This window comes from Oryctolagus cuniculus, chromosome 15 (genome assembly GCF_051225735.1).
Source record: "Oryctolagus cuniculus isolate XC-2025 breed Fujian yellow rabbit chromosome 15, ASM5122573v1, whole genome shotgun sequence".
In the NCBI taxonomy this organism is placed as follows: Eukaryota; Metazoa; Chordata; class Mammalia; order Lagomorpha; family Leporidae; genus Oryctolagus; species Oryctolagus cuniculus.
In genome coordinates this window covers 89,006,149-89,148,784 of record NC_142881.1, presented here as the reverse complement: position 1 = coordinate 89,148,784, position 142,636 = coordinate 89,006,149, and the positions used below count along the sequence as shown (strand labels likewise).

General features: G+C 51.0%; 2 long non-coding RNA genes across 10 annotated transcripts; both read left to right on the top strand.

Moving 5' to 3' along the window:
* Positions 1 to 33,956: 33,956 nt before the first annotated feature.
* On the top strand, positions 33,957 to 116,218 carry LOC103345535 (uncharacterized). Of its 9 annotated transcripts, XR_016221855.1 has the most exons (7): positions 33,974 to 34,311; positions 34,581 to 34,647; positions 99,871 to 99,971; positions 102,559 to 102,706; positions 102,798 to 102,879; positions 103,124 to 103,510; positions 103,718 to 106,644. It is a non-coding gene; the product is annotated as an uncharacterized LOC103345535 (long non-coding RNA). The 9 variants fall into 9 exon arrangements; XR_016221856.1 differs by having other exon boundaries at positions 33,957 to 34,311; positions 99,874 to 99,971; positions 103,124 to 106,644; XR_016221858.1 differs by lacking the exon at positions 103,124 to 103,510 and having other exon boundaries at positions 33,959 to 34,311.
* LOC149122167 (uncharacterized) lies at positions 87,871 to 98,460 on the top strand. The gene is made up of 3 exons (XR_016221862.1): positions 87,871 to 88,080; positions 88,186 to 88,326; positions 90,290 to 98,460. It is a non-coding gene; the product is annotated as an uncharacterized LOC149122167 (long non-coding RNA).
* Positions 116,219 to 142,636: the final 26,418 nt, after the last annotated feature.

The window sequence follows — 142,636 nt, the reverse complement described above, 5'->3', positions numbered from 1 at the left end:
CCGCGGCTGGAGCGCTGCGGCTGGCGCAAAGTGCTGATCCAAAGGCAGGAGCCAGGTACTTATCCTGGTCTCCCATGGGGTGCAGGGCCCAAGCACTTGGGCCATCCTCCACTGCACTCCCTGGCCACAGCAGAGAGCTGGCCTGGAAGAGGGGCAACCAGGACAGAATCCGGCGCCCTGACGGGGACTAGAACCTGGTGTGCCGGCGCCGCTAGGCGGAGGATTAGCCTAGTGAGCTGCAGTGCCGGCCTTCGATTTATTTTTATTTATTTAAAGACAGAGTTACAGAGAGAGGTGGAAACAGAGAGAGAGAGAGAGAGAAAGAGAGAGAGAGAGAGAGTCTTCCATCCGGTGGTTCACTCCCCAAATGGTTGCAATGGCTAGAGCTGAGCCAATCCCAAGCCAGGAGCCAGGAGCTTCTTCCTGGGTCACGCACATGGGTGCAGGGACCCAAGCACTTGGGCCATCTTCTACTGCTTTCCCAGGCCACAGCAGAGAGATGGATCAGAAGTGGAACAGCCAGGACTCGAACCAGTGCCCATATGGGATGCCAGCTCTGCAGGCCGGGGCTTTAACCCACTGTACCACAGCACTGGCCCCTGTTTTCATTTTCTTAACAGTATCTTGCAAACAGCAAGATGAGGTCAATTTGTTAAATTTTCACCTTAAGGATAATAATAATAACTATGTAATCTGAAGTACAAAGGCTTTCTCCTGAGTTTTCCTCTAGACATTTTATAATTTCAGGTTTTCATTGTAGGGCTGTGATCAGTTCTGTGATAATCGCACGTGTGCAAAGAACGGCTTACACTTATTAGTAACAATTTTTACATATGACAGTTGGATTGAGTCAGCCCCTGTTTGCTGAAATATCCATTGCAATGTCTGTGCAACTTGATTGAAAATAAATTGGCCCTGGCTGGCGCCGCGGCTCACTAGGCTAATCCTCCACCTTGGGGCGCCGGCACACCGGGTTCTAGTCCCGGTTGGGGCGCCGGATTCTGTCCCGGTTGCCCCTCTTCCAGGCCAGCTCTCTGCTGTGGCCAGGGAGTGCAATGGAGGATGGCCCAGGTGCTTGGGCCCTGCACCCCATGGGAGACCAGGATAAGCACCTGGCTCCTGCCTTCGGATCAGTGTGGTGTGCCGGCCGCGGCGGCCATTGGAGGGTGAACCAACGGCAAAGGAAGACCTTTCTCTCTGTCTCTCTCTCTCACTGTCCACTCTGCCTGTCAAAAAATAAAAAAAAAAAAGAAAATAAATTGGCCCTAAGTTTGCAGCTCAATTTCTTTTCCCTGTTGCACTTATGTATTTGTGTATAATTACCAACACCACACAATCTTGAAATTGTCTTGAGTGTATAACTTCATCATGAGATGTGAATCAGGCATTTTGTTTTAAAAGTTGTTTCGGCTAGTCTATATCTTTTGTATTTCCACATGCATTTTATAGCCACCATGTCCATGTTTCCAAAAGGACCAGGATTTTGAGTCAAATACCGTGTTCTGTCTGTAGATCCTTTTGGGAACAGTTGACATCTTAACAAGAACGTGTCTTCCGACCCATGAACACATCCTGTCTCTCCATTTATCTATTTCTCCTTTAATCTCTTTCAGCAACGCCTTACAGGTTTCAGTGTACCAGTCTCAGGATTCTTTCTCATGTATCCTGAAGTATTTCATGAGTTTACGCCACTGCTAATGGTTTTGTTCTTACATTCAAAGTTCTAATTTTTCATTACTGGCACTAGGAATACAATAGATCCTTGTGTTGACCTTATATTCTGTAACCTTGATGAACTCTCTTATTACTTGTATGCTTTTTTTTGGTAGAGCCATAGGGATTTTTGGATCATGTGTTTTTGTGAATAGAGATGATTGCATTCTCCACTTACAAGGCCCTCTTCCTTGGCCTTATTACTCTGGCTAGACCCTCCCGTACAATGCTAAGGAGAAGCTGCGAGAGTAGAACCCTAGGCTGGTTCCCAGTCTTGGGCCTCGGGGACGTATTCAGTATCTCACCAGCAGCTATTTGCTGGCTGATTTTCTCAAAAGATACCCTCGCTTGAGGAAGTTTCCTCTCTTCTCATTTTGCTGAGAGCTTTTTAAAAATCAAGACTGGGTGTTGAAGTTTGTCAGTTGTTTTCTTTTCGGGGTCTATTGAATGATCATAGAGGTTTCAAACATTTGTTAATACAGCAAATTACATAGATTTATTTTGGAGAGTTAAATCAGCTTTGAATTCTTGGGCTAAACCCCACTGGGCCATGATTCATTATCCTTTAGATTTACTGCTGGATTCAATCTTCTATATTTTAAGGAGAAGTTTAGACTTCATTTCTTTTGGATGTGTTCCCAGAAGTGGGACAGCTGGGTCATGTGGTAGGCCTACTTTTACTCTTTTGAGAAATTTCTTTACTGTTTTCCATAATGGCTGCACGAATCTACATTCCCAACAGTGGACGAAGGTTCCCTCTTCTCCACAAACTCACCAGCATTTGTGATCTTTTTTTAAGATTTATTTTATTTACTTGAAAGAGATAGTTACAGAGAGAGGTAGAGACAGAGAGAGAGAGGGAGGGAGGGAGAGAGACAGAGAGAGAGAGGGGAGGAGATAGATATATATATATATATAGAGAGAGAGAGGGAGAGAGAGAGAGGGAGAGGGAGAGGGAGGGAGATAGAGTGATAGAGAGAGAGAGAGAGAGGTCTTTCATCTACTTGTTCACTCCCCAAATGGCTGCCACAGCCAGAGATGAACTGATCTGAAGTCAGGAGCCAGGAACCAGGAGCTTCCTCCAGGTCTCCCGTATGGGTGCAGGGGCCCAAGGACTTGGGCCTTCTTCTACTGCTTTCCCAGGCCACAGCAGGGAGCCGGATCGGAAAAGGAGCAGCTGGGACTTGAACTGGCATTTATATGGGATGCCAGCACTGCAGGCTGGGGCTTTAACCCAGGGGGCTATCTTTTTGTTATCTTTTATCTTCTTGATAATAGCCATTCTAAGTGGAGTAAAATGATACCTCATTGTGGTTTTTGTGTGTGTTACCCAGATGGCCATGTGAAACTGACCACTTTTTCACATTTTGTTTTGGCCAGATATTTCTGCTCTTCAAAAATGTCTGTTCAGATCCTTTGCCCATTTCTTAACTGGATGGTTTGTTTTATCGTCACATTTTTTGACATACGCATACATATATATTTAAGGTAAGTATACAAAAAAGATACCTGCACTTCCGTGTTTATTCCATTCACAACAGTGACAGCAAATATGGAACCAACCTAGATGTCCATCCATGGATGACTGGATTAAGAAAACATGTATACCTACACGATGGAATACTACTCAAGCATAAAAAGGAATGAAATCCTGGCCGGTGCCGCAGCTCACTAGGCTAATCCTCCGCCTAGCGGCGCCGGCACACTGGGTTCTGGTCCCGGTCGGGGCACCGGATTCTGTCCCGGTTGCCCCTCTTCCAGGCCAGCTCTCTGCTGTGGCCAGGGAGTGCAGTGGAGGATGGCCCAGGTGCTTGGGCCCTGCACCCCATGGGAGACCAGGAAAAGCACCTGGCTCCTGGCTCCTGCCATCGGATCAGCGCGGTGCGCCGGCCGCAGCGCGCCAGCCGCGGCGGCCATTGGAGGGTGAACCAACGGCAAAAGGAAGACCTTTCTCTCTGTCTCTCTCTCTCACTGTCCACTCTGCCTGTCAAAAAAAAAAAAAAAAAAAAAAAAAAAAAAGGAATGAAATCCTGACATTTGCAGCTAGGCAAAATAAGTCAGACACAGAGAGACAAATACTAATGTTTTCTCTCCTTTGTGGAAGGTAAATATTTAATTTTTATATGTGTGTGTGTGTGTGTAAAACTTTTGTATATAATAGATATGGGTGTTATATTATTTGGTATTTAGATATTTATTTTTAGAGAGATTTATTTATTTGATAGGCAGAGAGAAAGAGACAGAGAGAGGTCTTCCATCTGCTGGTTCACTCCCCAATTGGCCGTAACGCTGGAGCTGCATCGATCTGAAGCCAGGGCCAGGAGCTTCCTATGGGTCTCCCACGCGGGTGCAGGGTCCCAAGGACTTGGGCCATCTTCCACTGCTATCCCAGGCCACAGCAGAGAGCTGGATCGGAAGTGGAGCTGCCGAGACACGACCCAGCACCCATATGGGATGCCAGCACCACAGGCAGAGACTTAGCCTACTGGCCCTAAAATTTAGATAGTTTTAGAATTAAATGTCCACCAGAACATGTCTGTAGCTCTGCTTCTCAAATAAATAAATAAAAATCTTAAAAAAACTTTCTAAATCTTTTTTGTGGGACGTATCACTTTCATATGGCACTGGCCCCAGCACTGTTTCTTAAACAACACAGTATTGTAACTCTCTACATAGCAGTCATGCTGCGTATTATAAGGTATTATAAGAGATGATTTCAAGTATATGGGAGAAGCCAGCACTGTGGTGTAACAGGTGAAGCCACCACCTGCAGTGCTCCCATCCCATGTGGGCGCCGGTTCGAGTCCCGGCTGCTCCTCTTCCGAGTGAGCGCTCTGCTATGACCTGGGAAAGCAGAAGATGGCCCAAGTCCTTGGGCCCTTGCGCCCCTGCAGGAGACCCCGGGGAGACTGCTGGCTCCTGGCTTTGGATCTGCTAAGCTCCGGCTATTGCGGCCTATTGGGGAGTGGACCAGCAGATGGATGGAACTTACTTTCTCTCTCTCTCTCTGTCTTTCTGCTTCTGCCTCTCTGTAACTCTGCCTTTCAAATAAATAAATAAATCCTTAAAAAAGTATATAGGAGCATATATATGAGTTATATGCAAAAACTACCCTATTTCAGGCAAGGGGCTCTAGCATTTGCCTTATGGTGTCTGTGGGGGAGGGGCCCTAGAAGTGATTCTTCATGGATCCTGGGGGACAGCTAGATTGTAAGACCTTGTGGTAGGATTCTCACAGGTCTTACCCCCCAAGCCTCGTAACAGTGTGTCATTTACATAAACCCCACACTTCATTTTATTTAAAGTTAACATCTCCTCTGTAGATGAAGATATTTAAATAATCTCTAAAGATATTTAAATAATTAGAAGTCTCACATTTTTTATCTATGTTATTAGTCTCAATGCACTTCATATATTTCTGAAAGAAAGACTTATTTATTTATTTGAAAGTCAGTGCTAGAGAGAAAGAGAGAGAAGGATCTTCTAACTGTTAGTTCACTCTCCAAATGACCGCAACAGCTGGGATGTGGCCAGGCCGAAGCCAGGAGCTTCTTCCAGGTCTCCCACAAGGGTACAAGGGCCCAAGGACTTGGGCCATCTTCTACTGCTTTCATAGGCCATAGCAGAGAGCTGGATCAGAAGTGGAGCAGCCGGAACTTGAACTGGCATCCATATGGGATGCCAGCACTGCATGTGGCAGCTTTACCTGCTATGCCACAGCACCAGGCCCTATTCCCTCTTTTTTCCTGTAACTGTGCCTTTCAAATAACTACACCTTAAAAAAAAAATAATGCTAGCTTGACCATTTTTTTCCTTGTGCATTTAAAAAATTTGTTCTAAATCCAACATGGGAAGCACGATACACAGCAGACTCATAGAATGGCAGATGTCCTAAACAGCACTCTGGCCTCAGAATCAGCCCTTAAGACATTCGGATCTGGCTAAAAAGCCCATGAGAGTATTTCAGGCGTGGAAAGCCAAGACACTGTGGCAAAAAACAAAAACAAAAACAAAAACAAAAACAAAACAAAACAAAACAAAACAAAAAAACCACACAAACCTGAATTAAAGATCTCTGTGAGTGAGATCCCAGTGGAAAGAACGGGCCATCAAAGAAGGAGGTACCTTTCTCTGAAGGGAGGAGAGAACTTCCACTTTGACTATGACCTTGTCTAAATAAGATTGGAATCCGCCTGGCTAGCTCAGTCAGTAGAGCATGAGACTCTTAAATAGGATCGCAGTTGGTGAACTCAAGAGGCTTCCATAGCCTTGGCAACTCATGACTGGAGCATAGGGAGATTACTGACGTCATAAACAAGAGTGTCGATTGTTAAATCAACAACAGGAGTCACCGTGCACTTACTCCCCATATAGGATCTCTGTCCTTAATGTGTTGTACTATGTGAATTAACAGTATAACTAGTACTGAAACAGTACTTTACACTTTATGTTTCTGTGTGGGTGCAAACTGATGAAATCTTTACTTAGTATATACTAAATTGATCTTCTGTATATAAAGATAATTGAAAATGAATCTTGATGAAGAATGGGATGGGAGAAGGAGTGGGAGATGGTATGGGTGGGAGGGAGGTTATGGGGGGGGGTGGGAACCACTATAATCCAAAAGATCCAAAAGTTGTACTTTGGTAATTTATATTTATTAAATAAAAATTAAAAAAAGAAAAAAATTGTTCTATGCATTCTTGCTTGAATAGTTTCCCTTAAAAATACGTTGTTATCCTTATCTTTGTTTATCTGTATAATACAGGTCTTTTCTCTGGCTCCTTTGAAAATGTACTCTTCATTACTGTCATTGATGTCTACCAATTTGTTTATGATATAGCTCACTGTCCTTTGCTTCCTATTTCTTGTTCTTGGGGGTTTGTTTAGACTCTTAGATCTGTGAAATTATAGTTTGCCTTAGATTTGGAACTTTCCAGCCGTAATTACTTCAAATATGCTTCTTCTTCTCCGTCAGACCATCCATCCTCTACTTCACTCCCAACGGCTGGGGTTGAGTCAGGTGGAAGCCGGGGAGCCAGGAGCTTCCTCTGGGTCTCCCACGTGGGTGCAGGAGCCCAAGGACTTGGGCCATCCTCCACTGCTTTCCCAGGCCATCAGTAGGGGGCTGGATCAGAAGTGGAGCATCTGGGACTTGAACTGGTGTCCACATGGGATGCGGGCACTGCAGGTGGCGGCTTTACCCTCTACACCACAACGCTGGCCCCAGAAAAATCTGATTGTTTTGATTTTCTAAAATTGCAACTTATCGAAGTAAACATTCCTTTCTCTTTGCAAATGCTCGAAACTACCACTTTTTTTTTTTTAATGGCTCAAGACACTAGACACACACAGACTGCCCTTACCAAGGAGCTTATGTGAAAACCTCAGTGTTTGGTGGTTTGCCGGAGTTGTTACTCTTCTAGTTTGTTCTAAACCAACCACACTGAGCAGAGAGGAGACGGGCATGGGGGATTCCCTCTCAGGCTTCTCACCCTATAGCCGCATCCTTGGGGTCTCTGGGGTGTTGTGTTGCCAGCAGCGCCAGGCAGCTCCACTTGAACTTGAACGGAGTCTTCTGGGTTTGCAGAATGTTTGTTAACAAATAAAGAAGCCCGACTCTCTGGCCTGGAGGCCTCTGGGTTTCATTTGGGTAAATTAACTTAGAAACCCTAAATTCGATTTTCCGAATTTCCTCCGTCTCCTTTGTGGAGGAAGCAGTGGTCCCCGCGTCTTTAGACACGGTCCAGGCAGCTGTGAGCATATCTTTCTGTTCCCAGAAAACTGTATTTTCACCCAAGTCGCTCGCGGTTTGAGCAGCACGTTTGTTGTTGGCTCATTCCTTGCTTAGCCCTTCGTGAAGCACATGCTGTGTCCTGGGCAAGAGTGTGAGCTGGGATGCAAATCAATCAATTACAATGGCCATGGCCAGGACGCAGGGACCACACTGGTGCTACGCACAGGTGCATCTCCCTTCCTGGACAGCCAGGGCGAGCTGTCCCACCGCTTGGGTGCACATTTAATTCACCGGGTCTGTTACTCACTCTCCTGTGGGGTGCTTGACAATGCTTATCTGCTGTTCTAGTGAGTTACATGTATATTGCTATCGCTTCCATTCCACAGAGGAGGAAACATGGCACAGGGAGTTTAAGTGGTTTTCTCCTAAACGCAAGCAGGTAGTGAACCTGGATCCCATCCTAGGCAGCCTGGCTCCAGATAATACGGGCTCAGGAATTTTGCTATTTCTACCTATTCCAGAAGTAGTCACTGGGGGCTGTGGTGCAGTGGGTAAAGCCACTCCCTGCAATGCATATGGGCACCAGTTTGAGTCCCGGTTGTTCCACTTCTAATCCAATGCCCTGATAATGTGCCTGCAAAAACAGAGGAAGATGGCCCAAGTACTTGGGTCCCTGCCACCCATGTGGGAGACCTGGTGAATCTCCTGGCTCCCGGTTTTGGCCTGGCCCAGCCTTGGTTGTTGTGGCCATCTAGGGAGTGAACCAGTGGATGGATGCTCTCTCTCTGTCACTCCCTCTCTCTCTGCATAACTCTGTCTTTCAAATAAATAAATACATCTTTTTTTTAAAGAAGTATTTATTTATTTGAAAGAGTTATGCAGAGAGAGAAGGAGAGGCAGAGAGAGAGAGAGAGAGAGGTCTTTCCTCTGTTGGTTCACTCCCCAATTGGCCGCAATGGCCAGAGCAGAGCCGATCCAAAGCCAGGAGCCAGGAACTTCTTCCAGGTCTCCCACATGGGTGCAGGGGCCCAAGGACTTGGGCCATCTTCTGCTGCTTTCCCAGGCCATAGCAGAGAGCTGGATCGGAAGTGGAGCTGCCAGGACTCAAACTGGCTTCCATTATTTAGGATGCCAGCACCACCCCCAGTAAATACATCTTAAAAGCAAAAAAAAAAAAAAAAAAAAAAAAAAAAGAAGTCATCGCTGATAACTTGACATGCAAATCAATCAATTATAATGCAACATAGTAAGAAGCATTGGGGGTTGGTGGGGTGGGAAGCTGGCCATCCAGGTGCCGCCCAGGGACTGGGGATAGCTCGCCTCCCAGTTGGGAGGAAGTCAGCCAGGCAAGAGTGTGTGCAAGGCTACACAGGCTCAGAACAATCCACTGAGACCCACCGAGGAAGGCGTTTGCATGCATGCAGGCCCTGGCGGGGGGTGGCTGGTGGCAAGGGCTGCTCCCGCCGAGGGAGTCCATCTGGGGGCAGGAGTCCGGGCCCTGCCACAGCCTTTGACAAGTCACTTGACTCGCCTGATGTGGTCCTGGCTTAACAGCCTCACAGGTCGGCCTCGGTCTCTCAGGGAATAATTATAACTGAGAACGCCCTCATAAATGGGAAAGTGCCAGGCGCCGGCCGGGGCTGCTGCTGTTCCTTGGGAAGGAAGAAAAGAGGGGCCCGGGGTGGGGGTCCCGGGGGTGGGGGACCGTGGGCCGTTTGTAGCTTTATTGCCTTGCTCTGGTGCGCGAGTCGTGAAGCCGGACCTAATCTCTACGTTGCCAGTCTGGAGTCTCAGGAAGAACGTGGAAGAATCCTTCTCAGTGTTGCGTATCAGTAACACCCTTGCTTCCTCCCTGGGCAGACAGCGTCGCCTCCTTGTGTCCTGTGCTTGGAGTAGGTTCGCTATTAACACAGCCACCCAGGCGGCCCCGAGCGCCCCAGTGACAGCGTTGGTTAACGGCCCGAGCAGAAGCAGGGACGTCCCCGATACAATTCTCAGAATCTGTGGACAGGACACAGCTGAGCTCATTCTCTCAGGAGCTGGCTGAATAGCTCCTTTGTTAAGTAGCTCCAGAGGGCCGGCGCTGTGGCAAAGAAGGTAAAGCCACTGTCTGCAAGAGCCGCATCCCATATGTACGCTGGTTCGAGTCCCTGCTGCTCCACTTCTGATCCAGCTCTCTGCTGTGGCCTGGGAAAGCAGTAGAAGATGGCCCAAGTCCTTGGGCCCCTGCACCCACGTGGGAGACCTGGAAGAATCTCCTGGCTCCTTGCGGCTGACTGGGGAGTGAACCAGAGGGTGGAAGACTCTCTGCCTCTCTGTAACTCTGCCTGTCAAATAAATGAATAAATCTTTTTATTATTATTATTTTTTTTAAGTTCCATCGCCACCAAGAATGGCTAGAGAAAAACTCAAGGGAGAATGCTTGGAGAACTGGAACCTCCAACATCTTGATGATGGAGACCCCAAATTGGATGACCACACAGATTTTTCCAGAACCCGAGCCCCACCCCCCCCCCCCCCGCTGTGAGCCCCCGAGAGAGCTGCACTCCAGTCGGATCACAGGGAATTCACACACTGCTGAAGCGACCTTTCCAAAGGTGTCCTCCCTTGATGACAGACGAGGACGCGGACAGCGAAGGTCTCCTCCCACCCGTCTCTGTGTCGCCCTTGGCAGTGAGCCTTGGCCATCTCTGTGCTCTGGAGACGTTGGAGATGTGTCCCTCTTTGCACCGAGCAGCCCCCAGGCCTGGGAGCCTGGAGTTGACCAGTGGCCTTGCACCTGTGGGAATGCTGTCTTTCCCCGGGGTCTGCAGGGAGTGCGGGGCGAGCAGGACGAGCAGGGACGCCTCTCTGGAAGTGCTCCCAGGCTCAGCAGGCTCAGCAGGCCACTGTCACTCCAGCCCTCCCCACCTGGGCACACCACACCCAGCTGGATCTGGCACCAACTCGGTGCAATGTCCTTTAGAAACTTCTAGGCCGGGAATGGCCCCTGCAGCCCGTTTGTCTCTGTCCTGCTGTGGCTACTGGAAGGGCACCGTGGATGTGCCACGGTCCATCTCAGGAACCTTCACAATGGTGCCAGGGTAGCACCTGCTCCCTCTAGCTCAGCCCATTCTATTCTCACCCAGTGGAGTTGAGTGTCAGCCTCCCAGCTTCCATCTTGGGGTTCTGAGCTCCCCCAATTTCATTATTTTTTTTAAGATTTATTTTTTATTTGAAAGGCGGAATAACAGAGAGGCAGAGAGAGAGAGAGAGAGAAAGAGAGAGAGAGAGGTCTTCCATTTGCTGGTTCACTTCCCAGATGGCCACAACAGTCAAGGCTGGGCCAGGAGCCAGGAGCTTCTTCCAGGTCTCCCACACGGGTGCAGGGGCCCAAGCACCTGGGCCATCCTCCCCTGCTTTCCCAGGCCACAGCAGAGAGCTGGATCGGAAGTGGAGCAGCCGGGACTTGAACTGTTGCCCATAGGGGCTGCCGGCACTGCAGGTGGCAGCTTTACCAGCTGAGCCACAGCGTCGGCCCCTCCCCCACTCACTTTTTAGCAGTGTGTGTGCTTCCCTGAGCTCCTGGCTTTGGTAAATGTCCGCTTCCGATTTCTGTATCTTTCTTTGTTCAAGTTCTTTTGGTGTATTTTGTTGCTCCAAATTGCGTGGTGTGGAATGGGTCTCATTCTGAATTGCACGGAGATGAGGGCTGGTAAGCCCTCACTTGCTTGCATGCATGGCAGCTGAACTGGAATTGAGGCCCTGAGCTGCATAGTTCAACAGCCCTGGCCGAGGAGCCCTGAGAGGATGTGTGGGTGTCGTTGACATGGTTGTCTGAGGGTGCACAACACAGGGTCCATGTCATTCTCGAAGGATGTGCTTCTCAGCCTGTGACGCTCTGTGACTTCCTGGCTCGCTCTCAGGGGCAAAGCTGCCCACCGTCTTCACCTCTTCTGCCCTCTGCCTCCCTCCTTCTGTCCCGCACACTGGCCTCCTTGTTACTCTGCAGCCACGCCAGGCACGGGTCACCGGCACTGACAGCCTGCACACTCTGGGACCCAAGACTGCTTTTCTTCAGGTGTCCACAAGATGGCGCCTCCACTTCCTCCAGGTCTTTGTCCCCTAAACCACTTTTTTTTTTTTTTGGGTAAAGATGCTGTGCTGATCTGAAGCCAGGAGCCAGGAACTTCTTCTGGGTCTCCCTTGTGGGTGCAGGGCCCCAAGGACTTGGGCCATCTTCTACTGCTTTCCCTGGCCACAGCAGAGAGCTGGATCGGATGTGGAGTAGCCAGGACTGGAACCCATGCCCATATGGGATGCTGGCACCTCAGGCAGCGGCTTTACCCGCTATGCCACAGCGTCACCCCCCACCCCATCCCTTTCTTAGGGACTTGTCCTGCACCACTCGATGAGCTAACATTGCAGCAGCTCCCCAGAACCAGCCCCTTCTTCTTCAGTTCTGTTTTTCTCCATAACCCTTATCACCATTGGTTACGCCTACTCTTTGGTCTATTGCCCATTTCTCTCAATCAGAATGTAACCCAGATGGGGTGGGGAAAGTCTAGCCTGTCTGGCCGTGTAAGGCCCGTAAAATCATTTGGTTTTGCCCTGCCATTGGGTCTGCAGGTGAGACTTGAAATGCAATAAACCTGTATATAGCAAGTCAATTTTTAGGTGGATCATTTTGTATGGCCTACAGATGATGTTATTTTTTTATTTTTTGACAGGCAGAGTGGACAGTGAGAGAGAGAGACAGAGAGAAAGGTCTTCCTTTTGCCATTGGTTCACCCTCCAATGGCCGCCGTGGCCAGCGCGCTGCAGCCAGTGCACCGCGCTGATCCGATGGCAGGAGCCAGGTACTTATCCTGGTCTCCCATGGGGTGCTGGGCCCAAGGACTTGGGCCATCCTCCACTGCACTCCCTGGCCACAGCTGAGAGCTGGTCTGGAAGAGGGGCAACCGGGACAGAATCCGGCGCCCTGACCGGGACTAGAACCCGGTGTGCCGGCGCCGCTAGGCGGAGGATTAGCCTAGTGAGCCGAGGCACCGGCCAGATGATGTTATAAATACCCAATGGCCCTTGGCAGACAAAAGGTTCCCCACCCCTGCAGGAAGACAGTAATTTTTTTTTTAATTATTTGAAAGTCAGAGTTACACAGAGAGAGAAGGAGAGACAGAGAGAGGGGGAGAGAGAGAGAGAGAGAGAAGAGAGAGAGACAGAGAGAGAGAGAGTCAGAGAGAGAGATCTTCCACCTGGTGGTTCACTCCCTAGATGACCACACGGCCAGAGCTACACAGATCCAAAACCAGAAGCTTCTTCTGGTTCTCCCACATGGGTGCAGGGTCCCAAGCACTTGGGCCATCCTCCACTGCTTTCCCAGGCCATAGCAGAGAGCTGGATCGGAAGTGGAGCAGCCAGGACTCAAACTGGTACCCATATGGGATGCCGGCGCTGCAGGTGGTGGCTTTACCCACTAAGCCACAGCACCGGCCCTGAGGAGGTTACCTTCTAAAGAAGGAAAGAACACGATGTTCTCATTCCTCCTTTCAAAACATCTCTAGATAAAAGTTAAGTGTCTCTAACAGAATAACTTCAAAAAAAAAAAAAAAACAAACCACAAACCCCTGCTTTCCCACAGATACTCAAAGTATCTTTTTACTTTTTAGAAAAACATCTTTCCATACCCTGGCAACGACTAATACCGAATCCTTGTAGGTAGCTCCAAAAGGCATGATCCTTTAAAATGATTAATAACCTACAGTGCTAACTGCTGTTATCATTGCTGTAGTTTCTTCCATGGAGACAGTTTGCTCTGTGTAATGATGTGTGTTTGCCGGGCCAGCGATGTGGCATAATGGGTAAAGCCACTGCCTGCAGCGCCGGCATCCCCTGTGGGCGCCGGTTCAAGTCCTGGCCGCTCCACTTCCAATCCAGCTCTCTGCTATGGCCTGGGAAAGCAGCGGAAGATGGCCCAAGTGCTTGGACCCCTCACAAGGCCGGGATCCTCCCTGCTGGTGCCCGAGGACCCAACAATGATTGGACTATAAGTCGATCGATCATCATAGCTCAGTCTCTCCTGAACGGGTTGAGTTGAAAGGCGCTTATTGATCCAGCCTATTGATCCAGGAGCTCAGCAGGTTTTCTGATGGTGCTGGCTCCCCTGAAACCCTGGGTTTACCCCTCAGCATTATGGAATGAACTAACCTTTCCTGACGGATTGGCAAGAGACTTGGATTTTGGAAAACATTTCTTTATAGTTCTGATATGTCCACCCTCTGTTCTCTCCAGCTTTGTTGAGGTCAGCACCTTTGGCAAGGGTCAGGGTGGGCTGGCGCTCGTAGCTGCTTAGCATCAGGGAGAACTGGCCTCAGCACACTGAGTGTGTGTCTTCCGGATCGCAAGGAGGCGGCCCAGTGGTTGTGTGGTGAGACGTGACCCCTGTGGCTAAGCATGTGTTTCATCTCCTTGGCTGCTGCGTCCCACTGCATTCACGCCAGCCTGAACCTTGATTCTCCACGCTGCAGGGGAGTGGTGACCTGAGGAGGCCCAGCCAAGGGCTAACAGGGCCCGCCTGGGAGCCAGTGGGCCTGCCTGGAGCTAGGTGGATTGTGGCCACACTGGGAATGAGCTGAATTGGCCGTGGTGGATAAATGAATTTTATTTATTCATTGATTTTAAAGATTGTATTTATTTCTTTGAGAGGTAGAGTTACAGACAGTGAGAGGGAGAGACAGAGAGAAAGGTCTTCCATCTGCTGGTTCACTCCTCAAATGGCCGCAGTGGCCAGAACTGAGATGATCCGAAGCCAGGAGCCAGGAACTTCCTCCAGGTCTCCCATGCAGGTGCAGGGGCCAAGCACTTGGGCCATTTTCCACTACTTTCCTAGGCCATAAGAGAGCTGGACCGGAAGTGGAGCAGCCGGGACTCGAACTGTCGCCTATATGAGATGGGCACTATGCCACAGTGCCGGCCCCGTTATTATTTTTTACCTATTTTTTAGAGAAATGCTTGGTTGACAAATAACTGAGCAGACAGTGTGGATGGTCCCCATGCATCCTCACCCTGGGACTGGACAGAAGCAGGACTCATTCAGCCACACCCCCCAGGGCCGGAAGTGTTGATGGGTTTCTATCTACAGCTCCAACCAATCGGAAGCATGGAGCATCCAGCCCCTAACTGCCAAAGACCGCCCCCTGCGCTGGTAGGGACAGCCCCAACCTGCATGCACGCCCGGGGTGGAGTGTGGGTGCCTAGCGAGCAACACCGCAATTTTAAGTATGGCTACGAATGAACACCAACAGCGCCTGCGCAGACCACCGAGGCAGGTGCACCTGGTGTGTCATGTGCTTGGGAGGGTGAGGCAGACTTGCAGGCTGGGTGCAGATCAAGGGGGTCTTGCTGCACCTCCCCAACTGCAAAAAAGCACCCATTCAGCTCCAGTTAGGAAGCCAAGCATTGGAAAATCTTCCTGCCACGCTGTCTCCCTTGTGTTCAAGCACAAGTCTTCCTTGTGTGGGTTGCACACTGGCCTCTTGTCCATTTGTATTTGCAAGTGAGTCGAAGGAGCTGGGGTGGGCACACCCTCACCTGGTTTGTGCACAGCGATTGAGATCTTGCGTGGGTGTGGCCCACTGTGATGCGTGAGCGCTGGTGTGTTAGTGACAACCGGGGCTCGTTTTGTTCTTGCACGGCCTGTGCACACTTTCTAGAAGGGTGACTCCCAAGACCACAAGGGTGTGAACCACAGTGCTTTTCAACTCTGCAGTCCAGGAACCAGGGAAGGGACCGGAAACCCTCCAGAACTGTCTGCCAATCACAGAGCAGCCGATTTTAAAATCCCTACCCCCAGGTACTGGTTGCCGAAGCGCAGGTAGGGGTTGGGATGGGGAGGAGCCTTGGTCTGCATGGTCCTGGATGTGGGAAGGAAGATCCCAGCATTCCCTGAAATGTGGCTGAACTTGGGGGGCACAGTTATTGTTGAGTTCTGGGAGTGGGAAGGAAAGCTCAGAACTTCCCCCAAGACTGGCTGGGGCCACAGAGGATTAAAAAAACCCACCTGGCAAGCTCATTAAGCGGTGGCTTTCTCAGCAGTGAAAGGAGGTGTAGGGGCCATGACATCACTGGGCTCTGTGGCTACTTCCCTGACACCTGTCAGATGCTAATTAGTCGGGTCCTCCTGGGCGGGATCAGCTCAGGTCATCTCCCCAGGGACATTTGTAACAAGCCAGCTTAATGTCCCGCCATCTCAACCCAACATCAAGACTTGTGCTTACTACACGCACTTGGGGATCAATAATTATCACAGCCAGCTGATGAATGCATAAATCTGTCACAGTGCAGACACCAAACGTGCTGTTTGATGTTGGACAAAACCAAGAGCAGGCATTTATACTGAGCGCCTGCGTGTGACAGCACCAGGCTAGGCTCTGGAGTCCTTGTGGTGACAAGAGAGGCCGGGCCTCTTGCAGAGAAACCCTGCAAGACATTGGCGTAAGCAAAGAGTTCTTGGAAAGATCCCAGAGGCACAAGCAATCAAAGCTAAAACTGACCAATGGGAATACAGCTTCTGTACTGCAAAAAAAAAGATGGCCCTGACATCCCGCTGTGGATGGTGCGGTTTTGTTCTACGTTTTGCCTCTTTCCAGGGGCCCTCACCCACCCTACACATAACCAAAGGCAAAGGGATACATCCATTCCTTGACCCACGTGGGCTGGGTTTCCTGAGAATGAAGTAGACATAAAATGATATTCCAAGTTTTCCCAGGCACCAAATATTCAGTTTAGTGTGTGTGTGGTTGACCCTATTCTGAGTTAGAGGGAGTCTGAGAGAGAGAGAGAGAGAGAGAGGGCCAGGCACTACTGGCTGCTCCTCTGGCCTCTGAGCCATATTTAGATGTCACAGCCAGAGCATTAAAGTCAACCCAGGGGGCCAGTGCTATGACTCAGTGGGTTAAAACCCCAGCCTGCAGAGCTGGAATCCCATACGGGCGCCGGTACAAGTCCCAGCTGCTCCACTTCTGATTCAGCGCCCTGCTAACGCGCTTGGGAAAGCAGTAGAGGATGGCCCAAGTGCTTGCTTGGGCTACTGCACTCATGTGGGAGACCTGGAAGAAGCACCTGGTTCCTGGCTTCAGATCGGCTCAGCTCCAGCCATTGTGGCCATTTAGGGAATGAACCAGCAGATGGGAGAACGCTCATCTTCTCTGTCTCTCCTCCTATCTCTCTATAACTCTGCCTTTCAAATAAATAAGTGAATATTTAAAAATAAAAACTCAATCCAGATGATTGGCGCTGTGGCATAATGGGTTAAGCCTCCACTTGTGGTGCTGGCATCCCGTATGGGTGCAGGTTTGTGTCCTGGCTGCTCCTCTTCCAATCCAGCTCTTTACTATGGCCTGGGGAAGCAGTAGAGGATGGCCCAAGTCCTTGGGCCCCTGCATTCACATTGGAGACCCAGAAGAAGCTCCTGGCTTCGGATTGGCCCAGCTCTGGCTGTTGCAACCATTTAGGAAGTGAACCACTGAATGGAAGACCTCTCTCTTTGTCTCTCCTTCTTCTTTACCTCTCAAATAGACAGGTAAAATCTTAAAACAAACACACAACTCAGGACCTCCCTGTCTTTAAGGCACTTAAGTTAATCTAGAAAAGCAGCCAGAAAGCTACAAGAAGGGACAGGCTCTGCAGAATTAAAACCTTTTAGATTTCCATGGCTAACGGCCCATGGTAAGAGTTCTTCCTTCTTGAGAATATACCTATGGATAAACAGAAGGAAACTGAAGAACAGCAGCTTCCCACCGGCTATGGATCCACACTGGGCACCACACCAGGTCCTCCCATCGCTCAGTGGGGTGGGCAGAGCAAGCGGCTCCTGTTTACAGAGAACACTGACGCCCTGGGCAGGGGGCGGGCTGTGACCTCCACACATTCCCAGGCAGCAAGGGGTCCTGGTCTGTCCAGCCCGTTCTCGATCCCAAAGCTGAGTCCCTACTGTGACCATTCAACTGGTCTCGAGAATCCTGGAGAAATTTCCACAAATGGGATCTGGGCCTGGGTGTCTCAGGTTGTGTGGGACAAGAGCCGGGTGATCACTCGCGGTCCCTACGTGGTTGGTTGCCAGGCCACTGGGCAAATGACATGTCTGAGCTGTGTTTGAGAGCTCTGATACCCGACCTGCCCCACACTGCTGTCTTCCAGCCCCCGACAAAGCACATCCACCAGCTACATTCAAGGGAGATGCTGTCTTCCCTCCCAGCTCAGAACCCAGGCCACAGCAAACCCTGCCATGTCTCGTGTGGGAGGTGCTTATGAGCTCATAACACAAACTTCTCCCTCCGCTGTTTCCCTGGCCCCCTTCTTATTTTTTTATTTAAAGATTTATTTACATATTTGAGACACACACACACACACAGAATGAGAATCTTCCATTCACTGGTTCACTCCCTAAATGGCTGCATCAGCCAGAGCTGGGCCGATCCAAAGCCAGAAGCCAGGAGCTTCTTCCAGGTCTCCCACGTGGGTGCAGGGGCCCAAGCACTTCTGGCCTCCTTCTTCTACCCTCGATCCCGTAACTCCTCTCTTTCTGGATCCACCTGGGAGGCTGACTTTCCCAGACTGCTGGCTGGAGAGCAGGGGCTGGATTGGAAGTGGAGCAGCTGGGCCTCAAACCCGTGATCCAGTATGGGATGCTGACATCGCACAGTGCAAAGGTGCATCTGCAGATGAGTTAGTTGGGGGAGGGGGGCTCATGGGACCACAAGATTTCTGGCTTATGTCCCTTGATGGGCAGTAGTAACATTCAATGACACAGAAAACACCAGAGGACAGGACCAGGGTGGGGGACATAACGGGTTCTGTTTGGGACTTCAGTTGGAGGTACATCTGAGACACTGACGCATTAAGTGTGAAGTTGTATGTGGTTGGATAATCAAAGGGGAGAGGCAGACAAGGCTGTGGGAACCAGAGGAGTGGTGTGGCATGAGGTGGGCTTTTGTGAGACCCCTGCCATGCAGTGCGGTAACGGAAGTCTTGGGTGCAGGTGTGCTCTTTGGAAGGGAGAGTGCAGATGGTGGAGAGGGAGCCGGGGGCAGCCGTGAGGGGCTCCCATTTCCAAGCTGAGGAAATAAAAGATGACGTTGCCAGGAAATTTCTAGATCCCCAGGGCAGAAGCAGGAGCCTGTGCACGGTTGCAAATTGTCTTCTTTTAGGGTTTAAAAGGACACCGCTCCACGTTGGATCATTGCTCCCCATCGACAGGGGTCTTGCTTGGTGGCACCTCTTTCTTCTGCATCCTCTCAGGAGCCAGTTTAGGGGCTGGCACTGTGGCATAGCGGGTAAAGCTGCCGCCTGCACCCCATATGGGCATCAGTTCTAGTCCTGGCTGCTCCTCTTCCGATCCTGCTCTCTGCTGTGGCCTGGGAAAGCAGTAGAGGATGGCCCAAGTCCTTGGGCCCCTGCAACCACGTGGGAGACCTGGAAGAAGCTCCTGGCTCCTGGCTTTGAATTGGCGTGGCTCTGGCCATTGCAGCCATCTGGGGAGTGAACTGACAAATGAGAGACCTCTCTCTGTCTCTGTCTCTCTCTGCCTCTCTGTAACTCTACCTTTCAAATAAATACAAATAAATCTTAAAGAATTTCTGAAAGACAGGTTGCTGATCCTCTTGGTGTTATTTTCAGGGATGGTCAGGAACGCTGGGTGGAAGCCCCTTTCTACTTGGACGGTGCACACAGTAATAGTTGTACAACTCACGTGTCTACTGCACTGAGTTATTCTGTGAACATTTCTCACTTTTTTTTTTTAACTTCCATGGAAATGTTTTCTCCACCATCTCAGTGCTGAGTTCCAATGCCCTTGCCTCTGAGAGATGTCCCAGGTCTCACTAATCATCCTTCCTAGATGTCCCCAATCTGCTGTCTGTGTCTCAGTCTGCCTTGCACCTTGTGTCTGCTTTCTCATTGGTCGGTCAGCTCTCACAGGAGGACCTTGGTCTAAACCATCTCTGATAGCCCCTCGTGTTTCGGGCAAGGTGTGAGTCTGCAAGGAGCTTCAAGCATACTTGAAGCTTTAAGTAAGAGACAGCTCTGATTTTCTCCACTATGCGGCTGAGGCTGTCTCTGTCCCATCCTTAAGCAAAGACTGGCTTGAGATCTGTGGGGTGGTCTGTGGCCCTAATCAAATTAAAAGGGAAGGAGAACCTTGGTTAACAGAAGACGTGGAGAAGAAACTTCTAGTTTTCTATGCCAGAGGTCAGGCTATTGCTTCTCTGTGACTCACTGCAGCTTGCTGAAATAGAAACTTCCATTAATTTGGGGCAGATAAGAACTTCTGGGAAGTTGTTATGGTCCGCTGGCTTGGCAGTGATGTTGCTGCAAAATGATTATCCTAGACTTCTTTTCTGTCAAGTCTGAGTTGTTTAAGGAAACCATAATTATCTGATTGAAAAATAACAGGGTCAGGCATTTGGTGCAGTAGTTAAGATGCCACTTGGGGTCCCATATCCCACACTAGAGTGCCTAGGTTTAGGTCTTCGCTCCGATTCGGAGTCCAGCTTCCTGCCAGTGCTCACCTGGAAGGGAGCAGGTGATGGCCCAAGTTGTTGGGTCCCTGCCACCCACGTGGGGTCCCTGGATCATGTCCCAGGTCCCTGGATTCTGCTTGGCCCAGCCTTGGAGTTGTGGGCAGTTGGGGAAAGACCCAGTAAATGCAAGATGTGTCCCACTGCCTTTTAAGTAAAATGCAAAAAAAAAATCATTCAAAGATAATAGACCAGCGTCTTCTGCCACTGCTGACAGACTTCTGGGTGTGAGCCTCAGGTGTGATTTGAGAAACTATGCAGCCAGCCTCATCTTTGCGAGATGTCACTGGATCGTGTGCCAGGGCCAAGACCTCACAGAAGAATCCCTGAGCACAAGTACTAGGCTAGCAGCTGTTATCAAAAGTCAACCCGATGAGGCTCGTCGCTGGCAGTAAACAACTGAAAAGCACAGAGTTAGCCCTGGCCCCACCCCACTGCAGTCCTCGGCAGAGTAGGAGGCAGACCAGAGAAACGTGTGGATGTCTCAGATGCCAACTCTCTCCCACGCTGAGAGCCCAGATACACAACTGGGGAGGCCCTAGCTCAGGACAGACGAAAAAACACACACAAAAACCGGAAGCTCCCGACCACCTCTTCCGGTTTAGGCATGCAGCCCTCACTTCCGGGTGTCACGCACGCTTGGTTTCCGGGCAGTGTCTGGGTCTCTTCTGTCCGGCGGGGAGGAGGGTGGGGGAGAGCTGTGGTTCCGCATGGAGTCTGGGAGCCTCAGGTCGACCAGGCCCCACTGAGACCCTGAACGTGACACCTGAGGGCTGTGCTCCACAGAGTGGACGGAGGTGACGGTGAAAGCTGCGGCCTGGGCCTCACACGGCGGGATGGCTCGTGGAGAAGAAGGAAGGGGCGTGTCCTGGGTGGGGGCTGGGCGGCGGGCTACAGCGAGAGGGGCCAACGTTTACTGCGCCCTCAACCCCACACTGTAGCCCTTTCCTTCTCTTTCCTGGAGATACTGATTTTGGGAGTAGCGTGGAGCGAGGCTGGGCCAGGGCTGGAATGCGGGCAGGGAGGTACCAGAGGGTGCTGGAATCTGTGCAGTCAGGGCAGCCTCTGCCACACAGGTGAGAACACAGGTTGTGCATGCGCTGTATTCACAGTCACCGGGAGTCCAGGGCAGGTGTTGGGCTGCTCTGCAGCTCTGCATCCACTCCGAATAGGCAGGCGTGGGCGCTGTTGTCAGCTCTGTGTGGTTGGTGTTTGAAAGCCTATTGGGGCCGGTGCCGTGGCTCACTTGGTTAATCCTCCGCCTGCAGCACCGGCATCCCATATGGGCGCTGGATTCTAGTCCCGGTTGCTCCTCTTCCAGTCCAGCTCTCTGCTGTGGCCCGGGGTGGGGGCAGTGGAATGGCCCAAGTAGGGGACCAGGAGGAAGCGCCTGGCTCCTGGCTTCGGATCGGTGCAGCTCAGGCCGTATTCAGCCATGTGGGGAGTGAACCAACAGAAGGAAGACCTTTCTCTCTGTCTCTGTCTCTCTCTCTCACTGTCTATAACTCTGTCAAATAAAAAAAGAAAGAAAGAAAGAAAGAAAGAAAGCAAGCCTATTATGTTTCGTGACAGGGCTGCTTCCTGCCCTGGAAGTTGGACTGGCAAGGGGAAGACCTTGGTTCTAGGCCCACACCCCAGCCACTTCACCGCAAACCCTGTTTCCTTTGCAAGGGAGGAGCGTCCCATCCCTGAGCTGTGCCATTGTGGAAGGTACTTGGAGTCCCGCATGTCCATTACCTCTTGTTGCTTACTGACTAGAGAAATACTCCCCACCCAGCTTCTGAGAAAACACCTGTCACCTTCAGAGGGACGAACACTGATCTGATGTGAGAGGCACAGGTGTTCCTTCGTGGGTCTGCTGGAGATACTGAGGAGGCTGTGGTCTGTGGTGAGGGGGCATCGCCCGCCGGGACCTCCCTTCCAGCAGGGCGCTGGGATGGGCACTTGGGCCCCATCTGTAGTATTTGCATCAGCGAGTGTCCTCTGTGCCTGTGCTGGACACTAATTGTCATTTACCGTTGGGAATGGTTCATCCTGAGGATGGAGGGAGCTTTCCTCTCCTTTGCAAAGGGCTTGAAGAAGCAGAGAGGCCACAGGCTCCTCTGTGAGCCCCATAACTGCTGACACAAAGGGGACAAACATTGAACACCCTGGAGTTTTCACAGGCCCGTGGGAATCAGGTTGGACCTCAGGCTGCAAACTGTAGCATGAGACACAGGTTGGAATTTTAGTCTTTTTCCACGCATCCTATCTCTAGGTTAGGAAGAAAATCTTAGAATCTTTTTAAAATAGACCAAAGGCCAGATGTCATATTCTATCACGCAGATTGGAACTTAATTAATTTAATCATTATTTTATCTGAAAGGCAGAGAGACAGGGAGAGGTCTCTCATGTGTTGGTTCACTCTCCAAATGCCCACACAGCTGGGGCTAGGCCAGGCAAACGTCGGGTACCTGGAACTCAAACTCGATTTTCCATGTGGGTGGCAGGAACTCAATTACTTGATCCATGACCTGGTGCTTCCCAGAGTCTGCATTGGCAGGAAGCTGGAATCAGGAACAGTGTCGGGACTCAAACATAGGCACTTTGATGTGGGATGCAGGCATCCCAAGTGGTGTCTTAGCTTCTAGGCTAACCATGTACCCCTGGAAGCTTATATATATTTTTTGATTTCTAATTTACAGTGGCAGTGATCACAATATTCTGTGCAGTGATACTGACAAATGGATTTACCTTTACCTGAGTTCTGGTAAAGATGATTGGCTCATATAGCATTGTTTAGGTCTTGAAAAAAGCATTATACCTTTTCTTCCATATACTATTTAACATATATGTGTGTATTTTATAGGTACTGGTATATGGAAGTTAACCATGAAGCCCAATAAACTCAACCACACAACTTCAAAAGTTATCTTCTCAGGCCCCACCTTGCTTTCCAGGAAATCTCAAATCTTGTGTATATTATACTCCTAACTTTATATTTTATACATATATATGTATCACCAAACAATATATTACATTGTTTAGATTCTGCAGTTCCTGGCTTTTTTAGTTAGTGTGTGGTACAACGATTACAAATAGTGGTTTTGCACTCTAAACAGCACTCTGACCTCAGAATCAGCCCTTAAGGCCTTTGGATCTGGCTAAAAAGCTCATGAGAGAATTTCAGGCATGGAAAGCCAAGACACTGTGGCAAAAAATGTTCTACATGTATGATCTCTGTAAATGAGATCCCAGTGGAAAGAAGGGGCCATCAAAGAAGGAGGTACCTTTCTCTGAAGGGAGGAGAGAACTTCCACTTTGCTTATGGCCTTGTCTAAATACTGACAGAGTTTGTGGACTCAAATTGCTTCCATAGTCTTTGCAGCTCATGGCAAGAGCCTCAGGTGATCACTGACATCATACATAAGAGTGTCAATTGTTAAATCAACAACAGGAGTCACTGTGCACTTACTCCCCATGTAGGACCTCTGTCTTTAATGAGTTGTATTATGAGAATTAATGCTAAAACTTGTCTTCAAACAGTACTTTATACTTTGTGTGTCTATAAGCTGTTGAAATCTTTACTTAGTATAGAGTTGGTCTTCTGTATATAAAGATAATTAAAAATGAATCTTAATGAAGAATGGGATGGGAGAGGGAGCAGGAGATGGGATGGGAGTGGGAGTGGGAGGGCAGGAATGGGGAGAAGAACCACTATATTCCTAAAGCTTTACTTATGAAATTTGTATTCATTAAATAAGAACTTTCTTTAAAAAACCCAAAAAACCCCAAATAATGGTTTTGGAGTCAAATTGTGTTGACATCTCAGATGCAGCATTTGCATTATTTACTCTCTCTAAACATCGGTTTCTTCATCTCCAAATGGACGGGTAATCTCCACCTCCTGTCATTCTGAGTGTTGCTTGATTACTTGACAGAATGAGAAACGTTGAAGGACCTTGTCTCTGTTTTCCTGGTCCATGGCTGACCCTCAACTAGTGGGATCTCTTCCTTCTCCTGTGCACCCCGGGGGGCCTCCTTTGAAGCACGCTCACCCTCCACTGCGTGGCTCCTACCCCAAGCCACTAGGCCTTGAAACAGCAGCAAATGAGAGGGCCATGGGATGAGCAGGCACACTTAAGGGCACTTACAGCCTCCAGAGTGTCCACAGCGGAAAGGTGATGAGCAGAGGGTGGGTGCCATTACCAGGTCATTAATTAGCAAGTCACTTGGCCTGGGCAGGAAGTCGTTTGTCATTTTCAGTTGCTGCAGACCCTCCGAATTCTGCGCCAGGCCAGAGCCTTCCCTCCCACAACCCTTATCGGGATGAGTGACCTGGTTGCTGGCTGCCATTGTGATCTGCTGAATGCAACAGGGCTGACCTTGGAAGAGAGTTAGTGCCAAGGGCTCCCAGGGTTAGGGAGCTGGTCCGGAAACCCTGACAGATAAGTGAAGACTTCTGGAACAAGATGAGAAGATGAATAAACTGTGCTATGAGCATGGACATAATGTTCCAGAAAATTCCATGTCTGTTGCCAAAGTGACCCTTTTGGAATTCATGAGAGAAGCCCACCAGGGCTCCAGACGTGCGCAAACCATGTTCTGCCGCCATCCAGCATGCCAGGGTCACCAAGATGGCCTCACAGGAAGCAAGTTAGTGCCTGAATTAAAGTACCTCGCCAGAGGCTGATCTCGGTGCCAAACCAACATCTGTCTGATTCCAGTGCTTGGCCACCATGGACAGGGCTGCTGTCGGCCAGTCATGTCCTAACCATTGATACACCTTGGTGCTGGATGGATGAGGCATTTTGGGTGTCACTTGTCACTACTGTTTTATTTTATTTTTTCAATATTTATTTATTTTACTTGAAAGAGTTACACAGAGAGAGAAGGAGAGGCAGAGAGAGGTCTTCCACCTGCTGGTTCACTCCCCAATTGGCCATAATGGCTGGAGCTGTGCTGATCCAAAGCCAGGAGCCAGGAGCTTCTTCCAGGTTTCCCATGTGGGTGCTGGGGCCCAAGGACTTGGGTCATCTTTACTGCTTTCCCAGGCCATAGCAAAGAGCTGTATCGGAAGTGGAGCAGCCAGGACTAGAACCGGCACCCATATGGGATGCTGGCACTGCAGCCTGGGGCTTTAACCCACTATGCCACAGTGCCAGCCCTGATTAGGGGGCATTTTATTTCTGTGTGCTTCTTATACTTTGATAGAGTTGAGAACAAATTTACTGATCTCTGTGGAAAGTAGATTTTTACATTGGTGGAACTGAGATTAAACATTTGGCTATCATTTTTTTGGTTGTTTCACAGTCCATTATCTCTCTCTTCTTTTACATTTCTTTCTTTGAAGGGAAGAGACATTCCCCTAAATGCCTGCACTGGCCAGGGCTGGGTCAGGCTGCAGATGGGAGCTGGGGACTGAACCCCGGCTTCCCATGTAGGTGACAGGAACCCACTATTTGAACCATCACTGCTATTTCCAGGAAACTGGAGTCAGGACCGCACCCCAGGCACTCCAACGTGGGATGGAGGTGTCTTTTTTTTTTTTTTTTGACAGGCAGAGTGGACAGTGAGAGAGAGAGACAGAGAGAAAGGTCTTCCTTTGCCATTGGTTCACCCTCCAATGGCTGCTGCGGTCGGCGCACTGTGGCCGGCGTACCGCGCTGATCCGATGGCAGGAGCCAGGTGCTTCTCCTGGTCTCCCATGGGGTGCAGGGTCCACCACTGCCCTCCCGGGCCACAGCAGAGAGCTGGCCTGGAAGAGGGGCAACCGGGACAGAATCCGGCGCCCCGACCGGGACTAGAACCTGGTGTGCCGGCGCCGCAAGGCGGAGGATTAGCCTAGTGAGCCGCGGCACCCACCCGGGATGGGGGTGTCTTAACCGGCATCTTCACTGTGTTAGATGCGCACCCCCATCTCTGCTTTAGTTCTCCCCTCCTTACCACTGAATCATCTCACAGAAAATTTCAGAGATGACAGGATTTAACTAGTCAGGGCTTAGCCATGTGCTTATAAGAGAAAGGGGGCTATTCGGATCTCGTCATTTTACCATGATCCCTGTACAAACATGAAAAATAGCTCCGCAGTGTCATCTAATATCTAGTCACTGCGTACTTCTCTGGTTCTTTTCAGTGGACTTAAAACAGGAAACAAAGGCTGGGCACCTTACACTTGGGATCTGTCGCAAACTCTCTTCCCCTCATTCTCTTTGTTGAGGGAACTCTATTTGCTGACAAACTGAGGATTCTGCCAGCTCCTCTCTGACTCCGTCCTGTAGTGTCGAGAGAGCTTGATCGTTAGATCTAGAGGCTTGATCCAATTTGGATTGTTTTTTTTTTTCTCCAAAAAACATTCTTGTCTGCTGCTGCGTCTTTCCCACTGTGGCTCGCAGGGGGCACTGGACAGCTGGCATCTCCCTTTCTTGGATGCTCAGCTTCATCGGGGGGCTCAGATCATGGGAAAATCTCACCACGCTCCCACCTAATGCGTGTTGCCCCTTTGCAGCACGGTCACTGCCGAATTCATTTACTCATGTATGAGAGCTGCAAAACGGTGCTAACAGTAATGCAGTGATGCTTCCTGTATCGATCAATTAGAATTACTTTATAGGTAAGAGCTTTTGGTCATTGATTTCTCCAGAAGAACGTTTGCATGAGGAAGTCCCAGATGCTTGTCTGTTTCCACAATCATGGTTTGCAGTTCTAGCAATCCTCAACGTGGTGTACGACCAACGTGGGTTTTTTATTTTCATCATGAATTTGTAGATTATTTTTAAAGATTTATTTCATTTATTTTAAAGGCAGAGCTACAAGAGGGGGAGGGAGAGATAGAGATAGATAGAGATAGAGATACCGATACAGATACCGATACAGATACAGATAGAGACAGACAGGTCTTCCATCCACTGGCTTACTCCTCAAATGGCTGAAATGACCAGGACTGGGCCAGGCAGAAGCCAGGAGCCAGGAGCTTCTTCCAGGTCTTCCACATAGGTACAGGGGCCCAAACTCTTGGGCCATCCTCTGCTGCTTTCCCAGGCCAAAGCAGGGAGCTGGATTGGAAGTGGAGCAGCTGAAGAACTGGTCCCATATCAGATACTGGTGTTGTAGGCAGTGGCTTAACCACCTACACTACAACACTGGCCCCAGACTTGTAGATTTTAACTTCTTCTGTTTTTTTTTCTCTTTTTTATGATTTTATTTATTTATTTGAAAGGCCAAGGTACAGACAGAGACAGAGAGAGAGGTCTTCCATCCACTGGTTCACTCCCAGATGGCTGCAATGGCTGGAGCTGGGCCAATCTGAAGCCAGGAGCCAGGAGCTTCTTCTGGGTCTCCTACATGGGTGGGGGCGCCCAAGGACTTGGGCCATCTTCTACTGCTTTCCCAGGCCACAGCAGAGAGCTGGATTGGAAGTGGAGCAGCCAGTACATGAACAGGCGCCCATATGGGATGCTGGAGCCGCAGGTGGAGGCTTAGCCACAGCGCTGGCTCCAAAGCAATAAATCTCCTTAGGTCTCCATCCAAGGACAGCTTTCCCACCTGTGTCATGACTGATGGCGGTTTTGGCTCTTCTGAAGGCAGGTCTTCTCAAGGAATTATGGGTGATATAAGATGTCTAAAGTCAATGCTTCTAGCTCAGCCCCGTAGGTGAGCTCCACTGTGGCTGGTGTGAAGAGGTGGGGCCTGAATAATTCAGAGCTCTAGGAAAGGGCTGTCTCAGCAGGAAGTGGATTGCTCTGGTTGGCCCAAGTATGGGGGGTAACCCAGAAAGTTCACAGAAAATGGAAGTAAAAGACCATATTGGAGGAAAAAAAAAAGGAGTTTGAAACCCATGCATAGCTTTTTTTTGTATAGCTTTTTATAATATGTATTTTCTATGCCAGCCAGTGATTGTCTTATGAATAGCAGTGGATTTCTTTGAGTTCTGAAGGCTGGAAGTCCAGGGTCCTACACTGCAGAGCCAGTGTTGGGTGACGGCTGCTTCCTGCACAGAGATGGTGCCTCTCATTGCATCCTCAGGGGTGTAAGGCACTGCAGTCCCCCGTACTGTGTGCCTCCCACAGAGCCTCGTCGCCTCCCCAAGGCCCCAGCTCCTTAGCACTGTTAACACTGGGCTTCCGAGGATGGATTACGGGACACAAACATTCAGGGGTGTGGCTGTGACCAGGACAGTCACGCTTCGTGTCTGCAGGTGTATGCCTGGCATATGTACATGATGGGATAGAAGTCCCATGGGAAACCACTTGAAGAAAGAGCACAACTCTGGACCTGTTTTCCATTTCATAGACAGAACATATGCCTGGTGTCCGTGGAGGCAGGAGAATTGGGATTCTACCAGCTGGGAGCAGAAAGTCTTAGGGGAAAGCCCTGGGTTATGGGGAGAGTGGAGCCAATCGCCAGCCCTATGAGAGAGAGGCAGGGTTTTCCCACCAGGCGCACCCTTGTCTGGCTGGGGAGAGAAATCTGTGGAAGTCATACACAGGAACAGGGTGTGTGTGGCAGCCTCATTGGGGCCATGAGACCCTGCAGCCATGAGCTGGAACTGCCGGGAACCTCTACTTCCATTCTTTGCTTTTGATTTTAAAACTGTGTTTACTTTTTAAGATTTAAAACTTTTTTTTTGCTTAGCAAAAGTTTTTGTTAATCAAAAATCATATTCACACATGGAAGACAATGTGACATTTCAATGACTGTGTACATCATGTTATCAACACGATTGACAATTGCCCCTCTTGGTTTTTAAGATGTGTTTATCCTTTATTTGAGAGGCAGGTGATGGAGGAGGAAAGGAAGAATGGAGAGGGGGAAGGGGAGGGGGAGGGGAGATCAGAGAGAGATCAGATCTTAGATCTGAGAGATTCTCGCTGGGTGCCACCAGTCTCTGCCAGACCCCTCCCACCATGGCATGGGCCTCCCTTCGGGAGAGCAGGCGAAACCAAAACCCCATCTCAAACCAAATCAAACGGAAAACCCCTAGCACATACTTAGTTTCATTTGGAAGCAGAGCAAGTACTCTCCCAGGAAACAGAAAGGAGCAATCATTGGGAAAACCTGGATTGAATTCTCAGTGTTTCCTAAGAACCTGGGAGCACTACACATCCACGGGTGAGAACAGTCTTGGATCAACAGGGAACGCAGTTACCAAAGACGAAAAGTAGCGTGGAAGCAATGACTGATTCAGAGTCAGGGCGGCAGAAATTGTGTGAGCAAATACGATGGTCATGGACAATGTGTTGCAGAAAAAAAATGTAATGGGCTGCAGCATTTTTTTTTTCACCAAAACAAGCTTATCTTTTAGTTTCGTTTCCCCTTGAACTTCTTGAGTGCTCTTGGGACTGGCTGGTAATTGCCAGGTGGTGTTACAGAGCAGCATAGGAGTCTTTCCACAGGACAGGCAAATGACCCAGGGTGACGAAGATGAGAGTCCAAGGCTGGTCCTTGTCACTTAACAGGGATAGCAGGGGGACCCATGGAGGATGTGCCACATCCTCCCTCCCTCCCTCCTTCCCTCCCTCTCTCTCTCTCTCTCTCTCTCTCACACACACACACACACACACAGCGTTGTGGACTTGGTGCGGGGTACATATTTGGCCTGGTGGTAAGATGCCAGTTAAGACATCTGTGTCCCACACTGCAGGGTCCGGGTTTGATTCCCAGCTCCAACTCTCAAGTCCAGCTTCCAGACAATGCAGACCCTCGGAGGCAGCAGTGATGGCTCAAGTCATTGGGTCCTTGCTGCCTAAGTGGGAGACCTGGATTGAGTTCCTGGCTCCTGGCTTTGACTCAGCCTGGCCCCAGGGCCATGGTGGGCATTTGGGGACATGCCACTAAATAGAAGATCTGTCAGTCTGTCTCTCTGCCTCTCAAATAAATAAATTTAAAAAAGAGAGAGATTTGCAGACTTGGGTCACAGGGAACATTCTAGTGAATGGAAGAAAACCAGAAGTAAATGACAAGAGGATCAGCAGATGCATCTGAAGACTCAAAATCCTCTTTAAACACCAGAGAAAGCCAGCACTGCAGTTATGGACTAGTTAGGGGGACAATGACAGCGAGAGACTGAGACTTAAAAGAATAGATAATTATGTTACTGAAACTATTCCAGAAAATGTCACAGAAAGTAGTAAAATTTCCAAGATGGCAAAAAAACGCTGCAACACAGAATAAAAATCGCATTTCAAACATAAAAACATGGTCTCCAGGGCTCCTGTATCCAGTGCTGTATGCACGTCAGGTCTTTCCATCGATTTGCAAACACGGTATCATTAATTCTCATCAATACCCCAACATGATTTCTCGACAGAATTCAAAGGATTCTGAAATGTCTCTGGAAGCGAAACACACAAGCAAAGCCAAGAAGATTCTGGAAGAGAAGAGAGTAATTGTCTGTAATTGCTGTAGCTATTAAAGTGTATCAGGATGGCCTTGACCTCAGCTCCGGGGAGAGAGGGAGCAGAGGCACGCATGCGGGGCCAGATGTGTGTGCGTGGGAGGGTCTCTGAAATAATGAAACGGACCCTCGCCTCAGCAGAGCAGGGCTCTTGCTCAGCGCAGTATATTAGCACCACTCCTCGCGTACTTGGCAGAACCCCAACCACCAAAATGACAGCAGCAATAAATTTACATCTTTATCAAGTTAATTAAGTGTAAAATAATAAAGCCATAAAAAATTAGAAGGAAATGCCGGCGGGGGAAGGGGAAAAATGTGTCATCTTGGGATGGGGGGTGAGACTCTTGAAAGGAAAACTTGATGGGACTGATTTGCTAGAAGTAATAATAATAAAAAAAACCCAGAAAACTCTCTTCTGAATGGAAATTATTACACTAAATATTTAAGGTAGAGCTGTACTGGGAAAAATCCAGAATAAATGTTCTGAACACCTGAGGTGTGCTCCAAGCCCTCGTGTAAAATACTGCAGCCCCTGGGGCCGACCCCAGCCCCATCGCAGCTTAGGCGCTCCCCAATGAGGGACCCCCGGCTTCCGGTTCCGGTCTGGGTGCGGCCCACGTGACGCCACCCACCCCAAGGGCGCATGCGTCCTAGGAGACCCGGGGCTCCATGATGGCAGTCGGGAGCGGCACGGACCTTTCAGAGGCCTGGTCCGGGGAGTGACGGCTGGGTCTCTGGGGGCACTGCTCAGGGGACTTAAAGTGGGGCCCTGGCGGAGGAGCAGGTCTGAGCCCGCCTCTCTGGCATCCTACTCACTGCGTGTGGTGCCTTCCCCACAGCCAGGCTGTGCGCCATGACGCCGAGGGGTCCTCACCAGAGGCACCCCGCCTTCGCTCCGCATGACTTGGTCCCCTGGCAGCCAGAGCTGTGCTGATCCAAGCCAGGAGCCTCCTGCGGGACTCCTGGGCAGGTGCAGGGTCTCAAGGACTTGGGCCATCTTCCACTGCTTTCCCAGGCCATAGCAGAGAGCAGGATTGGAAGAGGAGCAGCCAGGACTTGAACCGTCACCCATATGGGATGCTGGCCTTGCAGGCAGCGGCTTTACCCACTACGCCACAGCACTGGCCCCATCCCCTAAGATTTCAGTCTAGGCAGGTAACTGTAAAAATGCAGAGGGATAGGTATTAATTAGGGTTCTCCAGAGACACAGAACCAATTTAGATTTATGATAGAGAACTGGCTGCCACAGTTGGGGAAACAGACCCAGCAGAGCCCCTGGCACGGTCTAGGCGGAGTTGCGGTTGAGTGCGGTCAGCCTGATCGGGCACCCCACGCCGTCTCAAGTGGGCACGGAAAATGAGCGCTCACAACAGCACCGAATGGGGACGTCACACTCCAGTCTTGCACCGCGGGTGCGCAACAGACTTCCAGCCAATGGAAGCAGTGTCTTGGGGATGTGGCAAAGCAAGCAGAGGGCCCAGCCTAGAGGGGGCGCAGCTCCCGGAGCCCAGCATCCCACCTCAGCCTTGACCAGTACCGTCTGCCCTTCATCTGACCTTCGCAGTGAGGCCCCGTGCCACACCAGGAGGGGGCACCTCCCACTTCCGGGCCTTGGAGTGCAAACAACCGCTGGCTGGAACTTAAAGGCAAAAAACCACAGACAGCAACTCTGGCATCCTTTGCTTCTCCCTGCTTATCTGAATGCACCTGTTCACACTTGGCTCTCAAGGCTCCTAAAACTCTCCTGCCTGCACCGTGTGTTACATTAGCGTTTCCCTCTTACTTAATTTCATGCATTCTCGGAGTCACTTTGGGGAATTCATGCCATTCAGGTTTCCTTTGGGCACGGAACTCTTCCTTTGTCTTTTTTTTTTTTTTCCTCTTTAAGATTTATTTATTTGAAAGAGTTACTGTAAGAGAGGGAAGGAAAGGGAGATGGAGCTTCCATCCACTGGCTCACTTCCCAAATGGTTGTAAACCTCAGCGCTGGGCCAGGCCAAATTCTATCCAGGTCTCCCACGTGGGTGGCAGGAGCCCAAGCACTTGACTTGGGCCAGCTTCTGCTACCTTCCCAGGTGCACTAACAGGGAGCTGGATTGGAAGAGAAGCAGCCGGGACTTGAACTGGTGCTCTCTTATGGGGTGTAGGTTCTGAGCCTTTTGTAAAAACCTCCTTTTGTGATTGAGGTCATCAGGATCACTCATTGGCTATGCAGAGGGTGGGGATTCGGACCTACCCAGCGGATACCAGCATCCTGCCAAGGAAGCAGACACCTCCCCCGCCTCCCGGCTTCCAGGGAGGGTGCCCTCTTCCCATTGGGAGCTTCTGTGAGTCCAGTAGTGAGATGGCCCTAGAAGTCTCCACCACCGTGCTGCTCCACCTGGAACACACAGCGCGTGAGCAGCCTCAGTCCCCAGGCGCAGCCAGGAGGGCCCCTGGGGGCAGTGACATGCTTCAGCGCTTTCCAATGGGCAGAGAAGATCAGGAAAAGTAAATTTCTCAGAGAAGTGGGCATCAGGCCAATTAGCTGCTATTAGCCATCAGCCCCACAGTAGGTTCTGGACAGAGCTAATAGCCTGGTGTTTTATTTTCAGGCAATTACTCACTCACTGGAGAAAGCATAATGGGTATAACTACTTCTCTCATGGTGACTGTGTGACTTCTAACAGTTCCAGAGCTGGTGTGCTCATGGGGGGGGGGGGGGGTTGTCCCATTTCCTCCTGAGAACCGCAGGCCCGCTGCTGCCTGTTAGCCGTGCACCTCTGTGGCTCCCTCATTCTCGCTCCTGCTCTTGTAAACTACGTGTTTTTTTTTTTTTTTTTTTTTTTTTTTTTTTGAGGGACAAGTTTTCCAAAAGCAATCATTGCGCAAGGCAAAACATTAAAAACACCATCAAAAAGTGTAACACGAGAAGAAAAGACTCCTCCGCCCTCAGCCTGTGCACATGGCCTGCTTTCTAGAACTTTCTCTGCATGGATAATCAGGGAAACATGGCCAGATGGCCTGATTAATAGCGAGATGGCTAGATAGTGACGCGTGTCGGTCTTGCTCACTTTCTTTTCCGTAGTCAGATGTGTTTGCACAGCCGGCCTACTGTCCCTCTCCGCATCTGCCATAGCCGTGTGCCCTCATCTGTTGAACTAACGCTGTATTCTACAGATTGCTGCAGAGATTTTCATGTGAAATGTTCCAGCTAATTCCTTACACGTGTATCTTTGAACAATTGAGCTAGTGTAGCAACAGGACAATTTTTATAGGTCCTTAAACTTTCTTTTTTCACTGATCTAAAAATTTAATAATGGCCCAAATCAAGGGAAGCTTAAAAATTTTTTTTTTGCTCTTTTTAAAGTTTCTTGTCATCATGAAATGACGTTCTTTTTTTTTTTTGTATCCCATAAAACTGCCCTTAAGCTGTGACAAAATTAATCTTTTAAGAAAATCTGTTGATCCGTGCGACCCATAAATTCTTTTTTAGAGATCATTTAAACAATTACGCCTCACAGAGCAGCTCCGGGCTGGCGGCGGGCGGTGCCCTGCCTGCCTCTCGGATCTCGGCGTTCTTCGGCCTCAGCCCGCCTGGCTGACCTGTGCTGATTTTCCTCGGAGCTATTATTCTAACGGCCTCCGTCTTGGCTGACATCTGGATGTGTTTTATAACAGACTGTTTTCATAATTCCGCAGAAAAGTTCTCAGGATTAATACTTGTTTATTTTCATCTTCCATCAGAGCTTAAATAAACCAGCGGCCAACTAGCTGAGCTCCATTTCTGGGAGCTATTTTACATAAGCAAAAGGGGATGGCAAATTCACCAGACCTGTTTTTTTTTTTTTTTTTTTTTTTGCCGACTGAGCACGGTTCTGGAATGGCCATAAAACCAAGCCATGGCAAAACAACAAGGATGTTTGCATGTTCGCTGGGGTAGGAGCAGCCAGGTATGTGTGGAGGGTTCATGGTTATCTTTGGCATGTGGTGGGAGAGACACGCGTGTGCATGTCCAGGCAAGCACACAAAGGGCAGGATATTTTATTAGGATGTTTAGTCTGTTGTTGTCGCCATTGTATTTTTTTTCCTCCTCCATCGAAAGTTTTTTTGCCTTTACTTCTTGAACTTGAGAAATTTCACTGGTAAAGAGGAAGTTCAAGACACTCAGGTTTCCCGCTCAGGTGTTAATGCAGGTTTTTTATTTTTTAAATTTTTTTAGACTTTGGATCATTGAAAGGATTAAGACAGGACTTCCTGGAGGAAGGAGCCAAGGTCTGATTCTCAAGGTAAAGATTGTTTTGTTTTTGTTTAGGGTTGTTTGCCCTTTATAATTCTCTCCTATTTCAGGGTTCTTCTCATTATAAAGAGGCACTCCTTTCTGTTCCATGAACTTGCCGCTAAACTGTGATAAAATTGAGCGTTTAAAAACCTTACATTGATCCGTTGGAGTCCAAAAATTCAGTTTTAATAGGTTATTGTGGGCCCAACAAACCGGAGAGTTGTCATTCTTGCAAAACCAAAAAAATATTTGAGGTTTTAACAATGCTGTCAAGTGCCTGTCTTAACCCTTTGATGACCAGACCGGCTCAGTCAAGGGTAGAAGGTGGCATGTGAGCAGGGAGCTGTCGGAATTTCTCAGTGACCTCCTGAAACCTTGTGTTATTTGCTTTTTTTGCAGTCAACTTGTCCTCTCATTGTGTTGAAAGAGCAGAGGAGGGCTGGTGTTGTGGTGCAGCGGGTTCAGCCGCTGCCTGGGGCCTGCATCCCAAATAGGAGTTGAGTCCTAGCTGCTCCACTTACAATCCAGCTTCCTCCCAACAAGGTTGGGGAGGCAGTAGAAGATGTTCCAAGTGCTTGGGCCCCTGCGCCCATGTGGGAGACCCAGATCGGGTTCCTGGCTCCTGGCTTCAGCCTGGCCTAGTCCCAGCCACTGTGGCCATCTGGGGAGTGAACCAGAGGATGGAAGACCACTCTCTGTGTCTCCCATTCTTTCTGTCACTCTCTGCTTTTCAAATGCAATAGACTAAGTCTTAAAAAGAAGAGCAGAACACTCAAGTTCCCATGCTGAGTAAGTGTAGGAGTCAGTATTGTCCCAGACCCATATGGTTGCAGAATTTCCGCATTTTATGGGAGGTGGTATAGTATTTAAATAGGTTGCAAAAGCTAAGCTAGTGTATCTTAATTTTCACAGCATCACTAAAAATGTAATGCAATGAGTTAGTGCTAAAAAAATCCATTGATTTAAAATTAAATTGGAAGCATTTGAAATGAGGATCAAGAAAAATGGGGATAATTCATTTTTTTTTAAGATTTATTTTATTTATTTGAAAGACAGAGTTATGGCCGGCGCCACGGCTCACTAGGCTAATCCTCCGCCTAGCGGCGCCGGCACACCGGGTTCTAGTCCCAGTCAGGGCGCCGGATTCTGTCCCGGTTGCCCCTCTTCCAGGCCAGCTCTCTGCTGTGGCCAGGGAGTGCAGTGGAGGATGGCCCAGGTGCTTGGGCCCTGCACCCCATGGGAGACCAGGAAAAGCACCTGGCTCCTAGCTCCTGCCATCGGATCAGCATGGTGCGCCGGCCGCAGCGCGCCAGCCACGGCGGCCATTGGAGGGTGAACCAACGGCAAGGGAAGACCTTTCTCTCTGTCTCTCTCTCTCACTGTCCACTCTGCCTGTCAAAAAAAAAAAAAAAAAAAAAAAAAAAGAGTTACAGAGAAAGAGAGAGAGAGAGAGAGAGAGAAAGGTCTTCCATCCGTTGGTTCAGTCTCCAATTGGCTGCAACGGCTGGAGCTGCACCGATCTGAAGCCAGGAGCCAGGAGCTTCTTCTGGGTCTCCCACGTGGGTGCAGGGGCCTGAGGACTTGGGCCATCTTCTACTGCTTTCCCAGGCCAGAATCCAGAAAGCTGGATCAGAAGAAGAGCAGCCAGGACTCGAACTGGCGCCCATATGGGATGCTGGCGCTTCAGGCCAGGGCTTTAACCCGCTGTGCCACAGTGCCGGCCCCGGGGATAATTCATTTGAACTCTTTGAGGGCAGACAGCAGACCTGGACTGAAGGCTCTAAAAAAATCGAGCAGCAGAGCAAAGAAAAACAGGACCAGAAAGAAAATGTTCTACATCTTCTCTCGCCTAAACAATTAGGAAACAGCTGAAAAATCCTTTTGGAGGAACACTTGCCCAAGTTGGTGACCTAAAAATCTCACCTAAATGAGAGAATTTGAAACAAGGCATAACTGATATTTCCAAAGAAATCCATTCCAGACCCTGTAACCTGCAGGCCACAGCATGAGCTGGGAGGAGAATTAGTACGTGGCAAAGAGTTCGCAGCACTTCAGGCGGCTGAGCTGACCGGAACTGACGTGGTGCGGAAGAGACTGTAGCCATTACGCTGGAGGCGATGGCTGAAGAGCGACAGGCAAGCGTGTGTCCCCACACACGGACCGCTGCACCTGCTGGCTCTCTCTCCAGATGGCTGCAATGGCGGGGGCTGGGCTCAAGTGAAGCCAGGAGCCTGGAACTCCACCCAGGTCTCCCACGTGGGTGCAGGGCACAAGCACACAGCCATCTTCTGCTGCTTTCCCACGTGCATTAGCAGCCGCCAGCGGGGACTCGAGCGGGCACTCACTCAGTAAGGATGCAAGAGTCGCAGTCGGCGACTTAACCCTCTGGGCCACTGTGCCGCTCCCAGGAAAGATTTTTTTCCAACTTTCTTAATGTGGCAGAAGACCTAAATTGTTAGATGAAAAGTGCTCCACGTCTTTTTTTTTTGAAAATTGTTTATTTTTTTATTTTTTTTTTAATTTTTGACAGGCAGAGTGGACAGTGAGAGAGAGAGATACAGAGAGAAAGGTCTTCCTTTGCCGTTGGTTCACCCTCCAGTGGCCGCCACGGCCCGGCCAGCAAGCCGCGGCTGGCGCATTGCACTGATCCGAAGCCAGGAGCCAGGTGCTTCCTCCTGGTCTCCCATGGGGTGCAGGGCCCGAGCGCCTGGGCCATCCTCCACTGCCTTTCCGGGCCACAGCAGAGAGCTGGCCTGGAAGAGGGGCAACCGGGACAGAATCCGGCGCCCCGACTGGGACTAGAACCCGGTGTGCCGGCGCCGCTAGGCGGAGGATTAGTCTATTGAGCCGCGGCGCCGGCCTGTGCATGTCTTAATACATACAAAGTCATCATCCTTTAAGACATGGAGGTGACCATGCTTGAAAAATGAAGGTTCACATGAATTCAGTCCTGTAAGCACCAGGATCTTACAAGGGCAGAAGAGATCATTGCTGCCTTCAACTGTCCCAACAATGTTGAGGGAGGGAAGACTAAGAATGAGAGAGCAGGGCCGTGGCCAAGAGCTCTGTGTATTCAGCTCGCGAGTCACCTGAAAAAGCAATGGAAAGAAGAGTTCAAATAAACAAGGGAAGACTTGATCCTTTGAAATCTACTCCACGGCCTTTCCTGCCATAACGACGGGGAGAGCTTTAAGACTTGTAGCTAGGTTCTAGGGCTCGTTGCCTACGAGGGCTCTCAGTTAGAGACCTTCTCAGCGCTGTCTCATTGGGCTCAACACGGGACTCAAAGCACCATTCAGCTAGCGAGCCGTTAAGTAATTATGTTCATGTCTCAAACTATTACGCAGCAGGTAGAGAGAGGGGAGGGGCCTTCAAGGGAGGAATTTCCATCTGAGGCTGTCGAGTGGGAAAAGCAAAATGAGAGAGCATGTATAATGTGATCCTTTGGGCAGCCAAACTATCCTCAAAGAATCTATTTCCTATCACTTAGTACCACATAGGCACTAAGTATGGTGTGTATGTACACAAGTAGCCAAAGATGAGTGCGTGTTTGTGTACGGTTATGTGAGCGTAATTCTCAGTTAGAATGCCCTGCCTGAGGGCGGGGAGACAAATGGGGGGGGGGAAGGTAAAAATCCAAGCTAGTACCCGTGATACGAAGAAGAAACAGTGTGTTTACTTGTGTAAATATATATGCATGCAAACAGAATACACGCACGCTTTCAGAAGGAGATGAATAGGACATTGCATTATCATTAAAACATACAGAAAAAAAAGCAAAAAAAAAAAAATCCCAACAAAACAAAACTCACGTAGAGCTGTGTCCCTGCTAGCTGTAAGCGTGTGAATGGTTTGCCAGTTCGTTTCAGAGTTTTTAAGGAGGATAATGTGAGAGACAGACCCTGAAGGCTGCACCCCGGTTGCTTCTGCTTCTCCCCAGTGTCCTGCATTTCTCGAGTTAGCGTAAGTCTTGAACATGCATGGCAGTAATTTTGCAACGTTTGCCTATATTATCCACAGGCAAATGGAATCATCGTGTGTTTTGTTGTGCTTTTCAATTTTGGTCTTGTTTCTGATTTTTGTTCATCCAGGTGTGTGTAGACCTAACTTGTATAGGTTAACTCTTTCACTGAGCGAACAAATTGGCAACTTACATGCACTGCTAAGATAGGTATCCTTTTGTTATAAATCATGGTAGGATGCCCTTGTACATGCTGCTGTATGTGTGTGGGGATACACACATGTGCTGGTGGGAGAATGTCTCCAGGACACATGCACATACACATACACACTCCATACATGTACTTATGTCCACACACGCACATATTTGCATAAATAAGCATGTGTTCCTACATGTTATGCATGCATATATGCATACATGTGGATGCCTCTCACATACACACATTGTGTGACATGGACAAGTGGAGGGGTACCTATCTTGTGATGTAACCATTGCTTTGTTGGAGTTGTGTCCAGATATTGTTGTGATACACATATACTGTTATGGTTTAAACAGGCTGTAGCTCCCCAAACTCGTGTTTAAACCACCAAGTCTTATATTAACGGTTAATGGATTAAGGGTGGAGACTTGAACCAGGAGGAGAGCCCGGTAGGAGGCCTGTAGGTCACGATGCTTGCCCTCTGAAGGCACGTCCCAGGAGAGGCTGGTGTGTAAGCTGTGTGCTTCCTGTGTCTCTGGCTGCTTCCTGTCTTGCTGTGTGACCGTCCCTCTGTGTGTTGCCTGCTACCGCCATTCTCCAGGTTTACCAGATGTCTAAACCAGTGGGGCTGTAAGTCCCTGGCAGCTTCAGGCCTCAAAACACATTTTTAAAACCCATCTCCTGGGCAATAAAACGGATACAAACAGCTGCCACACACGTCCACGTCTCTCTTCAGCTTGTAAAACTAGTGTATTTGACTTGATGACCTTGTACGTTTCCAATTTTCGTTATCTGGAATGGAGAGAGAGAGAAAGAGAGAGAGAGAGAGAGAGAGAGAGAGAGAGATGGAGAGATTGGTCTTCCATCTGCTGGTTCACTACCCAAATGGCCACAACAGCCAGGGTTTAGGCCAGGCCAGAGCCAGGAACCAGGGACTTCACCTGGGTCCTCTATAGAAATGGCAGTAACCCAAGTACTTGAACCATGATCTGAAGCCTCCCAGGCACATTAGCAGGAAGCTGGATGAGAATCGGAGTCGCTTGGACTTGAACTAGGCACTCTATAGGAGATGTTGGAGTCCCAAGTGGTAGCTTAACCTACTGGGTCCCAATACCCACCTCTACATTTCTTTTTAAAAAAGATTTATTTTATTTATTTGAAAGAGTTACAGAGAGAGAGAGAGAGAGGAGAGAGAGAGACACTCACACACACACACAAGGAGAGGTTTTCCATCCATCTGCTGGTTCACTCCCCAAATGGCCACAACAGCCAGGGCTGGGCCAGGCTGAAGCCAGGAGCCGGGAGCCAGGAGCTCCATCTGGGTTTCTCCCCTGTGCCTCTGTGTTGCCTTGACCTTGATGCTGGTGACTTTGCAGAAGTCTTCACAGTTCACAGTCAGCTTCCTCCATAGCCTCCTTCATTGTTAGCTCATTCAGTGCAGATTTAGGCTTTGTTTATCCCAGCATTATAAAAATACATTATCTGCTGGTACTTTTATCCCCATGTATTTGCCAGAGCTACAGGAAAGTTTGGTGAGACTTCTCTCCCCCCGCCTCCCTCTGGAGCTCTTGCTGGAGGGAGTGCTTATTTGTGGCACCGCAGTATCATCTTTATAAGAGCCAATGTTTCCATTTAGTTTTTGGTTGCCTTTCTTGATTCTGTCCTGTTCCATTTCTTTATTTCTGCATGTAGCCCACTGGGTTTTAATCTCCTAGGATTTAACATCTGGCAGGGCCAACCTCACTACGTTACCCCCAACCCTCTGTTTATTCTGGTTATTCTTCTAAAACAATCACCAAGTTCCCAGAAAGGAAAACGTTTGAATTTTTATCATGATTTCATTAAATTAATTATTACTATGTGACATAATCTGAGACGACTTCTCCCAGACAGAAATATGTCTCTCCATTTATTTCCGTCTTCTTGTGTTTCTCTCAAGAGAGTGGGTGAGGCCTTTGTAACTAAAGCAAAACAAGACTCAGAAACTACACAGGAAAAGTGAATGGATAGGAATACATAAGAATAAAATGAAAATTCACCAAAGGTGAAAAAAATGGCAGAGATCAAATTGAAAGACAAGGTCAGGCTGGATAAAGATTTGCCAAACTTGTCAGGGGGCAAAAAAAAAAAAAGTCACTAAAGTCTGGGCTTACATATCCATCACCAAAATACGGAGTCTCAACAGGAAGAACCGAACCTGCACAGACAGTCCAGAGACAGGAAAGGCTGGGAAACAAAAGATAAAAAGATGTTCTGTGGTTCACCCGTGAGCTGTGTATCCCATCAGGGGGAAAGGCCTGTCGTACAGGGGTGAGAGTGTGCCTTTGTCCAGTGCCCTTAGCAAGTTAGTCATTTCCAACACAGGAATCCACCCTGGGCAGACCCTGGGTCCTCCCCTCCCAGGTGCTCCTCCAAGGATGTAGCCCAGTGACAAGAAGAGTATGCGGGTGGAAGAGCAGGCAAGCGAGGGGGCGGTGTTCTCTGGGAAGGCATAAAAACACTGCGAGCCCCCCAGGCGTCAGTCTATAGGGGTTCTGGCAAGCGCCTTCTCACTCTTCCCTGAATCAAAATGCAATGCGGTTTTAAGAAAGAGTGGGGGTGTGTGTGCTGAAATACAGCAAAGAAATCTGGATTCAGAAACCAGAGTTCTGGGTGCTCCTGCTAGAAACGGAGAGGCGCAGACCAAGCACCAAGCAGCCCGTGGTGTGAGCAGCTCCTGCACGGAGTTTGGGGTCTGGTTTTTTTAGGGGAGCAGATTCACTATTCTTGTGTGTTTTTGCAAGCTTTATGCAGGATTTGCATTTTTTCCAACACATGCCCGCTTGCATTTCAATAAATGAATTACGGAGATTAGCTGAAAACCCCAGACTTGGGCTAAGTTTGGAGTCATCAGTGTTTGCAAACAAACAGCACAGAGCGTCTCTTTCTCTTCCAGGCATCAGTCTGTGATTTGTGAAGTTGGCCCTGTTAAGGATTCCTTAGTTTTGCAAAACATTTGAATTCTGTCCCATTAGGCTTTTACATTTTGCGTAGGTGGTTGAAGGGAGCTGCAGGCAGGGATTCACTCGGTTTTGTCCTGGGGGACTTGGGTTGATTGACCTCGCTGGGGGTGAACCCACGCACCCCCGGGAACTGCTGGGGCTGGAGGGTGGAGGCAGGGAGGGCAGGCTTTGCCCTTCACCCAGCGGACAGGGGCTCTGGTTTTGATATCTCTTCCTTCAGCCTCTTGGGGACATGCATTTTTATTTATTTACTTATTTATTGTTAAATCTGGGGAAGGAGGGAGGGAGGAAGGAAGGGAGGGAGAGAGGAAGAGGGAGAGAAAGAGAGACAGAGCAAAGAAATATTGTCCATGCCGTGGTTCAGATGCCCACAGCAGCCAGGGCTCGGCCAGGCCAAAGCCAGGAGCCACAGGCTCCATCTGGGTCTCCCATTTGTGGACGGCAGGGCCCAGATGCTTGGCTCATCACTGCTGCCTCCCAGGGGCTGCAGTGACAGGAACCTTGAGCGGGGACTCGAATCCCTGTGCTCTCATGTGGGCCCCGGGCGTCCTGGCCCGCGTCATAGTTGCCAGACCAAGTGCTGTGCATTTTCTAAGCACTTCTCTGTCCCTTTCCTGCACTTGAGAGTTTTGCTTCTTATAGCCATTTTAGACCATTTCCTTGGCCCTTGGTCTGACTGAGGTTGGTGCCGTGTCTTCTTGCTAGATCTTTCCCATACGCTGGCTGTCGGGGGCCCTGCAGAAACAGGTTGCGTCTGGTAACAGGGTGGTTCCTGCCTTCCCAGGGTGAGCTCAAAGAATGTAGAGAACCTTGCAGAGTGGGCTGGAGGTGATACCCCCGCCTTGTCCAACTCACTTTTGAAATACAGCAGATGTGGGATCATTAGCCTCTGGTCCCCGATCTTTGGAAGACATGAGGACAGTAATCTTTTCCCTGGAAGAACACACAGAGCAGATGGGATTCACTGTAGCAGGGTGAGGGGCTTGCAGTAGGAACCTGGGGACGAGAGGGGCGGGGGGCTGGGAAGGAGGAGGAGGAGGGGGAGGAGGAGGAGGAGGAGGAGGAGGAGGAGGAGGAGGAGGAGGAGGAGAAGGAGGAGATCAGCTCGTGGAAAGTGGTCCCAGGACGGAATTAGAGCAGGCAGAGAAGTATGAGTGAGAGGGCAGTCCTTGATCTAGCAGCCCAAGTTGGTTAAGGGGAAAGTGGTCCCAGGACGGAATTAGAGAAGGCAGAGAAGTATGAGTGAGAGGGCAGTCCTTGATCTAGCAGCCCAAGTTGGTTAAGGCACGTGTGTGAGAAGCTCCTGGACCTCTGAACTCCCAGGGGCTCCTGGTGACAGGAGAGCAATGCGGGACGCTGTCCACTTCCCGCCTTCTCCTGTCACCCCCTCCGGACCCTGTGAGGCGCACCTCCTGCACTCAACAGGTGCATGTCAATGGCACTCACGCACCGTCTGGGGCCTCCCTCCACGTCCCCATCGTGAGATGTAAGTGTGTAGCACGAAGGCACCGAATCTTGTGCCTGGCACACAGTAGTCGCTCAGTAAGTTCAAGGTCCCTCAGTCCCTGGGGGATTCCTTTCCTGTAGGGACTGCTTTGTCCATCAACTTAGCGTTCAAAGTCTTCGGGGTTGTGAAGCACTCACAGGATCACCCCCGGGGGACTTTCTAATGTCTCTGCACGCAAGGCTTCCCAGCTACTTACGCCTTGCTCAGGCTCCTGGATTCCTTGGTCGATGCATCCTGTGATGCAGCTGCGCTGGCATCAGTAGGGTGTCCCAGAGACAGGTGCGCAACAAGGGGCTGAGGACTAAGCGGACACAGCCATATCCCGGTCAGGTCTTTTGTCTCTTGCAGCAGTCCGTCGTCGGACAGGTCCTGCGCTTCCTCCTCTTTCAAATGTGCTTCCCTCACTTGCCTCTGGGAACCTATTCATTTTTTTTTTTTTATCTTTTATTTAATGAATATAAATTTCCAAAGTACGTCTCATGGGTTACAATGGCTTTCCCCCCCGATACCGTCCCTCCCACCCACCACCCTCCCCTTTCCCACTCCCTCTCCCCTTCCATTCACATCAAGATTCATTTTCGATTATCTTAGTATACAGAAGATCAGCTTAGTATACCTTAAGTAAGGATTTCAACAGTTTTGGGAACCTATTCATTTTGAGAGTGCAGCTGAAGACTTTCATATTCCGGGGTTTCTCCCAACCCAGTGTGTGAAGGGTGTGTGTGTGTGTGTGCGCGCACGTGCGTGTGTGAAACCCTGTGAATGATCTAAACATTATGGCATTTCTTTTCTTTTCTTTTTTTTAAAGATTTATTCATTGGGGCCGGCGCTGTGGCTTACTTGGTTAATCCTCCACCTTCGGCGCTGGCATCCCATATGGGCGCTGGGTTCTAGTCCCGGTTGCTCCTCTTCCAGTCCAGCTCTCTGCTGTGGCCTGGGAAGGCAGTGGAGGATGGCCCAAGTGCTTGGGCCTTTCCACCCACATGGGAGACCGGGAAGAAACACCTGGCTCCTGGCTTTGGATCGGTGCAGTGCTGGCTGTAGTGGCCATTTGGGGAGTGAACCAGTGGAAGGAAGACCTTTCTCTCTGTTTCTCTCTCACTGTCTATAACTCTGTCAAATAAATAAATAAAAAAGATTTATTTATTTATTTATTTGAAAGGCAGAGTTACAGGGAGAGGCAGAGGCAGAGAGAGAGAGAGAAAGAGAGAGAGAGAGAGAGAGAGAGGTCTTCCACCCGCTGGTTCACTTCCTAATTGGCTGCAACCGCTGGAGCTGTGCTGATCAGAAGCCAGGAGCCAGGAGCTTCTTCTGGGTCTCCCACATGGGTGCAGAGACCCAAGGACTTGGGCCATCTTCTACTGCTTTCCCAGGCCACAGCAGAGAGCTGGATGGTGGAGCAGCTGGGACACGAACCAGTGCCCATATGGGATGCTGGCACTGCATGTGGTGGCTTTACCTGCTATGCCACAGTGCCAGCCCCTGTCATATAATTTCTATGGGACACCCTGAGGTGGCTCTGGCAACCCCTGTTTAACAAGTCCTCCTTGATGTGGGAAGAAATGTGGGCACCTGGTGGTTACTCTTTTTCTTTTAATGATTTACTGATTTATTTGAAAGGAGACTGACAGAGAGAGGAGAGAGAGAAAGAGAGAGAGGAGAGAGAGGGAGAGAGAGGGACAGGGAGAGGGGAGAGAGAGGGAGAAGGGGAGGGGGGGAAGAGAGAGGGAGAGGGGGAAGAGAGGGAGAGAGAGGGAGAGGGAGAGGGAGAGAGGGAGGGAGGGAGGGAGGGAGGGAGGGAGAGAGAGAGAGAGGCCGGCTGCTATGTTTCTTGGTGCTGCTGTAGAATTCAGAGTTCAATATAGATCATGAAGCTTAGAAGAGTTGGAAAAGAAGATAATCTGATCACAAACAAGGCTAAAAGGCTGCACATAAAATCAAACCTGGGGATGCGTGGCGAGTAGGAAACATGTACTTTTTCTGACCAAAGCCTCGTTTTCTGCCGTCCATGCTATGGTGATTAAGTCCTTGTGTGAGTTTTGGCATTGGCTCCTTTCGCGAGGATATTTTCAGTTCTTGTGTTTCCTCCTGACTGCCCTGGTGTGACTTCATCGGGCCCTCCGAGGGAGCAGAGAGGCCGTAGGACAGAATTTTAACTGCAGACCCTGAGGGCGTCCTCACCACCTTGTCCCTGGGGCCCCCCGGGGCCCCATCTCCTACTGCGGCTTTGCCACACTCCCGAGTTGTGCCGTCTTCTGAGCCAAGGGCTGCAATCCGGTCATCTGGGAAGTCTCTGCTGGGGTTGCGGAGGGCATTTGCTTTCCTGCATTTTTTCTGCTGCCCTGCCTTTCATGGCGAGAGCATCCTGCGTGTCTGCTGAGTCCTCTCGCACCGCTTAGAGTAACTGTGACGTCAGACTGAGCGTAACCTCCGTGGGCGTGCTTTAAAGGCTGGGCTCCAACATGACTTTGAAGATGGTCAAGGTCACCGTAGGACTGAAAACTCACTTCCTTATAGAATTCACCCGTGTTCATCTGCTCTCGAATGAACCTGTAAATGATTCCAGGTAGCTGGGCAATGGGCCTGAGCTATGCAAAGGTGGGTTTCTGTGAGGATCCAGGCGGCTTGCTGGTGCTTGGAACTCTGCAGAACTCTGCAGGACCCTTTCCCGGGGCTGGGATCCCGCCCACGGGCAATCAGGAAACACTGCCCTGAAAGTCATGCTCTAAACACCAACGATTTATTTATTTTTTTGAGAGGCTGTGTTACAGAGAGAGAGGGAGAGAGAGACAGAGAGAGCTCTTCCGTCTGTTGGCTCACTCCCCAGATGGCACCCAGGCCCAAACCAGGAGTCAGGAGCTTCTTCCAGTTCTCCCACATGGATTCAGAGGCCCAAGTACTTCCGTTGCTTTCCCAGGTGCATTAGCAGGGAGCTGGATCGGAAGTGGAGCAGCCGGGACTTGAAGCAGCACCCACATGAGATGCCAACGCTGCAGATGGTGACCTAACCCACTCTGCCACAGCACCAGCCCCTGTTGATGCATTTTTGGAAAGGAATCTGACCTGGTTTGTTTTCCTTGGAAGGTACACTTAATTTGCTTTGATTTGTCTTTGATGGTTCCCTCCTCACCAGCAACAAGCATGTGCGGTACCTTGTGCCGTTGGTTGCTTTTTGTGCACGGATAGGGTGTCTTGGATGAGCACCTCCTGCCCATGTAGAGAGAGGCAAGTTCTTGTGACGGGGGCCCCTGAGCCAGCCTAGACCTTGTTCAGGATGCTGCTCAGGAGACTGCCAGAGCAAGCATGCGTGGAAACCCATCTCCCGGCTCCCGGTGTTGGGCAGGAAGTTAGAAATTGGCCGATTCGGCGCCGCGGCTCACTAGGCTAATCCTCCGCCTTGCGGCGCCGGCACACCGGGTTCTAGTCCCGGTCGGGGCACCGGATTCTGTCCCGGTTGCCCCTCTTCCAGGCCAGCTCTCTGCTGTGGCCAGGGAGTGCAGTGGAGGATGGCCCAAGTGCTTGGGCCCTGCACCCCATGGGAAACCAGGATAAGTACCTGGCTCCTGCCTTTGGATCAGCGTGGTGCACCGCCCGCAGCGCGCTGGCCGCGGCAGCCATTGGAGGGTGAACCAACGGCAAAGGAAGACCTTTCTCTCTGTCTCTCTCTCTCACTGTCCACTCTGCCTGTCCAAAAAAAAAAAAAAAAAAAAAAAAAAAAAAAAAAAAAAGAAATTGGCCCATGTGTGTGAGAGGGGCCTAAGGAAAACAGAAGTTGCTTTGGAGAAGAATGTAACGGCCTCAGAAGAAGCCCAGTATTTTATACTGCAAAGTCCTGCCCGGAAGTCCTGCCTGTACCCTGATCACTTTAGAGGTGGTCTCAGCCCTCCCAACCCAGGAGCCCAGGACTTCATCTGTGTCTCTCCCAATGCGGGTCAGGGACCCCAGTATTTGAGCCATCACCTTCTACCTCCCAGGCTGCACATCAGCAGGCAGCTGGAATCGGGAACAGAATGGGGGACTCAAACCCAGGATCTCTGTTACGGATCCCAAACACTGCACCAAGCACCTGCCCCATGGGAACCTCCTCGGAGCCCCACCCAAGCCTCGGCCGCCATCAAAACACCCTGCTCTTCCCGAGGGTTAATTCGCTATCCCGGATGCTGAACGAATCATCAGGAAGAATCTGCCTGGGAGGCTAAGGCCAGGCGGACCCCAGGGGCAGTGTGGCTGAGGCAGGTGGAAGGCAGCAGGCCCAGCTTTGCTGATCCCAGAGAGCTCGCTTTGTCGCCTTCTGGTAAGGCCGAGCTGGTCATTGGCCCCAGGGAGCTGCTTCCAGCACCTCAGATGGGCACCTTTTTGCCAGAATGGATGCCTTTGCATGCCCTTGCCAATGTCAGGAAGAGCCGGGGAGCTCTGGGTTATTCCAAGGACTGAGCACGTCAGCCCTGTGGATCCGGAAGCCGGGCCGGAGAGCAGCGGGTCTCCGCGGGGCAGCTGTGCCACCGCACCCAGTGGCTGCAGGCGCAACACCTGCCTGTGTGTGGTTGAGGCTCCTTGGCTGTATTTTCTAGTAAAACCCTTAGCTGCCACATAGTTGAACTGGATGATTTGAGAATTGACTTTCTCACCACAACTGTTCTTTTGGTAAAGGCAGTAAGTCGATTCTATAAAACGTGGCTGTTTTCCTGTGTAGGCTCAGAATTAGTGGATGCAAAGGACTCGGTGCAGGGGCTGGCAGAGAGAGAGAGAGAGAGCGAGCAAGAGAGAGAGAGAGAGAGGATACGGATGATAGCAATTAGGAGGAAACCTTTCATTTACTTGGTGAATATCTCTCCGCTCCTTCTAAGATCCTGGAGGGAGACTTGGCAATTCCTCACTTGACAGAGGTTCTACGGAGCTTTGATTTACGTACACTGTGATGAACCTTAGAACTCTGGAGTGGACCGGCTAGGCTAATCTTCCTCCTGCGGCGCCGGCACACAGGGTTCTAGTCCCGGTTGGGGCGCCGGATTCTGTCCCGGTTGCCCCTCTTCCAGGCCAGCTCTCTGCTGTGGCCCGGGAGTGCAGTGGAGGATGGCCCAGGTGCTTGGGCCCTGCACCCCATGGGAGACCAGGAAGAAGCACCTGGCTCCTGGCTTCGGATGAATGCAGCACGCTGGCCATAGCGGCCATCTTGGGGGTGAACTAACAGAAGGAAGACCTTTCTCTCTGTCTCTCTCTCTCACTAACTCTGCCTGTCAAACAAACAAACAAACAAACAAAAAAAACCCTCTGGAATGTAAGGATGGGTTGGTTTCCTCACACATCTTCCCACAGCTCCTGCCCTTCACGTGAGTTCCCAGGCCAAAGAGAGAAGGAGAGCGCCATCCTCCTTGTCCAGGGTCCACAAAGACCTTCCCGGTGGAGGGACCACCTGGGACCTCTTCGCTTCCAGATATTTCTCTGGGTGCTGTCTTCTTGCAACTCTTGCTGCTGGTCCAGATGCTGGGAGCTCAACCACATCCCAGCCCTGGCATTCCTCCATATGGGTACTGGATCGTGTCCCGGCTACTCCACTTCTGATCCAGCTCTCTGCTCTGGCGAGGGATAGCAGTAGAAGATGGCCCAAGTCCTTGGGCCCCTGCACCCATGTGGGAGACCAGGAAGAAGCTCCTGGCTCCTGGCTTCAGATCAGCGCAGCTCTGGCCGTTTAGGCCAACTGCGGAGGTTAACCAGTGGATGGAAGACCTCTCCATCTCTCCTTCTTCTGTCTATAACACCGCCTCTTGAATAAATAAATATTTTAAAAAATTTTTAAAAATTAAAGTATTAAAAAAATCCAGTGTTTGTCCTGGTTGTGGCGCAAGTAGAGGCAGTGAAGCTCCTCTACAAAATGTGGCCTTTCATAGGCTTCATCCTGCGACAGAAGCAGCAGCCCAAGGCCTGAGCAAGGTCCCATGGCATTTGGAGAGCCCCACGTACAGCTGGGATTCTGACACCTGCAGCGGGTACGCCTGAGGAGCGCCCATGAACTCTTCACAGAGCTCTGTGTTGATGGGAATGCTTGTGGGTGATGAACCCTTGCCTGCAGCTTGATTAGTGTGACTGAGGAACCAAGTGTTATGCAGCATCCAGTGTTCACTCATTAACTTGAAGTGGTCTCAGGTTTACAGGGACGATCCAGCTCTTGATGGAGACTGCAGGCCAAAGCCACCTGACTGCATGAGGTTTTGTTGGAACACAGCCTTTGGTGGGCACGTCGTCCGTGGCTGCTTCGCAACACATGGGCAGAGTTGAGTTGTTGAAGCCAAGTGGACCTCAGAGCGGGACATACATCCCAGCTGTCTACAGGAACCTGCTGATCCCTGGGTCTCGAACGGCAGAGTCTACATTGATAGCTCCCTAACTTGGTCCTGTTTCCAAGTACAGAGAAAGAATAAAGTGAAAGACACTAGCTCTTAGACTCATAAACTTCAGCAAAACTGAGACAATTCATGAATGAAGCACAAAGCCCAACCAAACCAGTGTCAGATATGTTAAGAGGGCACAATCACAAGTAGAATTGAAATTCTAAAGAGAAAATGGAATATAATGAGCACCTTTATGTCAAAAAATCTGAATTCAGGAGAAATCACAATATTTATAAGAAACATAAATGACTAGAACCAACTCAAGAAGAGATAGCAAACTGGAATCACCTGTGTTTATTGAATGCACAAATTTTTAGTTTAAAAAAAGTCTTTCCTTACTGAAAACACTAAGCCTAGTTAATTTTCTAAGTCAGTTTGAAGGAATAGTCAAGTGAAAATGCCAATCTTCTTATGATGTCTTTGAGAGGTTCAAAATAAGATTAGAAAAACTAGGTCGGCGCCGTGGCTCAATAGAATAATCCTCCACCTTGCGGCACCGGCGCACGGGGTTCTAGTCCTGGTCAGGGTACTGGATTCTGTGCCGGTTGCCCCTCTTCCAGGCCAGCTCTCTGCTGTGGCCCAGGAGTGCAGTGGAGGATGGCCCAAGTGCTTGGGCCCTGCACCTGCATGGGAGACCAGGAGAAGTACCTGACTCCTGGCTTCGGATCAGTGCGATGCGCCGGCTGCAGCGGCCATTGGAGGGTGAACCAACGGCAAAAGGAAGACCTTTCTATCTGTCTCTCTCACTGTCCACTCTGCCTGTCAAAAAAAAAAAAAATAAACAAAATAAGATTAGAAAAACTAAGAAGGAATGACAAGTCAATGTCAAACCAAAGACTTAAATGTAAGAACTGAAATAGTAAAAGTACTAGAAGGAAACACGGGGAAAACTTTTTTGATATTGATCGTTGCAAAGAATTTTTCTTTGGTTATGCCCCTAAAAACACAGGCAAAAGTAGACAAATGGAGTTGAATCATACTAAAAGGCTTATGCACACACATGCACAAACACACAATAGAATGAGGAGACAACCCACAGAATATTTGAGAACCACAATCTGGTAAGGGGCTAAAATAAATAAAAGAAAACATAAACAGATCTCAATAGTCAGATAGCAAGTAACCCAATCAAAATGAGTGGAGGCCCCCTTCCCAAGACATTTTTCAAAAGAAGACACTCAAATGTCCACCAACATAAGAAAAACACTCAGCATCACTCATCATCCAGGAACTGCAAATTGAAACCACGTTATCATATTCTTTCACATCTGTTTTGGTGGCTGTTATCAAAATACCAGACGTAGTGAGCATTGGTGAGGGTGGGGAGGAAAGGGAATCCTTGGGTACCCTTTGTAGCCATTTCAATTAGCACAGCTATTATGGAGAACAGCTGAAGGGGTCAAGGAGTTAAAGACAGGACCGTTATGGGGCTGTGCTTCCAAGTTCCTGCCCTCACGTGCGACAAGAGTTCAATGCAGAAGCCTACAGAAGGCACACAAAGGAGAGCGGGATTTATAGAGAGAGAGGGCGTATACATCCAGATGTTTGGGAGCCACCTCACAGGACCAGAGAGATGCCTATGAAGCGAGAGTGTGGGAGAGGGCAAGAGAAGGAAGGGCAAAGGGCAAGAAGCCAAAGGGGCCCCTCCCATGAGCAGCAGTTCCCTTTGTGGGGTAGGGGGTGGTCCCCTGATGGAATACACAAACGAGGTGGGATTTGGGCAGGGTTTAGTGTGAGTTTCTTGGCACCTCAACATGGAACTTAACTTCCGTGTGTTCATCATGGCGGCTCCTCCTTCTCAGTGCTGGGTGAGACACAGGTGCAGCATGGGAGAGTTGGATGTACCAGCCTGACACACAAAGGGGGTGGAGTTACAGTGCAGGGCTGCAGAGACTGAAGGTGTGGGAAAAATCTCTCCGCTCATATTTATTCCTAACTAACTTCCTGCCTGGTTCTCCCATATCAGAACTACTTTACGACTGGGCAATTCCACTTCTGGATATTATCCAGAGGAAGTGCAATCGGCCTGTTAAAAGATATCTGCATTTTCCCATGTTCATTGCAACATTCCTCCTAGTGGTCAAATGTCCATCGATAAGTGGAGAACAGAAATGGGCTATGTACACACAATGGAATACTATTCAGCTTCCAAAAAAGAAGGAAATCCTGTCATTTGCAACAACATGGCTGAAATCTTACGCTAAGTGAAATAGGCAAGACATAGAAGAGACCAGTGCTGCATGATCTCACTTGTGTGTGGAATAAAAAAATCAAGCTGTCAAGCTCCAGGAAGCAGAGAGCAGAATGGTGTGTACAGGGACAGGGTGTAGAAGGGGTGGAGAGATATGTACCCAAGGATGCAAAATTTCAGCCAGACTGGAGGAATAATTTTAGGAGATCTATTATATAACATGGTGATTGTAGCTAATAACAAAATATTGTGTGCCAGAAAATTGCTTACAGAGTAGATTTTAAATGTTCTCACTACAAAAAAAACTCAGTATGTGAGCTAATGGATACATTAATTAGTTAGATTTAGTCATTTCTCCATGCCTACACATATCAAAACCTCATGTGGTACTTCATAAATATTTATAAATTTATTTGTCAATTAAAAACAAAAATGAGGTATAAAATTGGAGAGGAAGAGTTAGAAATATAAGGCTTTGGGGGCTGGCGGTGTGGTGCAGTTGGTTCAGCTGCTGTCTGCAAACACTGGAATCCCATATGGGTGCCAGTTTCGGACCTGGCTGCTCCACTTCCAAACCAGCTCCCCACTAATGTGCCTAAGAAAGCAGCAGAGGATGGCCCAAGTGCTTTGACCCCTTGACCCGTGTGGGAGACCTGGCTGAAGCTCCTGGCTCCTGGCTTTGGCCCGGCCCAGCTCTGGCCGTTAGAGCCATTTGGTGAGTGAAGCAGTGGATGGAAGCTCTCTCTCTCTCTTTCTCCCTGTCTCCATCATTCTTTCAAATAAATAAATAAATAAATAAAATTTAAAAAAAAAGAAATATAATTATTTGCAGACCTGTTATTGCCAATATATTAAATCCAACAGAAAGAAAATGTATTTATATTTTTATACAGCAAAGTTCACATTAAAATTATCATTAAAATGATAAATTTGAAATTCACTTATTTAATGGTTAATACTGTGGATTAAGATTCAAATTCCTTTCCATCGTCCCTAATTATGGGACTTCAGTCAAATTATTAACCTCTTTGTGCCCCAGAGTCTCCATCTGAAAACTGGAATACTAATTATACCACCTAATATGTTTGGTAGACGGGTTAAAATATACGAAGTGCTTAGAACAGTACTTGGCTCATGGTAATTGGCTTATAAGTATTTGTAAAATAAATGAATGAAGAAAGAAATTTACCTAAGAATAAATGTAATAAAAATTGCATACTATACTTACAAAGAAAATTACAAAGCTTTACTGGGAGAGAAAACAAATAAATGGAGTTCTATACCATTCCAATGGACAACAATGCTTCATATTCATAACGATATCAGTTTACCACAAGTTGGTTTACAGAGTCAACAAAATTCCAATCAAACTCTCAACTTAATTCTTCATGGAAATTAATGGGCTTTTAATACAATTTAATTAAGGAGCAAACGGAGAAAATTAACCATGATTTTCTGAAGGAGGCCGTAATAGGCAGAGATGCCTGAATCTAAGACATTAATGGTGGCACTGCCGGGGCTGGGCCAGGCTGAAGCCAGGAGCCAGGAGCTTCTTTTGGATCTCCCACATGGGTGCAGGGGCCGAAGGACTTGGGTCATCTTCCACTGCTATCCCAGGTGCGTTAACAGGGAACTGGATTGGAAGTGGAGCAGCCAGGACTTGAACTGGCGCCCATGTGGGATGCTGGTGCTGCAGATGTCAGCTTAACCCACTGTACTACAGCGCCAGCCCTGACATTAAGGCCTTTTATGAAGTTCTGATGAGTAAGAACATGTATTGGTGGAGAGAGAAACTCACCAACCAAACAGGAGAAGGTCTCTGATGCAGACCCTTTCAGAGGTGGAAACCTGATCCGTGACAGAGGATCATCTGTTTGTAGAACGATGAGATCCAGTCCCCAAATAACACCACACGCAAAACAACTCCTGCGGATTAAAGGCGTTAATGCAAGAGGCAAGTTTTAAACGCTTGTAGAAGAATGCTTATAGGAGAATATCTATGATTTCTAAGGTTGGGAATTTCTTTTTAGATTTGTTTATTTGAAAGCAGAGAGACAGAGAGAGAAAGATCAATCCTCCATCTGCCAATTCACTCCCCAAATGGCCACAACAGCTGGGGCTGGGCCAGGCTGAGGACAGGAGCGAGGAACTCCGTCTGGGTGTCCGACATGGGTGGCGGGAACCCAAGTGTCTGCCTCCAGGCTGTCTTGGTTGGAGCTGTAGTAGTGAGAACTTGACCTTGCACTCTGCTATGGGATGTGACATCCCCAGAACAGCCCACTGAACCACAATGCCGGCCTCAGGGGAGATGTCTTAACACACAAAGGGTGCACACCAGAAACATTAATACGTTCAACCACATTAAATTAAGAACTTGTGTTCATCAAAAGGTACCATGCAGAAAGTGAATAAATCAGCCACAAGTAGGGGGAAAACATCCCAGCCTACATAACCACCCAGGGTTAGTATTTACTGTGCATAAGTAAACTTTGAAGCCATAGAGAAGGACCCAAACCCAATAGAGAAACTGAAGAACTCAAAAGTCATTGAACATACGGAAAATACTCAGCCTCATTAACTGTCAAGGAAGCGCAAATTAAAACCACAATGGCATCAAATTTTAGACGGCCCAGCTTGGCAAGAATGGAACGTGTGGCCATGCCAGCTGTTGGGAATCATGCAGGTCCTTATGAACCCTTGAGCACTGCTAGTGGGGTTTAAGTATTCATTTTGGAAAAAATGACATAATCTCTTAAAGTCTCATCACCTCATAATTTGTATCTTGGGTATAAATGCTGTAGAATTGCTTGCTGTTAAGTTCCCAATCATATTTTTCTAATTAACAGTATAAAATATTCAAAGCGTTGTGTATACGTGTGTGTATGCATCTATGTGTATCTGGATATATGGCTAGAAAGAGGGGGAGAGAGTGAGATATCTCTGTATGTGGTAGATCAAATGCTACTTTTAAAAAACTTGTATTTCAGTTAATACTAGCAATTTATCTTTTTCTACATAAATTAGATAAAATTTAGATAAATTAGATAAAAAGATTAGATGCTGTTGAAGTTTTCTCATTGATTACCAGAGTTAAGCAAAGCTTTCTCTCACAATTGTTTTATTGTCCTTTGTGTTTGAAATACAATTTTCTTTCTCATTTTTCTAATATGGGAAACTTTTCTGATGTTGTTGATTAATTGATTCATTCAGCAACTGTGGATAGTCTGCTTGGTGTATAGTTATTATTGTAGGTCTTTGGAATTGTGTGGAATGTTGTCTGGGGTGGGGAGAGAGACCGTAACCAGGTGTCATTTTCACCTTATGTTGAGTAACAGAATAGCTGAGACTGGGGTAATTATAACGGAAAGAAGTTCATGGGCTCACAGTTATGGAGACTGGGAAGTCCAGTATCAAGCAGTTGGTGATTCTTGCTGCATCATTGCATGGGGAAGGTGAGAAAGAGAGAGCGAGACAGCGAGCGAGAGGGAGAGTGAGCTTGACTTTTTATAGGGAACTCATGGCTGTGAAAGGCATGAATCCATTCACAGGCGCAAAGCCCTGATGGCTTAATCTAATGAAGTTTCCACCTTTCAATATCATTGCAATGACATGAGTTTGAGAGGGTTGGCATTCAAACCCTAGCACTGGGGCCTGAGCTGTGGCGTAGTGGGTAAAGACGCCGCACGCAATGCTGGCACCCCATATGGGTGCCGGTTCGAGTCCCGGTTGCTCCCAGTGGCTCTGTGCTACAGCCTGGGAAAGCAGTGGAAGATGGCCCAAGTCCTTGGGCCCCTGCACCCATGTGGGAGACCTGGAGAAACTCCTGGCTCCTGGCTTTGGATTAGCGCTGCTCCGGCTGTTGCGGCCATCTAGGGAGTGAAACAGCGGGTGGAAGACCTCTCTCTGTAATTCTTTCAAATAAATAAAATAAATATTTAAAAAAATGACAAGGTCTGTCTTAAGTCACTGCTTTCTTCTGACCTTTTATTAGATGCTGTTAAAGAAGCTACGTTACACCCTGAATGCTTTTCTGCTTAGATGTTTCTTCCACCACATGTCCTAATCCTTGTCCCCCAACTCTGCTTTCTTTTTTCTTAAGTGAACAATTTTTATTGAAACCCTCAAGATTAAAGAGAACCAACTGGTGAGTTTGGGTATGGTCACAGGAAATCTCACCTAACTGTGCCATCATTCATGGGAATGAACAAACCCAAACAGAACATTTGCTTTCTGCAAAGCTCTTTGGCATGACAAGTTCTCTGCACCTTTGTAACAACAAGGATGGCTGTTTCTTCAATTTTCCAATACCTGTTCTTTATTTCCACCTGGGCCCTTTTCTGTCCCCATTTCTACCCACATTCTGATCACAGCCATGGACGTCTTCTCTAAGAAGTTTCAATGCTTCCCCACGTCTGAGCTCTCACCAGAATCTTCCTTAACGTCTTTCTTACCAAATTTATTTTTAAATTTCCTTTAACAAATTTATTTTTTTCCCTTACCTTCTCCTGCAAACTCTTCCAGCCCATGACCCAGTTCCCAAACTGCTTTCATGTTTTCAGGTAGTCGTCATAGCAACAGCCTCGAGTCTCAGAATCGATTTTCTTCTGCTGCTACAATATACGACAAACTAGGTAATTTATATTTGTTGGCTCATGGGCTGGAGCTGAGGGGTCAACATCAAACACTGGCCCCTGGTGAGCGCCTTCTTGCTGCATCAGCTCAGGACAGAGGTGAGAGAGTGAGAGGAAAGGGGGCGAACTCACTCCCGGGGGCCACGCTGTGCTGTGGTGTAGTGGGTAAAGCTGCCGCCTGCAGTGCCGGCATCCCACATGGGTGCCAATTAGATTCCTGGCTGCTCCACTTCCAATCCAGCTCTCTGCTATGGCCTGGGAAAGCAGTGGAAGATGGCTCGAGTCCTTGGGCCCCTGCACCCATGTGGGAGACCCGGAAGAAGCTCCTGGCTCCTGGCTTTGGATAGGCTTAGCTCCAGCCATTGCAGCCAACTGGGGAGTGAACCAGCAGATGGAAGACCTCTCTTTCTCTCTGTTTCTGACTCTCCTTCTCTCTCTGTGTGTAACTCTGACTTTCAAATAAATAAATAAATAAATCTTAAAAAAAAAAAAAAAGAGAAACACTCCTGGGATAATGGCACCCATCCACTCATAAGGGCACAGGGCTCATGGCCCAATCACCCCTTCAAGGTCAATGGCAATGAAATTTCAGCATGGCTTATAGAGGGGGCAAACAGTGAAAGCACAGCACCAGGTACACATAAGTAGATTCCGGCCCTTTGATTTAGTAGTCGTTAATATTAAAGTACAGAAAACGACGCAGATGGGAAGCTACTTTTGATACCCAAGGTAGCAAAAGATGAGGTATCTGACATGGGCTGAACAGGATCCTGCCCTCCAGAGCCTGCAGCCATTTAAATCTCAGAGCCTTAAGTTCACTGTGAATGGATGAGCGTGGAAGCTGCGTCCAGTGTGGTGTCTGAAGGCGGGGCCTTTGGGAAGTGACTGGATTGGGTTAGGTGGTGAGACTGGAGCCCTCTGATGGGGTCACGAGGGCTCTGCTAGGAGAGACCAGGTTCAGTGTGGAAGCGTGTGCTCCCATCTCCCTCTGCTTCCTGGCCTGCCACAGGGTCCTCCCTTGGAAAATGCTCCACCTTTGCTTGGGCCACCTGATCTTGTACTGTGAACCGCCAAAGCATGAGCGGGAATTAACCTTCCTTCCTCAGAAATCCTTCTCAGGTATTTTAGCTGAAGTGATGACAATCTGACTGAGATAGTGTACTATTCTATTTATAGCAATTGCTTCTGATAGTTAATGAAAGATAATTTGGCACGCAAAACATTATATCAATCAAATATCTGTTGCATATCACAAATTCGTTTATCAGAATATGTGTGTGTGTGTTTAATTCTAATGCCTTTTGGTCCTGGCTGCCTTATTCATGCTCCAAATAAAAGGATACACAGTTCGTCCCATGGAAAAAAAATTGCTTTTGTGATATTAATATGGAAGCCCCTGCTTTGACGTGTGTTGATAGATACCTGCTTGCCCCTCCTACTGAGCTGTTTTGCTAAGCAAGTCCTCAGGTATGGAATGCGTAGCAATTCTCACAGCAACTGAATGTGTCTCATTTACATGTGTTGCTGTAACAGGTGTACCTGGCTTACTTCCACCCTCTCATGCTGTTTTGCTTCTTCCAGTGGTTGTGGTTGTCTGTTCTCATCTGTGGGAAATGCGTTTCAAGTGGATCCCTGAACACAGGGAAGTAGGAGCCCTATGCACCTTCTCTCTCTCTCTCTCTATATATATATAAATATAATATATATATGCATATAAATATAATATAAACATATAATATATATATATACACACACATGGCTCAAACCTGTATGGTGCTGGTGCCATCTCACAGCTTGCCTTTTTTTTTTTAAAGATTTATTTTATTTATTTGATAGACAGAGTTACAGAGAGAAGTAGAGACAGAGAGAGAGGTCTTCCATCCACTGGTTAACTCCCCAGATGGCCACAACGGCTGGAGCTGAGCTGATCCGAAGCCAGGAGCCAGGAGCTTCTTCCGGATCTCCCACATGGGTGCAGGGGCCCAAAGACTTGGACCATCTTCTATTGCTTTCCCAGGCTATAGCAGAGAGCTGAATTGGAAGAGGAGCAGCCAGGACTCGAACTGGCGCCCATATGGGATGCCAGTGCTTCAGGCCAGGGTGTTAACCTGCTGTGCCACAGTGCCAGCCCCATTATATATAAATATATTTATATTTCTTCTTCTTCTACTACTACTTTTTTTTTTTTTTGACAGGCAGAGTGTACAGTGAGAGAGAGAGACAGAGAGAAAGGTCTTCCTTTGCCGTTGGTTCACCCTCCAATGGCCGCCACGACCAGCGCGCTGTGGCAGGCGCATGGCGCTGATCCGATGGCAGGAGCCAGGTACTTATCCTGGTCTCCCATGGGGTGCAGGGCCCAAGGACTTGGGCCATCCTCCACTGCACTCCCGGGCCACAGCAGAGAGCTGGCCTGGAAGAGGGGCAACCAGGACAGAATCCGGCGCCCTGACCGGGACTAGAACCCGGTGTGCCGGTGCCGCAAGGTGGAGGATTAGCCTAGTGAGCCGTGGTGCCGGCTTCTACTACTACTTTTTAAAGATTTATTTATTTATTTGAAAGTCAGAGTTGCAGAGAGAGAGAGAGAGAGAGAGAGGGAGAGAGACAAGGAGAGACAGAATTCTTCCATCCACTGGTTCACCTCCCAAATGGCTGCAACAGCCAGGGCTGGGCCAGGCTGAAGTCGGGAGCCAGGAGCTTCTTCTCAGTCTCCCATGTGGGTGGCAGGGGCCCAAGCACTTACGCTGTCTTCTGCTGCTTTTCCCAGGCCATTAGCAGGGAGCGGGATCAGAAGTGGAGCAGCCGGGACTCGAACTGGCACCCATATGGGATGCCAGTGGGAGGCAGCAGCTTAACCCACTATACCACAATGCCAGCTCCCTATTATTTTTTATGTTAATGTAATGTTAATACAAAGCACGAAGATTCAGTGTAGTTTATAGATACAATTCTAAGAGCTGGCACCGCGGCTCACTTGGCTAATCCTCCACCTGCGGCACTGGCACCCCAGGTTCTAGTCCCAGCTGGGGCACCAGATTCTGTCCCAGTTGCTCCTCTTCCAGTCCAGCTCTCTGCTGTGGCCCAGGAGTGCAGTGGAGGATGGCCCAGGTGCTTGGGCCCTGCACCCCATGGGAGACCAGGAGAAGTACCTGGCTCCTGCCTTCGGATCAGCGCAGCGTGCTGACCGTAGTGGCCATTTGTGGGGTAAACCAATGGAAAAAGGAAGACCTTTCTCTTTGTCTCTCTCTCTCTGTCTAACTCTGTCAAAAAAAAAAAAAAAAAAGGAGTATAATGATACTCCTCCCTCCCTCCCTCCCTCTCTCCCTCCCTCTCCCTCCCTCCCTCCCTCCCTCCCTCTTCTCTCCCTCCCTTTCTTCCTTTTTTAGTTTTTGAGATACCCATAAGTTTCCGGTTATCAGTGAAATGGATGTAGAGGAAAATCACAGTATTGGCAAGTACAGGGTTCGGGCATCCCTTGGGGCCCTGGCAGGTGTCTCCAGGGACGGGAGCTGCACACACTTTCTGAAGGCTGCACAGTGACAGACTGCTCAGACAGGAGTGGACGAGGGCTGCTGGGGGGGTGCAATGGTGCTCCTGAGAAGTCAGGCCTTGACCCCAGCTGGGGAGACCCCCCCTCACGGCCCAGCCACAGCCCGCCAGATCCGAGCGTCTGAGCAGGAGGCGAGGTGCTCTGTGTGACCCCTGCTGAGGTGTCCAGGGCATCAACGCTCTTGGCGGAGGCCCCTGTTGGTTGGGCCCCGAGGTGAGGGGTGCTGTGGAGTAAGGAGCCGGTTTACTGTGGCTCCAGCCATGGCTGGTGAGATCAGAACGCTGGACAGGGAACTCTAAGTGTCCTAGTGTCCCCATGCCCATGTAACACAGGGCTGGGACAGCTCAGTGTGTGCAGGGCAGCCTGGTGGAAGTCACCTGGTCTCTATGCACTGACTGGGTGAGTGTGCCCCACCTCTGAACATGCTGGTCAGTGGCAGGAGGACCTTGGTGGCCAGCAGGGTGTGGCCCAGACCAAGGGAGAAGGCAATAGGGTGGGCAGAAACTGGGGTCGGGGTGGCTCCCTTGGAATGATCAGCAGAGAGGCAGCTGTGGACCTGCCCAGTACACCTGCCCCTCAGGTCTGGGACTGGCCTGTGAGTGGTTCTCAGTGCCTGGTGTGTAGACTGCGTGAACCAGGGCTGCCAGGGGTCCTGATCTCCTGGGGCCTGGCTTGGCCTGCAGCTGCCAATGGTGGGAGGGGCCGGGGGCTGCTTCCCGAGGCACTGTTGAGGGAAATGAACCAACACTAGCACATGAGTGAAAAAGAAAGAATGAGAAGAATGAATGGAGGGAGAGAGAGGGGGAGGGGGAGGGGAAGGGAAGCGGGAGAGAGTTTCTGGATGGATTCCTGGGAGCCAGGAGGAGGTGTGCTCATCCCATTACACATCACACGCCTACTCCAAAGCCATCGTACTATCTAATTAAAAAAAAATTTTTTTTTTGCTTATTTGAGACGCATAAACACACACATACACACATACACGCACACAAATGCCTGACACCAAAGCAGGGAATTGAGGACTCAATCCAGATTTTCCACCTGGCTGGTAGGGACCCAAAAGCTTGAGCTAACACCGCGGGAACCTGGAGTCCGGAGCCAGAGCCGGAGGTTGCACCCAGGCAGTGTGGTGTGGGATGGGGGGACCAGGACTGTGGTGTGGGATGGTGGGACCAGGACTGTGGTGTGGGATGGTGGGACCAGGACTGTGGTGTGGGATGGTGGGACCAGGCAGTGTGGTGTGGGATGGTGGGACCAGGACTGTGGTGTGGGATGGAGGGACCAGGACTGTGGTGTGGGATGGTGGGACCAGGCAGTGTGGTGTGGGATGCTGGGACCAGGACTGTGGTGTGGGATGTGGGACCAGGACTGTGGTGTGGGATGGGGGGACCAGGACTGTGGTGTGGGATGTGGGACCAGGACTGTGATGTGGGATGGTGGGACGGACCAGGACTGTGTTGTGGGATGGTGGGACCAGGACTGTGTTGTGGGATGGGGGTACCAGGACTGTGGTGTGGGATGGTGTGAGCAGGACTGTGGTGTGGGATGGTGGGACCAGGACTGTGGTGTGGGATGGTGGGACCAGGACTGTGGTGTGGGATGGTGGGATCAGGACTGTGGTGTGGGGTGGTGGGACCAGGACTGTGGTGTGGGATGGTGGGACCAGGACTGTGGTGTGGGGTGGTGGGACCAGGCAGTGTGTTGTGGGATGGTGTGAGCAGGACTGTGGTGTGGGGTGGTGGGACCAGGACTGTGGTGTGGGGTGGTGGGACCAGGACTGTGGTGTGGAATGGTGGGACCAGGACTGTGGTGTGGGGTGGTGGGACCAGGCAGTGTGGTGTGGGATGGTGGGACCAGGACTGTGGTGTGGGATGGAGGGACCAGGACTGTGGTGTGGGATGGTGGGACCAGGCAGTGTGGTGTGGGATGGAGGGACCAGGACTGTGGTGTGGGATGGTGTGAACAGGACTGTGGTGTGGGATGGTGGGACCAGGACTGTGGTGTGGGATGGTGGGACCAGGACTGTGGTGTGTGGGATGGTGGGACCAGGACTGTGGTGTGGGATGGTGTGAGCAGGACTGTGGTGTGGGATGGTGGGACCAGGACTGTGGTGTGGGATGGTGTGAACAGGACTGTGGTGTGGGATGGTGGGACCAGGACTGTGGTGTGGGATGGGGGGACCAGGACTGTGTTGTGGGATGGTGGGACCAGGCAGTGTGGTGTGGGATGGTGGGACCAGGACTGTGGTGTGGGATGGTGTGAACAGGACTGTGGTGTGGGATGGGGGTACCAGGACTGTGGTGTGGGATGGTGGGACCAGGACTGTGGTGTGGGATGGTGGGACCAGGCAGTGTGGTGTGGGATGGTGGGACCAGGACTGTGGTGTGGGATGGTGTGAACAGGACTGTGGTGTGGGATGGTGTGAACAGGACTGTGGTGTGGGATGGTGGGACCAGGACTGTGTTGTGGGATGGGGGGACCAGGACTGTGGTGTGGGATGGTGGGACCAGGACTGTGGTGTGGGATGGGGGGACCAGGACTGTGTTGTGGGATGGGGGGACCAGGACTGTGGTGTGGGATGGGGGTACCAGGACTGTGTTGTGGGATGGGGGTACCAGGACTGTGGTGTGGGATGGTGTGAGCAGGACTGTGGTGTGGGATGGTGGGACCAGGCAGTGTGGTGTGGGATGGGGGTACCAGGACTGTGGTGTGGGATGGTGGGACCAGGACTGTGGTGTGGGATGGTGGGACCAGGCAGTGTGGTGTGGGATGGGGGGACCAGGACTGTGGTGTGGGATGGTGGGACCAGGACTGTGGTGTGGGATGGGGGGACCAGGACTGTGTTGTGGGATGGGGGGACCAGGACTGTGGTGTGGGATGGGGGGACCAGGACTGTGGTGTGTGGGATGGTGGGACCAGGACTGTGGTGTGGGATGGTGTGAGCAGGACTGTGGTGTGGGATGGTGGGACCAGGTCTGTGGTGTGGGATGGTGGGACCAGGTCTGTGGTGTGGGATGCTGGGGACCAGGACTGTGGTGTGGGATGGTGGGACCAGGTCTGTGGTGTGGGATGGTGGGACCAGGCAGTGTGGTGTGGGATGCTGGGGACCAGGACTGTGGTGTGGGATGATGGGACCAGGACTGTGGTGTGGGATGGTGGGACCAGGTCTGTGGTGTGGGATGGTGTGAGCAGGACTGTGGTGTGGGATGGTGGGACCAGGCAGTGTGGTGTGGGATGGTGGGACCAGGACTGTGGTGTGGGATGGTGGAACCAGGACTGTGTTGTGGGATGGTGTGAACAGGACTGTGGTGTGGGATGGTGGGACCAGGACTGTGGTGTGGGATGGTGGGACCAGGACTGTGTTGTGGGATGGTGGGACCAGGACTGTGGTGTGTGGGATGGTGGGACCAGGACTGTGGTGTGGGATGGTGGGACCAGGCAGTGTGGTGTGGGATGGTGGGACCAGGACTGTGGTGTGTGGGATGGTGGGACCAGGACTGTGGTGTGGGATGGTGGGACCAGGCAGTGTGGTGTGGGATGGTGGGATCAGGACTGTGGTGTGGGATGGTGGGACCAGGCAGTGTGGTGTGGGATGGTGGGACCAGGACTGTGTTGTGGGATGGTGGGACCAGGACTGTGGTGTGGGATGGGGGGACCAGGAGTGTGGTGTGGGATGGTGGGACCAGGACTGTGGTGTGGGATGGTGGGACCAGGCAGTGTGGTGTGGGATGGTGTGAACAGGACTGTGGTGTGGGATGGTGGGACCAGGACTGTGGTGTGGGATGGTGGGACCAGGTCTGTGGTGTGGGATGGTGGGACCAGGCAGTGTGGTGTAGGATGGTGGGACCAGGACTGTGGTGTGGGATGGGGGGACCAGGACTGTGGTGTGGGATGGTGGGACCAGGACTGTGGTGTGGGATGGGGGGACCAGGACTGTGGTGTGGGATGCTGGGATGGTGGAGACCTGGGTGGTGGGCTAGATGCCAGCCCCCTGATGCGTTCAGTTGAGAGATGAGGAGACAGGTGTCACGAGCGAAGCCGAGAAGCTCCCTCTGGGAGTGGGACTTGCGTCTCTCAGTGTTGCTGCCTAGAAATGGGTACAGGGATGACGGGGAAAGGGTCGAGATGTCTGGTAAGAGGAACGTACAGTCTGCACGAATAACAAGAGGCACTTGTGTTGGGAACGGTCTTTGGTGGATTGAGCTCTGCTGTGAGGAGTCGGAACAGCGGGTCTCCCTGGGATATTTAGGAGCTGGGGTGATGCCCAGGAGGTCATTCAGCTGGGTGCTGGTTCCCCAGGCCTGAGACAAGGGGAAACCTAGAAATGCACATTTCAGTCTCCCTGACAGTCATGGCATCCTTGGGCCGTGGAGACAACGGCTGATGCAATCAGTAGAAATATAGAAAGAGTCACCGAGTTACTGGGCGCAGCGTGTGTGGGACGCACATCCTTGTAAAGCCAGGGACAGATCTGTTGCCATGGGCGATGGAATCCAATGCAGCTCTCCAAGCTCTCCAAGCTCCACAGGGTTGGGAATGATCAAGAGCTCCAGCAGGACCGGCTGCAGCTCCGGGTGTCTGCCGGGCAGCTGCCAAGAGCCGGCCTCGCCTCCTCCAGCTGGCTCCGGGCAGCTTGGGCTCAGGGGTTCCTCCACGCCCAGGGACTTCTGCACCTAGACGTCTTGGCACCCACCTTTGGTTCAAACAAAAGGCATCGTTGTCCAGCTCTGTCTGCTTGCCCGACTTTGAGTGAGTTTAACTCCTGGCTCTGGACAAAATCGGCCATTCTTGCCTTGTTTCTTTTTGATGCTCCCCAAGTCAACAATCCCACCATGCACGGAGGAGAGAGGGCATATGGTGAAGATAACGCAAAGCAGATCCATGCCGGCCGATTGCAGGGGTGAAAAGGCACGGCCCTCCAGCTCTGGGAGCAGCAGGGTCCATGGCGCACCACCCCGAGAGAGAATGCACCCTGGCCTGGGGGTGGAATTCCTCATCTCTTGGTATCTGGGTTCAATAAAGATAATTCCCTTCATCCAGCGTAATCTTCCAGCATTCTGTGGCTTCTTTCCCAAGATCTTTCACCTACTTTTTAAATGCAACCAAGTGTGCATTGAGGGCTGGGCTGGGAGGAAGGATGGACGGAGGCACCGTCTGCACCTCGCCATTGCAAGACGGGCTTCTGAAATCCTCTCTTAGCTGTTAGAACGGACACAAAATTCCACGAGTGAAAGCAGATTAGGAGCCCCACGTCTCCCATGCCTTCGAGACTGCTGTCAATCTTTCAGGTTATGAAAAGAGGAGGGGCGAGTCTTTGGTCTGATGCTAATGATGCCCAGGTCCACATCCGGGTGCCTGGTTGGGGTCCTGGTTCCACTCCCAATTCTAGCTTCCTGTTGATGCACCCCCTGGGAAGCAGCAGGTGATGGCTCACCTGGTTGATTGCGTTCCTGTCTGCACGTGGGAGCCCTGGAGGAAGTTCCTGCCTCCCGGCTTTGGCCAGGCTGAGCCCAGGCTCTTGTGGACATTTCAGAACAAGAAGATGGGGGTTCTGACTGTCTGTCACTGTCTCTCTACTTTTCAAATAAATAAATAGATACATTAAAAAAGAGGATTCTCCATTTTGTGACCAATGACCACTTTTTTTTTTTTAACATCAATGAAACGTTTGAGTGAGGTCTCAGTTGACACCAGAACAAAGGCAGAAGTGTGGATTTCGGATGTTTCAAAATCTGGATGACAGAACGAGACAATTGAGAATATGGAGAAATGATTATTTCTCCCAAGGCGCATGTGATACACTTTCCTGGTGTATATCAAAGCAGACCGGGCCGAACCATACAGCCCAGTTGGATGGACACAACAGAATTTAAATCATCTACCTATGTGTGTGTGGATCACATACCCATGTCCATATTATTGGTTCTTTTTTCCCCTCTATGATTGTTAGTTCCCTGAGGGAACCCTTCCCACTCCCCCTTATCCTCCCATCCCCATTAAATCAGTGCCAGGAAGATGATAGCTTTATGCTGCTTACAGCCATCTATGTATTCAGCACATTTTAACAAATGCCTACTACGTATTGAAGGATATCCCACATTTGCAAGGCACGAGAAAGAGCAGAAGACAGAGGGTTTTGGATAGTGTGAGCTCATGTGTCTGGGTACAAGGACTGTTGGAATTTCCAGGCAAGAAAGGCTATACGGAGAAGGTGTCAACTGTGTGAGGTGTGGATTTTTTTGGGGGGTGAGGCATTTCGGCCACAGGAACCGACAAGTGCAAAGGGCCTGGGGTGGGAGAGGAGCCCCCAGTTCAGTGCAGAAGCCCATGTGCTGGAGGGGAGGGAACCGGGGAGGGGGAGAGGAGGGGTTGATGCCAGAGAGGAGGTGGAGGGCAGGTCGTGTTCAGGTTTTGTGTCCATTTGATGTCCTTAGCGCTTGTTCTGAGTGCCACAGGGAGTTGTGGGAGGGTGTTGAGTGGGGAATAGCACGATCTGACCCAAGTTTCTGCAGGACCACCCTGGCTGATGTGCTCAAAACACCCTGAAAGGTGGGAGGAGCGGGAGCTGACACACAGTAACACAGTCCAGGAAAGAGGTGATGGGGGCTCGGACCCAAGGGCATGCGGTGGGGGGAGCTGGGGAGATGTGTTAGGATTCTGAATATATTTTGACAAAAATCCGGTGGGCATTCTGCGGGAGCTGATGTGCTAAGGGAGACACAGGGAATCAGGACGCATCCGGGGTTTTTGATGGGAGAAGCCAGAACCCTATGGTTCCATCACGGACAAAGCGGAGCTGTGGGAGAGGTGGGGTCTGATGGTGGGCGGTTGTGTTGGCTCCCAGGGTATGACAAGCTTCACACTTCCTGGTTAGTGCCGCGTTTCTCTCCAAGAGTGGTCTGGATTACGATTCCATGAGCAGCACGGGAGCATTCTGGTTTCTCTGCGCCCTCTCTGACGGCTGCTTGATGAACAGGTGCGCTGTGGTTTGGCTGTGGTTTGGATTCCCCCTGGGGGTTAGCGTGCTGGAGGCTGGCTCACCGGGGTGGAGGTGTGTGTAGGGGGGGCGTAGGACCTTTGGGAAGCAGGGCCTCGTGGGAACTTTGCTTCTCACTGTCTTGGGAGCCAAGGGAGCCTCACCAGGACAAGGTGCCATGCTGTTTGGACCTTCCACGGGAAAACACATCTCTTTATAAAGTACCCGGGTTCTTGATGCGCTGGCTCGTTGCTATAGCAACACTTGATGGACATCAGCGGGATGCTCTGTCGTTTCACACAGCTGCACGTGTGTGTCCCCGGTTTTTGGTGACGCTGAACCCAGTTCATCCGTGAGTTGCCCTTTGGATTTCCTTTTCTTTGAGCTCGCCGTTCACAGCCTCTGTTCACGTTTTCTGCTGAACAGTTTGCCGTCCTATTCATAGCAGGCTCTTTTCTTAAAAAGTTATTTTATTATTTATTTGAAAGGCAGAGTTACAGAGGGAGAGAGAGACACACACAGAGAGGTCTTCCATCCGCTGGTTCACACCCCAGTTGGCCACAATGGCCAGAGCTGAGCAGATCTGAAGCCAGGAGCTGGGAGCTTCTTCCAGGTCTCCCACACGGGTGCAAGGGCCCAAGGACCTGGGCCATCTTCTGCTGCTTTCCCAGGCCATAGCAGAGAGCTGGATCGGAAGTGGAGCAGCCGGGACTTGAACCAGTGCCCATATGGGATGTTGATGCTGCAGGCAGAAGCTTCTCCTATTGTACCACTGGCCCCAAAGGACAATTCTTCTCTCCACTTTACACATGAGGAAACTGGGGACAGGGAGGCTAAATTTGTATTTGGTGGAATCCCCAACCCATCTGAAACTAGGTGACACTGTAGGAAAATCTCATCTCTCTCCATATGTCATGGCAGTGTTTTTTTTTTTTTTTAAGGCAAGATTTTATTTAAAAAGCAGCACACCCAGTGTTGATGGAAGTGCTCCTCCTTGCCCACTGATTTGTGCACCCTCTCTCTGTGGTCACGCAGGTTCCCATGAATGCACGGGCCTGTGTCTGCATGTCTGCTCTGTTAAATTGTCCTGGGTGTCCTCGGGTCAGTGGCACCCTGGTTTAATTACTGAGCTAGTTCATAAATCTTTTCTTTTAATGACTCATTAACTTGAAAGTCAGAGTTACACAGAGAGAGAAAGAAAGGCAGAGAGAGAGAGAGAGAGCAAGCGAGCACGAGCCATCTGCTGGTTCACTCCCCAGTTGGTTGCAACGGCCAGAGCTGCACCTATCTGAAGCCAGGAGCCAGGAGCTTCCTCTCAGTCTTCCACACAGGTGCAGGGGCCCAAGCACTTGGGCCATCTTCTACTGCTTTCCCAGGCCGTAGCAGAGAGCTGGATTGGAAGAGGAGTGGCTGGGACTCGAACTGCGCCGCATCCACTCTCACAGAATAGTCCATGTCATATCATGGCAGTGGGTTCCTGATGGAAGGATGCGTTTTCTCCCCTTTCTCTCTCTCTCTCTTTCTCTCTCTCTCTCTCACTCTAGCTCTCTCACTCACTCTCTCTCTCTCGCTCTTGCTCTCTCTCTCGCTCTCTCATTCACCAGCTCTCTTGCCCTTCTGCCTTCCGCCATGGGATGATGCACCGAGAAGGCCCTCACCAGATGCTGAGCAGATGCTGCCATCACACCCGTGGGCCTCTCACCCTCCAGAACTGCGAGCCAAATACGTTTCTTGTCTTTGTAAATTACCCGTCTGCAGTATTCTGTCACAGCAATGCAAAAACGGGCGAAGGCCACAGTTGCTTTGCAAAGTGGTGCATTCACAGGGGCACTCAAGACGAGGAAGAATGTTTGGTTGGTGAGGGGACCTCCAATGCCCTTTCTAGCCACTGCCTTCCCTTTGCAAAGAGCATTCCGAGTAAATCCACAGGAAAACACGCCTTGCCCCGTTTTGGCCCTGCTTTCTCGCCGCACAAGTGGCTCGTGACTCTTCTCGCCTGCTGTGGAATAAACATCCTCCTAGCAAAAGGAGCTTTTGCTCAGTGTGTGCTATGCACATTCGTTCGTAAATGGAAAAGCAGGGCATTAGCAGCCAAGAGACCTGGTTGCCAATTCTGTGATTCTGGTCCATTAACTCAGTTTCCATGTGTACGAGTAATGGACAATAAGAACATCTGCCCTTAGTATTGTTGAGAGCATACAATGAGCTCTCCCTCTCACTCTGTCACACACATACACACACACACACACACACAGTGTCCATGGTAATAACTATAAAAGCAATGAGATGCTAGATATGTCCTCATTGGCTCTTTTTTTTTTTTTGACAGGCAGAGTGGACAGTGAGAGAGAGAGACAGAGAGAAAGGTCTTCCTTTTGCCGTTGGTTCACCCTCCAATGGCCGCTGCGGCCGGCGCACCGTGCTGCTCCAATGGCAGGAGCCAGGTACTCATCCTGGTCTCCCATGGGGTGCAGGGCCCAAGCACTTGGGCCATCCTCCACTGCACTCCCTGGCCACAGCAGAGAGCTGGCCTGGAAGAGGGGCAACCGGGACAGAATCTGGTACCCCGACCGGGACTAGAACCTGGTGTGCCGGCGCCGCTAGGTGGAGGATTAGCGTAGTGATCCGCGGCGCCGGCCTTCATTGGCTCTTTGAGAGTATATAATGATTTATTTCACCTTTTCAGAATTCCCCACAGGTACCTAGATGTAAAACTGGTCAAATCCCCTAGATTTGGGACAGGTAACCAAGATGGCGGTTCCAGTGACTGCAGACACCCACATGGACAGCTGGACACACACCAGGTCACCTTCACAAAAGCTATGGAAGCCAGAGGTGATAGACCACAGAGTCTTGTCCTGTTCTAATCATAAGAAAAGCTGCACTGGAGAGTTGCCCATGACAGCCCTCCCCCAGCCCCAAGGAAGAGATGTTTCTCACTTTGGAGAGGGAGAGTGAACGGAATGGCAGGGCCAGGCCCACTCTGAAAAAAAAATTCAGCTGGACTCAGCCCCTCTGCCCCCGCGCCCTAGGCCCTTTCTTGTTGAGTGAATATTTGGAGCTTCTACACCATGGTGGCCTCTGCTACCCCTCCTCCAAATGCAAGCCAAAAGTAACCCTGAAGCCACTTGGAGAGGCCAGGGGAGAGAGTTTAGGACCCTGCACCTCAGAGCTCAGAGCTCAGCCTGCCACACCAGGGCCTGGCATCTGATCAAGTCCAAAGTCTTCTAGCCCCTGGCTGGTGCTCCCAGATTGAGCCTCTAGACTTGGCTGGCATCGGGCAGAGACCTGTGCTCTGGGAGATCAGGCAGGCACCTGTGACTGTGATACTCAGCTGTGACCAGGGCTGGTCTGGGTGGCCAGAGGGCCGCCTTTATCACTCTCCTCCAACCTTGGGCAGACAGCAAGGGACTGTGTCTTCAGACTCAGTGTGGGGCCGATAATGGCCAATGCTGGGGAGATCCTGACAGCTTCAGTCCCAAGGCCAGAGCCTGAGAACCTGGTCTCTGGCCTTGCCTCAGTAGCAGGTGGAAACCTGTGCCCTGGAGACGCAGACTTGTTTTTGTGTGTGTCACTACCAGCTTCCTACAGGCCCTGTGTGCACCCCAAGATTGCACAGGGAGTGGTGGCTATGGAACCGCGGTGTGACCCACCTAGAATCTGCCTGAGTAGCTCAGGGGCTGTCTTTGTCACCCTCCTACAACCTGGCGCAGACAACAAGGAGTCACTGGACTGTTTGGGAACTCAGTTTCTGGCTGGTGAAACCCAGCACTGGGGGATCCTGAAAGTCCCTGTCCCCAGCCAGTCCTTGCACACAGAACCTCTGGACCCGGTTCAGTGCCCAGCAGAGTTCTGTGGTCCTGGTTGATCTGTCCTGTACTCCAGCCAGCGTCACCGATGCATGAGTGAGCTCAAGCAGAAAGGCAGCAGCCGGGTGAGCTTTGGTCCTGCCCGGAGGCTGCACTGATCCTGGCGGGCTGAGGCATCGTCCAAATCATCTCTCAGGACACACGTGGACTGCAAGTGAAAAGGTAGAACAAGATGTTCCATGCAAATGGGACCCAAAAGGCAGTAGGAATCTAGACTTCTATCAATAAGACAGAATTATTTATTTATTTATTTATTTTTTATTTTTTTGACAGGCAGAGTGGACAGTGAGAGAGAGAGAGACAGAGAGAAAGGTCTTCCTTTGCCGTTGGTTCACCCTCCAATGGCCTCCGTGGCCGGCGCGCTGCGGCCGGTGCACCATGATGATCCGATGGCAGGAGCCAGGTTTTCTCCTGGTCTCCCATGGGGTGCAGGGCCCAAGCACTTGGGCCATCCTCCACTGCACTCCCTGGCCACAGCTGAGAGCTGGACTGGAAGAGGGGCAACCGGGACAGAATCCGGCACCCCGACCAGGACTAGAACCCGGTGTGCTGGAGCTGCAAGGCGGAGGATTAGCCTAGTGAGCCGCAGCGCCGGCCTAAGATAGAATTTTTTAAAAACTTATTTGACAGGTGGAGTCATAGTGAGAGAGAGAGACAGAGAGAAAGGCCTTCCTTCTGTTGGTTCACTTCCCAAATGGCTGCTACGGCTGGTGCGTTGCACCAATCTGAAGCCAGGAGCCAGGTGCTTCTTCCTGGTCTCCCCATGCAGGTGCAGGATCCAAGGACTTGGGCCATCCTCCAATGCCCTCCCAGGCCACAGCAGAGAGCTGGACTGGAAGAGGGGCAACCGGGACTAGAACCTGGTGCCCATATGGGATGCTGGCACCACAGGTGGAGGAATAACCAAGTGAGCCACGGCGCCGGCCCCTCAGTAAGATAGATTTTAAAGAGAACAGGAAGGACATTATACAATGATGAACGAACGGCTCAACCCAGCAAGAGGAAATAACACTTATGAATATGTACACACCCAGTGTTGAGACACCCATATATATAAAGAAAATCATTAACGGACCTAAAGGGAGAGGTAGCATTCAGTACAATAATAGTAGGGAACTTTAACACACCACTAATAGAAATGAACAGACCATCTAGACATAGAGTCAACGAAGAAATAGTAAAGTTAAGTTGTCTTTAGATCAATGGGGACTCACAGGGACCTAGAGAAGTTTTGATCCAACAGCTGAAGAATGTACATTTTTTTCCAACAGGACATGGAGTATGTCCTAACCTAGATCACATTGTAGGTCACAAAACAAGTTTCAACAAATTTAAAAGAATAGAAATCACATTGAATACCTTTACGGACTACAGTGCAATAAAGCTAGAAGTCAATAACAAGAAAACACTGGAAGCTACATGGAAAAGCTAAAATTAAACAATTTATTCTTCACCTCTCAGTGGATTAAGGAAAAAATCAAGGAGGAAATTTTTAAAAAATTCCTTGAAATGAGTCAAGATGGAAACACAACATACCAATACCTATGGATACAGCAGAAGTGGTCCTAAGAGAAAAGTTTATAGCAATGAATTCCTCCATCAAACAAAACAAATTATCTCAAACAGGCAACTTATCATTGTATCTAAAAGAACTAGAAAAACAAGAACATGTCAAATAGAAAATTGATAAAAAGGAAGAAATAATAAAACTCAGAGCACAACTAAATGACATCAAGAATAAAAAAAGCCACAAAATTGGTGAAGAATTATTTAAAGAATAATATTAAAATGTGCATAATACCCAAAGCTTTTACAGATTCAATGGAATCCAATGCAATTCAATTAAATCAATGCAATTCAATACAATTCAATGTAATCAAAATCCCAATGACACTTTTCATGGAAAAGATAAACAAAATTGATAAACCCTTAGCCAGACTAATTGAGAAAAAAGAGAGAAGATTAAAATATACAAAATCAGAGGTGCAGATCGAGCCATTATGGCTGACACCACAGAAATACTAAGGATTGATAGAGCTCACTATAAACCATTATATGGCAACAAATTTGATGACCTAGAAGAAATAGACAAACTCTTGGACACATTCTCCTTACCAAGATTGAATCCTGAGGCTATAGAGCACCTCAACGGACCAACAACGGGTAGAAAGATTGAATTAGCAGCAACGGAAAAAAACTCCTGTTAAAGAAAATTCTGGAGTCAGATGACGTCATTGCTGAACTTCACCAAACTTTCAAAGAGGAACTGACCCAGTACTTACTAAATTATTTCAGAAAATAGAGGAGGAGAAAATTCTTCTGAATCTATTCTTTGAGATCAGCACTACTTTGATACTGAAATCAAACACAGAACAACAAAAAAAGAAAGCTACAAGCAAATATTCTTAATGAACTTAGAAGCAAAAATCTTTAACATAATACTAGCAAATTGGATACAGCAACACATTAAAAAGATCATTCTCCAGGACTAAGCGGGGCTCATCCCACAGGTGCAAGGATGGTGCAACATATGCAAATCCATGAATGTACTTCAATAGGACGAAGGACAAAATCATATGATCTCAACAGGTGCAGAAGAGACATTTGATAAAATCCAGCATTTCTTTGTGGTGAAAGAAAGCTCCAAATTAGGTATAGAAGAAATCTCAACATAATAAAGGCCACATAGAACAAGCCAACAGGTAACATCATGCTGAATGGGGAAAAACTGAAGGCTTTTTCCTCCAAGATCTGAAACAAGACAAGGTGGCCCATTTTCACCACTTTTATTCATCATGTGGTGGAGGTCTTAGCCAGAGCAATTAGGCAAGAGAAATAAATAACGGGCACCCAAATTGGAAAGGAGGAAGTCAAACTGTTACTGTGCACATGACACGATCTTATACGTGGGGAACCCCAAGGAATCTACCAAAAAGCTGTGAGAGCTAATACATCTGGCAAAGTTGCAGAATACAGCATCCATTTACAGAAACCAGTAGTGTCGTTATACGCCACTAAATGAATCATCTGAAATAGAAATCAAGAAAGCAACACCATCTCCAATAGTTGCTAAAACAAAACAAAAAACAAAAAAAAAAGAAAAACAATTTGGGTTAAATTCAACCAAAGAGATATCCCCTCACTCCAGGGACATTGGCTTTTGTTATTAAAAAGACAAACAGCAACAAGTGTAGGTGAGGGTGTGGAGAAAAGGGAGCCATTGCACTCTGTTGATGAGAATGCTAGTCCTATCTCGAAACAACATGGAAATACCCTCAAAAACCAAAAATAGAACCACCCTATGATGTCTATGATGCGGCAATCCCACTCCTGGGTAGGCAACCACGGGAAATGAAAACAGACCTTGGAACTCTCATGTTTATTGCGGCACTGTTCACAATAGCCAGGAAATGTGAACACACTCAGTGCCCCTTTGCTGGTGAATGGATGAAGAAAATGTGGTCCATACACAAGGGGATGTTATTCAACCATGACAAATGATGAAATGTTGTGGTCTACCATGACCTGGGGGGTGCAATGGGGTGTCATTATATGAAATGGAATGAGCCAAGCACAGAAAGACAAATATCACATGAAATCACTCATGTGTGGAGTCTACACCATGGGTGATCCCATAGAAGCTAAAAGTAGAATGGTGGTTACCAGCACCTGGGGAGAGTGAGGGGGGAGGAATGGGGAAAGGTTAATTGCTAGATGGGACTAAGAGGTTCTGGAATTCTGCCGCATAGGAGGGTGACCACACATAATATTAAGGTACTGTACTGTGTATCTCTCCACTTAAGAAAGCAGGAAGGTAGGGTGTTGGACGTTTCACTCTGACAAAGTGCTAAATGTTTGGAAGGATAAATCTACTTACCCTGATTGGATATTCTATAACACATACCTGTAACAAAACATCACACAGTACCATATACATATGACCAATTTTTATGTCAATTTTTAAAAAAGATTTATTTTGTTTGAAAGGCAGGGAGGGAGGGAGGGAGAGAGAGAGAGAGAGAGGTCTTGCATCCGTTGGTTCACACCCCAGATGGCTGCAACAGCTGGAACTGCATAGATCTGAAGCCAGGAACCAGGAGCTTCATCCAGGTCTCCCATGTGGGTGCAGGAATTGGGCCATCCTCCACTGCTTTTCCAGGCAATATCAGAGAGCTGAATTGGAAGTAGAACAGCCAGGACTTGAACCAGCGTTCATATGGGATGCCGGCAATGCAAGGCAGTGGCTTTACCCGCTATGCCACAGCGCCCGCCCCTATGTCAATTTTTAAACAAGAATCCCTCCCTAACCTCATAGATTTACAAACGATGTTTTCAAAGACAACATGTATGTCTCTTAAATAGCCTCTTTGGCTAGAAAGAGAATCCAATGGTTCTAGACCTTTGCCCCACAGGTACATAGCAAAGAGCTTTGTGAAGGGAGAGGCTGACCCATTGGTGGACCCCAAGGAGTTCCTGAAATTCACAAACCCTCCTTCTATCCTCTGAACCATAGGAAAGCTCCCTCCACGGGGACCTGAAGGTGTCCCTCAAACAGGACGCCTGCGGCTCCCCAAGTGATCTGATCTTCCTGGAGGGTTGGAGCAGACACCATTGCATTGCTGTGGGTGCTGCAGTTGTTGAAGTGTCTGGCAAATGTCACCAGATGACAGCTAGGGCAGAAAAATGTTCTGTTCTGTTTGTCGCGACCCCCAGCACCTCATGGACATGGCCCCTGTGCTAGTAGATGCTCTTGACGTGCTAATCTGAGCTCTCGGATGCCCATCGTTGCAACCCTCTTCAGTTTCTAAACTGGAAATGATAACTCACAGGTTCAACGTGAGTTCAGCAGGCGAACACATACAGAGTGTGTCTCTCATGCTCAGGCTGAGTGCTAAGCGAACCTGAGCTTGACAGAGAGGCTGGCCTGCATGCACGCACGCACGCGTGCACACTCACACGTACGTGCACACTCAGAAAGTTCAAGAAGGGAAAGTGACCGTGAGCGATGACGAGGGCTTGCAATTCCAGGCAGTGGGACTGGAAGAGGGGGTGCAAAGCACAATCACAAGGTATAATCAGACCCTGTGCAAAATCATAGCAAGCAGGAGTTACTCCAGCTTTCCTGCAGGGAAGCAACAGAGGACAAAGGACAGCAAAGTGTCTCCAGGTGGGATCTGGGGCCAGGTAAGGCGCTGGGTGTTGGACCAGGAAATGGGGCCACCTCTCTTGTTAAGCAAACGATGACGGAGTTTCACAACTGCTCTCTGCTCTTGCAAGTGGTCTCCAATCCAGGGGTTACCGTGGATTGGAAGGGCTGGTCTGGGACTATCAGTGTGCCGGTTGGTCCCTGGCTGAGGACAAGCGCATAGAAACCTTGGCTGTAGTAACAGCTCTTCCAACACGCAGGAATGCTAGGGGTCAAGGTGCAGCCCCCAGGGTGTAGCCGACAGCGCCATGCGTATCCGGGGAAAGAATGTGGGCCTGAACATTGTTTTCTAGCAGAGCTGAGCATAGCTTTAGAAGACAGAGTGCTCAGAGAGTTGTGGGAGGTCATGGCTTCTTCCCTCTTCGGTTGAGGAAGAACATATCCAAATGAGAATGGGTGGGTGCAGGTTGCAATGCGTCTTTGGATTCTCAGCTCAGGTGACAATGTGTCTTTGGATTCTCAGCTCTCGGTGTGGGGAGGGATTGGGAGGTGCAATGCCCGGTTCCCAGTCCTCCTGCTTTTCCACACTCGGCTTCCATCCATCTAGCCTCAGAACCCAATGGGAAAAATTCCTGTCTTCCTGACTCCAGCAATTCGTTCTGCTGCTTTGGCCGGCTATGCGAATGCCCCAAGGGGCTCTCCTTCCAGTCAGCCAGGTCCCTTCCCCGCTCAGCAACAGCTGAGTCAAGATTCAAACTCGTGTCTGCGGACTCAGTGTCTCGGCTCCTTCCTCTGGGCCCTGTCATCACCTTCCTGGAGCGAGGAACCAGAGTATGTTGGAGCCACACCCTCCCGATCTCCTACTCAGGCCATCCATCCACCTCCTCTGTCCCCTGGAGGCCAAAACCAAGCCCTGCTCTGAATCCATCAGTTGAATCCGAGCCAGCGGGTTTCTGACTCAGCTGCATTATCTGTTTGGGACTCAGCACTTTGGTGTCTGATGATACTACCCCCAGGGACCCCTCCTCTCCTCACTGGGCACACTGGTGGGTGGACAGAACCCACCTCACTCTTTATTTTCTCATCCTCCCAGGGTTTCTCTCCACCATCACCCTGAAACACAAGAGATCTTCCAAAAACTTGCGGAGAATGTGAGATCTCTCTCTCTCTCTCTCTCTCTCTCTCTATATATATATATATATATATTATCTGTCTCTCTATATAGCTATCTCTATCTCCATCTTTATCTCCATCTTCATCTCTATATCTCTCTCCATCTCTCTCTCTCTATCTCCATCTCTCTCTATCTCTTTATCTTTCTCTGTCTCTATCTCTCTATCTCTATATATCTCTATCTCTATCCTAAACTATGCATACATTTCACATTTTGGACACCAAAATATATTTAAATTTGAGTTTCATTTTTCCATGAACTTTTTGAAGACCCCTTATAAAGTTTTTTTTTCTTGGACTGGGTTACGGCCTTTGTTTTCGGTTTGTGTGTTTGTTTTTGATGTTCCTCTTCAAAGGATAAATAGGCAGGCAGGACCCTGCGGCTGTTTCCTGCTATCCACAGCCCGGGAGATACTCTTGTGCTCTTGTTTTAGAAGCAGGGGCGCCCAGGGTCTTTGTGTGTTCTGATGGGAGCCCGTCAACATCAAAGCCTGGGACCTTGGGGAGCCAACGGCCCAAGTACAGCGCTCCCAGCTGGGACAGAGCCCGCCCCAGACTTTTCCTTGCAGTCATCACCAAGCTATTTAAAATGACCTCGCTAGACCCTGGGGTGCAGGTTTAGTTTGCTTCTGCGAGGTCAGAGCCCTGCCTTGTGCTTACAGAAAGAGCGGTACAAGAAGTGCCTGGGCAGGGCGCCTTGTAGCACCCACAGCGCTCCGAATGCACCAAGCCTTCCCTGCCATGGGGAAACTGCTCTGCAGTCCCCTTGTGCCCACCACTCACTGGGGGGACACCAGGGTGGTGTCCTGGCTCCAGCTCCTTCCTGGGTGCTTGGTGTGGTCTCTCTGAATCTCAGCAAGGGGCTGCTTCTGCAGAGTTATCCTGACTATGACAAGGTTGTGGAGGCTGGCTCTGTGGCGTAGCGGGTGAAAGCCGCTGCCTGCAGTGCCGGCATCCCATGTGGATGCCGGTTCGAGTCCTGGCTGCTCCACTTCCGGTCCAGCTCTCTGCTATGGCCTGGGAAAGCAGTGGAAGATGGGCTTGGACCCCTGCACCCACGTAGAGACCAACAAGAAGCTCCTGGCTTTGGATCGGTGCAGCTCTGGCTGTTGCGACCAATTGGGGAGTGAACCAGCGGATGGAAAACTCTCTCTTTCTCTCTCTCTCTCTGCCTCTCCTTCTCTCTCTCTGTGTAACTCTGACTTTCAAATAAATAAAATAATTAAAAAAAAAAAAAAAGACAAGGTCGTGTTTTTGCAGGGAACGTGTGCTATGCTCTGATGTGGTCACACACTCAGGCATTGTCGCCCAGGGTGAGGTCCTCCCACAGTGCTCGGGGAGCCTCTGGCTGCCTGTAAGGCCTAAGCAGGGCACTGGGAGATGTGGTGATGACAACAGAGCATGCAGGCACAGGCACCCTGTGTGGCGGAGGATGCAGGAGACAAGGCGCAGGTGGGAGACGTGCCGTTGGGCAGGAGAGCCGGGCGGCACCCACAGGGCACAGAGGGTTCACGGGCTGCGTCTGCCTGCTCCCTGCTGGGGGCCCCAGGAGGAAAACACTGCAGAGGCGGGGTCAGCTGGAGACCCAACCCCGCGCGTTCCTGTTTGGTGTGGATGCTGCGTTTGCAGCCAGCGGGATCAGCACGGGGGTGGAGCAGAGGCTGGTGCTTCGCCGTCCTGGGCCGGGTACAGGCGGAGCGCCAGGCCTCATCTCGGGGTGCTGGTGGTTGGCTCAGTCAGCAGCCAGGGCCTGCGGGGTGTGAGAGCTCAGAGCCACAGATGGCTCCTGGATGCACGCCACACGTGCCTGGCGGCCAGCGCTGCGCTGAGAGCTGCTCCCGACAGAAGTGTTCAAGGGAAGGCTGACATGCGATCAGTGTAGTGGTGTTTATGTGAGTGGCAGATGCACAGCCCAGGGCGCCAGTGTCGTCCTGACTGCCCCGCCCCACCGCGGTCGGGGTACCCAGAGAGGAGAAAGCGGCTGCGAACCCAGACAGGCGCGTGCCGACTATATGCATGCGCTGTCAGTTGGCGGCCTCTGATTGGCCGACACTCAGTTCTCTGTTGCCAGGAGACACTCTAGAGTTAGTCTGCACACTAAGTTAGGTTGCAGTTCGCGGTAGCCAAAGGCCAAGACTGGTGGAACTGTACCCTCCAAGTATGGGAACAGACGTAGGACAAACTTATCAACGTCGCAATCAGGCACTGACGTCAGAGAGGGGACGAGGGGGAGCATTTGGAAGGAGAAAGGGGGTTTCCCTTCCAGGCCCCTCTGCGCTTCATGCAGCAGCTGTTTCTTCTGTGTCGGTCCACTCCAGCCTATGAGAGAGCAAGCAAGGGCCACCTTCCCAGGGACTTCTGACGGGTTCCCTCCTTGGAACCCCGTGCCCTCCACCAGGCTTCCCTGACCCGGGCTGCGGCAGAGCCGGGAGGGCTGGCAGGGAGGAGAGCTGGAATTTCTGCCAGCCTCGCGTTGTAACTTCTCTCTCGGCCCTCAGCCTGGGCCGGCACCGTGAACTCCCCAGAGAGCTTCACGCGTGCCAAGACTCCACCCTGTCTTGCTTACTCAGTGAAGGCACCACCCCTACCTGACAGAAGGGGGCGGGGCCTTCATTTGCACTTGACCGCACGTGGGGGTCTTTTCAGATCCCCTCGCATCTCTCCACAGGCAGCTCCGAGGCCCACTCGGGACGGTTATCTCTCCACGCTCACGTGCGAATGCGTGGTCATCGTCTCTCTCTTAAATACAGCCTGCTCTCACTTAGGCACTACACTTGATGCCTCTGCTTGGAATTCTTCTGTCTGTGCAGGTAGGAACCTGGATACAGGCTAAGGTGCCCAGGCCTCTAACACCTGTGACGTCGGGGCCCTGTTTGTTCTCTCATGTACTCGTTCTCTTATTCACACGCTGAAAACCTCCCGCTCGCTGCTGTCCAGGGAAGACTATGGAGCTCTGGCGCCAGCGGGGGTCTTGCTCACTCTCTGCTAGACAGTCAGCAAGGGGGCCCCCGGAAGGCCTCGCTGTCTGGCCCTCTACACGGGCACTTCCTCTGCTGTGTCTGGCTGCAGTCTGGTTGTCCAGGGCCTGGGTGGGTGCGGGAGGGAGCGATGAGGATACAGGGCAGGAATGGGGCTAACAGAGTCAGACCTGCTTCTTCAGCAACGACATGGGTTCTGCTCCAGCGTGTGCAAAACACAGCTCTAAGTGCCCTTATTTTTCCCAGTGGACCTGTTCTCTGAACCAGTTATTGGTTTTGCTGACCAATCTCATGGGTTGTATTAATCTGTGTGCAACTGGTTACCATCCAGGAAGATTCCCCTGACCAAATCTTACCACTGTTTCTGAAGTCAAGGTCTACTCTCTGGGCAAAACTCTGTGCCCCTGAGCCTTGGAGCTGGTGAGGGTGAGGGCTTGGGCAGCTTCCCCTGGAGCCTGGCTCTGCCTCCTAGATTGTGACCTAGGGCAGATTGCTTGGGCTTTGTGTGACTAAGTTTCCCTCCTCTTAAATATTTTTATTATTATTGTTGTTGTTATTATTATAATTTTGGTGGTAAGGACTAGTCACAGGTGAAGAATCCAAATAGCTAGAAAGGCTGTGGTGCCAAATACAAACTGTGACGGGTGAGAGACATATTCAGTGACTGCAGTTGCTGGGGTCAGAGCAGGTGTGCAGTGAGAAATCCAGAGGAAAGAGGAAGGTGGTTAGGAAAGGGAGGATCCTGCCATCAGAGAGGCCAGATCCCAGTGAGCCATAAGGAATCGCCAGGGTCACGGCACACAAGCTGGGAGCCACCCCAGTCCTCAGGGCAAAGCCCCCTGACCCCTGGGCTTCTCTGCAGGCACTGTCCAGACAGCAAGTGGCCCCAGGGCTTGGGAAGGCCGACTTAGGGGGAAGGGGAGGCTTGTGTCTGATGCCACTCATGGTAGGGGCCTTTGAGCCCTGCTTGCTGCTCTGGAAGGAGGAGAGAAGTGGAGACGGTGGATCTGACCCTGTGGCTCTCCAAGTCGCTGTGAGTAGGTGGTGTTTATTGATTCCTGCGATGATAGAGTTGTGAATGGGATGGCTCCATCAATTTGATTCTGGAACAACTCATGTGTTCCCCACACAGTACATGCTAAGGCTGTAAAGTAAAATGGGATCCAACCCTGTGTTCAGGATACCTGCAGTCAAGTAGGGGAGACTGAGACCGTGGGGCCGATGCTGTGGCATAGTAGGTTAAGCCTCCACCCGCGATGCCAGCATCCCATATGGGCAATGGTTTGAGGCCCGGCTGCTCCTCTTCTGATCCAGCTCTCTGCTGTGGCCTGGGAAAGCAGTGGAAGATGGCCCAAGTGCTTGCGCCCCTGCACCTGCATGGGAGACCTGGAAGAAGTTCCTGGCTGCTGGCTTTGGACTGGCTCAGCAGCTGTTGTGACCATCTTGTGTTACCTTAATTAGTGGCAACATGGGAGCAGGTACTTGATATTGAGGCAGCAAATTAGGAAATGGTCAACTCTACAGAGGCATAGCTTCATTTACTAGTAGCAAAATCTGAAAAAGATTTAAAACTTGTGTTTGCCTCCCTGTGTAGGAGATCTTGGCTGTTTGAGTGATGAGGGAGCCAGAGATGGAATAAGACTTTGCATTGCAAAACCTTTGTTTTTTAAAGATTTATTTATTTACTTGAAAGTCAGAGTTACACAGAGAGAGGAGAGGCAGAGAGAGAGAGAGAGAGAGAGAGAGAGAGTGTTCCATCTGCATCTGCTGGTGCCCCCTCCAATTGGCTGCAATGGCCGGAGCTGTGCTGATCTGAAGCCAGGAGCCAGGAACTACCTCTGGGTCTCCAACACGGGTTCAGGGGTCCAAGGACTGGGCCATCTTCTATTGCTTTCCCAGGCCATAGCAGAGAGCTGCGTCAGAAGTGGGGCAGCAGGGACTTGAACTGGCGCCCATATGGGATACCGGCACTGCAGGCGGTGGCTTTACCCACTGTGCCACAGCACCATTCCTTCATTTGTTTTTGACATATAAAATCAGAATAATTTCAACAAAAATAAACTCCCACAGTACTTAGTGGCTGTGACTGTATTACATGCATGTACACCTTGGAATACATTATAATCTATTTATTGTGCAAACTAAAAAGAAAATAAAGTTTCCTGGGGTATTTGTTTAACACACTTGGAACTCAGTTTTGGCATGACCAGCCCTTGTGTGCTGGGTGAAGTAAATCTGCAGACAGAAACTTTGAATTATATGTCTCTTAACCAAAAATGTTTTTTGGGTTTTGTGTCGTATGTATACACTATTCAAAATTTTTATTTATTTAATTATACAAGTGGATGAGGGAACGATGTAAAAACAAAACAAAACAAAACAAAACCAAAAACAGTTGCTCCAAGCTCCAAGGAAGCTTGGAGGCTGGCTCTGGTGCTATGTTCTCCATGTGCAGGGTCTCATTCTGGGAGCAGGGAGCTTGTGCAGAGAGAGCTAGGGATGGGTGCCTGCTGTCCCGTGGCTGGCAGGGGCAGTGTGGAGGGAACTGGCAGGGAGGGAAGACCGCTGTGAGCCGAGGGGCAGGGCAATCACCAATTCTGAGGAAGAAGCCGCAAGAATCAGTGAAGACAGCACTCATCTGCTTGGCCAACAGTCGGGGCTAAGCCAGCCTGCAACCCCAAGAGAGGGCAATTTCAAGCAAGCTGCTGCCAAAGGCAGAGGCTGGGAGGTTCAACAGGACGTGGGCCAGGGGGAATGCACAGACCGGCAAAGGCAGCCTGCGTGTCCCAGCTCTGCAGAGCTCTCCATCGGGAGACAAGCTTCCAGAGGCAGCAGGGTGACGGCCACAGGTGGTCTGGAGCGTGGAAGTGGGGTGGTGGGGAGGGGGAGAGGGTCAGATGGAAAGCTTAGTCTCAAGGGTCAAGGGATTCGAGTTCGTCTTCTTGCTGCAGACACCAAGGGCCTCACAGGTTTTCTTCTGGGGGCGCCATCTGATCAGGGCTCTGCTTAGACACAAAGAGCCCTGAAATGATGATATCGAAGCTGGAAGCGACGTCAGCCATCCCCGGCGCTGGCCCTCTCCTTGTGCAGCGAGTGACCTGCCAACATCATCAAACCCTTCATTGAAAGGCAGAAACAAAGCCGAGCGAAACAATGCAAGCCCCAAATCCTTCCTGTCGCTGACCCTGGGTCACCATCCTATTTCTAAGAGACACATCTTAATTACCGGCAACTCAGCTTCTTCATTGTCTCCGTGCTCTGTCGCCCTCTGAAACACCACCCTGGAACCTTTAGGCTGGACGGACTCAAGGCAATGATGTGAGGCTGATGGCTTATTTTTCACTCCTTTGCTATCCCTGTGACCATCTGAGTTAAGTAACACTGCTAAGTTATATAAAAAAAAAGCGCTTGAACAAATGTTAAGACTGCATTCGAATGGAGCAGGTATATGGTGATTAAGAATCCTGTAGCCCACATCAGAGTACCTGGGTTCAATTCTGGCCTCTGGTACCTGACTCCAGCTTCTTGTCAGTGTAGACCCTGGGAGGCAGTACTCGTGACTCATGACTGCCTCCCACATGAGAGACCTAGGCTGAGTTCCCAGTTCTTAGCTTTGGCCTGGCCATTGTGGGCATTTGGTGTATGAACCAGTGAATGAGAGCATTCTCGGTTTTTTTCTTCCCTCTTTTCTTCTCAAATAACTATCTATCTATCTATCTATCTATCCATCCATCCATCCATCCAGCTATACCCACCATCCTCCTATCCACTCATCCACCATCCACCCATCCATCCATCCATCCATCCATCCATCCAGCTATACCCACCATCCATCCATCTACCATCCACCCATCCATCCATCCACCCATCCACCTATCCACACACTCATCTATCCATCCAGCTATACCCACCATCCTCCTATCCATCCATCCACCATCCACCCATCTATCCATCCATCCATCCACCTATCCACACACTCATCCATCCATCCATCCATCCAGCTATACCCACCATCCATCCATCTACCATCCACCCATCTATCCATCCACCCATCCACCTATCCACACACTCATCCATCCATCCAGCTATACCCACCATCCTCCTATCCACCCATCCACCATCCACCCTTCTATCCATCCATCCACCCATCCATCCATCCATCCATCCATCCATTAATTCAAGTCGTGACGCTAAGTCCTCTTGTATCGCTGAGCCTACATTGTAATGTGGTGGAGAAAGACCATTCTAGGCAGTGGCTATGAAGAAAATCCTTGCAGGAAGTGACAGGAAGAGTGTAAGGAAGATGGGGCAAAAAGGACAAGAGTCAGGGTTGGGTGGGAAGAGAGATTGGTTCTGGGATGATGATTCGAGTACCACCAGGGGAAGTTCTGGGGCAGAACCATCCAGGCCTTGGAGAGTTCAAGGAAGCCAAAGAAGGGCAGAGTGGCTGGAGCTCTGGGAGCCGGGAGAACATGTGGTGTGAGAGTTGGTTAGGGTCTTCATGCCATCTGCAAATGCAAGGGTTAAGGGGGCTCGTGGTACCTGGGGTCTTTGTGTCTCATAGAGCAGGTGACACATGGGTTACATCTTTTATTAAGAATATTTCTTGGAGGGAGGGAGGGAGGGAGGGAGAGAGAGAGAATGAGGATGAACACACTCCCATCCACTGGTTCACTCCTCACAGCAGCTGGACCTGGAACTGGGAGCCAAAGCTGGGGTCCAGGAACTCAGTCCCAGTTCTCACAGAGGCGGTAGGAACCCATCGACACTGCTGGAATCAGGAGCCGGAGCTGAGAATGGAAACCAGGCGCTCCGAGGTAGGAAGCAGGTGCCCCGACAAGTGTGTTAGCCCTACCCCCAATGCCCACCTTAGAGGGCTGGTTGTGAAGGAAGAAAGTTGTACTTGGGCCAGGTGAGGTTATCATGGGTTACGGGTCACGCGAGGCTCAAGTTGGGGGCAAGGAAGGGTGAGAATAGAAGCGACTCGAGTTGTCCCTTAATCATGTTGGCAGCACTTGCTGGGTGTCTTCTCTTATATATCCCTCATGATTCCCATGTAAGCTGGGCACTTCTTATCCACGAACGTGTAAAAGGAGCGTCAGTGGTCAAGGATCACTTTGGGGGCTTGCTGTCGAGAGGCGGTGTCTGGTGGAGATACGGTCGCCCTCTGCATCTGCAGGTTCAGCATCCATCGATTCAACCAACTGGTGACCCGAAATCTGCAGGAAAATATTGCACCTGCAGGGAACACGGATAGTCTTGTGTCCTTGTCATGATTCTCTAATGATCAGCAGAACAACCACTTATCGTAGCAGTTACTGGATTCAACGTCGTTTAGGGGTGAAAGTGTGTTGGAGGCTGTGCTAGGTCATGGGCAAGTGCTGCACCGTTTTACGTAAGGAGTTGGAGCACCGTGGATGTTGGCATCTGCAGGCGCTCCTGGAAGCCATGCCCTGAGAATATCAAGGATGAGCACACATCTGTGTAAAGCTCTGGAGCTACTAGAAATGGCACTCAGTCAACAAGGAAAGGATGAATGAAATAGGGCGAGATGTGGATTTATAAGTAAATCCTCAATGGATGGCATTGAACTTGAGGAAGTAAGTGAATGTCTACTTGTGGGCACTGAGACGGGGTTGCTGAACTGATGGTTAAATGCACTCTACTTTGCAATAAGGGCTTCCTATGGTCATGTGGTGGCCGTGTGTCTTTTTTGGGTCAGCAAGTCTTTGATCTCCATTCCTGGGTTTATACAGAGTCCGTTTCCCAGGGAAGAAGTGACAGAGCTTGTCACACAGATGTGGGGTCGCAGGACCCAGAACCTGAGAGCAAGATGCACCTACTTGATTCTTATTTGAGAGGCACAGGGAGCACACTCCCCCTCCATCAGTTGGATCACTCTGCAGTGCCTGCAATGGCCAGAGCTGGGCTGGGCACGGAGCTGGGAACTCAGTCCAGATCTGTGTGGGGTGCAGGAACCCAATGACTTGAGCCATGTAGGAGCTGGAGCCAGGAATTGAACCAGATACCCAGATTCGTGGGCTGTGAACCTCTTAGCCAGCTAGCGAGGCCAGGTGCCTGGCCCTGCCTGATCTGTTGACAAACGAGGACACACAGAATCAGTTGTGGTCGATCGTGGAGATGGATGAGAGAACTGGAGGTGGTGGCCGGAGGCTGCAGGCTGCAGGTTCCAGGGTGGTGTGCAGGATTTCAGTCTGGTGGTGCCGGCTCCTGTCTGAGCCCCAGAGCAGTTCCTGTAGCGTCTTCCACTTCCCTCATTTTGACTTCATTTAGTTTGTTTTCGTAACGAGCCTCCCGGTTCATTTTAAAAGTCTCCTGTGTTCCGTGGAGTTGAACGTGACTTTCCCTTATAATCTGTTTGTCTCTGCGGTGTCTGTGGTTATTGGCCTTTTCTCATTGCTGGTGCTGTTTATATTTCATCCCTTCTCTTGAGCTTGGCCTGACTTAAAGAGGGTTTTCTGTGTGTGTGTGTGTGTGTGTGTGTGTGTTTTAAACAACCAACTGTTTGTTTTACTTCTCCGTTATGTCATTTCCTTCTTTATTAAAAAACTGGTTTACGATTTTTCCTATTAATTTTGTTTTGTGTGGTTATTTATTTATTTATATTTTTGCTATCTCCACGTGTCAAGGGCACGTCAATTAGTGCATTAGTTTTACATCTAGAAAAACAATTCATCCTATAGGTTTTCTTCCCTGTACTGCTTTGACCGAACACCCCAGGTTTCTGGATGGGGCTTCCTAGTTGGAATTCGGCTTCAGCTTGTTAACTCCATGTAGCACCAGATCTATGGGAACAGCCAAGTGCTCAGATCTTCTTTTGTGATTAACTTCTTCTTCTTCTTCTTCTTTTTTTTTTTTTTTTTGACAGGCAGAGTGGACAGTGAGAGAGAGAGAGACAGAGAGAAAGGTCTTCCTTTGCTGTTGGTTCACCCTCCAATAGCCGCTGCGGCCAGTGCACCACGCTGATCCGATGGCAGGAGCCAGGTACTTATCCTGGTCTCCCATGGGGTGCAGGGCCCAAGCACTTGGGCCATCCTCCACTGCACTCCCAGGCCACAGCAGAGAGCTGGCCTGGAAGAGGGGCAACCAGGACAGAATCTGGTGCTCCAACCGGGACTAGAACCTGGTGTGCCGGCGCTGCAAGGTGGAGGATTAGCCTAGTGAGCCGTGGCGCCGGCCGGTGATTAACTTCTAGTTTCATTATATTCTGAGAAAGTAGGGTGAAGCGTTTCAATTCTAAAATACACACTGAGATATTTTTTTCCTGACCCGAGCATCAATTTTTGAGTGCTCTAAAGATCTATCATGGAATTTATACTCACTGTTGGGATGCAGGAATGCTCTCACATGTGACGCAACCACACTGCCATATGTGTATCCAAGGGTACTTAAAAAATTCATGGCAAATGGAATTAAAAGATAAGTTTATTTTGGCGCAAACATTTATCCATATATTTAAAGATGTATTTATTTATTTATTTATTATGAAAGTCATGGTTACTGAGAGAGAGAGAGAGAAACAGAGAGAGAGAGAGAAAGAGAGAGAGACAGAGAGAGACAGAGAGAGAGACACAGAGAGAGAGAGACAGAGAGACAGAGAGAGAGAAAGACAGAGAGAGACAGACAGAGAGAGAGAGAGAGTCTTCCATCCGCTGGTTCACTCCCCAGGTGGCTGGTGCTGGACCATGCCAAAGCCAGGAGCCAGGAGCTTCATCTGGGTCTCACGTGGGTGGCAGGGGCTCAAACACTTGGGCCATCTTCCTCTTCTTTTCTCAGGCAGAGAGCTGGATTGGAAGTGGGACAGCTGGGACACCATCCAGTGCCCATATGGGATGCTGGCATCGCAGGGAGTGAGTGGTGTTACTTGATATGCTACAATGCCGGCCTCTAAAATATATTTTCATAAGGTATTCTTGGAGCTTCTGGGTGTGATGTTATGTATTGGGTGTTTGCAGAATGTTCGTTTGGTGTATTCAGAGCTGAGAACTATGCTAAACACTAGAAACACAATTGTAAATAATAAAGAAAAATCCCACCAGCGTCCAAACTTCATGCTTCAGACATTCCAGTCATGGGAACAAAGAATAATCAAGCAGGTAAATACCCACTAATTTAAAAGAATTCTGATCTATCATCTATCTATCTATCTATCTACCTACCTACCTACCTACCTTCATCTCTAATCTATCAATCTACCTATCGAGTTGTCATATCTATTTCTATCATCTATCATTCATCAATCTATTTACCTATCATCTCTGAATCTGCCATTCCATCATCTATCTGTATCTATTTACATATCAATCATCAATCAATCAATCAATCAATCTCCTGTTTTTCTTTTTCTGGAGAACACTAATATGGATATCAATATTTTTATGTAATTTTAATACAGTTTTGTTATTAAACAAAATAATCTTGGACTTCCCATCCCCATCTATATGCTTCTGTCATGTAATTTAATCTATTCTCACTTATAATAATTTTTGATAAATTTGGTCTCATTCATGACATTTTCCTAGATGTTTTTTATGAATCATTCTTTAGTTTTCAACATTGCTTTGCCTTTCTGCTGGGTTTTGTATTGGGGCATGTTTTTGTTATTTAAAAGATATTTCTTTAAAAGGCAGAATGACAGACAGAGGGAGAAACATGGAGAAAGTATGCGTGGCGGGGTGGGGGGGTTCTCCGTCTACTTTGTTGACTCTCCAAATGGCTGAAATGACCCAGGCGAGGCCAGGCTGAAGCCAGGATCCTGGAACTTCATTTGGGTCACCAAAGTGTTTGGGGGCATCCTCAGGTGCCTTGAGCCAAGGAGAAAGCCAGTCAAGGTCAAGGTGAGTGCAGTTGGCATCCACTGCATCCTATTCTATTTCAGGTGCAACAAGCATTCTAGCAGTTTATTAATAGAGTTTTTTTTAATGACTCAGAGTGAATTCTGGCCCGCCATGAGAGCCTGCTCTGTGGGAGAGCCTAGCATAGCCTGCCTTTCTGGATTGCTGGTCACACAATTGGACCATTCACCCTGTTCCGGGCACTCCTGTACTTACTTCCTCCTCTCAGGATTAAACAATCCATTTCTCAGGGCTTTGGTTTTATGTGCCGTTGATCTACGATTCCATTTCTCTAACTTCTTTCCCACAGTCAATAGCTTTTTACTACCTGTGACCAAAAACAGCCAACAGCCGGCCAAGGCAGAGTTAATTTATTTAGAACAAAGAAACCCATCTATGATGTGACTGGGGGGACAAGTGTTCAACCTGCTTGCTTAGGAAGGCTGTGTGGCCCGGGCAGCTGTTGGACGTTCTGTTCGCTTTTCAGCGAGTTGTTTTTGCCTTCTGTTTCTTATTACACTGTGGATCTCTTTACCACACTGACAATTAAGGAGCCACATTTCTTCTGCTGGAGTCCACGTGTCTGAAGGCCATAGGTGGGCACGTGCACAAATGCCCGTGGAAAATGGCTTTTTCTGGAATATCAGGTTTGGTCCTCAGAGGCCGGAGCACTCCATGTGGTGAACCACGCGTTTGAATTCGGCTGTGTTTAATTAAGGTAATTTTCCTACTTAGCTCCAGATGTGGAGATGAGATTCAATTTTTATTGTGTCTCAAGGAAGATGTCCCTCCAAGCACGTGTGTCACCGGAATGGAATGCAGCCACAGATCCGCATGGGACGAGGCTCTGTCTCCTGCAGGAGATGAGTTCTCCTCGCCTTCTTCCACTCCTGAATTTTTCCTTTGTTGGATGTGGTTTGTAAGGTGAAGGAGGGTCCTTATATAGCTGGCGGAGGGCAGGTGGTGCGCAGAGAGAAGGTGGTGGAGAGAAAAGATTCCTGGTGGTGTGTTCTTGCCTCATACAGCATCTGTGAACAAAGGTTTTGATTACCCAGGAAGGTAAAGGCCAAGGATCCACACTCCTCCCCAGCTCTTTTACAAAGTCGTTAAATGTTAAGGGGGTGGCCTACATCTCCTTGCAAGTCTGTGACAGTTAACTTGATTGGTCAACTTGACCGCCCGAGCGAAGGGATACCCAGATAGCAGGTCAAACGTGACTTTCCAGGTGTGTCTGGAAGGATGTTTCTGGAAGAGACTAGAATCTGAATCCACGGACTGAGTGTGAAACATCCACGCTCACCAATGCAAGTGGGCCTCGTCCAGTCCACGGATATGGCGGAGGAACGGTGAGTTTGCTCCCTCTCCCTCTTTGTGCACCATTGACTCCACCTCCCTCCCACTGAGGGCCTCAGCACCTTTGACTCTAGGGCCTGCAGGTGTGGACTGGGTCACCCCACTGGCTTTCCTGGGCCTCTGCTGGCAGATGGCGGACAGTGGGGCTTCTCGGCCTGCAGGATCCCGAGTCCCTCTGTAAATCTCTCTGCGTCTCATTGCTTTTGCGTCTCTGCAAGATGCTGACTCATTCACAGGTCCCCAAGAGACGCTGAAAACAGCAACGTCATCACCAAGTCACATTGAAAGAGACCTGATAGCCACGTCACATGCATCTGAATTCCTTCTACAGTGTCCTTGTCAGAGGCGGCCCTACCCCGGGCTTGAATAGGTCCAGGGCAAGGCAGTGCGTCCTGCCCAAAGGCAGGCTCATTTCACTGCTGGAGGAATCAAGCCGTGGGAATCATCCCGCTCACGTTCTCTTGACAAATTTCTTTCTCTGTGTCTTTCTGCCTTTAGTCCCGCTTCACTTTCTTAGAGCAACCCAAAATGAGCAGAAGGATTCCTTCGTAAGGCCACCCAGTGCCCCCCGGGCTGCAGCATCCACACAGACGCACACCCTTGACCCCGGGAAGACTGCAGTTGAGTGGAGCCTGGGAGAAAACCACAGACAGACCCCCACGGTTAAGGTCACATCTGCTTCTGCTATTTTTTAGTGGCTGGTGGAGCACTGGCCCAAAGGAGGAACCCTAGATGTCTTTGGAAACCCGAGTAGGCACAATAGCTACGACTGATGTCCTGTGGTTATTCTTCTGTCCCCACGTCAAATCTGGGTCTCTGTTTTTCTCTGGCGAAAGCCTGCACCACCTGCCAGGGTGACCCCAGCTCCAGCTCCCTGCTCTCCCACCTGCCGTGGCTCCCAAGTCTTGCAAGGATTCCAGCTGCACCCTGGTGGCGTGTCTGGGCGTTGTCTGCTGAGGCCTCCATGCTCTGTGACCGCATTCCCAGTCTAGACGGAGATCCCAGGAGCCTCTGAACGTTGAACACTTGCACGTGCATCTCACCACCATGGAGTTGGTGTGCTCTGGGTGCGCACTGCACACGTCTAGGGGGACCAGGAAGTGGGCTCTGGGGTGACATAGATAGGCAAGCAACTGCAGGGCGACTGTGCTAAGTAACAGAGGGTGGTGCCAGCCGGCCCTGGATTTGAAAGGAAGAGAAATGTGTAGTGTCGGCATGTTGTACAAGGTGCTCCTTGATGTGCAGGAGAAGGGGTAGGAGTTAAGACCGTTGGAAACCTCGTTAGTGTATCACTGCCCGCTCAACTTCCCACTGGTGGCAGCTGCCAGGGAAGCTGGGGGCTACCAGGGCATCCAGACTATGGAGGAAGAATTGGTTGGGTGCAATGTGTTTTCTTTTGAGGGTTTGCAGCTGGAGGTGCCACCAGCCTTTTGTGCTCTGCAGGGATCCCCGCCCCATCCAGCCTGATGAAGCATTCAGACTGGGGTGCGAGGCCAAGCACCACAGACATCCAGCTCCTAAGGGTGTGGCTCAGAGCAAGCCTGTCCATCGTGGTTCCAATCAGCTACAGTTGGCTCTGGGAGTCCTGGATTCTTTCTGAGCTGGTGCAGAGTCTGCATATGATTTCCTTGAGGTTATCCTCACTGGCTCATCTGATAAAGTCTGACACCCACTGGATCGCTGAGCCAGCCCACAAGCACATGGAGGTGCCTGGGGTGACATCTGTAGGCCACAGGGCCGTGGCCTTGGAAAGGGCCACAGGTTCCACTGTGCTGTTCGTGGTTCTCACAGAGCAGCTTGGAGAAGGCGTGACACCCTTCTGTTGCTACTGCTATGAGTGAGGTTGGCAATATCCCATGCCTGATAAGCAATTTAGGACAATCGTAACAAAGGGGAGGGCTTGTTCAGACCTTCTGGGAGGTGTCATTCATTCAGACATTCTTTGTTAGCTACTAGGAAGCCAACTGTGAGCTGGGGGGTGGGGGAGAGCCCCCAAGGCCCAGGTGGTCTGGATCCCTGCTCTGTGACCCAGTAGGATCGAGCACAACCAACACATACATTGACTATAGTTAGACCTAGAAGGCCATCAGTAGGGTTATAGATGTCTTGGTTTGCTGTTTTGTGTTGCTGTAATACAGTGCCTGATACCAGATGTTATAAACAGCACAGGATTCTTTCTTTTTTTTTTTTCCAAATAAAGATTTATTTATTTGAAAGGCAGAATTATGGAGAGAGAGGGAGAGACACAGAGATAGAAATAGATAGATAGATAGATAGATAGATAGATAGATAGATAGGATATCTTCTATCTGCTGGTTCACTCCCCAAATGGCCATAAAGACCAGGGCTGGGTCAGGCTGAAGCCAGGAACCAGGAGCTTCATTGGGGTCTCCTGCTTGAGTTTTAGGGGCTCAAGCACTTGGGACATCTTCTGCTGCTTTCCCAGGTGCATTAACAGGGAGCTGGATTAGAGAGGTATAACCAGGACACACACCAGTACCCGTGTGGGATGCCAGCCTAGCAGAGTGTGGTTTAATTCAGGGCCACAATAGCGACCCCTACGGGTTATTTCTTGCAGTCCTGGAGGCTGGGAGGTCCCAGGTGGTGGTGGGACCTGCATCTGGTGAGGGCTTCCTGCTATGTATCCCATGGGAGAAACAGGACAGTACAGTGGGCATTAGAGAGAGCAAGAGGGGAACGGATCCAGATTCTTCCTTTAGCAGGAACCCAGTGCGGTGATCTTGACATTCATGTTCAAGAGTGTGGAGCCCTCCTGGCTTTTAACACCTCTTAACACCTTTTCACCTCTTAACACCCCTCAACCTTGTTGCACTGGGGAGGAAGCTTCCTACGTGTGTGCACTGGAGAGACATTCAGACCCTAGCGATGAAGAAGCAATGAAGGCCAGCGCCATGGCTCACTAGGCTAATCCTCAGTCTGCAGCGCCAGCACACCAGGTTCTAGTCCCGGTCAGGGCGCCGGATTCTGTCCCGGTTGTCCCTCTTCCAGGCCAGCTCTCTGCTGTGGCCAGGGAGTGCAGTGGAGGATGGCCCAGGTGCTTGGGCCCTGCACCCACATGGGAGACCAGGATAAGTACCTGGCTCCTGCCATCGGATCAGCGCGGTGCGCCAGCCGCGGTGGCCATTGGAGGGTGAACCAACAGCAAAGGAAGACCTTTCTCTCTGTCTCTCTCTCTCACTGTCCACTCTGCCTGTCAAAAAAAAAAAAAAAAAAGAGGCAATGAGATAGCCCATGGAGACCAGATTACAGGGAAGGGAAAGCAGAGCTTGAGATCACAAAAGCAGGGGAGGGGGGTGACAGGCTGGACCTGATCCTGGACTCCGGGGAAAAGTGCTTGAGGGGAGAAGGGGGAGAGATGAACAACAGGGTTTAGACCTGCTTCTGTGAGTGTTTTCCTGTCGTTTAAGGAGTCCAGAAGGCACTCTTGGTTGGGCAACACTTAGGATGACCAGAGTGAACCGACAAAAACACAGGATGCCCAGCCAAATTAGAAGTTGGCAAACACCTTTCTCCAGTATGTCCTGTAGAAAAACAGATTTCAAATTCTCCATAGTGGAAGCAAAAGGAAAAGTAGATGGAAGAAGAAGCCACACACCCCATCACTAGTTAGAGGGATGCGACTCCAGGTTTTTTGATGTCCCCTCAGCTTTGCACAGAGTCCAGTCTTTCCCTTTGACCAGTGATGGCCCCCATCCCAAGGTGCAGATAGGTGGTCAGGTTGGGGAGAGCGTGGATGACTGAGCCTGGTCCTTTCTCTGTCGAGGATCCACCGTGGAAGTGGACAGTGGTGGCTCAAGCCGTTATTCTGGTGCCAACATATCCAGGGTCTGGCTTGTCATAGCTGAGCTGCACCCCAGCTGGAGTGTGTGGAGAAACCACTGAGCAATCCTTTGATATATCCAAGGCAGACCAGACAGGGTCAGAACGCTTCAGCATGTTGGCAAGGTGTTACCTTCATTCCTGACCCCTAGTAACTCCTTTTTTTTTTTTTTTTTTAATTTCTCAAACCATGTAGTGTTCTGTGTGTTAGCTTCTCTCACCAGAGTATACTGTAGATGACTTCAGATCAGGCAACAAATTTGAGGCGTAACCATGAATATCCAAATGGTTGCCCGGATCACAAGCTGACTCACGTCAATCATAACAGCAGCAAATGTCTGTGATTGTAATGATTCACATCAAGACCAGGGGGCTGGGCTGCACAGGGCCCGGCCCCTGCAGCCCAGGCAGACACGTGCAGAGTAGCCTGACGCTGTGTGTAGCAACCCAACCTACAGTCTCGTTACACACAACAGGCCATCATAATGAAATGCAGTTATTTTTTGTTTTATGGGGTATTTTCCCTCAATGATAAAGCTTTGCGTATGGTCCCTTCCCCTTCTGTGTAGCAATCCCTTCCAAAGCAAACATTCTGAGGTTGGAAGAATGAGACCTGCCTGGGTCTGAGAAAGTTAAAACTGTTGCTGGAGCGTCATAGCCTTATAATGTAGAGCAGGCAGGCTGCGCGCTCCGACTGATTTAATCATGAAATACCATTTCCTGGCTCTGCAGGCAAACAGTTCCACTTGGCCACGAGAGCTTTCTGGACAAAAACTCTATGCATATGCAGAACGGTATATTAGTAATTTTGAATTATTTCAAAAGGAAAGCAGAGTGGGGCCTTTGGAAGGCAAACGTGGAAGGGGTGATCGTTTCAATTCTTTGCGGATGATTTTGATGGAAAGTGTTAAGGCAACTTTGACAGGAAGTGAAACACGGCTATCAGTTTGAAGGGAGTTAATGAGGCCGCGCTGTTTGTGTCTTGTTTTGAACACAGCTGCCGACCAGTGTCTCCCTTACAATCATCTAGTTGGTTCTGCAAAGCAGACTCTGATCCCACTCCATTTCTTGGCCTGGTTGACCTTATTCTGCTTCAGACAGACAGCTGTTTGCTTAAGCTTTATGCATACAATGGTGCTCGGTGAACAAGCAGAGGTTTAAACAGGAGATATTCCCGTATTAAAGGAGTTTAACTCCCCAGTTTCCATAAAGCAGAAGGCATACGTAGGGTTGTGAATGTAGTAGCTAAGAATTTATTGCTCACTTTTTGTCTTAAAGATTTACTGTGTTTATTTGAAAGAAAGATTGACAGAGAGTGAGCGAGAACTTCCATTTGCCGGTTCAGTCCCCAAATGGCCAGACCAGAGCCAGGAGCCCGGAACTCCATCCAGATTGCCCACATGGGTGGTAGGGACCCAGAATACCAGCTTTCAGATACAAAGACTCATAATTTTTCCACTAGTGAGAATATTTCTAAAAAATGAGCGCATGACTTGAAAACATGAAAGCACTTCAACCTTGTATTAGGCGTCTCAGAGGGCGACCCCAGGTGAGCAAACAGTTAAGGGCTGGGAAGCTCCAGTGACTCCTGCACGTGGCCTGGTTCATTCTCTCTGTGCCAAACTGACAACGCACGCTGAGCACTCAGAACTGCAGCCAAGAGTTCATGGTCAAGGTCTTCCCTCCGCTGTCACTCTCTGTTTCTCCTCTAGTCTTTTTATTCCTATGCCAGATTCTCCAAGTCTAACGAAAGGAGGGCTGTGTAGGGGCGAAAGTGTCTGTTCTATCACGAAAGTCAGCATCGGCGTTTCCTGTCATGGTGACCGGTCAGTGCCTCACGTTCTGGAGATGCGGCAGCATTCCAATCAGGTTTTAACTTGTGGAAAACCAATGTGTTTCTGGGGCTGGTGTTTGTGACACAAAAGGGTTCAACCGACAGATGAGTGCCGGTTTGAGTCCCGGCTGCTCTGCTTCCAGTCCAGTTACCTGCTAATGCACTTGGGAGGGCTGCAGATGATGGCCCAAGTCCTTGGACCCCTGCAACCCATGTGGTCTGAGCCATTTAGGGAGCCAACTAGCAGATGGAAGATCTGTTTTCTCTCTCTCTCTCTCTGTCTCTCTCTCATCCACTCCTCTTCATGTAACTCTGCCTTTCAAATAAAATCGTAAAAAAATGCATTCATTCAAATTCTCCCTTGCAGTCAGCCTCTCGCTGTGCTCATGTTATTGACATGTACCACACATGTGGCATTTGCTTTATCAGAGTGGCTGAGCAACCTGGGGTTCTGGGCATGGACCTGCCTCTTCTGTGTCCAGGAGTGGTAGGACTTCTGGTCATGGCTCTCGTGGAGGCATGGGACTGCCCCTGGCCTTTTACTGTCCCCAAACAGCCCTGTTGCTGCAGAATGGGAACCAGGGCAGCTCAGCTCCACGTAGACTCACTCTCCTGGGGGAAATGTACATGGAAGTAAATCGTGGGCCACATGCCCTCACCTAGTGGGTTGTCAAGGCTGGCGAGTTTCCCTGCTAGTGGCTAACCCGTGAGGTCCATCCTGTAGAAGATGGATGGAGAAAATCATCAACCTTCTACAAAATCCCAAGAATGCACCTTTACACCCTGGGTCCTACAAGGGCGCACTTTCTACTGCAGACTAGAGCTCAAAGTTGACCAACAAGTGCAATAGGTTCGAGTGTGCTCATTGGACAGATTAAGATTTTGGGTCTTAAAGAGATGATGTGTTAGACGCATTGCTTTTATTGTTTTAATCTCATGCACTAAGTTATATCCAGTTGCTTTTTAGTAGGTGGCTTATATTCCTACACATTTGCAAGAACAAACACTTCATGTGCTAGGAGTCCCATTTTCCACTTGCTATAGACTGAAGCCCAAACTTGTATCCCATAGGACAAAAAGGAAGATGGATTCCAGCCTTCTGGCTCCAAGGCCATGGCTCAGGATCCTGAGTGGTGCACTAACAATTTTCTCTGAGCACCTGAGTGGACTTTGCCTGCACTCACTGCTGCAGACTAGGCATCCTCTTAATTAGTTTTACTTATTATTTATTTGAAAGTCAGAGCTACAGAATGAGAGGGAGAGAGATACAGAGAAAGAGAGATCTTCCATCTGCTGGTTCCTTCCCCAAATGACAGCAATGGCCAGGGCTGGGCCAAGCCAAAGCCGGGAGGCAAGAGCTTCACCCAGGCCTCCCACATAGGTGTCAGGGGCCCAAGCACCTGGGTCACCTTCTGCTGCTTTTCCTAGGCTGTTAGCAGGAAGCTGGGTGAGCAGCCGGGATGTGAACCAGCACCTGTATGGGTTGCCGGTGTTGCAGCTGACAATTCTGCTGCATAAAGACAGGAAATAGAGGCCAATGTGGAAGCCACCAGCGGCCTAGTGACAGAACAGCCTCTGGGAACTGTCATGCACGGACGCTATCTGTTCTCTAATGCATTAATCCTCTCAGTGTCGTGCACGCCTTTAGAACATACCCTGGCCTTGTGACAAGGCATTCCGGACTCTTGTTTTCCCCTTAAGCCTCCTGCTCAGCCTCAGACCTTTCTTCCCCTTTGTTCCAGAACTTTCTTCTGCCATCTTTTGCCTACTTCAGGAGAATATTAATATTCTGTTGCTCTTATGTTATAGATAGAGATGCATGTCATGTTTTTAGCTTCATGACAATGTTAAACTTTTCCCTGACATGTGCCTTATACAACTTCCCCTGTTCGTTACATGTGTTTAGATATTGCAGTAGTACTTTACGGAGTGCATCTCTTCTTCCATTTTATGCGGGTTTATCTCTTAGTCATTTCCTTTTTGGCTTCCGTAGCATATTCCTGGGGAGCCTCGCAACTGTGGTGAAAACTCGTGGTTTTTCTGAGTTGGTAGCATTTCAAAAAATATTAACATTTTAGCTGGCGTCGCGGCTCACTAGGTTAATCCTCCGCCTTGCGGCGCCGGCACACCGGGTTCTAGTCCCGGTTGGGGCGCCAGATTCTGTCCCGGTTGCCCCTCTTCCAGGCCAGCTCTCTGCTGTGGCCCGGGAGTGCAGTGGAGGATGGCCCAAGTGCTTGGGCCCTGCACCCCATGGGAGACCAGGAGAAGCACCTGGCTCCTGCCTTCGGATCAGCGCGGTGCACCGGCTGCAGCCCGCCGGCCGCGGCGGCCATTGGAGGGTGAACCAACGGCAAAGGAAGACCTTTCTCTCTGTCTCTCTCTCACTGTCCACTCTGTCAAAAAATAAAAAATAAATAAAAAAAATTAAAAAATATTAATATTTTAAAAATTGTGTTTTACCATGAACTTGAACATTTTTGTATTTTCTTTCTTTATTAGAAAGGCAGAGAGAGAGAGAGAGAGAGAGAGAGAGAGAGAATCTCCCATTCTCTGGTTCACTCCCCCCACCTACAATAGCTGAGGCTGAAGCCAGGAGCCTGGAGCTCTATCTGTCTCCTACGTGGGTGGCAGGGACACAAGCACTTGAGCCGTCACTTGCTGCCTTCCAGAGTGAGCACTGGCCAGAAACTTTGCATGCGGAATGTGGGTGTCCCACCTCGCCCAAGCCTGACCCCTGAGTTGCTAACTTTACCTCCATAAAGGAAGAACTTGATCATTTCCACATCCAGCTATGATCTTGCCTTTGGGCTTGGAGAGTCTATTCTCAGGCACCATTATGTCTTTTAACATTTTACCCTTATTATGATGAATATTAAACATGTACAGAACTAGAACAAGCAACATAATGAAACTCACTCATCTCTTGGCCTCCGTAATAATCAACATTTTATTTTACCTATTCTTTGCTCTTTGTTGTTGCTGATTTTTTTTTTTACTTAGAGTAGTTTGAAGCAAATTCTAGATGGCATATCATTTTTTTTTTTTTGACAGGCAGAGTGGACAGTGAGAGAGAGAGACAGAGAGAAAGGTCTTCCTTTGCCGTTGGTTCACCCTCCAATGGCCGCCGCGGCCGGCGGGCTGCAGCCGGTGCACCGCGCTGATCCGAAGGCAGGAGCCAGGTGCTTCTCCTGGTCTCCCATGGGGTGCAGGGCCCAAGTACCTGGGCCATCCTCCACTGCACTCCTGGGCCACAGCAGAGAGCTGGCCTGGAAGAGGGGCAACCGGGACAGAATCCGGCGCCCCGACTGGGACTAGAACCTGGTGTGCCGGCGCTGTAAGGCGGAGGATTAGCCTAGTGAGCCGCGATGCCGGCCCGAAATTGTTCTTTAAACACCACAACCACTGCACCGCGTTCACCGCGCACACTTGATTTGATCACTGTGGTTTCCCCAGTAGGCGTGCACAGAAAAACTGCAAAGCAAAACAGCTTCTGCACGTGCTTTGTTGGATTCAGGAAACAGACAAGACCCCCACATGGCTCTTGGGTGGTGTCTCTCTCCGACCACTTTCAGTCTTTTGTAGCTCTTTCTTCCTTCCTCTGGCATTTAGTTATTGAAGAAACTGGGGCGTGGGTCCTTGTCCTGTGGGCTGTGTTATGCTTTAGCTTCTTAACCTTCTCATTGAAGAAGTGTCTGTCTGTCTTTCTTTTTAATCTCCCACACTTCCTGTAAGCTGGTTCTCTGCCAGGCTTCATGAAACTCAGGTTGTTTTCTTTCCAGCAGGAAAACTTTAGAGGAAAGCTGTGTCCTTCCCGATGTGTCAACACAAGGGAAGCCATACTGTCTGGTCATCTCACGTTTAATGCTGTCTACACTGATGGGTGAGTTCGGGAGTTGTAGCTGTCGGCATCACCAGCCTTTTGCATTTTCATGGTGGGTGGGAGGGTTGGGAGCGCCGGTTAGAGTCTGGACTCTCCAGGTTAGTTATGGGTCCTGCTTGCCCGCTGCTCTGTGTGACTCAGCCGTGTGTGTGTGCGTGTGTGTTTGGGGGTGCTGCACTGCTGGGGGAGCTCCGTGTGCAGAGCCTTGGCACCGCGGGAAGGAGAGGTAGCTGTGATCCGCTGGCGTGGTTGCAGCAGATGGAATTTGTTGGGCTGACCTTAGCGGTTCTCCTCCGTCAGAAATCCTGCTCTCAAGGATCCGACAGCTCCCACGGCTGGGCCATGGGTGGATTAAGAGGAAACCTGTGGGCGGCCGCGCTTGCTGTCCGGTTGTAATAGCTCAATAGAGATGATGGTTCTGCGGGCTTCGGGTCCTGCGGGCAGAGCTGAGAGGTCTGTAAATCCACAGTCGCCTTTCCAGTCCTGGCCTTTGCAGTCCTGGTTTGCCAGGGGTGTCACTGAGATGAAGATAGATGGTAACGACTGCGTTTTGGTAATTCACTTTGCTGAAGTCAGTGCTCAGCCGTGTTCCAGGCGGGGCCCCATCTGGTTCCAATCAGGGGGAGGGGAGCGCCGTGTCTGTGCCGACGCGGGGAGAGCGGAGCGGAGCAATTAGCCAGCAATGAGGGGGAAGGGGATGGCGTGGACCACCAGCTGGGCCGGTTCTAGTCCAAGTTGGCCGGGAAACCCAGCCGCCGCAGCGGCTTCCCTTCTGCGAACAGCCAATGTAGTGAGCCCCTACTAGGTGCCAGGCACTGCTCCAGGTGTGTGGGGCAGGTCAGCAGCAAGTCCAAGCTCCGAGCTGGGGCTCAGTCCAACTGGCAGGTGGGCAGCAGCGGGGCGGCTGACGAGGAATGGAGAGAATCCTCGAACTACGGAGGAGGCAGAGAGGGGAAGAGCAGCTGAGGGGGCTTCTTGGACCCTGGAAGGCTGTGGCTTGCAGTTTTGGGTGGGATAGTCGGGGAGGGTGGTCCTGGCTGACACGATCCGGCAAGACAAGGTTGGTTTCTTTAGACCCCACCTACTCGTCACGGCCTTGCTCTGTGTTGTCGAGTTCTGCATCCGTGGATTCGACCAACTGCGGGTGGGAAACACATGCGAGCAACTTGCATCGGCACTGAACACGTGCAGGTGTTTTCATGCTAGGATTCCCTACACAGCACAGCACAGCTACGCACAGCGTTTGTGTGGTCAGGTATTCTGCGTCACCCAGAGACGGATGGAAGCAAGTGTGCAGGCCGTACGTACGTACGTGCTACGCATGGTGCATTTGTGGATTTTAGAATCTGAAGGGGCTTCCAGGATCCGATTCTCCATGGATACCGAGGAGTGGCCATAATGGCTGAGCTCGGAAGGCCCACTGCTGCCAACATCCCTGTCCCTATGTCACCTGTTCCTCTGCTGCCTGTCTTGGAGGGACCCAGGCCTGGCCCTGCTGCTCCGCCATGATCATATTGCACTTCAGAGAAGCCTCAGCTTGGGCGTTCGGGGCATCCACACGGCGTCACCACCACCACCACCATCGTCCGAAGGCCCCCAAAGGCCCCACGTGGGAGAGTCGTGTGCGAGCCACACGTGAGCGTGGTGGAGGAGCTCTCCCTCGCCTGGCCCGGCGGGTGGGGCCGGCCCGGGCTTTTGTTTGCTGCAGGAAGGCGGCTGTGAGCGGGCCTCGGTGTAACCTGGCTCTCCCTCTCTGTCGAGGGAGATTTTCACCCGATGAATCACGCCTCCCATGCTTGCTGGAGCCAGAGATCTTTGGCTCCCAGGCTGTTTACTGCAGCATGGACTTTGTCCTGTAAGTGTTCTTAGGAAATGACAAGGGACAGAAAATTGTCATTGTTTTTGCTTACAAAAAAAAAAAAATCTGGAGGCCTGGGACGGAGCCAGTGCTGGGTGGAAGGGTGTTCCCACCCACTGGACTTTTGGGGGTCGTGCAGGGCAAGCTGGGGCTGGCCGCTGTGTCAGTGTGCTGTTGGTGCAGGTGAGGCCTGGCTGCCTAAGCAGTGGGCGGAATGATTTCACCTGCCCCAGGTTCTGGGCGGTTCTGATTACTGCCCAGCCTGGGGATAGCACCATGTGCTCCTGGTCACAGGCGTGGTCCTGGGACTCAGAACTGGCATCGCGTAGGGTCCAGACTCGGCCTCTGTGCCTTTGTCTTTCCCCTTGGAATCCTGGCTCGCTCTGAGTCACGGCTGTTGATGCACTATGCTTCTTATTTTTTTTAAAGATTATTTATCTGAAAGGCAGAATTACAGAGAAAAGGAGAGAGATATCTTCCATCTTCTGGTTTCCTCTCCAAATGGCTGCAGCCAGGAGCCAGGAAGCTTTATCTGGGTCTCCCACATGGGTGCAGGGGCCCAAGCACTTGGGCCATCTTCTGCTGCTTTCCCTGGTGCATTAGTAGGGAGCTGGATCAGAAGTGGAGCAGCCGGGACTCGAACCAGTGCCCACATGGGATGTTGGCGTTGCAGGGGGCCAGCTTAACCTGCTGCACCACAGCGCCGGCCCTGGACTTTGCTTATTTCAGCACACCCTGTGAATCGCTGAGACAGGAACACCTGTAATGAGTGATGCTGCCTGGAACCCATGGCCGCTTCGCTAAGTGACTTGGATTCAGAGCCTGCCCAGTCAGAGGGACGGCGAGGATCACTCACTGCACCTTGCCCAGCTCCCAGGTGCAGAGGGAGGTGGGCAAGTGGAGTAGGTTTCCCAGGCAGAGGCCTCGGGCCCAGGGCACTCCTCACCTGTCCCTGCCCTCCCCAACAGGGTCAGCTGGAGCCTTGCCTGTCCACTCTCGCCCCTGCGACTTGTCCATTTCAGGGGTCAGCTGGTGTACAAGGTGACATTGGTATGTGTCACTGTCCGTTGGGCTCGCATGAGCAGGGCTGTGTCTGGTGGACCTTGTTCTCTCTCTCTCTCTCTCTCTCTCTCTCTCTCTCTCTCTCTCTCTCGGCCAACTTCCTCCTGCCACTTCTGGCCTGGGGGTGGAGGGACTCTGCCTCCCTGGTCGGTGTGATGGGCTTACGCAGGTGGGACTGTGGGGCTTGTGTGTGGGTGCTGATGGCCTGGGTGTGCTCCCGTTCTGCATGTAGCAGCCATGTGTGAGACATGTGACTCGGCTTCGCTTCCTTTTCGGACCTTGGATGTGGCGCCTTTGGCCTCTCCTTCCCCTTTGTCACGTTGGAAGAACTCGCCAAGACCTCACGGAGCAGCTGCGGAGTTTGTCTGCCGCTCTCACACAAAGGCTGGTCCCGAGCAGCCCCCTGGAGCCCTGGGAGACCTGGCAGTGTCTCAGGGCACAGAGGCCTCCAGGGCACCTGCGGCACCAGAGGAGGAGATGGGTGATGCCGTGGGGAAGCGAGGAGACCCAGAAGGCATGCAGGTGTGCCCTGGCGGAGGCCAGGGTGTGTGCCACTGCCGCAGTGGCGGGCTGAAAGAGAAAGTGCCATTTGGCGCCGTGGTCACCGTGCCTCTTGGAAGTGAGTGGTGCACGGGTTTGGGACCTGTCTCTGCTTCTCACCCAGCTTCCCACCAAAGCACACCCTGTGCGGCTGCAGGTGGAGGCTCTAGGACTTGGGTGGGAGACCTGAACTGAGTTCCTGGCCCCTACAAGCATCACTGTGGGGATCTGGGGTGTGGATCATCAAATGGAAGGTCTCCAGTCTCTGTCTGTCTCTCTGTTTCAGATAAAATGAAAAGAAATAAAAATTGATAAAAAAGGAAAAAAAAACCTTTCCTATGACCTGGAGCACCCTTTAATCCCCAGTGGCCTATCTGCAGAGCTGGTTGAGTTCACTACCTTGAGAGATGGAAAATGTGTGTCTACTGGTGTCCATGCTGGGTGACTGCTACGATGTATCCATCGACCATGTCTATTTTTTTTTTTTTTGTATTCAAATCTTCTTTATTGAAAAGCACTATTGGAAATGTCCAGTGATCAGATGAGACAGTTTTGGATACCTAATAAACAGCATGGGTACTACAGTGTGTAATTCGGAAGGAAGTGCTTAGCCCATCGGGGGAGATACACACATCCACATCACAGTGCCTAAGTTCCGTTCCCGACGCTGGCTCCTGACCCCAGCTTCCCGCCAATGCCGACCTTGACCCCAGTAACCAGGCTCTTACAACCCACATGGGAGACCTGTCGGAGTCCCTGCTCCTGGCTTTGGCCCTGGCCCAGCCCCAGCCCCAGCTGTCTGTGGGCATTTGGAGACAGGACCAGTGAGTGAGAATGCTCTCTCTCTTTCCTATCTGCCTTATCTCTCTGTCTGTCAAATAAATAAAGTTTTTTTTAAAAAATATACTATTATATTTACTGAGTTCTTGAATTTTGCTGGGACTGTAGACAGCATACAAAAACACATGAGGTGAGGGATATGTTAATTAGCATCATTATAGTCATCATCTGACACTGTATATGGACAGTCCAGCGAAGCCTCAGGCACTACACCTGCTACACAATGTTGATTTGCCAATTATACTTCAGTAAAGCTTGGGACACACACGCTACAGGGCAAAAGGAGACAATGGCACAGCCCCCCGGGCCCCACCTTGAGCCCCTCCGCGGCTCCCGCATCCTCAGATGCTCACACACCTGCTGCTTCCTCTCTGAGCCCCTCACCCGTCTCCAGCTCTTCCCTTCGGCTGCTCCGTGGGGAGGAACCTTGCCATCTAAACCCAGGGCACTGGCAGGAGCCTCATCCTCTGACTCCTGTGTCCCCTGCATCCCCTGGATCCCACAGAGCCTCCATCTTCTCCCTCCTGCCAGGCAGCCGCTCCTGTCCATCACGTGTCCCTGTCCCCGTCTCTCCTGACAACTCTGCCACCTGCCTCCTCCTCCCGGGCTCTCCCCTCCCATCCCCCCCATCCACCCCGTGCCTTCTATGCACTTCCTCTGGGGGACCCCGTGAGTCCCCTGCCCTCACTCCTCCCAAGCACCATGTCTGCGAGCCGCCCTGGCCACCAACATCTCTGCAGGGCGTTCCGGTAGCGTCTGAAACCAGCATCGTGAACAGCAGTGCTCACCACGGGGTTCCTGGCTCTCCAGCCCTGGCCGGGCACAGCAGCACCTGCCCCTCCTTCTCACCTGGCCCTCCGTGGGCTGTGCCTTCCCCTCAGCAGGGCCCATTTGACCAGCAAGTCCAGCGGTTCCCCCTCTGTCTCTGTGCAGTTATGCCTGACTCAGCGATCGATGGTCCTCCACTGCCCAATCCCTGCAGCCACTGCTGCCTGTGTGGTGCCTCCGCATTCCTGGCCAGACCAGCCGGAGCACTGCCCAGCTAAGGGAAATCCTGGCTCTGTTTCCTCCCCTCCCTCGCCAAGGGAGTGCAGCCGTGGGGTTCACGCAGCAGAATCCGCAGCTTCAGGCTCATCTCCCAGTCCAGCCGCAGGAATGGTCTCTCTCCCCGGAGCTGGTCCCTGCTTGCTCCTCCCTGCCTCAGGAGTGCGCACAGGTCTGCAGCCAGTAAACCGTGACGTCCCAGCAGGCTGTCTCCTGGGGTGTTCTTTCCTCCCATGCATACCCTCATTCAGGACTGTGTAGAGACGGGGAGCTCCTGTGTGTGTGCAGCTTGCCCAGCTGTTGCGATCTCCTTCTAGAATGTTCTAGAAGGCCGGTGACCTTCCAGAAGCTACATGTAGATGGCACCTTGGTCTCAACAAGGGTTTTGAGCTTCAAGTCACCGCTTGTTACCATGTCCCTCCTGTTAGAGTACGGCCTGTGGCGACAGTGTCCCCTCTGTCACCCCGAGCACCCTCTGTCACCCCGAGCACCCTCTGTCCCAGCTGATACTGGGGTTCTCAGATGCTCACGCCTTCATCCACAGTGGCTCCCGCCCGAGCGCAGAGGTGGTCTCCGTGCCTCTCTGCCGCAGCTCCTGTTACTGGCAGTCCTCGCTCTGTCTGGCCAGTGTTGCCTTTTGCTTCTTCTCTTGTTGAATTTGAGAGAGAGAGAGAGAGAGAGAGAGAGAGAGAGAGAGATTGCAGTCTGCTGTTCACTCATTCATTTCCCAACTGGCTGCCAAGGCAGGCAGGGAGGGGCTGGACCAGGCTGAAGCCGAGAGCCAGGAACTCAACTCATGTCTCCCGCATGGGTGGCAGAGGCCCCATCGCTGTTGCCATCATTGCTCACAGCAGGAAGAAGCTGGAGTCAGAAGCAGAGCTGTGGTACCGGCGCTGTGGTGTAGCAGGTAAAGCCTCTGCCTGCAGTGCCAGCATCCCATACGGGTGCCGGTTCGAGTCCTGGCTGCTCCACTTCCGATCCAGCTCTCTGCTGTGGCCTGGGAAAGCAGTGGAAGATGGTCCAAGTCCTTGGGCCCCTGCACCTGCATGGGAGACCTGGAAGAAGCTCCTGGCTCCTGGCTTCGGATCGGCACAGCTCCTACCATGTGGCCAACTGGGGAGTGAACCAGTGGATGGAAGACCTCTCTCTCTCTCTGCCTCTCCTTCTCTCTGTGTAACTCTGACATTCAAATAAATAAATAAATACATTTTTTTTTTAAAAAGAAGAGGAGTGAGCCCAGATACTTCTCATGTGGGATGCAGGCGTCCTAACTCCTGGTGTCATTTCTCAACGCCGCATCTCGCCTCTGCCCTGCCTGAACATCAGGAGTTCAACACCTTCCATTTTTTCCCCCTTCCTTTTTCTGGAACAAAGACAGCATCCTTCCCTGGCCCCCAGCGCTCCCCGGTTTGGCCCCTGCCCCACTCTGCTGATGCTGATGTCAACACAGCCCCGAGCTCTTGGGCTGGCCGCTGGTCTCACTGTCCTGCCCCTTTTTGGCCTGGTGAAGTCGCTGGGCCACCAGACCTTGGCTAAGTGGTGAGCTCCTCTGAGCAGGTGGGCCCGAGTCCCAAAGGGTAGCAGTATGCTTGCTGCTGGTGCATGGGGCTCCCTGGGCAGCCCCTCCCAAGTCGTGACTTCACAGGGGCTCCCGCGATGATGTGGGTATCATTCCCAATCAGGGGACAATCTGAGGACATTGGACCAGAGGCCGGCAAGTCTCGGGGTTCCCACATCTCGAGAGTCTCCTAATTTGGCTGCCGTTTTCTGTCCCTTACAAAGCTGAGGCAGGGACCAGGTCAGACCAAGAAGGGAATGACTCACCCCGCTGCCCGGGTCACCCAGAGGAAGCCTTGTGTGGACAACAGGGGTCCCCCAGAGGAATTCCAGCAGCGCCAGGAATGGCAGCAGGGTTCCTGCGTCTCCAGTGAGCCAGTTCCGGGCTCCCTGCCACCCTTCCGTCCGTCTCTGTGGCTTCCTCGCGGGCTGGTCCTGCAGCCTGACTCCTTCCGGCCAGTCGGCTGCAGCTTGGGGTCCTCTTGCCGCTCACCCAGGCTCAGACTCTCCCCTGGCCCCACTCCTGCGGGCAGTGGAAGAAGCCGCACCTGACCTCCTCTCTGCAGGCCATCACCACTTGAATGGCCATGAAAATGCATAAGGAGATGGAGGAGGGGTTGCTTACATCCTCTCTACCCCACCAGCCCTGAATCTCGCCCTGGCCTCCGGAGCGGACCCTCAACTCAACTTTCTTTTTTCTTTTTGACAGGCAGAGTGGATAGTGAGAGAGAGAGAGAGAGAGAGAGAGGTCTTCCTTTGCCGTTGGTTCACCCTCCAATGGCCGCCGCGGCCAGCACACCGCGCTGATCCGATCGATGGCAGGAGCCAGGTACTTCTCCTGGTCTCCCATGGGGTGCAGGGCCCAAGCACTTGGGCCATCCTCCACTGTACTCCCTGGCCACAGCAGAGAGCTGGCCTGGAAGAGGGGCAACCGGGACAGAATCCGGCGCCCCGACTGGGACTAGAACCCGGTGTGCCAGCATTGCAAGGCGGAGGATTAGCCTAGTGAGCCGCGGCGCTGGCTTTTTTTTTTTTCAACTCAACTTTCAAGTCAGGGGCTGCAGGTGGCCAGCGTGGAGCACCCCAGAGGGAAGGGACGGGGGACTGAACAGGTGCACAGATTTAACAGGCAGGCGGGCACAGGCAGCCCCTGATGTGGAGTTGGGCCCGTCTGGCCAGAGGTGAGCAGTCCCCAAGTCCCCGGGCATGGCAGCTGCATCCTGGGACTGAAGGAAGCCTGGCGGTGTCTCAGGCATGGGGAGGGCGGCGGCCACATTGTGTTAGGTGATCTTGCCTGACTGCAGGTTAATGTCAGTATTTTCAGGATGTTTAAGGCCGACTGGGCTATCAATGCAAGAGGATTGGTAGGTTAGAGTTTTTTTTTTTTTTAATTAAATTTATTTATAAAAAGGGAAAAAGTTTCATGTATCTCATATATACAGTTTTTTTTTTTTAAGATTTGTTTATTTATTTGAAAGGCAGAGTTACAGAGAGGCAGAGGCAGAGAGGAGACAGAGAGAGGTCTTCCATCTGCTGGTTCACTCCCCAGTTGGCTGCAACGGCCAGAGCTGCGCCGATCTGAAGGCAGGAGCCAGGAGCTTCTTCTGGGTCTCCCTTGTGGGTGTAGGGGCCCAAGCACTTGGGTCATCTTCTACTGCTCTCCCAGGCCATATTAGAGAGCTGGGTTGGAAGAGGAACAGCTGGGACTCGAACCGACACCATATGGGATGCCGGCACGGCAAGCGAAGGCTTTACCCATTATGCCACGGCGCTGGCCCCTCATACATACAGTTTTTCTTTTTTTTTTTTTTTTGACAGGCAGAGTGGATAGTGAGAGAGAGACAGAGAGAAAGGTCTTCCTTTGCCGTTGGTTCACCCTCCAATGGCCGCCGCGGCCGGCGCACCGTGCTGATCCGATGGCAGGAGCCAGGTGCTTCTCCTGGTCTCCCACAGGGTGCAGGGCCCAAGCACCTGGGCCATCCTCCACTGCACTCCCTGGCCACAGCAGAGAGCTGGCCTGGAAGAGGGGCAACTGGGACAGAATCCGGCGCCCTGACCAGGACTAGAACCCGGTGTGCCAGTGCCGCTAGGTGGAGGATTAGCCTATTGAGCTGCGGCGCCGGCCCATACACACAGTTTTAAAAGCATAATGATACTTCCTACCCTAGGGATATTAAATACACTTTGGAGGACGTTGGAGCAGCGGTTAAGACACCTGCATCCCATATCAGAACGCCTGGATTGGAATCCCAGCTCCACTCCTGATTCTGGCCTCCTGCTATTGCACACCCTGGGAGGCGCCAGATAAGGGCTCAGCCACCCGGTCTGCTGCCCCCTAGTGGGAGCCCTGGGTTGATTTCCTGGCTTCCAGCTTTGGCCTGGCCCAGCCCTGGGCAAATGGGGGCTTTTAGGGAAGTGAACAAGTGGTTGAAAGACATCTTACAGTCTCCCCGTCTCTGCCTGCCTTTCAAATACATAAATTAAAAAATGTATTTTCACATCATGCTATTTTTAGCTTAAGGCGGGGTCCATGGACGCTGTGTCAGCCACTGGCATGGGTGGGAGTGGTTATTTCTGCTGGCTCTACCTCCTGGTGTGCTCTTCGGGGTGGGTGGGGGGCTAACACTATGGGCAGCAGAATTCCCCTCCTCCCACTCCCGGGAAGCTTTGTGGAATCCGCCAGTGCAGATCCTGGCGTACAGAGCGCTGGGGTCTTTTATGATCCTCACAGGTGACGTGGGCCAGGTCAAACCCCAGCACCACTCGCTAGACCAGGTGTGGCCTGGTGACACGTGTGCAGGCGAAGACACCTTGCCTGGGTGCACGGAGCGGCAGGCAGGCCAGTGACCAGAGCAGCAGACTGCTGTCTCTTTAAGGCCTGGTGCAGGGCTTTCTAAACACTGAAGCCGGGTGCCCCCTTTTCCCCCAGACATTCTGCTTTCCTTGGTTTGGGGGCAGCCCTGCCTCTGTCCTGCTTTAACTCTTGAGCTTCTTCTCTGCTGTGTGGTGATGGTTTGTGAGGATTTCTGACCCTCATGGAGGCTTTCATCTGTGTCTTATTTATCTGAGAGCTAGAGCTAGATAGATAGATAGATAGAGATCTCCACCAGTTGGTTCACTACTGTCCAGGTCTGGGCCAAGCCAAAGCCAGGAGCTGGAAACTCAATCCTGTGGGGAGCAATCCGGACTGGACTAAGTTACTGGAATTAAGACTTATTCTATGCATCTGCTCTCCCGCAATATGGCGCTGGGAGAGAAGTAAACAGCTTCCGCACAGCTGCCTCCAGTTCAGCCAATAAACTGTAGGACTTGCTCCTGATTGGAGGAGAGCAGCGTACTCGGCGTGTGGGCAGCCAAGTTGGGATTGGTGGAGGAGGACTATAAAGGGGGAGAGAGACGGCATGCACCAGGAACATCTAAGGGGAACATCTAGCTGAAGGAACACCTAAGGGGAACACCTAAGGGGAACACCTGTGCAGCCCCCGAGAGAGCCGGCCGGCGGTGTGCCGCTCCCCTGCGGAAGTGGGGAAAGCGGCCAGGGGGAACCGCCCTTCCACGGAGGTGGAAGGGATAGTAGCCAACCCGGGAAGAACCAGCAGCAAACCCGGGGAGGGCCGAGCAGACGAAAGAACAGCGCAGGGTCCTGTGTTGCTCCTCCACGAAGAGGGGGAGCGACAAATCCAAGTCTCCCACATGGCTGGCAGGGACCCAGCTGCTTGAGCCATCACCGTTGCCTCCCGGGGTCTGCATTAACAGGAAGCTGGAGCCGGGACTTGATCTCAAGCACTTCCAGGAGGGATGCAAGCATCGGTCCTGGCGTCTGAACTGCTCGGCCAGACACCTGCCCCAGTGCTCCCTGTAGCCTGGTGGTTTTAGCACTTTTGCTCCCAGGCGGTGCCAGGGAGAGTCCTGGCTGGCTTGCTCCACCTGCACCGTCGGGTGAGAACCAGACACCCTGGCAGTCAGTCCGTCCAGCTGATGTGGGCCTGGGGCCCAACGGGGACCAGAATTCTCAGCCGAGGCATTGCACGGTGCACAGTGCAGGGCTGATTGAAAAGTGAGAGAGGGAACGCACACTCATGAGTGAGCGTGGGCCATTGTGAGTGGGCCCGATAGCCCGAGCAGGGTCCCCTCGCATGGTCAGCTGCAGAAGAGGGCCCCTCCTCTGTTCTTCCATGAGGCAGGGGTGGGGCCTCTAATAAGCCCATGAGTGGGGGTCTCAGCCTGTGTGAAGCTTTCTGGGAAGTTTCCATGTGCTGAACTTTCACGTGGCCATCGTGGCATCTCCTCCATCTCCTCCTTCCTGGCCCTGGAAGAGACACAGGTGCATCCTGGGAAGATGGACGTATCAGACTGATGGGTGAAGAGATAAAGTTGCAAAGGCAGGGCTGGCGAAAATTCCAGCTCACCTCGCTAACTGCGGTGTCACAGCCGCAGCCACGGGGAGGAAAGACCCTGGTGCGGTGAAGCAAGTCTTTTCTCTAGAGTCGGAGTTTGTTTTCCCATTGGTGCCATTGTGCACACACGCATGCAGCCACATGAAAGGAGATGCACACACATGCACACACATGAACATGCACACACAGACAAGCACCCACATGAAAGTACAGGCACACACATGCACACACATGCATGCATGCACACATGAACATGCGTACACATGCACACTCAGGCAAGTACACACACCCACATGAAAGCACATGTACACTCAGGGATGGACACATGCACATGCACACACATACACACATATGTACACACACATGCACACACATGCTGGTGGAGGAGGCTGATGTGGGCACATGGACCTGGCCTTCCTCAGGGACCTGTCCAAGTCCTCAGGTGGGTGCAGCCTGACTTGCACTGTGTGGGTCACCCCTTTCCCGGCGGGGGGCACTGCTTACGCACGCCTCCAGGGCCCAGGGCTCAGACAGAGCTGCTGAAGTCAGAAGCCATCACAGGTGCCTGCGATGGGCTATCATTGTGCATTTTCATTCCCAAGGGAGAACAAAGGAAGCAGCACTTGCCGTGTATGGCAAACCAAACGTGCCTTGTGGTCACGGCGCAGAGCTCGGCCGCTGCAGCCTGGAGCCTGTCCACGGCCTGGGAGCCTCCGGAGACGTGCTGACCCGCCATGCCCTCCCTCAGCCTTCCCACTCAAGTGCACTCCCTTCCTCTGCTGGCCTCAGAGCAGAGAGCAGGGGTTCAAGGTCGACCAGGAGCGGCAGGAGGACGTCCAGGGATCCCACGTTTGCTCGGCTGCGGCTGGGTGGCCCCGTCTTTTCACACTTGAGTCCAGTGGCGACAGGCCAGGAGCGGGGAGGGTGGAACGGGACTCTCATTTTGCTGAGTTAAATCAACCAAACACACCCAATACATGCCAAACCCGTGCACTTCCCTTCTGGGAAGCTCCTGCAAGGTGCAGACTGCCCGGTCCTGTGTGGAGGCAGTGGGGACACCCAAGCCATGCCCTTGTTCCAGGGGGCCCTGGTCTCAGAGCTTCCTCTCCCCGGACCACAGTGGGAGGTCAGGGGCAGCTCCTTTTGCATTTGGAGGCAGAGCCCGGCCTCTATTTCAACCCTGTCCTCACCCTCGGAGCGTTGTCACCAAGAAGATAGCCATGGCCATCGCCCCTTGGTTTCCAGGCTACCAAGGAGATGGTTGTTTTTTGTGCCATTTAATGATAATGTGTCTTCTCTTTCATTTAAAAAAATGCATTTAATTATTTGAAAGGCAGAATTACAGAGAGGGAAGGAGAGGCAGAGAGACAGAGAGAGAGAATCTTCTATTTGCTGATTCACTTTCCAAATGCCTGCAACAGCCAGGGCTGGGTCAGGCTGAAGCCAGGAGCCTGGAACTCCATCCAGGTTTCCCCATGTGGGTGCAGGGGCTCAAGCACTTGGGCCATCTTCTGCTGCTTTCCCAGGTGCACCAGCAGGGAGCTGGATTGGAAGCAAGGTGGCCGGGACTTGAACTGGTGACCATAAAGGAGGCTGGTGTTCCAGGTGGTGGCTTTTCCTGCTATGCCACAACACTGATCCCCTCTGTTTTTCTTTAAAGACAATGTGTAACATTGTATCCCCAGGAACATTTCTTGTGAAGACATCATCTGACAAGTAATGTTTTCTTCTAGGACATGGACATGTGGTTAATAAAAACATGGAATGAGGTTTCATTTATGTTGTGTTTCCATAAAATCTGTACTTCCTCAAATCCGTGGATGACCATGCTATTCCTGTAGCATCTTGAATCATTAAAAAAAAATGGACTCAATTTATGTAAACCAATTATGAGGCAGTGCAATTTTGTTCGTTGTGTCTGGTGTAGAAGGAAGGTGATTTTCTTGGATCTGCCCCCCACTTAAAGATTTATTTATTTATTTGAAAGACAGAGTTACACACACACACACACACAGAGGAAGAGACACACACACACACACACACAGAGGAAGAGACACACACACACACACACAGAGGTCTTCCATCCGCTGGTTCACTCCCCAAATGGCTACAACAGCTGGAGCTAGGCTGGTCTAAAGCCAGGAGCCAGGAGCTTCTTCCAGGTCTCCTACACAGGTGCAGGGGCCCAAGGACTTGGGCCATCTTCTACTGCTTTCCCAGGCCACAGCAGAGAGCTGGATTGGAAGTGGAGCAGCCGGGACTTGAACCAGTGCCCACATGGGATGCTGGCACTGCAGGCAGCAGCTTAACCCTCTATGCCACAGCGTCAGCCCCCCAAAATGGAAATTTTACCCAATGATTAGTGTTCTGTTCAAGGATGACTTAAGAGAAACAAAAAGGGAGAACTTTTAATATCAGGGTTCAACGTCAGCATTTTTTCCTGGTGGTTTTAGAGCAATGAAAGTGTAAGTTACGCATTCCCCTTCTGACCCTCTGAGCGTAAACCTTGGCAATATCGTTTCTGCAAGCTTCTTGGCCCTTGAACGTCTTCTGTTTCCCAGCTATGGGCTTTCCTGCACTGGGACTGGCGTATCCCAGATTAAATGGGGGAAGGGTTTTACTTATAATTTTTTTTTTTTGACAGGCAGAGTGGATAGTGAGAGAGAGAGACAGAGAAAAAGGTCTTCCTTTTGCCGTTGGTTCACCGAAGGCAGGAGCCAGGTGCTTCTCCTGGTCTCCCATGGGGTGCAGGGCCCAAGGACTTGGGCCATCCTCCACTGCACTCCCTGGCCACAGCAGAGAGCTGGCCTGGAAGAGGGGCAACCAGGACAGAATCCAGCGCCCCGACCGGGACTAGAACCCGGTGTACCAGCGCCGCAAGGCGGAGGATTAGCCTAGTGAGCTGCAGCGCTGGCCGGGAAGGGTTTCAAAACAGGGATCCAGGGGCTGGTGCTATGGCGTAGCTGCTGCCTGCAGTGCTGGCAGCCCATATGGGTGCCGGTTCAAGTTCTGGCTGCTGCACAGCCTGGCCCACACCCAGCCATTGTGGCTATCTAGAGAGAGACCCAGCAGATGAAAGATACCTCTCTCTGTCTCTATGTCTCTATGTCTCTGTCTCTGTCTCTCTGTCTCTCTCTGTCTTGCCTCTCTGTAACTCTGCCTTTCCAATACATAAGTAAATTTTAGAAAGGGAAAAACAGGGATCCAAAGATGCTTGGTGCTATGAAGCATAGACAAGGCAAAGGCTGGAACAAGGCGCAAGTCTGGGCGTTTCGAGGATGAACGTGACTTACACGCACGGTGTGTCCAATCAGAGGTAGGTACCTCAGTCATGCAATTCCCCAAGTGCTGAGCGTCTGCCTTGTGCCAAGCCCACTGTGCTGGGCCTGGGGACAGGGCAGGGAAGGAAGGGGGCGTGCGGCCCCCTCACCTAGGAGCTGAGACATGGGGCCTGTGGGTGACTCACTGTAGGCTTGCGTGGGTCCTGAGTCTGGGCTCCTGGGGTAGCCGGGCCTTTTCCGTGAAGGGACTCACCTGTGAGTTCTAAGTTGGGTAGAAGAATCCAAAGGTGCGGTGTGAACAGGTCCCTCGCAACCCCTTGGCTGTTGAAACCGTAAAACCCAATTTTCCAGGTCACGAGTCCCGCTGTGGACCGCGTTTTCTGGAATGATGGATTACGCTGATTCCAAATGAGACAGCTGCCAAGCCATCTCGACTTTCAATTGCATCGACTCAGCCAAGAAATTAGCTCACCTCTCGACTTGAAAGATGAAGAGGTAGGTGGTGGGCGCCAGCCAGAAGCTCCTGGAAGCCCTCCGAGAAGAAGGCAGCCCCGTTCACCGTGAGCCTGGGGCTCAGGGCTTCATCCTCCACCTCTTGGCTTCCCCGAGGAGCTCATTCCTAGACAACAGGCTCCCTCTGGTTCCCAGCCCTCGGGAGGGGTGTTTTCCTTGGAGCCTTCAGCGTTGTCTTAGCCAATGAGGCCATTCAGGGAGGCCCAGGCACTGTGCAGGGGAGCAGGGATGACAAGGCTCTGGCTGGAAAAGCTGGGGCTCACAGACTCCCACCATTTGGGAGGCCCCCCCATCTCGTGAGCCTTTGGGAATGACTTGGAGAGAAGGGTGCAATGCAGATGCACAAATCAGCAGTGGCCAGATCTGAATGGTACCCAGGCTTTCTACCGGACTCAGCGACTATTGCTGACCGCGGGTTCCTTTGCATGTTTCAAGCCACATTGTCCTGCCCCCTTGGCAGGTGCAGGGCTGAGCCCACACGCGGACTCTGCAGAACCTGACCTCTGCACCGGGTGCACGGGAGTCTAGAGCACATGGAAGACGGCCCATGCATGTGCTGGGTGCATTTTACCTGGAGAGGAGATGGTAGGGGGTGGGGGGTGGGCGGAGGTTGGTTCCAACATGGGTAAGACTGTCAGAGAGAGCATCAGGTAATTCCGCAGGTGGGTTTTTCAAAAAGCTTTATTGTATTTATTTGAAAGGGAGAGAGAGAGAGAGAAAGAGAGAGGGAGACAGAGAGAGAGAGAGAGAGAGAGAAAGAGAGAGACAGACAGACACACACACACACAGAGAGAGAGAGAGAGAGAGAGAAAATCTTCCATCCGCTGTTCACTCTCCAGATGGCCACAATGGCTGGGGCTGGGCCAGGCTCAAGTTAAAAGCTAAGAACTCCATCTTGGTCTCCCACATGGATGGCAGGGGTCCAAGCACTTGGCCATCTTCCACTGCTTTCCCAGGTGCATTAGTAGGGAGCTGGATTGGAAGTGGAGCAGTTGAGACTTGAATGAACTGGCCCTCCAAGATTGGACGCAGTTATCGCAAGTACCAGTTTAATCCACTGCACCACAACACTGGCTCCTTAACAGGGGTGAGTTTTGCACCTGCTTTTCCCAGCCCTGGGGGTAGACACAGCCTGGCTTGCAGGGAGCTGACATGGTAACTGACAGAGGGTGGTGGAATCAACCAACACAAGTCAGCTATGGTGGATTAGAGAGTGAGAGTGTGCTGGGAAAACCGAAGGCAAGGCGGTGGTAGGCAGCCACAGAGCTGAGGCTTCCAGGCTGTGGGCGCGTATGTGAGAGCATTCCAGATGAGAACACACAAGGCAAGCGTGCGTGGGAGGGGTCAGGCAGGTGTGTCTGCGGAGGGAGCAAGGGTCACACCAGGAGACTTGTGTGTGTGTGTGTGTGTGTGTGTGTTTTCCCCTGAGGCCACAGGAAGTCACAAGAGAGTATTAAATGGGGGGAAGAGGGGTGGCCGATTCTATCTATGTGTTGAAGAAATCCCTCTGGGTGCTGGATGGGGAATGACTTCTTGGGGGACAGGGGAGGTTGCAAATGGGGAGACCCCAGCTAGGAGCCCAGGGCAGAGCCGGAAGTTACGCTGCTGCTCTGGGAGTGTTCACGTAGGTGTAGACGAGGAGGCCGACTAAGGAAACCCATCTACTTGTCATGGGGATTAAGATACCTGGGCTCATGTACAAGTCTGGAGTCTGCGGGGGACCCTTACCAGAAGGCATATTTAAATCATTTTTTGTGTTTCTGTTCAAAAAGCAGTGCCAAGGGGGCTGGTGGTGTGGCACAGCTGCCTGCTATGCCGGCGTCCCGGCTGCTCTACTTCTGATCCAGCTCCCTGCTAATGTGCTTGTGAAAGCAGTAGAAGATGGCCCAAGTCCTTGGGCCGCTGCACCTGTGTGGGAGACCTGGAAGAAGCTCCTGGCGCCTGGCTTCGGATCAGCGCAGCTTTGTAGCCATCTGGGGAGTGAACCAACAGCGGGAGGACATTTCTCTCTGTCTCTCCCTCTCACTGTCTGTAACTCTACCTCTCAAATAAATAAATAAAATCTTTAAAAAAAAGGCCATGTGTTCTATTTATTTGAAAGGCAGAGTGGCAGACAGAGGGAGGGGCAGCTGTTGCGACACAGCAGGTGAATCTGCTGCCCGCCGTGCTGCTGTCCCGCATCTGAGCGCCAGTTCCAGTCTCAGCTGTTCTGTTTCCCACCCAGCTCCCTGCTACTGCGCCTGGAAAAGCAGTCAATGCTGGCTCTGGTGCTGGGGCCCCTGCCACCCATGTGGGTGATCTGGATGGAGTTCCAGGCTCCTGGCTTTGGGTCCCATATTGAGGCCATTTAGGAGTGAACCAGCAGATGGGAGCTCTGACTCTCAAATAAATTAAAAAACTGAAAGAACCCACACACTCTCAGGGTTTGAAATAATTTGATGTATTTAAGTAGAGTGAGCTCTAGAATTGAATTTCTATCCTGCTGATGGAAATGCAAAGGAGTCCTCTCTGTCTCTTTTTGTTTCTTAGCTTCCGTGGCCCCTGGGAGATTCCACCATAATAGAACAGTTCAAGGTCATGGCCGTTAGATTGCTTCTCTCTAGCGGAAGGGCTATTTTCTGAGACTCTGGTTCCCCAGGAGTCTGGGGGAGGGACCTCATGGTGTGTCCTGGCCAGTGTCCCGTCTGATGCTTCTCTTGTCTCACAGCTAATTACACGGCTCATTATGAGACACGTTGCTCCCGTGCAGCCTGCCGCGCGGGCCCACGGCACGCGTGTCGAAGGTTAACGCAGGCTGCACGCTTCGGCAGGCGTGGGCTTCCGCCTGCCTTTCATGGAAACTGGGGTTACTAAGCCTCGTGTTTCAGCGATTACAAACTGCACCTTGACGAGTGAAGCGAGTGCGTCTTGCTCCAATGTTCTCTTTTGTCTTCACACACACACACATTTGGCAGTCGTGGCTGGAGACGTGTTTAGGCAGCCGCAGATACAGAGGCAGGAGCGGGGGGAAAACTTGCATCGCTGCTCATCCCTAGGAGTCAGGTGTGGGAAGCTGAGCGCCCACGCACACGGGAAAGGGACAGATGGCACACGCGACTGGCGCTGTTGGATGCTGGGGCAGGACGATTCCTAGGTCCCTGCTGAGTGTGCGTCTTCCACTTTCAGTGCTCAGCTGCAAGGCAGCTCTGGTGGCTGCCAGGAAGCGGGTGTCCTGGGCTGATGCTGTCACTCCCTCTTGCCAGGGCCCTGCAGCTCCAGCCGCTGCTGGCACCGGTGTGCCCAGGCACTGCCGACACCCGGGAGCGTCACGGCTGGTGAATGAGCTTCCGGTGCTGCACCGCACACGTACAGTAACTTTCCAAGGCTTCCATGATCTGCACTCCACCGTGGCCCCAAAATACGAAGGGGGTTCCAGAAATAAATAGTTTGTAAGTGTTAAACTCCACACTGTATAGAAATCCTTCAGAAATGCCGTCTTGCATGGGGCTTGAATCACTGTGTGCACCACGGGACCACACTGTATGCGCTACCCACCCATTAGTTGCCCAGTAGCTGTCTCTAGGTCATCAGATCCCTCGTCACGGTCTCACAGTGCTTCTGCTCAAACCACCTTTACTTTACTTAGTAATGGCCCCAAAGTGTAATAGCAGGGATGCTGGCCATTCAGAAGCCACAAAGAACAGCCAGAAGGTGCTTCCTTTTCCTGCAAAGGTGAATGTGCTTGATGGAATAGTGGAAGATAAACTGTGTGCCGGGGATGGGATTGTGGCATAGTGGGCTAAGCCGCCACGTGCGCCAGCAGCATCTCATATTAGAGTGGCCGCTCAGGTCCCAGCGGCTCCACTTCCAAGCCAGTTCCCGCTGATGCACTTGGGATAGCAGCAGCACAAGTGCGTGGGCCCCTGCAACCCACGTGAGAGACCCACGTGGGGTTCCTGGCATCTGGCTCTGACCCGGACCAGCTCTGACCTATGTGGCATTTGGGGAGTGAAACATCCACTGATTCTCTGTCTCTCTCTCTCTCTGTTCTCCACCTTTCAAATGTATGACTTAACAAAAAATTGTGGGGCCTGTGCCAGCATCCCTTATGGGTGCCGTTTGAGATCCAGCTGCTCCACTCTCTGCTCTGGCCCGGGAGTGCAGTGGAGGATGGCCCAAGTGCTTGGGTCCTGCACCCCATGGGAGACCAGGAGAAGCACCTGGCTCCTGGCTTCAGATCAACCCAGCTCTTCCCATTCCTACCATCTGGGGAGTGAACCCACAGATGGAAAATCTCTCTCTGTCTCTCTTCTCTCCGTAACTCTGCCTTTCAAATAAAATAAATAAATCTTTAAAAAATTGTATGCTAACATTGCTAAGATTGATAGTGCAAGAAGATTTTTTATAAGATTTGTTTATTTATTTGAAAGGCAGAGTTACAGAGGCAGAGAGAGAGCAAGGGGTCTTCCATCCGCTGGTTCACTCCCCAGTTGGCCACAATGGCCGGAGCTGCACCGATCCGAAGCCAGGAGACAGGAGCTTCTTCTGGGTCTCCCACACGGGTGCAGGAGCCCAAGCACTTGGGCCATCTTCTACTGCTTTCCTAGGCCACAGCAGAGAGCTGGCTAGGAAGTGGAGCAGCCGGGATTTGAACCAGTACCCATATGGGATGCTGGCACTGCAGGCGGCGGCTTTACCCTCTACACCAAGTGCCAGCCCTGCAAGCAGATATTTTGAAAGAGTGAAAGATCATATTCACCTAACTTTCATTACAGAATTTGTCCCAAATTTTCCATCTTATTATCAGTGTTGTTAATCTTTTAGTGCCTTTAGACTATAAGTTAAACTTTCTCAGGCATGCATGTGTAGGAAAAACAGAATGCACAGAATTTGCCACCATCTGTGGTTTCCAGGGACCAAGTCTTGGGGGTCTTGGAATGTGTCCCCAGGGGTCAGTCTGGGCTTCCAGGGGCTCTGTGGTGAGGGGGCCTGGCAGATCCTGTCCCCGCAGAGTGCGTGTCCCCACAGAGCTGAAGCTACACGTGCAAAACATTCAGAGGCTTTTTAAAGGAATTCATGTCAAGTAGCTTCGTGCTTGTGGCAGGATTTCTCAGCGGGGCTCCGACGCCCCAGGCTGGAGCAGGAGACACCGAGAGGCCAGCACGGCTGTCAGGCCACTGGCCAGGCGCGGCCGGGTGGAGCCCGCAGCCTGACTTCCTGTCGCCCCTGCTGGCCGGTGCGCGGTCCAGCTGTCGCCGCCGCCGGGCTGGCTGAAGCTTTGATTACAAAGCCGCAGCTCGCAGGCCCGCCGTTCTGTCTGGACATTGCCATCAGGGCCGGAGCCCCAGTCCAGCACATGCAGGAAATGCTGCAAGATCAGGAGCACCTGACAATGAAAATCCCTTCTGGGATGTTGGTGACAGAACAATCCAGGTTTCAGCACTTTTTTTTTCCCCCGGGGCTCAGGACCCACATGGAGCCTGACTGGCAGCCAACAGTGCCTCTTCCAAGGCGCACCTGTGCCCTGGGCCAGCAGGGACCTTGGAGAAAGAGCGCCTGGGGCTCACTCGCTGGGGTGCTTTTGTTTTAGCCCTTTTATGGCTCCGTCTTTTGAATAAAAACATCTTTATCAGAGCCGAGGGCTTCCTACCATTGGTATTTATAGCATCCTCTATAGCGAGGATGTCCGAGTGCCTTTTCCGCTGCTGAGAACTAGGGAATCGGTCTTCCCGAAATGCAGATGGCTCAAGACAGCAGTGAAGTAAGGAGGCGAGAACCTCAGGCAGCTGGGAGCCCCTGGGTGTGGCCTGGTCGCCAAGAACAGCACCGTGCCCACCTCAGGTCCCCCATACCTCTGCTGAACCATGGCTTTCCTGCAAGGGCTCCTGGGAGCCCAGCCCCACCCACCACGGCTCCCAACACCTGCTGCTCTCCTGGTTTCTGAGGGCACCTGTCAGCCGTGACCCCTGCCCCTAACACAGGTCACGCTTCCCCCCTGAGTCTGCCTCTCTGGCATGGTCTCAGGACGGCAGCCTGTCCACACATGCACAGCCCCAGGTGTAATACACAGAGGGCCCTTGCTCCAGTGGCCAGCAAGCTTGAGTCGAGGGGCTCCCGGGCCCCAATTCCAAGTGCGATGCAGAACTGGGTCCCCGAGGCGACGATGCAGCCCCTGGCGACCGGGACTGTGGGTTTGCTGTGTCCCAGGAGATGCTTGTCATTCCACTGGGTTTCACTGCATCCATGGGGATCCCGGTGAGACTCGCTCAGAGAATCCTGGATTGCAACTGACACCAGGCATGCGAGAGAGGCCTCCCTCTGCACGGGGGAGAGCTCCTGAGGCCCAAGCTGAGGGAGAGCCCTTGGCCCCAAGGTGAGAGGCGGATGGAGCAGCCGCCTCCTACCTCTGCAGCCAGCAGGGCGCCCTGCAGCAGGTGGTGGAGGTGTTCAGCAGGGCAGGCGGCCGCACAGCCGTGCAGGGGTCTCGTGACCTGGGCTCAGGTCTCAGGCGGTCCTGACGCACTCCCAAGCCCCGGGGGGAGACAGACGTCTGTCTGTCCCGCTTGCTGGCGTCCACTCCGAAGAGGACCCCAAAGGCAGCCAGGGAGGGCGAGCACGCCGAGGACTTCCTGTGGAGGAAGGAAGGGGATTTGGGAAAGGGCTGGGGACGGGAGCAGGACCAAGTGCCCAAGCAAAGTGCGAGTGTGTGTCCCGGGGGTTAAGGAGCCCGTGCTCCAGGCTGGAGTGCCTGGGCTCGGCTCCTGGTTCCGCTCCTGCTTCCTGCCTCCCAGGAAGGCGGACTGCGGCGGGTAGCAGGTACCTGGTAGCAAGTGGCTCCATACCTGGGTCCCTGTGACCCTCCTGGGGGTCCTGGATTGCATTTCTGGCTTCCAGCTTTGGCCTGGCCCGATTGCAGTCGTTGTGGGCATTTGGGGAGTGAACCAGTGGGTGGGAGTTCTCTCTGTCTCTCAAGTGGAGACAAAAGGATGGGGTGGAGAGATGTGATGAGGGGTCCCGGTGGGGCCCCCAACACCCACGTGTTGCCAAGAGCACAGAAATACGGGAGCAGTGAATCTCAGCCTCTGAGCTGCTGCTCACCCACTTCCTTGCCTAATACTTTTTTATTTATTTGAAAGGCAGAGTTACAGAAAGAGAGGGAGAAACAGAGAGAGAGAGAGAGAGGGAGAGAGAGAGAGAGAGAGAGAGAGAGAGAGGGATCACCCATCCACTGGTTCACTCCCCAGATGGCCATAACCACCAGTGCTGGGCCAGGTGGAGACCAGGAGCCAGGAGCTCCATCCAGGTCTCCCACGCAGGTGCAGGAGCCCAGGCACTTGACCACCCTCCACTGCTTTGCCCAGAACATTCGCAGGGAGCCGGATCGGAAGTGAAGCAACCAGGGCTTGAACCTGGGGCCGTATGGCAAGTTGGCATCATTGGAGGTGGCCATATCCACCGTGCCACAGCGCCGGCCCCAGCCTAATAAACCTTGAACCCTTTGCTAAACCTCCATGAACCCCGCTTTTATCACACATAAGATCGTGGCCAGCCTATAAACCTCTCCAGCAACAAGCAAACTTAACGAGCGAGACACACATAAAGAATAACAACAAACACGTGGGGGTATTTTTAAGGAAAATGGATGTGATTGCAAGGAAGAAAGTGACATTTTATGGACACATAAAATGCACACGTGAAACATGCAGGCTTGGGCAAATATTGCATTCCTATGTCGCAAAATGACTGCTGTGAAAATATCGATTGTTCCCAAATTACTGTGTGGATTTAATGTAAGTCATTTCAGTGGTCTCACGCTTATTCTCAAGATAGGATTCTGAATTACTAAAAAAAAAAAAATAGTAAGGCCGGCGCCGCGGCTCACTAGGCTAATCCTCCGCCTAGCGGCGCCGGCACATCGGGTTCTAGTCCCGGTCGGGGCGCCGGATTCTGTCCCGGTTGCCCCTCTTCCAGGCCAGCTCTCTGCTGTGGCCAGGGAGTGCAGTGGAGGATGGCCCAGGTGCTTGGGCCCTGCACCCCATGGGAGACCAGGAAAAGCACCTGGCTCCTGGCTCCTGGCTCCTGCCATCGGATCAGCGCGGTGCGCCGGCCGCAGCGCGCTGGCCGTGGCGGCCATTGGAGGGTGAACCAATGGCAAAGGAAGACCTTTCTCTCTGTCTCTCTCTTTCACTGTCCACTCTGCCTGTCAAAAAAAAAAAAATAGTGAGGGTTTAAAGTAAGTCACTGGATTAAAAAGTGACTAGTTTTTTATTATTTATTTTTTAAAGATGTATTTGCTTATGTGAATGTCAGAGTTAGAGAGAGAGAAAGAGAGAGAGAGAGAGAGAGATCCTTCATCCAATGGCTCACTCCCCAAATGGCCGCAACAGCCAGAGCTGAGCTGATCTGAAGTCAGGAGCCAGGAGCTTCTTCCCGGTTTCCCACGTGGGTGCAGGGGTCCAAGCACTTGGGCCGTCTTGCACTGCTTTCCCAGGCCATAAAAGAGAGCTGGATAGGAAGTGGAGCAGCTGGGACTTGAACTGGTGCCCCTATGGGATGCCGGCACTGCAGGCGACGGCTTTACCTGCTATGCCACAGCGTCGGCCCCATATTGTCAGGGGTGGATCTTAAAGCACCGTAAAGCATAAAGAGATTTACTGTGCGACGTGGACCTGCCTGGGGTCTGCCGTGTGCATGGGGGCTCCCTGCTGAGTGTGGCACCAGCCAGGAGGAGCTGGACCCCACTCCAGGGTCCACTGCTGGTGCAGTCCTCACCTGGAAGCAATGGGTTGTGGCCCAGGCTTGGAAACAACGGATGGCACTTGGGTTATCACCATCCTCGGTGTTGGAGGGCAGGAGGGTGGTGGAGCTGAGGAAGCACTGCCCCTTTGGGCCTGGAGGTCCCGTGGGATGCAGTCTGGTGAGTCTGCACCTCTCTAGGCCTCTGATAGTTCTGCTGGGGAGGGGTGCTGTGGCCACAGGGGCAGCGCTGGGAGACCTTGGGGCCCAACAGCTGCGGGTGGGGCCGACGGCAGCTCCTGCACACAGGCACACTAATGGACCCAGCTTTGGGTGGTGGGAGGGGCAGGGGGAGGGGGCAGGAAGCATCTTCCTCCTCTCAGCCTTGCCTCTGCCCCTTTCCAACACTGGAAAGTGAAACAGGGTCCATTCCAGTCTTCAGTGTATGGAATAGGGCTGGCGTGGGGGGGGGGTGCTAGTAGGAGAGACGGGCCCTGCTGAGTGTCTGCTCGTCTGTAGGGGGTGTTTGTGCAGCCGAGGCTCTGGAATAAGGCCGTCTGAGCAGGAGGCTGGGGGAGCCGTCACAGTGACGCCCAGGAGACAGAGTGAGGCGGCGCCAGGCAGCACCACCCACCCTGCGCTCCGTGCGTCAGCGCCGCCCGGGGGCTTCTCCAGCCCTCGCTGTCACAATCCTCTCACCACATGGGTGCCTTTAACACCATTCTACTCCTCACCATCTTTTAAAATTTTTTTTGAAAAGATTTATTTATTTGAAAGAGTTACACACAGAGAGAAGGAGAGGCAGAGAGAGAGAGAGAGAGAGAGAGAGAGAGAGAGAGAGGTCGATCTTCTATCCGCTGGTTCACTCCCCAATTGGCCGCAATGATTGGAGCTGCGTCGATCCGAAGCCAGCAACCAGGAGCTTCTTCCAGGTCTCTTACGTGGGTGCAGAGGCCCAAGGAACCTGGGCCATCTTCTACTGCTTTCCCAGGCCATAGCAGAGAGCTGGATTGGAAGAAGAGCAGCTGGGACTCGAACCTGTGCCCATATGGGATGCCAGCACCACAGGCGGCGGCTTTACCCTTCTATGCCACAGCATAGAATAAAATCTTTAAAGATTTATTTATTTGAGAAGCAGAGTTAGAGAGAGAGAGAGAGAGAGACAGAGAGAGAGAGAGGTCTTCCATCTGCTGGTTCACTCCCCAAATGGCCACAGTGGCCGGAGCTGAGCTAGGCTGAAGCCAGGAGCTTTCTCTACATCTCCCTCATGCATGGGGTCCAAACACTTGCATCACCTTCTGCTGCTTTCCCAGGTACATTAGCAGGGAACTGGATTGGAAGTGGAGCTGTTGGGATTCGAACTCGTGTCCAGATGGGACGCCGGCATCCCAGGCAGCAGCTTTACCTGCTAGATCACAGCGCTGGCCCCTCTTCTCACCACCTGTGCCATCAGGATGACATATCAAGTTGTTGTACTCACTAATTAGCCACAGAACTCTCCAGGGCAACCTCACTGCCAAGTTCCTGCAGGAGTCTTGGGGTGCTATGCACATCTCTGCTGTCCCAGCCCCTCACTCTCCCACCCATTGTGTTGGGGGGATTTATCTGACTCAGACAAGCTGAAATTGCCCCATTATTTAAAACCAGGCAGGCATAAAGCCCTGGGGGCAATGCAAATGTCCACTCGCAAAGGGCTGTGGGGGAAAGCTGACCTCATGGGGATGTGAGCTTGGTATTCAGGAAGGTGATGATTTTGAAGAATGTGGCCACGAGGAAACCTTGTGCTGTAATGGTTAATGCACAACGGAGGAGGAAGCTAATAAGAGGCATCGCCTTGACTATAATTATACAAACAGGACAATCGGTGCATTTAAATGCCGGATTGCAAGCACAGCCAAGGTGGTTACAATAGCTTTGTTTTCATTATGGGATTAGGGGTGAATTTTTTCCCTCTCTCTCCCTCACTATTCTCCAGTTTTTCTGGAATGTGGTTAATATAATAGGAACAATGCTCTCTCTCCCCTTCTGCAGGCATTAAATGAGGTCATGATCATAAAGTGACTTTGCTTTGTTTCTCTCCTCTCTCCGCGTCCCCATTGTGTCCTCATGACCTTGTCCCCACAGAGGATGGGGCTGGGTTTGGAGACCCTGGTTCCCAGAGCGAGGCTGTCTCCAGCTTTCGCCACTGTCCCCTGCTCCCCCTGCCCCCTACCCTGGCTGTGTTGGCCTTGGCCACACATGACCTGCTCCCAGCAGCCTCAGGGATGCAGCGTGGGGGACCTCTGGCACCTGTCTCGAGGCGGCCTCCATCTTGCTTCCGCCCAGACCGCAGCCCTGTCAGAGGCAGCTTTGCGTGGTGAGGTTTTATTGGGAAAGGAAACGTCTCGAGAGTTCTCTCCAGTTGTGCACGGTCCCAGAGCTCCCCGCTCGCTCTCTCTGACACTCACTCGGGTTTCTAACTAGCCCGGTGGTCCGGCTCTGAGTGCACGGAGCCAGGATTCCTCCCTGAGTTTGGACGTTCTGCACTGGGTCTCCTTTCTTCCGTTTTATTGTGCTTCTGTGACTTTTCTAACCCCTCGTGCAAAGGGAAGAGACTCTTCTGAAAGGTGGGTGGTAACCAATGAAGGTCTCCCCAAATGGGGCCCCTAGATGAGTCCTGGGGGGAACCACTGGCCCCGACAGCTGGGAGCAGAGGGGCCGAGCCGTGGAGAGGCCAAGGTTCCGCTCACCCAGAGAACTCCGGATGCTTCTCGTATCTTCTTGCCAGACCCCAGGAGACCCAGAAAACTGTGTCCTAGGCAAACCCTGACCTCCGTGGTGGAAGAGAGTCCCGGAAATGCATCACTGAGCTTCATCACAGCGCAGCGGGCGCTGATGGCTTGGGGAGTCACTGTCCCTCCTAACAACACAGAAGCTGAGGGAGACTGAACCAAGATGAAGGGCAGTGGCTGAGTCAGGAGTCGCAGGCATTGGACTGCATGTCCACAGGGCTGCAGGTGCACAGAACAGGCCTACAGAGAGGGGAAACCAGTGACTGCTCCTGTTCTGCGTGTGTCCACTGGAGGAGCTGAAAGGTGGGAGACCCTGGCTGTTAGGGTTTGGTATTTCTTTGGTCCTTTTTTGAGTTTTATATACATACATGTAGAATACAGAATGCAGGGCTGGCACTGTGGCACACAGTAGGTTAATCCTATGCCTGCAGTCACGGGCATCCCATATGGACGCTGGTTCTAGTCCCGGCTGCCCCTCTTCTGGTCTGGCTCTGCTATGGCCTGGGAAAGCAGTGGAAGATGGCCCAGATGCTTGGGCCCCTGCACCCACGTGGGAGACCAGAAGGAGGCTCCTGGCTCCTGGCTTTGGATCGGCACAGCTCTGGCTGTTGTGGCCCCCTGGGGAGTGAACCAGCGGAGGGAAGACCTCTCTCTCTGTCTCTCCTTCTCACTGCTTGTGACTCTACCTCTCAAATAATTAAATAAAAAATCTTTTAAAAACGATTACAGAATGCTATGGTTTGTATAGCTACTGCATGTATATAGACATTTTTGCTCTAAAAGAAATATGTTTCATTCTACCTTTCCGTGAACTTCCTTGTATGTGTGTGTGCATGCTCACAAGGGTAGTTGCATGAAATTAACGAAAAAATGTGTGATGGGTGGAAATATGCTGATTTGAGCAGCTCACCTCCCAGGATTGCGATTTTCTCACCTTCCTCTGCCTCCACGAGAAGGGAAACAGTTCCCAGGCCTCTCCCCTTGCCCCGCCCTTGCGCCCCTGATTTAAATTGCTCCAGGCTGCTGCTGCAGATTGCATCCCACGTGTGATTCCTTGGCCTTGCAGATCCTCCCTCTCTTGGGAGCCACTTTGAAGATTTTTTTTGTGGCCCAGAACCCACCCTAGTCCTCCCTGCCCCACCTGAGAAAGGTGGCCAGTCATCTCGGAAAACTGGTTTTTGATAAGGAGTTTAAGACATAACACAGCTCGGGCAAGAAGGCTCGGGTCGGATGGATGTCTACCGATAAGGAGGACTTAGCCGTCAGCTGCTAAATTAAGGGGCTCTCAAATCATTTGCACGTGGACGGTGGAATTAACAAGGGATGGTGTAAGTTAGGAATCGCTCCTCCACACTGCGGTGCATCGCATTTCGTCGTGTTTTGAAAGCAAATCACACGTGGCCCAGGGTTAGCAAGGAGCATGAAGCCGGCTGCTCTGGGGGCTGCCTGCCCGCAGCTCACACACACACAGGGATTCTGGGGCAGTCTTAAGGGATGCCTGCATCACAGGCGGAGGCTTACCCCGCCGGACCACAACGCCAGCCCCGGGGATTCTGTCTTTTGGGGTCTCTTCTCCTTCTTCCACCTCTTGTTTCCCTCTTCCTATTTTTCCCCATCTCTCCCCCCTCCCCAGCCTGTCTCCTCCACCATGTCCTTCAAACCTCAGCGTTCACCCAAATGGTGCCTTCGTGTGATGAGGCAGAGTCGGGTTCCAAGAACATTGCTGTTGGACAACTGCATAAAATACATGCAACACAGCCATCCTCCCCTGTCAGTGTGATTTCTTTCTTTTCTTTTCTTTCTTTTTTTTTTTTTTTGGACAGGCAGAGTTAGTGAGAGAGAGAGAGACAGAGAGAAAGGTCTTCCTTCCGTTGGTTCACTCCCCAAATGGCAGCTATGGCCAGTGCGCTGCTCTGAACTGAAGCCAGGAGCCAGGTGCTTCCTCCTGGTCTCCCATGCAGGTGTAGGGCCCAAGCATGTGGGCCATCCTCCACTGCCTTCCCGGGCCACAGCAGAGAGCTGGTGTCAGTGTGATTTCTAAATCCAATCCTCTCTGTCAGTCCAAATGCACACTTCAGCCCCTGCCCAGTTATACTCCAAAAGCAGTGGTAAATACTACAATGTGTGCTCTGCATTGCCCGCACCCTTACTAACGTGGATTTCTCATCTGAAGATTAATGCTTCTAAAATAGCTTGATTGTTTCATTGTTAAAGCGAAATGAGCTCATTGTTAACAAGCCCCAGAGTTCCGACAGCATGCGGGTGGGCGTTTGTTCAGCTGTGTCTCTGTGGCTGTGCGCACAGGTCATGGCCTTTCAAAATTGAGATGGCACCCAAAAAAAAAATCTGTTCTGTGACCCTGATCTCCTCTTTAAGCTCTGGTGCTGCCCGGGGGGCATCTTTGGGGTGCAGCAGGTGGAGATAGGTGCCACCATTTTTAGGGAGAACACATGGGCTGTTTCCCACGTGTACACAATAGGTGTTGATGGAACCACTCCTGTCCCACATACTGAAGATTTTGTGTCTTCTCTTTTCCCTTTGATCTTCTGCATGGAAGTTTATTGATATTTACATCTCCTCAAACATTCTGCTCTTAGCTTTATTAATTTTCTTTTTGAAAACTTGTTTATTTTTTTAAAGATTTATTTATTTGAAAGGAGTTACAGAAAGAATGAGAGTGAATGAGAGAGATGAAATCTTCCATCCACTGGTTCAGTCCCCAAATGGTTGCAATGGTCGCAATGGCTGAAAGTGGGCCGATCCAAAGCCAGGAGCCAGGAGCTTCTTTGGAGTCCCCATGTGAGTGCAGGGCCCAAGGACTTGGGCCATCTTCCACTGCTTTCCCAGGCCATAGCGAGAGCTGGATCAGAAGTGGAGCAGCTGGGACTAGAACTGGTGTTCATAGGGGATGCCACAGTTGCAGGTGGCAACTTAGTGGCGTATGCCACAATGCTGTTCCTGGTGGTATTAATTTTCTAGCAATGTTTTCCTATTTTATCCATCTCTTCTCCCATCTTTTTTATTCCATTTCTTCTGCTTCCTTTGCATTCCTTTTCCTCTTTTTTTCCTAGCTTCTTTTTTTAGTACTGTGTCTTTAATGATTTTTAAAATTTTATTATTTAAACTGGAAAATCAAACTTGTACATATTTATCGTGAAGAACATGATTTTTTGAAATATTTTTCTAGTTCCTTAACGTGGGAGATGATGTCTCTGATTTGTGACCTTTCTTATTTCATTTTAAAAAGATTTATTTGTGGCCTGCGCCACGGCTCACTAGGCTAATCCTCTGCCTGCGGTGCCGGCACTCCGGGTTCTAGTCCCGGTTGGGGCACCGGCTCTGTCCCAGTTGCTCCTCTTCCAGTCCAGCTCTCTGCTGTGGCCCCGAGAGGGCAGTGGAGGATGACCCAAGTGCTTGGGCCCTGCACCCACATGGGAGACCAGGGGGAAGCACCTGGCTCCTGGCTTCGGATCGGCGCAGCGCGCTGGCTGTAGCAGCCATTTGGGGAGTGAACCAACGGAAGGAAGACCTTTCTCTCTGTCTCTCTCTCTCTCACTAACTCTGCCCGTCAAAAAAAAAAAAAAAAGATTTATTTATTTATTTGTGGCCGGTGCTGTGGTGTAGTGGGTAAAGCCACTGCCTGCAGTGCCGGCATCCCATATGGGTGCTGGTTCTAGTCCCGGCTGCTCCACTTCCAATCCAGCTCTCTGCTGTGGCCTGGGAAAGCAGTAGAAGATGGCCCAAGTGCTTGGGCCCCTGCACCCACGTGGGAGACCCAGAAGAAGCTCCTGGCTTTGGATCGGCACAGCTCTGGCCGATGCAGCCGATTGGGGAGTGAACCAGCAGATGGAAGACCTCTCTCTCTCTTTGCCTCTCCTCCTCGTTATGTGTAACTCTGACTTTCAAATACGTAAATAAAATCTACAAAAAAGATTTATTTATGTATTTGAAAGGCAGAATGATGGGGTGGGGTTGTGGGGAGAGATTCAGAGGGAGGCAGAGCCAGAGAGATCTTCCATCCACCTACTCACTCCCCAATGCCTGCAACAGCTGGGGCTGGGCCAGGTTGAAGCCAGGAGCCGGGAACTGCACCTGGGTGTCTCACTGAAGCCATCACCTGACACTTCCCAGGCGCGTTAGAGGAAGCTGGATAGGAAGCGGAGCAGCAGGGATCGAAGCAAGTGTTACAACACCGGCCCCCAACCTTTCTTATTTTTGTAATATAGGCATTTAGCACTGTAAAATGTCCTCAGATTCTGCTTTAGCTGCATTCCGCAAATTTTTGCATGGTTTTTTTTTTTTTTTTTTTTTTTTTGAGAGCTAGCAGATTACTGGATTGGAAGGGAAGCAGCTGGGACTCGAACCAGCGCCCGTATGGGATGCCGGCACTGCAGGCAGCGGCTTTACCCGCTACCCCAGAGCGCCGGCCCTTCTTTTTCTTTCCTTTTGAGAGAGAGCAGGACTAGCTGGCAAGCAGGTCAGGTAAGTGTTGACTACTGTTGCCATTGTGTTTTCATTTTAATCACTTCAAAATTCTTTATAATTTACGTTCCGCTTCCTCCCTTGCTCGTGAATCGTTCAGAAGTGTCTTAGCGATCCTTCCACATTGCTGGCTTTGTCTAGTTTGCTGCTCCCCACTGAAGTAGTTTCCTGCTGTCAGAGAAGACCCATCTGATCGTAGCCCTCGGGTTCACTGAGACTTCGTCTGCAGCAGAGGGCGTGTGATGGATGGTGCGTGTTCCCCACGGCCCTGGGACAGCCAACGGATGCGGCCCTCGCTGGGTAGCAGGTGCCGTCCACCTCAACTGGTTTCCTTCCTACTTATTCTATTAGTTGTGGAGACAGGTGTTTGCGATCTCAGATTCTGACGGAGCAAATGCTCCTCCCACTTTGTTTTGGTTGGCGTTAGCTCTGTGTGTGTTTTCCCAGTACTTTCCGTCTCTGATTCTTTTTCTTTAACATGTGTTTCTGATGGCTAGCATATGCTTAGGTCTTGCTTTTTTTTTTTCTCCCTTCTTACATCTTTGACTTTTAATTGATGATTTAGACCCCTTGCTTCTCATATGATTATTTGGTATTTGTTTGCTATGTGCCTCATCTGTTGTTGGTTCTCTCTTATTGTTCCTTCTCTCAGGGTAACTGATGTTTTTAAACAACTCACTTCATCTTTGTTAGCATGTGGCCATCTTATGTGATATTTTAGGTCAGTGATTCCTTTAGGATTTGTAGTATAAGTACTTAATTGAGCACAGTGTACTTGCAAGTGATATTATATTGCCTTTTTTTTTTGATAGGCAGAGTTAGACAGTGAGAGAGAGAGAGAGAAAGAGAGAGAAAGGTCTTCCTTTCGGTGGTTCACCCCCTAAATGGCCGCTATTGCCGGTGTGCTGCACCAATCCGAAGCCAGGAGCCAGGTGCTTCTTCTGGTCTCCCATGAGGGTGCAGAGGCCCATCCTCCACTGCACTCCCGGGCCACAGCAGAGAGCTGGACTGGAAGAGGGGCAACCGGGACTAGAACCAGGGGTGCCGGCACCGCAGGCGGAGGATTAGCCTAGTGAGCCGCGGCGCCGGCCGATATTACACTGCTTTGCATGCAACCCAAGAGTCTCAGGAGGTTCTACTTCCATCCTTCCATTTCTTTCCTGGCAGCCTCTATGCAGCTACGGCCACAGTTTACTTCTACAAGTACTATGAGTCCCATACTATCTTATTATGTGACATACTCAGTGCTCTTTTTGAGACTATTGAATAATAGGAGACTCTAGTTTTTCCTATATGCTTTCTATTTCTGGAGTTCTTCATTCCTTTGTGTAGATCGAAATTTACATCTGGTGCTGTTTTCCTTCCTCTTGAAAGATATCCTTTGTATTCTCATACTTGCGTCTGCTAGTGATGGGTTCTTGCAGATCTAGTATACTCAAAAATTAATTTTCCCCCATAAGTTTTGAAAACAAAACATATTGGTTAAAAAAATTCTAGACCGAAAGTTTTTTTCCTCCCACACTTTTAAGATGCTATTCTACTGTCGTCTAAGTTGCAGTTTTTGGCAGAAATAAAATTTGCCATCATCCTTATGTTGGTGTTGGTGCGTCTTCTTTTCCCCTGGTGGCTTCCAGAATTTTCTTTGCACATTTTTTGGCAATTTGACAATGAAAACCTCTCATGCAGTTTTTCTTTATGTTTCTTGGAGTTAATAGGGGTTCTTGAATGTCAGTTTATAATTTTTGTAACACTTGGAACGTTTCCAGAAATTATTTCTTCACATATTTTTTGTCTCCTACCTGCTTGCTTTGGAACTCAAAAGCCTTTGGTGTCTGGCGCCGCAGCTCACTAGGCTAATCCTCTGCCTGCAGCGCCGGCACACCGGGTTCTAGTCCTGGTTGGGGTGCCAGATTCTGTCCCGGTTGCCCCTCTTCCAGTCCAGCTCTCTGCTGTGGCCCAAGTCCTAGGGCCCTGTACCCGCATGGGAGACCAGGAAGAAGCACCTGGCTCCTGGCTTCGGATGGGTGCAGTGTGCCGGCTGTAGCGGCCGTTTGAGGGGTGACCCAATGGAAGCAAGATCTTTCTCTCTGTGTCTCCCTCACTGTCTAACTTTGCCTGTCAAAAAAAAAAAAAAAAAAAAAAGCCTTTGGTGCTATTCCCGTGGCTCACTAAATGCCCATTTCATTTTTGAAACCTGCCTTTCTCTCTGCGTTTCTCTTTGAATTGCTCCCATTTCCATGTGCTCAGGAGCAATCATCTTTTCTTTTGCAATGTTTAATTTGCCATTCATGGCATCCAGCACATTCTTTATCTCACTCATTGTAGTTTTCATGTCTACAGGTTAAATTTTGTTGATTTCGTATCTTCCAGGTCTCTAAATATGTTCAATCTTTCTTCTATGTTCTTGAGTATCTGGAAATAAGTTGCAACATTATTTTTTAAACATCCTTGTCTGGTCTGTTTCATTTCTTTGCCAGGCTTAGCTAATTGATTTTTTCCCCTCTCACTGTGGGTTGTATCTTCTTACTTCTCTGCATGTCTGATAACATTTTTGTAGGATGCCAGACTTGTGAGTTTTATCTTGCTTGCTGCTGGATATTTTCATGTTACTATAAATACTCTGAGCTTTGTTCTTGGACCCACGGCGGTTACTTAAGATACAAATCCTCTTGTACGAGCACTGAAGCTTCACTAGGCTGACTGCTCACTGTCAGTTGTGTCATCATCATGCTTCTAATTAGTTCATTTTTATTTGGTCGATATGTCTTCGACAAGCTACACGGGTCATTCACATTCGATGACTTTCCTCTCTTAGAATGTATTTTTATCACAGCAGACACGTGTCAGGGGGAAGACACAGAACTCTGGAGCCACACATCTCCCCGACATCTCTACCGCTTCCCTGTGTTCTGATTAGGAGCGTTAGCTAATAATCAGATAACGGCTTTCTTGTTAGGATGCAGCTGTGTGGGACAACGCTTGACGTTTCTCCTCTCCCTCTCTCAACATGTGAAGATTTTGCATTTTGTTTATGATTTCTTTGTTGGAAAGACCCTGCTGGAACCGAACATGTCCTGCATTTTGTAAGTTTTTCTTCTGGTCTGATCTTTAGGCATCCTCACTATTTTCCAGTTAGGTTTCTGTTTTCTCTCCGCTTTATGTCTGCGATTATCAGTCTCGCCACTCCGCTTTCATTATTTGCCTACGACTGTCCTTGTCATGCGTTTTGTGTTTCTTCTCTGTGTCCCTGGAGTGAATCTGCCCTGGTCCCTGCTTCTGCCTTTTGCACAGAGCCTGCTTTCCTCTCCTGCCCTATTCACATCTCTCCTCTCTCTATTCTGCTTCCTCCTGTGGTTGGGCTTCATTTAACACTGAACTGTGTGCGCGATCTTAAATACATTTTTTTTTAAAGATTTTTTTATTTGTTTATTTGACAGGTAGAGTTACAGACAGAGAGAGACAGAGAGAAAGGTCTTTCTTCCGTTGGTTCACCCCCCAAAAGGCCGCTACGGCTGGCGCTGTGCCAGTCCGAAGCCAGGAGCCAGGTGCTTCCTCCTGGTCTCCCATGGGGTGCAGGGACCAAGCACTTGGGCCATCCTCTACTGCCTTCCCAGGCCACAGCAGAGAGCTGGCCTGGAAGAGGGGCAACTGGGACAGAATCCAGTGCCCCAGCTGGGACTAGAACCCGGAGAACCCGGAGTGCCGGCGCTGCAGGCAGAGGATTAGCCTAGTGAGCCACCAGATCTTAAATACATTTGCCCTTGAATAGGGCCAGCTCTGCTTGAATTGGAAAATCAAAATAGTGCAGCAGGGAAAATGTCCTTGATGTTTTGCCTTTTTTTTTTTTTTTATTTAAATCTTGCCACTGCTTTGTCTCCTTAGGACACGGGATAAAAGACTGCGGCAGACTCTGTTTAGGTCTGTGAAGTGGGAATTATGAATCTATTTCACCTAAGAAACAAACAAGCAGGCCCTTGCTTGCCTAGCAGGTGGACCCCCAAGTGCCTTTGTGGCCCGACCTGCAGAGAAGTGTAAGATGAGGTGAGAGGATTGCGGCCACTCTCGGTGCTTCCAGCCCCTCCGCAGACTCTGGGCTGTGGGCTGAGATCCTCAGAAGTCACCAGGCCATAGTTGCAAGTCAACGCTTTTTTTTGGAAAAGCATTCCACTGTCCCCGGGCACCACCTCTTCTCATTCCAGAAGAACCGTACCACGCACACTCGGGCCCTGCTGCACGGCCACAGCTATTACAGACTGTGACTCTGGGGTTGCCAGCAAATTCCTGGAGGGGGTGACTCCGGGGCCCCAGACAGATCCCGCCTGTGCCTCACCGAGGGGCGTCCCCAGGCAGCACCGCCACTGACGTGACCCATCTGTGGCAGGCGTTCTGGGCAAACATTTCCTACGCTGCTGTAGGAGTGGATCCCAAGAGCGGCTTTAATCTGTGGTCTATGCGAGGCCGTGTGGAGACGGGGGCAGCGTGTGTGATGTGGGGAGGTCACCACCGCGTCCCCGGTGGGCCTCGTTCCCAGTGCGCTGTGACATGGTACGGAGGTTTCACACCCAGGCATGTCAGAGCTCAGGGGTGACAGGCTGATTGGGTGTCACTTGCTAATGTCCCTGGATTCCTTGTGGCTGTGGTATGCGCATGTGAGAGACAGCTCAGACTCCTGCTCGCCCACTCTGCCCAGCTTCCTCATGGGAAGGCAGACGGCGGGTCCAGTCCCTGTCGTCAGCGCCTTTGAGAGCAGTCTCGCAATTGCTTCTCAGCGCGGGCTGGGCCTCCACCCTAGCATTCACAGGCCGCTGTGCCGTCTGGCCCAGTATCCCGTGTCTTTGAAGACAAGAGGAGGGATCCATGACAGATATGAGAATTACATCAATGAAATTAGGCTTGAATGAGCTAAACAAGCCTCCGTGAAAACGGAACAAAACCTGTGTTTTGGGACACAGAGAATATTGAAAAGTGGAGTGTTGTCCAGCTCACTGTTGGGTTAGGGCGTGAGTGGTGGTCACCACCCTCCCCAACCCCGCAGGCTATGGGTGCTCTGTCACTCACATTCTGTCTCCCACGCAGGTGCGGGGCCCAAGCACTTGGGCCTTCTTCTACTGCTTTCCCAGGCCACAGCAGAGAGCTGGATCAGAAGAGGAGCAGCAGCCAGGACTCGAACCGGCGCCCATATGGAATGCTGGTGCCACAGGCAGAGGCTTAACCTACTATGTCATCGCGCCGGCCCCAGTACATTAAATTTAATGCAGGCATAACTGAAGGCATGTAGATTGACTAGAAGTTTCTTGCAGTTGAAGGATAGTGTTCTGGCCTACAGGAATGGCAGTGGGCACGAGAGCAGTGGACAACTTTCAGAGAATTGGAAGCTACAGAACTAGTGACTGGCAGAAATGGGTAGATGGTGAGGGAGAGTGAGAGACAAGGGTGCGACCCAATTGCTGACTTGGGGGCGGGGCAGAGGCAGAGAAGTAGGTGGATGTGGAGAGATCTGTTCTGCTTTCTCCTCCAGGCTGGTTGGATCCAAGTGGAAATGTTGAGTAAGTCTGAGCTTAGGACGGAATCTGGGTAAAGCATCTAATTAGAGAGTAATTTTATTTCTTTTTGCTTTACTGCTCTTTGGAAGTACTGGAGACTAATTTTTGTATGTGATGGTAAGGCAGTCCACACATTTTCTTTTTTAAAGATTTATTTTATTTATTTGAAAGACAGAGTTACAGAGAGGGGTAGAGCCAGAGAGAGGTCTTCCATCCGCTGGTTCATTCCCCAGATGGCCACAACTGCAGGAGCTGTGCTGATCTGAAGCCAGGAGCCAGGAGCTTCTTCTGGGTCTCCCACGTGGGTGCAGGAGCCCAAGCACCTGGGCCATCTTCCACTGCTTTCCCAGGCTATAGCAGAGCTGGGTTGGAAGAGGAGCAGCTGGGACTCAAACTGGCACCCATATGGGATGCCGGGGTTTCAGGCCAGGGCTTTAACCTGCAGCGTCACAGTGCCGACCCCTAATCCACACATTTTCAAGAGATAGCCAAGGAAGAATGAATCTGGAGAGAAGGGGATATTCTAAAGATACTGGAGGTCAGCAACAAGCATGAGTAGATGGACACGGGAGGTAACAGAAAGAGGAAGGAAACCCAGCAGACTGTGGGGCTGGGAAGACAGAGGGTGCCTGGATGAGAGGGGCGGGGTCTCTTCTATCGAGTGCTACTGAGATATAAGGCAAGACTTCTGCTGAGCTCTTAATTGATGACTTCAATTCTCTTTGGGCAGCAGGGGAGAAAGTTTTCGGATGAGAGTGAGTTTCAAGAGATTTGAGCACAGAGTTTCCGGGCAGGTTTCCAGCATGATGTAGGAGGCAGGGTGAGCTAATCTATGCAATGCATTTTTGTATGATGCCTGGCAGGGGTTAAGTACACAGTCCATGCTGCCAGCTACGATAATGGTACCGAATTGTTCAGCGCTGTGGTTTCTCTCTCACAGTGATTAGCACCCGGGATGCCAGCACAAGACAGCTACAGGATGCATGCATTCTGAGGGGGATTTTGTGGAGAAGCAAGAGAGAGGAACTAGAGAATTGTGGAAGTTGGCGAGTGTGATAGATGTATTGTTCCGTGAAATCTTTACTGGATTGAAACATTGAATTAAAAAAATACAAGGACAACAGAGGGCGAGTGGGAGCTCTGAGGATGAGCGGGAGCTGCCAGACAAAGAGACAGTAGGGGTCCTTGGGCCAGAAGGTCTCGATGGTGTTAAGGCGCTGGTGTGGTGGGAGTGCTGGAGTGAAGGAAGTACGGGAGGCTGAGGGGTGGGAAGTGAATGAGCAGCCATCCCCAGTGGCAGTCCTCGGGGACGCCAGGGAGGGTCCCTGGCAGTGAGCTGACCCAGGACCGAGAACCCAAGGGGTAGGACCTGAACGTTGCACAGTCACTCAGGATGACAATAGCACTCGGGGGAGAGGGGAGAACCAGGAAGCTGGCAGTGACAGATATATTGTTCAGGCCATAGTTGGGAATGGGTGATATGTCTGAGACTGGTTTATCAGTCAGGGTTCTCCGGAGAAATAGAACTAATAGGATTAACCATCAGCTGTCTGTCTGTCTGTCTGTCTATCTATCATATCTATCTCTATCTATTTATCTATCTATCTATCTATATATATATATATTTTGACAGGCAGAGTTAGATAGTGTGAGAGAGAGACAGAGAGAAAGGTCTTCCTTCTGTTGGTTCACCCCCAAAATGGCCACTATGGCTGGTGTGCTGTGCTGATCCGAAGCCAGGAGCCAGGTGCTTCTCCTGGTCTCCCAAGGGGTGCAGGGCCCAAGCACTTGGGCCATCCTCCACTGTGCTCCCGGGCCACAGCAGAGAGCTGGACTGGAAGAGGAGCAGCTGGGACAGAACCGGTGCCCTGAATGGGACTAGAACCTGGAGTACCGGCGCCGCAGGCGGAGGATTAGCCTAGTGAGCCGCGGCGCCAGCCTATCTATCTTTTGCAACTTTTGCAACTGATCAAGGTATCTGGGTATAACCCCTGTAGATGTTCAATGCAAAAGTCCAGTTGGATGCCCCAAGAGACATACCAGCCAATCACTTGGGTTCTACATGCAACTCCTCCTTGGATCCACTGTATAGGAAAACTCTACTAGGGACAGGATTCGCCACTCCTATCAACGTCTCCTCTGTTTGCCAGCTGGCCGTTTTGCGCCAGGGTGTCTGGGTGAGAATTGCAGTGTGTGGACTCTGTTATGTTCACTTGGATGGAAGCTTCCTGACTACCACCCAGCCACCCCTGGACCAGGACTTCTGATCTGACGGTGAGCACAGACGCCCTGGGGGCAGGGGCCGTCACTGAAGGAGGTGGTGACAGAGGCCAGTCTCTCCTCCACACCAACCTTTTGCAGGTGTTCAACGTGTGTTTTTGTATTTGTTTTAACTTTATGATGGTGTGAAAGCAATACACATCCAGTAGAAACTGTGCTTTCAATTTCGATGTGTCCCCTGCCATATGCTGTCATCCGTTTTCATGGCACTGGGCAGGGGCAGTGAGTGGGTGCAGCTCCCAGTGGTCCCAAGAGAGTGCCCCTTAAACTCTGCAGTGTGCTGTGTCTCTGTTAACGAAATCCAGTTCTTGCCAATAGTCCCAATTCAGAAAAACAAAGGGACAAGTTCTGAGGATGAGGGAAAGAAGCAGCTTATTAACCCACTGGTGGGTGAGGAGGCTGGCAGCCTGCCGTCTCAGGAAGCAGGGAGTGTGGTCTGGGCTTTGAAACTGTGCAGAAGGGAGGCTGGGCTGGCTGAGGTCATAACTGACAGCAGGTCAGCGGTTGAGGCTGTGGTCTGATAACAGATAATGTTTTATCAATGTTAGACATCAGTGCAGTTTCTTGAGAAACTTGCGGATGGCTTGATTTTATCCTGGGGAGGGCATAATAGGATGTTCTGTAAGACTGAGCAGCTAAAAAAATGCTCTTTGGCGGGGATCTGACAGAGGTGAATTACGTGTCAGGCGATTTCAGGGTTTCATTAACCAAGATGACGCCCACTGAACCCAGAGCCAGTGCTGATCCCTGCCCTTGGTTAGCCTCACCCCTTGACACTCTGTTACAATGAATTCCCTCCTCTGGCCATGCCGACCAGATGGCTCTGCGACTTCAGCGGGCTTCCCGAGGCCAGACTCTGAAAGTCACAAGCAGGCAGCATGTACTTGTCTACTGAAGTCCTGTAATCTGTCAAGCTCAGGAGTTTGCTTTAGTTCCTCTGCATGGGAGGAGGAAAAGGAAGATGCGTCTGGTGCTAATGGGGATGTGCCACTCAGCTAGGATGACCAGTAAGTGTGCTGGATTACATGCATTTTCAATTTCAGGTATTTTTCAGCTGGGTGACCCCAAGGTAATCCAAGGGGCATCTGCACTCAGTTGCTCTGAGGATCCCAACCTGTCAGCAGTGCCATCGTCCCTCCAGGAATCAGGACTTACAGATGACCTTGATCACCTGCAGAGGCTGCGGGCAGCTCCGTCCACGGGAGGAGGGGATTTTCCTTTACCAGTGAGTGTCGCTTGTTAGCACCGACACATGGGACCAACTCCTGTGTGGCCCAGTCCTTCTCCCCTCTGGCAGGGGGTTCCTGAGAAGCCCCTTGAGTGCAGAGATGTGACCCAGGGAGAAGTCCCAGTGCAACAGGTGTGGTGATGCAGGAGATTGGCCCACCTGTGTGTGGCATTTTCTGCTCTTCCTGGGTTTGCCAGGTCTTGAGCCCGGCAGTTCCTTTGTACAGAAGTCTGCTTCCCATGCAACTCCTGACACATGGGGCATCCGATGGCATCTGGCCCCAGACACATGGTGACTTGGGTCCTCCCAGCTGGTTGCCCAGGGCCCAGTGACTTGTCTGGAGCTGCATATAGTGAGTGGTTCTCTGCCCCCAGAGCCATGGCCCTGCTCAGGCCTCTAGGGCTCTGTGGCTGGGCTCTGCTAGGATGGTTTTCTATAGACCCTGTGCAGAGGCTGCTTCAACCAGCTCCTTCATTTCTGGGGCAGCAGGGCAGCAAGTGCCCCACCTGATAGCATAAAGCACCTACTGTGTGCATGACTCTGTGGGAGGCTGACCACCCCAGGTGCTGCAAAGCAAGAGAGGGGTTGTAGAAAGGCACTAAGGGCTGTAAAAGGCATTGTACACACACACACACACACACACACACACACCCCAGCAGCCCATCAACATCCACACAGCCATACTCACACGAGGACACACAGCCTAGATAGAGCAGAGAGCACTCTCACAGACATTCTGTGTGCTGCCCACATTTCCCATTCTCCCTTGCAGTTCTGCCCAGTGGATTGTGAGTGGCAGTGACCAGTGATGAGCAGGTGAGAGTCCGTGTGTGCCTTCTCTGTCTATGCTGCTTGGACCTTGGAGGCCATCGTCCTAGGTCACCCAGAGCAGGGTGAAGTGGGTCCCCTAAACCATGTTAGATACTGGGTGGAAAAGAAGGCTTGGTGCATTGGGTGATATTGGGGTCAGTCATGGAGCTAGCGTCCATCACCCTGAGACATTTACCTGTAGCCCCAAAAGGCCGAGTCCTTGAATGGACTGTAGGCAGAGGACAGAGAAATGGCCTATGGTTGCAAGAGTGGGCAGTTCAGATAGGTTTAGTAAGTATTGTACCTGTTGAGATGCACCCCAGAGGGCCTGTGATAGTAAGCTGTGTGTTACCTGTCCAGCCTGCAGGTAGAGGAGCTACGTTTCCACCCCTGCCAAGCTGTATGGCATTTTGGGAACTTCTAGGCTTTCTCCATTTGCTTCTGTGCCTAATGTCACTTGCCAGTCCAGATGCCGAGAACGCTGGATGTGACTTCTTGGAAGGAGATAGGGAGGGATGTGGAAGAGATCCAAGGCAGTCCCGGCCACAGCAGGACAAAGGTGGGACGAGAGCACTGGGGAGGGGGAGGGGTGTGGCTGGGCAGTTGGCTGGAGACCATGGGAGTGCCGGCATCCGAGGGAATCAGGCTGTGCGGAGAAGAACAGCAACCAGTGTGAAACGTGGTGTACTAAAAGCTGCACATCTTTTTAAAAAAGATTTATTTATTTGAAAGGCAGAGTTACAGCCTTCTGCTGGTTCACTCCCCAAATAACAGCAATGGCCAGGGCTAGGCCAGGAGCCAGGAGCTTCATCCAGGTCTCCTAGGTGGGTGCAGGGGCCCAAGCACTTGAACCATCTCCTGCTGCTTTCCCAGGTGCATTAGCAGGGAGCTGAATTGGAAGAGGAGCAGCCAGGACTCCAAACAGTGCCCGTATGGGATGCTGGCATTGCAGGCACAACGCCAGCCCCTAAATATCTTAATACCATCTTTTCTGATCATCCGGACAACAAAGTAGAATTTATTACATTTAGGAAAAAAAATGATGCTTGAAGATGTTCCATAATTTGCCCAAAGACCCCAGAATCATTCCATCTTGGAGTCAGGATGGGAAAACAGGTGCTCAGACTCAAGCATGTGTTTGCTCTCCTGGCTTTTGCTCATTGTCTCCCAAGAAGAAGGAAAACATGGAAAGAAAATGGGTGGGTTTAGAAGCTTCCGGAATCATTGCCTATACACATTAGCAGGGCAGTGGGCTGGGACTTCAAGGAGTGGGCTGGGAGGAAGAGGAAGCAGGAAATAGGTGTGGCAGAGGCAGGCAGGGTCCCGGCCAGGGTCCATGTCCAAGGGGAAGTTCCTTTTGGTAGCTGGCATAAGTTTCCAGTAAAGGCAGGTGGAGTGGGGAGGCAGTGATGGGCAGTTCAGCCTGTTCTGTGTAGCACCTTGCTGCAAGGGTGGGGACTTCCACTTGGACATCCCAGGTGCCAATCAGCAGGCAAGGGACCAATGTGTGGCATCCTGACAGGTGGAGAGGTCTCCAGGCCAACCTTGGGCCAGCGGGGTGGGTGGTGGTGGTGGTGGCTGGTGGGCAGCAGTAGGCTGTGCCCTTGTGGCTGAGAATACTTGGGCAGAAGCCTAGGGCTGCAGAGGAAGCCTTCGGCTAAACCGACCCTAAGCTGTGTGACCGCGATTAATGTGTTGCCTTTCACCGCCTACAGGATCCAATTCCCAGTGGGATTTCAGAGCT